Consider the following 121896-nt stretch of genomic DNA (forward strand, 5'->3'; position numbering starts at 1 on the left):
AAACAGACATTCAGTATTGCATTCATGAATTATCCATAGCAGATCTATACAGGTGGAGCTGGGGAAGGTGGAGGGTTTCTCAAAGCGTGCCGCAACTACAGCAAATGCTATCGAAGCACTAGAAGGTTGAGCAAGCGAACTCATTGGCTACTGATAGAGCAGGAACCAATCAGCTGTGCCCTAAAGAGAACGATGTGATTGCAAGCATACTGATTTTAGGACCTATCAGCCATCTAGAGTTTCATGACAGAACTTTGTGTTTTTAGGTAACTATTCCTATAAGCTTCAAGATTGACCTAAATCTTTCTAATACAAGAATAGTGGATAGTGCACCAAATTATTATTATTATTGTCCATTTATAGTCTCATTTAGAGTAGGTTTGTGTTTTAGACAGGCTCTACAATGCACAGAAGTTTGCAGCCATGTAGCATTTAACAACTAAAAACATTTATTCAAAGGGGTCATATAGAGATTTTATATACATATATACATGAACAGTCATAAACAGATTGGGTCACACATAAAGAAGTATATAAATAAAGATGACTCGTCTTGACGTTTAAAAACAAAGCAAGTGCGTCTGTGATGACTTGATGATTCTCTCCAGTCTTGTCGTCTCTCAAGTTCTTCTCAGACGTGGACAGGCTCTTCTGAGTCTCTGGTGCGGCGGCTCGGAGTTCCTGTCAGGTTGGGGTTGGACTTCAGGCTTCAGTCGAGTCTCGAGTTCGAGCCCTCCGCCGAGGACAGCAAGTCTGTTATTTCCTGTCCAATACAAAGATTAAATGAACAAGTCAACTCACGAATGATGTTAGAGCTGATTTACAACAGAACTGAATTCTGTTTGCATCACTGACTCTGTTATTTTCCTGTTTGTTAATGTGAAGAACATTACAATGAAGACAAATTTGAAAATCCCACTAGAAACAATCCAGAACTGAAGGCAAATGATAATAATCTACTCTGTCTGTTACACTTCCTCACACCTGTAATCACTGATCGAGTGAATCTCCTGAACCTCTCCAATCTACATCATTTCTAATCCACTGGTGTTGTAACATCTGCTCTAACGTCGGCCGTTTAGTCGGATCCCGGGTCAGGCACTGGCTAATCAGATCTCTGCATTCTGTGCACATTTTAATGAGGAAAGAGCTGGTTAGTCATGACCATGTGACTTGGCATCTATGAAAACAGCACCTGAAACATGATTAATGTCATGTAAAATGTTCCACACTTCACCTTTAACTGTGCAGAGCTTTTTGCTTTATGTGTGTGTTTAATGTTCTCAATATTATTCACTCACCTTTGGATAAGCTGGAGTTCTGAAATGTGACTTTGGCTCGTGTGATTTCCACTCTGTCCTGAAAAGGAGAACATGCGTTCACCATCTCGTACAGCAACACTCCTAGAGACCAGACATTCGCTGGGACGGCGTGGAATCGAGGGTCTGTCAAGGCTTCAGGTGGGCAGTAATACAGCACTCCTGTAAGAAAGACATTTGGACATTGTTGAGCTTTTTTAAAGCATCAAATAATCAGTAAGTTCACTACATTCACTCCCAAAACGCTCACCACGGTATAGGTCCCTCTCGTAGCCATCGCTGCTAAACAGCTGACCGCAGCCAAAGTCTATCAGCTTGAGCTCTAACGTGTTTTTCTTCAACAGGAAGTTCTGCGCATGGACGTCATTGTGAAAAACGCCGTGCTCAATGCAGTGTTGTACTGCCAGCACAGCCTGTGGCATGATGACCCGCGCTGTTGTTTCGTCCAGTTGAGGATGACGAATGATGAAGTCCAGCAAGCTCTCGCAGGGTTCAGGGAACTCCATGACCAGAGTGAATTTTCGAGGATGTTCAAACCACTCGTATAGTTGTATGATGTAGGGGCTGATGGGTTCTCGCCTCATCATCAGCAGCAGCGCCACTTCTGTAACGAGAGGTTCGGGATGCCCAGGCTAGAGAAAAGCAGTAGACAGAAGGTTAGCTGGGTAAAAATCGGAAGAAAACGTATCATTTTTAAATGGACTTTTCTTTGATGTTTTCAGATGTGTTCAACAGAGTCTTTTTGGTCATTTGGTGTTTCTGGGCTTATTTGTCTGTTACATTTACACCTAATGCTTCCTACAGGTGTATTAACTACAGTAATCTGCACTTAAACAAAGGTTTTGACCAACTTACAATATCAAGGTAACGATTGTTGTCAGTCTTGCGAATCCTCTTGATGGCAACCTGAGAAAAAAAAAAAAAAAAAATTGGTCTAAGTATTAAACCATCTCTTAAATGTTTTAAATATGTTTTGATGCATGCAAGAGCAACACGTTTGTACAGTTCGGTAAGATTTACCTTTTTGGCGTCAAATTTGCGTGTTCCCTCGAACACCCTGCCAAATCCTCCAGATCCAATCATCTCTCCCGCGTTATAGAGAGACTCAAAGGGCTCTGAAAGCAAACAGAAAAATATGAGCTTGATAGATCCTTTGTTTCATTTTAAAAGTATCAGTGCCGGTTGTGTCGAGAAAATAATATTAATATGGGACATTAACATTAATATTCCCTGAAAACAAACCTTAAGATATGTTTAGTGGAAAACAAGACGACATAACATTGGAGAAATAACGCCTGGCAATTTACCGTTTTTTGTCTTGACGGCGGAGTGATCTGGAGCAGGTGACGGTTCAGGATCAGGCTCTGACTCCAGATCTGCTGGAAGGACAAAAGGCTCCACAACATCCACAGCACTACTGTGGAAACAGCAGCCGAAAGGACTCTTCATAGCCTTCCACAGCCTCCGGAAGAAAGAACCAAATCCTTTCCTCTTCCGACATTTTGTAGGTTTTTCTGAAATGAAGAAAAACAATTGAAAAGGACTATTAGAAACAACTCTGACCTCAAATTAAACAATGATATAATGACATAACTTACATTTTACTGTTAAATTCTTATATCTGTAATGTTACAAATCAAAAGTAGGTCCATTTTGCTGAGCAACAGTAAATGTGACCGAACATTAACGTGTTAAAAACTTGAAGCAGTCTTATGCATGAAACAGCAGAATCTCTATCTGTACACTTTACAGCGCCAGGCCTTATTTCAGTCTCACCTGTTGAGCTCTTGTTCACAGGTGAAGCCTCCTCCATGGCACCCCGAGCAGTTCGGCCATTTGAAGTCTCTGGCGGCCCGACAGGAACTTGACCCGGCAGCGGAGGGCACAGCCACTCCTCGAGGCTGTCGGACCTGGACAAACGCCGGTTGCCCTGTTGGTTTGGGCGATCTGATCCATCTCCACTCCACCTCCATACGACGCTGTACGAGCCTCTGCTGCTGAGGCTCAACAACTCTCTGCATGACCGCCGCCTCTCTACATTGTCCTCAGAGAGGGACAGACATGATGCAGACATGACGTCCGGTGAAGAATCTGTCGGAGTGGATCTGGAGCGGCCGGAGGCTGGAATATTTCAAACATCAAAAACTGTTTTTTAATAATATCAATGATCAATGTCAGTGGTCACAACAATTTTTTTTTTTTTTCAACTTTCAAAGATAAATCTTTTATTAACTGAGCCATAACTCGTTTAATAAAAGCCTGTTCTGACCTCTGTGAGAGCATTTATCAAGTCTTTTAAATGGAGTGGACGGACGTCCATCATCTGGGCTCTGCTGCCTGCCGCTCTGCCGCTTCCTCCTCCACTGATCCTGACCTGTGGACACAAAAACAGAAAACTCTGACGGCAGAGGTGTTAAATATCCAGATATCTCCTGGCTCAGTGTCTGGGTCGGGTCTGGCAGCGGATCCTGATCGCGGTCATCAGAACCGGGTCTCCAAACCTCCTGACCAGCCGTCTGAGAGGAAGCAGCTCTCCTGGATCTGGAGCGGCCTGAGGCTGGAATATTTCAGACATCACATAGTTAGGCATGTTTTATTAATAATAAATAATACTCAACATCAGTGTCTTGGTACTATTGTTACTCAAATTGAAGAGTTTACTTCACATGCAAGGAATCAAATACTTGTGATCACTTAGCTGGGAAAATTGGGGGATCAAATGGGTTCCCTCGCACAAGTTTCTTCACATTAATTTAGTAACTGTAAAAACTAAACTAAAGCACTCACCTCCTCTTTCACCCTCGTGAGACGTCGACATCCTCTTCCAAACTGCAATAAAAACAATAACTTACTAAATACAATACAAATAAAAAAAGAATAAAATACAACTCTCCTCAGAAATAATCCTCACAATAAAAAAAAGAAAAGAAAAAAAGCTAAAAAAAATAAAATAAAATAACTGAAACTCCAAACTCCTTCTAAAATCAAACGAACAATAAAATAAAAGTGTCCTCAGAAATAATATGAATTCTTTGGAAATAAATAAAACTGTAACAGAAATCTCCTCCGCTCTCCTTCTAGAATAAAAGTCTCCTCTCAGCAATCCTCCGAACAGCTTCAATCTCAAGAAATGCAAAAGTCTCTGAATTCGCTTCGCCTCTCAATCATCAACAGATGCGATCTTGTTCCAGTGTGTTTATATGAGACAGAATTCATAACACGCGTCGCTATAGCAACTAACATTTGAATCGCTCATATGCACGCACACCAGAAGTCACGTGTATGAGCAGAGCGCGTGAGCGCACATCGAATCTAAATCAATTTATTGAATACTTTTACTAATAATTAATTAATAATAAAAGGCACTTATAGTCTAGTATGGATCCTAGAGTCGTTGATTCGGACTGAAATACTGAACTTTATTATGTTAATAAAATGAAAATTCAAAATGACGTGATTGACTTGAATTTATGGACAGCAAAACACAGTAAATAAAATAAAACTCAACACAGTTCCAAGTTACTTATTTAAACAAACAGTTGTGTATTATTTACCCTAATATTGTATTTAAAAAAAAAAAGCAGACATCTCGCTCCAAACACTTCATTCACGATAGAAGCGTGTGGAGATGTTTGACTGACAGTTTGAAGAGCCAATGGAGTTATGAGGTTTAGTCACGAGATCTTTTTAGAACTTTTTTATTGGTTAAACATTTTAAAACCCAGAGTAAAGGGTGACCTAATGATTTATGAAGAAAAAAAAACGACATTACGAGATTTCTGCACGTCAGCAACGATATGGATCAAAGTTTAGAATCTTTTAACTATAAATGTTTCTACTTATCTTTGCATGTCTTCTGCAATATTACTCTGAGACGATCGAAGGGCTGCTTCTGGTTAAACACGATGATCTCATCATCATAAACGGTCTCTGCTTTATGGGATTTGTGCGGTTTCATGCGGCAGTACATATCTAAATATATATCCGTCCAAATGAGGCATTTAAAGCATCGACTGATTGATATTTGCTTCATAGTTTTCAGATTCAAACGCGCAAATCTTACCTTTACATCCGGGGCGGGAAAAACAGAAACTTTTGACAAGCGTGTGGGAGAGAGGAACTACTGACCATGGAAAACTGCATTTAATCATTCTTTTAACTAACGTTAAATAAACAAAGTTGTAATGTGATGAGATGTTTATTAAAATTATTACTATCGCTTATTAAAATATTTCATGCATCTTTTTGGAAAATGACCGACTTTTTATTGGGTGGGCCCAGGCCACTGAATTGAAGGGGTGTCAATTGCTGTAAATTCATTCAATGATTGTACTCAATTAGCTTAAGGGCTATGATGAATATTTAGGCTTTGAAAATGAATAATTCCACGATTTATAAAACCATGAATTTAAAGGTGAAATATGTAGTTTCTGAGACACTAGTGCAGGGCCGGATTTATGCGTATTATGGGCATGCTCAGTTACAGTGAGGAGAATTATTATAATTTCTTGGACCTGCTTGAACCTGGACATGAGGTCATGGCAGACGAGGGTTCAGCATCAAAGATACGCTCTCCAGTGTTGGTGCTGGACGGATCATTCACAGGCCATCGCACGCCTCAGAGTTCTGCTGGAAAGGGTCATTCCAAGGGTCGAGGAAAACCACATTTGGGATTGTGTTGTGCCACTCACATTAATCAAATCTGGCATAACTGCTATTGTATGGTTCATTATGAGGGACCAATGTTTCTTGAGCAGTGAATGTATATAGACTACAGTACCGGTCAAAAGTCTGGAAACATTTGTAATGGTTTTGAAAGAAGTCTCTTATGCTCATCAAGCCTGCATTTATTTGCTCAAAAATACAGAAAAACAGTTATATAGTGCAATATGAACACAAATTAAAATAATGGTTTTCTATTTTAAAATATTTTCAAATATAATTTATTTCTGTGATGCAAATCTGAATTTTCATCAGCCATTACTCCAGTCTTCAGTGTCACATGACCTTTCAGAAATCATATACATATTTACACATTGTATAATAGCAAGTACAACATACTTAATGTTATAATATGAATAAATGTGTGTGTAAGTATAATGTACCAAATGCAATGTAATATCTGTTACAAAAAAAAATCTAAAACAAAATATAATTATGCATTCACCATGGTATGTACAATAGCCATCCTAGGAGTATACGACTTTCTTCTTTCAGACGAATACAATCAGAGTTGCAGTATATTAATAAATATCCTGATGCTCCCAAGCTTTATAATGGCAGTGCACGGAAACCACCAGTTTGAAACTCAAAAACGTGCATCCATCCATCCATCATAAACGTACTCCACGCGGCTCCGGGGGGTCAATAAAGGCCTTGTGAAGGGAAGCGTTGCGTTTGTGGAAGAAAATATCCGTATTTAACACATTATAAAGTAAAATAACTAGCTTCCGCCAGACCTCTTCCGTATTCAACTCAGTTACAAACAAAGTGTAACTGATGCGCTTTTATCGTGAGTCGAATACGGAAGGCACAGGACGTAACGTAAGCATTTTGAACTGCGAGAGGCACTACACTTTCTTCCGACACTGAATACGGAAGGCGGTCTGGTGGAAGCTAGATATTTTATTGTCACATTGAATTAAAGGTGCTCTAAGCAATGTCACACGTTTTTTAGGCCAAAACATTTTTTTGTCACGTACAGCAAACATCTCCTCACTATCCGCTAGCTGCCTGTCCCCTGAACACACTGTAAAAAAAACGCGGTCTCTGTAGTCGCCACAAGCTCCAAAAATGGCAATAAAAACAAACTGGTGCAGCCTGGACCACAAAACCTAATAAACATGCTCCAGCCAATAACCGACAAGAATGATTTTAAATGCGCGTTCATGACTGTTTCAGGAAGCACGGAGGGGAGGAGGAGAAGGAGAAGGAGGAGGAGGAGGAGGGAGGGAGGGAGGGAGGGTCTAGCTAGCCTCGCTTTTGTTTGACAACACTTCGAACGTCAACAGGAAGTTACTCCACCCAGGATCGCTTAGAGCATCTTTAAGTTCAGTTCGACAATAATAGATGGATTTTTTCTAGATGGTAAAATTTCTGTCACAACAACTTTCAGTGTGTTTGTTATGGTAATGGATATATGACAATGTTGATATGTTTGGTCTTGGTGGAATAGATCTGCTGCTGCTGTTATTGCTGCTGGAAAGCAAGTTCAGGACTTGCTACTGCCAGTAAATAAACAGACATTCAGTATTGCATTCATGAATTATCCATAGCAGATCTATACAGGTGGAGCTGGGGAAGGTGGAGGGTTTCTCAAAGCGTGCCGCAACTACAGCAAATGCTATCGAAGCACTAGAAGGTTGAGCAAGCGAACTCATTGGCTACTGATAGAGCAGGAACCAATCAGCTGTGCCCTAAAGAGAACGATGTGATTGCAAGCATACTGATTTTAGGACCTATCAGCCATCTAGAGTTTCATGACAGAACTTTGTGTTTTTAGGTAACTATTCCTATAAGCTTCAAGATTGACCTAAATCTTTCTAATACAAGAATAGTGGATAGTGCACCAAATTATTATTATTATTGTCCATTTATAGTCTCATTTAGAGTAGGTTTGTGTTTTAGACAGGCTCTACAATGCACAGAAGTTTGCAGCCATGTAGCATTTAACAACTAAAAACATTTATTCAAAGGGGTCATATAGAGATTTTATATACATATATACATGAACAGTCATAAACAGATTGGGTCACACATAAAGAAGTATATAAATAAAGATGACTCGTCTTGACGTTTAAAAACAAAGCAAGTGCGTCTGTGATGACTTGATGATTCTCTCCAGTCTTGTCGTCTCTCAAGTTCTTCTCAGACGTGGACAGGCTCTTCTGAGTCTCTGGTGCGGCGGCTCGGAGTTCCTGTCAGGTTGGGGTTGGACTTCAGGCTTCAGTCGAGTCTCGAGTTCGAGCCCTCCGCCGAGGACAGCAAGTCTGTTATTTCCTGTCCAATACAAAGATTAAATGAACAAGTCAACTCACGAATGATGTTAGAGCTGATTTACAACAGAACTGAATTCTGTTTGCATCACTGACTCTGTTATTTTCCTGTTTGTTAATGTGAAGAACATTACAATGAAGACAAATTTGAAAATCTCACTAGAAACAATCCAGAATTGAAGGCAAATGATAATAATCTACTCTGTCTGTTACACTTCCTCACACCTGTAATCACTGATCGAGTGAATCTCCTGAACCTCTCCAATCTACATCATTTCTAATCCACTGGTGTTGTAACATCTGCTCTAACGTCGGCCGTTTAGTCGGATCCCGGGTCAGGCACTGGCTAATCAGATCTCTGCATTCTGTGCACATTTTAATGAGGAGAGAGCTGGTTAGTCATGACCATGTGACTTGGCATCTATGAAAACAGCACCTGAAACATGATTAATGTCATGTAAAATGTTCCACACTTCACCTTTAACTGTGCAGAGCTTTTTGCTTTATGTGTGTGTTTAATGTTCTCAATATTATTCACTCACCTTTGGATAAGCTGGAGTTCTGAAATGTGACTTTGGCTCGTGTGATTTCCACTCTGTCCTGAAAAGGAGAACATGCGTTCACCATCTCGTACAGCAACACTCCTAGAGACCAGACATTCGCTGGGACGGCGTGGAATCGAGGGTCTGTCAAGGCTTCAGGTGGGCAGTAATACAGCACTCCTGTAAGAAAGACATTTGGACATTGTTGAGCTTTTTTTAAAGCATCAAGTAATCAGTAAGTTCACTACATTCACTCCCAAAACGCTCACCACGGTATAGGTCCCTCTCGTAGCCATCGCTGCTAAACAGCTGACCGCAGCCAAAGTCTATCAGCTTGAGCTCTAACGTGTTTTTCTTCAACAGGAAGTTCTGCGCATGGACGTCATTGTGAAAAACGCCGTGCTCAATGCAGTGTTGTACTGCCAGCACAGCCTGTGGCATGATGACCCGCGCTGTTGTTTCGTCCAGTTGAGGATGACGAATGATGAAGTCCAGCAAGCTCTCGCAGGGTTCAGGGAACTCCATGACCAGAGTGAATTTTCGAGGATGTTCAAACCACTCGTATAGTTGTATGATGTAGGGGCTGATGGGTTCTCGCCTCATCATCAGCAGCAGCGCCACTTCTGTAACGAGAGGTTCGGGATGCCCAGGCTAGAGAAAAGCAGTAGACAGAAGGTTAGCTGGGTAAAAATCGGAAGAAAACGTATCATTTTTAAATGGACTTTTCTTTGATGTTTTCAGATGTGTTCAACAGAGTCTTTTTGGTCATTTGGTGTTTCTGGGCTTATTTGTCTGTTACATTTACACCTAATGCTTCCTACAGGTGTATTAACTACAGTAATCTGCACTTAAACAAAGGTTTTGGCCAACTTACAATATCAAGGTAACGATTGTTGTCAGTCTTGCGAATCCTCTTGATGGCAACCTGAGAAAAAAAAAAAAAAATTGGTCTAAGTATTAAACCATCTCTTAAATGTTTTAAATATGTTTTGATGCATGCAAGAGCAACACGTTTGTACAGTTCGGTAAGATTTACCTTTTTGGCGTCAAATTTGCGTGTTCCCTCGAACACCCTGCCAAATCCTCCAGATCCAATCATCTCTCCCGCGTTATAGAGAGACTCAAAGGGCTCTGAAAGCAAACAGAAAAATATGAGCTTGATAGATCCTTTGTTTCATTTTAAAAGTATCAGTGCCGGTTGTGTCGAGAAAATAATATTAATATGGGACATTAACATTAATATTCCCTGAAAACAAACCTTAAGATATGTTTAGTGGAAAACAAGACGACATAACATTGGAGAAATAACGCCTGGCAATTTACCGTTTTTTGTCTTGACGGCGGAGTGATCTGGAGCAGGTGACGGTTCAGGATCAGGCTCTGACTCCAGATCTGCTGGAAGGACAAAAGGCTCCACAACATCCACAGCACTACTGTGGAAACAGCAGCCGAAAGGACTCTTCATAGCCTTCCACAGCCTCCGGAAGAAAGAACCAAATCCTTTCCTCTTCCGACATTTTGTAGGTTTTTCTGAAATGAAGAAAAACAATTGAAAAGGACTATTAGAAACAACTCTGACCTCAAATTAAACAATGATATAATGACATAACTTACATTTTACTGTTAAATTCTTATATCTGTAATGTTACAAATCAAAAGTAGGTCCATTTTGCTGAGCAACAGTAAATGTGAACGAACCTTAACGTGTTAAAAACTTGAAGCAGTCTTATGCATGAAACAGCAGAATCTCTATCTGTACACTTTACAGCGCCAGGCCTTATTTCAGTCTCACCTGTTGAGCTCTTGTTCACAGGTGAAGCCTCCTCCATGGCACCCCGAGCAGTTCGGCCATTTGAAGTCTCTGGCGGCCCGACAGGAACTTGACCCGGCAGCGGAGGGCACAGCCACTCCTCGAGGCTGTCGGACCTGGACAAACGCCGGTTGCCCTGTTGGTTTGGGCGATCTGATCCATCTCCACTCCACCTCCATACGACGCTGTACGAGCCTCTGCTGCTGAGGCTCAACAACTCTCTGCATGACCGCCGCCTCTCTACATTGTCCTCAGAGAGGGACAGACATGATGCAGACATGACGTCCGGTGAAGAATCTGTCGGAGTGGATCTGGAGCGGCCGGAGGCTGGAATATTTCAAACATCAAAAACTGTTTTTAATAATATCAATGATCAATGTCAGTGGTCACAACAATTTTTTTTTTTTTTTACTTTCAGTGATAAATCATTTAATAACTGAGCCATAACTCGTTTAATAAAAGCCTGTTCTGACCTCTGTGAGAGCATTTATCAAGTCTTTTAAATGGAGTGGACGGACGTCCATCATCTGGGCTCTGCTGCCTGCCGCTCTGCCGCTTCCTCCTCCACTGATCCTGACCTGTGGACACAAAAACAGAAAACTCTGACGGCAGAGGTGTTAAATATCCAGATATCTCCTGGCTCAGTGTCTGGGTCGGGTCTGGCAGCGGATCCTGATCGCGGTCATCAGAACCGGGTCTCCAAACCTCCTGACCAGCCGTCTGAGAGGAAGCAGCTCTCGTGGATCTGGAGCGGCCTGAGGCTGGAATATTTCAGACATCACATAGTTAGGCATGTTTTATTAATAATAAATAATACTCAACATCAGTGTCTTGGTGCTATTGTTGCTCAAATTGAAGAGTTTACTTCACATGCAAGGAATCAAATACTTGTGATCACTTAGCTGGGAAAATTGGGGGATCAAATGGGTTCCCTAGCACAAGTTTCTTCACATTAATTTAGTAACTGTAAAAACTAAACTAAAGCACTCACCTCCTCTTTCACCCTCGTGAGACGTCGACATCCTCTTCCAAACTGCAATAAAAACAATAACTTACTAAATACAATACAAATAAAAAAAGAATAAAATACAACTCTCCTCAGAAATAATCCTCAAAATAAAAAAAAAGAAAAGAAAAAAAAGCTAAAAAAAAATAAAATAACTGAAACTCCTTCTAAAATTAAAAGAACAATAAAATAAAAGTGTCCTCAGAAATAATATGAATTCTTTGGAAATAAATAAAACTGTAACAGAAATCTCCTCCGCTCTCCTTCTAGAATAAAAGTCTCCTCTCAGCAATCCTCCGAACAGCTTCAATCTCAAGAAATGCAAAAGTCTCTGAATTCGCTTCGCCTCTCAATCATCAACAGATGCGATCTTGTTCCAGTGTGTTTATATGAGACAGAATTCATAACGCGTCGCTATAGCAACTAACATTTGAATCGCTCATAAGCACACCGAAGTCACGTGTGTGAGCAGAGCGCGAGCGCACATCGTTTTATTTAATACATACGAGACTTATCTAAACTGTTATACTCATTATAATCCGTGGAATTATTTGTGTCCAACATCTTCATTATTCATAATTGAATAATAAAAGTCTAATGCAGTGGTTCCCAAACTGGGGTACGCGAACAAAATGCTGAGAAACGTTAGTTCATTTAATTCTACCTTAAAATAATATTAAAACTGAGCATGTATTTCTAACTGCCAAAATGCCGTAATTCCAGTATATTTAATGAAATTACCTCATCATTTGGAGTCAACATGACTGTATCCACACAGCATGCAGATATGATAGATTGCGTGCAGAATCTGCTGCCTTAAATCGCGCTAAATTACTGTCGTTCTCGACAATATACACCTTTGTCTATGTAAAAGTAGGGATTTAGCACTTACTCGCATTAAGAACAAATATAGACACAGATAGTGGATTAATTTCGATTTAAGACTCAAACTTTCTCCGATACAAAAACATACCTTGTGTGAGTTCTTGTATTTAATGATGATAACGAGCAAGAACGCAATTGTTCCCAAATATCCACATGACTGCAATTAGGTCAAAAAACACAACGTGCATTTTAAACACAGTAATGCCAGTATTTACTCTATTTTGCAGTGAAATAATAGCTCGAACGAACACCACAGCAGAACTACAACACACTGATGTGTTTCACGAATAATTCTGCGGCTTTGAACGAATCGAGTAAGAGTCAATGATTCAATGATTCATTCACAGCCACTCGCTTCGTTACTGAATGACTCACTCATAAAAACTGTGACTTGCTGCCACCTACTGGCGGTTTTAGTTTAATATTTAAAAGTTTTGCTTAGTTTTACCATCATTGCATATTTCTCTATTGAACATTTTTTATTTAAAACATTATTTATTTTTATAAAGTTATTCATGAAGATAAAAAATGCACTGGAAAATCAATTTAGGGGGCAAATACTGTCCCTTAATGGTAAAGGTGTGACTGCAGTCTAAGTAGAAGAGAGGGGTTATGCGGAAGGATGGTAATCCCTTCAGGAGGTACTCCAAGCTAAAAAGTCTGGGAACCACTGATCTAAAGCATTAGAAATGGTCTGTTATCTCGATTAAATAAAATGGGAAATTTAAACTTCTTTAAAGTGAATTTTACCTCACAACTGTAGAGTTAAAAAATAAAGTGTAATATATATATATATATATATATATATATATATATAGTAAAAATATGTTTTTATTTAAATCATGAAGATGGTGGAATACTACAAAAATATGCACAACTGTAAATATTTACATATTTTACTACTATAAAGTACTATTATATTTTTGTAATATATTTCTTTGCATGACATTAATGTGAATGAGATTTTTTTGTATTATTATGGTATTGAGTTTTAGTTTTGGTGTGGAAATGTTAAGGAAAATACAATATAAATGGTGAAATTTATGGAGAAAGTAGAACGTTTTAAAAAATGAATGAAACATTTTAAATATCATTTTATTTTTCAATTTAGAATTTATTAAAGTAAATAACCTGTTTGACTTGATATTATCCACAGTAAAATAAGGAATATTACATAAAATTGATATGAATATTTTGTTTATTTTATTGATTATTTATTTAAAATTGGCGAAATCAGTATAATTCAGAAGTTTGGGGTCAGTATGATTTTAATACTCACCAAGGCTGCATTTATTTGTTCAAAAATTGCAAAATATTCCTGTAATTTATTCCTGTGATCAAAGCTGAATTTTCAGCATCATTACTCCAGTCTTCAGTGACACTCTGTCATCCTTCAGAAATCATTCTAATATTCTGATTCACTGCTCAAGAAACATTTATCAATGTTCAAAACAGTACTTTTGTAACATCACAAAAGCTGTCACTTTTGATTAATCTAAAGTATCCTTGCTGAATAAAGGTGTTAATGTCCTACAAAAACCATTGAAGCTTGTTTCTGGCATGGAATAAAATAAAATTAAGGTAACTGTGACTTTTTATCTCACTTTTTTTTTTTTTTTTTTACTCAGAATTGTGAGTTTATATCTTGCAATTCTGACTTTTTCCCTCACAATTCCGAGTTTCTATCGAAACATAAAGTCAGAATTGTGATATTAAAATTAATGTGTGTTGTCATTGACAAATAAATAAATACACAGTTTATATTATATGTTTTTATTATACATGCATAAAGCATGTAAACACAACAAAAATATTAAATATGTGAAATCACACAAAATTTGGTGAACATGCGACATAAATCGTCAATCTGCTCTTGTTCCGACTGTTGGTCCATACACAGCTTTTTTGGTGGAGGAGATTGATCCACACCTGCATTGTCCTGTTGAAAAAACAGACATAATCATGTGACACTGACCAGATTTACTGAGTGATCCACCATTTCAGTATGAGGGGTCTGAGTTGAAAAAGGATATGATTATCATCCCAGATGTTTAATTTCTAAATCTGAGTAAAACTGAGAGTCTAACCAGTGCTCTTTTCTGGTTCAGATGGGACCAGGTTCTCTGATGCAGTTGATGGTTGTGGCTCCTCAGTTTAAGATTCAGCTGCACCTTGTTGTGAATTTCCACATATAGTTTTTGTGGAGGTGACTGAGGTTTGGTTCTTGTTGTGGGGAACCTGCAGGCACATGTGGGTCCCTGAATGCATAGGCGCAACTTTTGCGATCCTGGAGGGCATGGTTGCTCCCTGGGTGGAAGGCGCAGGTACTGCTGCACCCTTCGGAGACTCCACGGACACTGGTGCTGCTTGCAGAGAACTAGCTCCTTGTTGGGTCCCAGCATGTACAGGCACTCCCACTGGAGTCCTGTTAGGTACAGTTGCGTCCTGTTTGGACGTGGCTGAAATAGATACTCCCTGAACCGAAGAGGCTAGAGGCTTCTGCTGCAGCAGCTCCCGTCTCAGCGGCTCAGGGATTTTCATTTTTTGCCTCTTCGGGATCTTGTCAGGCATGAGTGCTCCATTTGGGGCAGCCACAGGTGCCCTCTGTAGAGACTTGGGTGTTTCTTGCGGGGACACTCCCTGTTGGGACCCAGCAGGCAAAGGTGCTCCCAGTTCAGAAGAGGCATTTTGCAGATGCTTAACCAGATGATCAGGGATCTTGAGTTTTCCTCTTTTTTTGGGACCCGATGGGCACAGGTGGTCCCTGTGGGTATCCAACAGACACGGGTGCTACCTGTGGCCTTTTCTTCCTCCACCCTCTCCTTTTGTCTCTCTTCTTCAGTGATGCAACTAGGGAGGCCAAGATCACAGGCTCCTCAGATGCTTCACTTAAGACCACTTTTTTTGAACCAGCAGAGTTCTGTTGGGACCTGACGAGCACGCATGCTCCCTGTGTGGACCCGTCAGGTGCTTTTTGTGGCTTCTGCCTCCACTGTGGTGACTCAAGGTGATGATACACGGGGCAACTTTTTGAGCAATGTTGCTGGGCAATGTTGCCGTCAACGGGCAACCTTGAGACACAGGGCAACTAATTAGGGCAACAGACAGTTGGCAGCAACTAATCAGAGAGGAGCAAATCTATTGCCAACTCAATAAATACTTTATTATAAACACTTGTTAGGCACTTTATTTCAACTTTTCAAATATTTTCTTCATTTTTATTAAAAATAAATGCCTTTCCGATCTGATTTGTGACAGGAAAAGGGAGAAGAGCGAGTTCGGCAAAAGGTGGATTCGAACCCGCGTCGATCGCATCAAAAGCTATTCAAATGTCAAACACCCTACAGCCTACACTACTACAGAGGTTGAAAAATCCCGTCTTTTTATTATTTAACTGAAATCATACAATGGCTTCATTACAGCATATGCAGATTACTTTCGGACAGTTGTTGGTATTTTAAGCAATATATGAGGTAAATTCCATTTTTTGGGTTGACGCATGACAATTTACTAGCATAAAAAGATAAAAGTTCACACTCCACTCCTCGCTGAGAGGCCGTCATCTTGTTTGAACTTTTCTGAAATCTCCGAACCGGTCACGTGATCGGCTGCTAACATTCTGATTGGAGGATCTCAAAAAATTGCCCACGACCGATCTAACGATATATATTTGTTGCTCATTCTCAGTTGCTCGACAACATTGCTCAAAAAGTTGCCCCCTGTATCATCACCTTCAGCCTTCTCTGATGAGGTGAGTTTTCTCCCCTCAGTTGTCTCAGAACCAGGTGCTCCCTGTGACTTTTTGTGTCTCTGCCTTTTTCGCATCTTTGTAGTCTTCAGTGGTGCATCTGAGAAGTCTGAGTTCGGGGCCTTCTCAGATGCACCACTGAAGACCGGAGATGAGGTGAGGTCCCCCTTCTCAGAACTGGAGGTCACAGGTGCTCCCTGTTTGGACCTGGCAGAAAATGGCATTTTGCCTCCACTGCTTTGAAGTCTTCAGTGTTTCATCTGCAAAGTCAGAGTGCTTCTCAGAGGCCTCACTAAAGGCCAGGGATGTGGACCATGATGTTTCTACTGCCTCCACTGTTCACGCCTCCCCTGGCCTGAGATGAGGTCTTGAGGTCTCCTCAGACATGGGATCTGAAACTTCCATTATTGCCCACCAGCGGCCCACAGCAAGGGCCGTGGTTAGCTCATCTGGGAATTTAGAAGATGATGACTGCTCTGGACTCTCAGAAAACATGGTGGGAATGGATGACACACTCATGTTGATGGGGAATTTGATGGTGAAAGACAAACAATACCTTTTGCAATCTATATCTGTGAAACACTATGAAAGAAAGAGATGAGTTGAGTAAACATACAAACAAGCCTATAAGTCCGAAGTATACTTGTGTCATCTGCGTTCTGCAATTTTCATCATCAGAATGTCCACGGATGTACGTGTGCAGCCTAATTTTTGTGTTCATGCTGACGGTGTGTGTACAACAGAGCATACGCTTGGTGAATGTTAAAGGGACAGTTCACCCAAAAATGAAAGTTCTGTCATAATTTACTCACCCTCAAGTTGTTCCAAACCTATATACATTTCTCATTTTTAAGATATTTGGAAGAATGTTTATAACCAAGCAGATCTCACCCCTCATTGACTACCATAGTATTTTTTTTCCTACTATGGTAATCAATGGGGGGCAAGATCTGCTCAGCTACAAACATTCCTCCAAATATATTCAGCAGAACAAAGAAATTTATACAGGTTTGGAACAACTTGAAAGGGTGAGTAAATTATGACAGAATTTTCATTTTTGGGTGAACTATCCCTTTAAGACAGAAGAATGTTCCCTTACGAAAATTAAGATGTAAAACAATGATAATGATCAATGAAATATAACTTTAGTAAATGTATATATATATATATATATATATATATATATATATATATATATATATACACACACACACACATATGTAAATTTACAAAAGTGATTTTATATACATAGAAAGCACATTAAATGCAAGTAAAACGTTACTTTTAAGGTTTCAAATAAGTTTTGGGAGAATAAAATCTCAAAATGTGGGTGAAATAATGTTCCATTGTCATTCAGTGTAACACTAATATTTATGTAAAAATTTAAACACACTTATTCTGACCTGTACGTATTAAAATATATAAAAGAATAAGTGAGCATACTACATTTTATTGCATTTTAAATGAGTAAATAATTCTTGCTTACAAATGGCAAAACCTAGGATAGTGGCAAAGTTTAAAAATGCAAAATTACAAATAATTAGCATTTGGGGTAAAAGTAATTAGTCTTTAATAAGGCATAAATTGATTTTTGTTGTAAATTTCTCTGACAAGATTGTTAAACTGAATGACATTTTAGTGGGTGTCTTATATAAATCATGGGAAAAATGTATGATATTTAATTTTTGCTCAGAAAAAAAAACCCTTTTATATATATAAAATAATTGATTTACATATCAGCCTCCCATTTCCATAAAAACCGCCACTTTGTTGCATGCCTATTATCTAAATGTACAGTATGTAGAGTCAATAACATTCCACTGTTTATGCAAAGTCTTCTCCAAGTTTTATAAAAATATAAAAATTCAGATCTCCAAACCTTGTAAAAAGCATGTACTCACGATCACTCGCCGACTCGAGGCGCTGCGCTCAGAGTAACTCACCGAACATTCTAAGAACGCGCGATCACAGTGACGTCACAGTGAGACAGAGACTGTTTTTTTGTTGGTTAAAACTGAACATGCAGTACAAAAGAGAGACTAAACACTTTTAATTCATGATTGTTCTTACAAAAACGTCTCGGTTACGTATGTAACCCTCGTTCCCTGAAGGAGGGAACGGAGATGTACGTCAGTAGTGACCGACGAATTGGGATATCGCTTAGAGAGTCCTATCATCTTCGTGTAAACTAAAACAAGCCAATGGAATTGGCGTGCGATATTTGCATAATGCGCACTTCCCGACAGGTGTATATAAATAGGAAGCAGATGCAATCGCACTCTGTTTTTCGCTGAGGAGACAACTGGTGTCCGCACTACACCGAGGGTACAGAAACTGTGGCGACGGGACGTACGTCTCCGTTCCCTCCTTCAGGGAACGAGGGTTACATACGTAACCGAGACGTTCCCTTTCAGTCGGTCACGTTCGACGTACGTCAGTAGTGACCGACGAATTGGGATCCCAACTAAAGCGCCACAGTTACGAAACCCCTTCCAGTGCCCAGCACAAGCTCAGCCGCCCATAGCACCGGCTGGCGGTGAAGGGGGCGAGCTTACACAGAGAGAGTCTACTGCTGTCTAACCACTACCCACTAAGTAAACTAGACACACTGGGGAAGCGAACCCGTAAGGGACGCTGCGGAGACCACTACCTACCCAATGGGGGAGGAGTTTACGTGGGAATACACACATGGACTGGCCCGGGGGGCAGTACGCATATGGAGTCCCTGGGATGGCTCCACCTGGTAGGGGAAGACTCATCTGACAGGTGACAGCAGAGCTGGCTCTGCTAAGGGAAAAACACGGACTCGGCCCGTAGGGAGTTTTAAACCGTGGAAAATACACATATGGGACCGCTCACGTAGAGGGGTCACGACATATGGGCCCCAGCCAACAGACAGCGTCAGCGACGGATGTAGGCCTGGCATCAGACACTCCGCAATGTCCGAGCCGAAGGGGGAGGCGGAGGAACTCGACAGGGTTCGCCAAGCGGGGAACACGACTGGAGTGAAAGTATGCACGTATCCGGCCAGTGGCGGGAATGGCATTGCAAGCCGACACTTAGAGTGGGTACAACACGTCTACCGACTAGTGGATGCGAGTACACGTGAGGATACCGGCTCTACACGTAGGCTATAAAACCTAGCGAACGTGTTTGGTGTCGCCCAGCCCGCAGCTCTACAGATATCTGTCAGCGAGGCGCCATGAGCCAGCGCCCAGGAAGAGGCTACCCCTCTGGTGGAGTGGGCTCTCAACCCAAGCGGGCAAGGCACGCCCTGGGATTCGTACGCCAAGGCGATGGCATCCACTATCCAGTGGGCCATCCTCTGCTTGGAGACAGCCTTTCCCTTCTGCTGGCCTCCGTAACAGATGAAGAGCTGATCTGAGGTCCTGAAGCTTCGCGTTCTGTCCACGTAAACGCGCAGAGCGCGGACGGGACAGAGCAAAGCTAGGGCTGGGTCTGCCTCCTCCGAGGGCAGCGCTTGCAGGTTCACTACCTGATCTCTGAAGGGAGTGGTAGGAACCTTGGGCACGTATCCAGGCCGGGGTCTCAGGATGACGTGAGAAACACCGGGCCCGAATTCTAGGCACGTTTCGTCGACCGAAAATGCATGCAGATCCCCTACCCTCTTCAGGGAAGCCAATGCAACCAGAAGAACCTTCTTAAGAGACATTAGTTTCAGGTCGACTGATTGCAAAGGTTCAAAGGGATGACCCCGGAGAGCTGTGAGAACCAGGGTCAAATCCCAAGAGGGTACGGAGGAAGGGCGAGGAGGATTGAGTCTCCTGGCCCCCTCAGGAATCTGACGATCAGATCGTGTTTCCCCAGGGACTTACCCTCAACTGCATGGTGATGTGCGGCAATAGCGGCAACATACACCTTGAGGGTGGAGGGAGACAGCCTTCGCTCCAACCCATCTTGCAGAAAGGAAAGCACGGATCCGACCGAACATGATCGGGGGTCCTCTCGGCGAGAGGCGCACCATTCGACGAACAGGTTCCACTTCAACGCATAGAGATTCCTAGTGGAAGGAGCTCTAGCGGAAGTGATGGTGTCTACGACCGCTTGCGGGAGATCACTCAGAACCTCCGCATCCCGTCCAGGGACCACACGTGGAGGTTCCACAGATCGGGACGCGGGTGCCACAGGGTGCCCCGTCTCTGAGTCAGGGGTCCTTCCTCAGAGGAATCGGCCAGGGAGGTGCTGTCGCGAGGAGAATGAGGTCTGAGAACCAGGTCCGAGTGGGCCAGTACGGAGCCACTAACAGAACCTGCTCCCCGTCCTCCTTGACCTTGCACATGAGTTGTGCGAGAAGGCTCACTGGGGGAAACGCATGTTTGCGCAGACCCGGGGGCCAGCTGTGTGCCAGGGCATCCGTGCCGAGCGTGCCGCCGGTCAGGGAATAAAACCACTGGCAGAGGGCAGTTTCCGGGGAGGCAAACAGGACTACCTGGGCCTCGCCGAAACGCTGCCAAATCAGCTGGACCGCCTGGGGGTGGAGCCGCCACTCGCCCGCAAGTAGATGCTGCTGTGACAGCTCGTCGGCTGCACGGTTGAGCACACCTGAGACACGAGTGGCCCGAAGGGACCTCAGATCCTTCTGACTCCACAACAAGAGATGGCGGGCGAGTTGTGACATGCGACGGAAGCGTAGACCACCTTGACGGTTGGTGTACGCAACGGCCGCAGTGCTTTGTGAGCGGACTAGAACGTGCTTGCCTGACAACAGCTTCTTGAAGCAGGCCAGCGCAAGACGAACCGCTAGCAACTCGAGGCAATTGGTATGCCAATGCAGCTGAGGCCCCGTCCAAAGACCTGTCACTGCATGCCCGTTGTACGTGGCCCCCCATCCCGTGGCAGAGACATCTGTGGAAACCACAGCGTGCCTGGACACTCGTTCGAGGGGTACTCCGGCCCACAGGAACGAAGGGTCCAACCACCGGACAAGGGTGCGACGGCAGCCCGGTGTCACGGAGACACGGAGCGTGCCGCACTGCCACGCCCATCTCGGGACCCGGCCGCAGAGCCAGTGTTGAAGCGGTCTCATATGAAGCAATCCGAGCGGCGTTACCGCGGCTGCAGATGCCATATGCCCCAGGAGCCTCTGAAAATTTTTTAGTGGAGCCGCTGTCCTGCACTTGAGCGAGCTCAGGCAGTTCAACACCGACTGGACGCGCACCTCGGTGAGACGCGCAGTCCGTGCGACTGAGTCTAGCTCGAGACCGAGACAAGAGATCCTCTACCCGGGGGCGAGTTTGCTCTTGTCCCAGTTGACCTGAAGACCCAACCGGCTGGGAGCTACAACCATGTCGGGTAGGACTTTGTACTGACATGCCCGACCCTCGAACGCAGACCGACCTAGGAAGGGTTTGTGTCGAGGCAGAATCGAGACATGAAAGTACGCGTCCTTCAGGTCTATTGCTGCAAACCAATCCTGGGGACGGTCCAGGATTGGCCGTAGCCCACCGCCCTTTTTTGGTACAATGAAGTAGGGGCTGTAGAACCCCGACTTCATATCGGCTGGAGGGACCGGCTTGATTGTATCCTTCGCCAGGAGGACAGCAATCTCCACCCGGAGAACAGGTGCACTGTCCAACGACACCGGAGTGAAGTGGACAGCCCTGAAGACCGGGGGACGCCGGGCGAACTGAATCGCATAGCCAAGTCTGATAGTACGAATGAGCCAACTGGACAGGCTGGGGAGCGTGATCCATGCTTCCAGACACTGAGCCAGCGGGACCAAAGGCACCACAGACGCACCGGGGGTGGGGCAGCAAGGCAGAGAGGGACCCGACTCGGACGGCTTGGGGGCGGCCCGGAGTGGGGTCGGACTCTGCGAGGCAGCAGTGTGCATGGGAGACGGCGCACGGGACGCGGTCTGCACCATCACACTGCCACCTGCTGGCGAATGGGGAGGGAGCTGTCAGCGGCGAGGCGGAGCCTGGCACCCTGGCAGACACCCCTTGTTGTGACCTGGAGTTTGAGGAAACTGCTCTTTTTGTGGCAAAGTGGGTACCGCTGGACTCCGGAGAGCCAGCGGCGGTAGATGGACAGCCGCCACAAAATCCCCCCCGGCCCTCCTCCGGGGGTGGGAGAGCAGATGGAATACTCTCCCAAAGGGCAGGAACCTTCCAAGTTTTCCCCGACCGCTTGCCACCTGGCTGGCAGAGACGGGCTGGGCACCACGTCTGCGACCGGCACCCTGCTGTTTGGCTGGTGTAGGCTGCTGCTTTGCCAACTTAGCAGGGGAGGAGGAAGACGCAGGCGGGCACCCTCGGCGACGAGCGGGCTGAGGCTGAGCCACGGGCGGCTGGGTGGAGGCAGCAGCGGACCGCCGTGGCATGACATGTCTGATAGCCTCAGCCTGCTTCTGTGCAGCGGAGAACTGTTGGGCACAGCTCTTCACTGCGTCGCCGAAAAGGCCGACCGGAGACACGGGGGAATCCAGGAACCGATGTTTGTCGGTCTCCCTCATGTCTGCCAAGGTCAGCCAGAGGTGGCGTTGCTGGGCTACCAGAGTAGACATCGCCTGGCCAACAGAACGCGCTGTCACCTTCGTTGCCCGGAGGGCAAGGTCAGTGGCAGCGCGCAGCTCCCCAAGCAGCTGTTGGTCAGGACCTTCCTGGGGCATCTGCGACAGTGCTTTTGCCTGATAGACCAGCAAAAGGGCCATCGCGTGCAGGGCAGAGGCAGCCTGCCCACAGGCACTGTAAGCTTTCTCAGTCAGACCGGCTGAGAATTCACAGGCCTGGGACGGGAGACGCGGCTCACCGCGCCAGCCAGCGGCCGTTGGACACAACTGCGTCGCAACAGACCGCTCGACTGGCGGGATCCTCGCGTACCCCCTGGCTAGCCCGCCGTCCAGGGAGGTGAAGGCGGACGAGGGACCAGGCCCTGTACGAGCCCCATGCGGAGCTTGCCAAGACCTGGTCACCTCATCGTGTACTTCCGGGAAGAAAGGCATTGGGGCGGGACGCTGGATTTGACCAGCGCGACCCCCCCCAAGTACCAATCGTCCAACCGAGATGGGCCGGGACAGGGTGGAGGGTTCCACTCAAGCCCGACGCACAAGGCGGCCCGGGAGAGCACAGCCGTGAGCTCGGGATCCGACTCGGGCAACGCTACCGTCCCGGGCGGCAGCGCGTCCGAATCCTCCCCCGAGGACTCAGGCTCACCTTCCGATGCAGCGATCGACATCCGATCCGGGCACACCAAAGGTAACGGCTGGACAGTCCGTAGAGGGCCCAGCGGAAACCAACGGTGGCACGATGGGTTGCGGTGCTGATGAGGCGGCAGGGGCCCGAGGAGCGTTTCCGCTTGGCGGGGAAGCCCTGACCGTAATCCTCTGGTCACCCTTCCTATACAGCGCCGTACCGTCATTCCGGTTCCCGGGGCCGGAAAAAACGGTCGTACGCGGCATAGGATAGGGGACCCCCGCTTCCTGAGACTTCAGGAAGGAGAGTCTCGACCTCAGCATCGCGATAGTCATGTTCCCGCAATGGGAACATGAACCATCCACAAAAGCTGCTTCAGCGTGCAGAATGCCCAAACACGAGATGCAACGATTGTGCCCATCAGCAGGGACCAGGGAACGACCGCACCCATTAACGCACAGACGAAATGACATACTGTCAGGGTTCGTCTGTAAAGCTCTTTTAGAAGGGGAAGTCAACTCACTCGTGCTGAAGCACCCAGGGAGCGACGCGATGTGTCAGGTACACCACTCCCTGACACACCGAGGAACCGGCCCAAATCGCTACACACGCACACACTCTTTGTGTTGCTGTGAAAACAGCAGTTTTCGAGCTTATAACTCAGCTCCTCGGAGACTCGCGACCTCGCTGAACGTGCCCTTTCACCAGCACTGAAAGCTCGCTGTAAATCCTCTTCTGAGGCAATGTTTTAGAATAAAACAAACGAAGAAAGGAGTCTTCTAAAACAGGACACCAGTGAATGGCTCCGAAGCGAAAGACAGAGTGCGATTGCATCTGCTTCCTATTTATATACACCTGTCGGCAGGGCCGCATTAAGACTACAAGGGGCCCCTGGGCTTTACCTCTTGAGGGGGCCCTTCATCCACCAGCACTATTACCTACATTCAGGGGTTAAATTGGGCCGGGGCCGTCCGGGGCTGAGCCCTGGCACATAGGCTTACGAGGGCTCGGCATACGCTTGTCCGGGACTGCGGGACAAGTGGAGTTTTTGAAGTGAAAGAGAATTTTACTTGCCTGACCAGATAAGTAGCTTGATTAAAATGTCAATAACAACCAAAACGCGAGAATGATTAATCTAGCTTAGTGGATGTACTGGCGGTGATATTGCGCTGTTGAGGATCATGTAACCTCTTGAGGAGAATTCAAAACAAATGAGCTCTGTTCACACAAAGAAACTCAGTTATCATGTTGCAATAAAAATTCAATGGGGTTTAGCTTGCTATTTACGACATATGATAAAGTTAAGCATCACACGACCGAAAGTGCTGAATTCCTGAATATCACCTCGATTGAAATTGACACTAATTTCATACAACAATTCAATAAACAAGTAGTTAATATCAATCACTTACGTTTTAGATGCAATATGCCTGTTTTTTGTTCTGTTGTAGCAGCGAAAATAGTTCCAAACAAAGCAGAAGCAGCGCATCTCGCAGCTGCGCTCAGCCGTTTTGAATGATTCAGCCTTTTGAACAAATCGGTTGGGTGAAGATTCAATCGCCCATTCATAAACAACTGCTTCATTCTTGATTCAGAGTGAATCGTTTGAATAAATGACTCAGTGGCTCACTCATTAAGACGGTCACTTGTCGCCATCTACTGGCGGTTTAATTTCATGTTTAAAAGTATAAATTTCCCACCAACATTTCTTATTTGTTTATTCAAAAATATTTAAAGAATCTCATAACATTATTGAACGCAGTTGTACTTTTTCAGTGTAAATTATTTAATTTGGTAACAGCCCTAGTGTCTTACTATTTTAATTTATCAAATGTAAGAATATGAAATAAAAGATAAAAGATTTGCATAGTAATACAATTTTTTATTTTTTTTCCAGACAAGCTACTTTTTTACTCTGACAAGTAAATTACCAATTTAGTTGTCCAAAGGACAAGCACGAACCCAGGCTTAATGTCGAGCACTGTATTTTGTATTTATATTCTGTTCTTTAATGGTAGCATCACTTATATTTAATACTGACACAAAGGAGAAGGCACAGGCCTACAGAAATATTTTATTGTCATCAGATGTAGCTTTCACACTACCAGCATCTATAGAATGATTTTGATCAGCATTTTATTGTTCATAGCAGAGGGCTCTCTCAACTTGTTATATTTTACAGTTTGTCAAATGATACGATTTTGAAGTCTTTGCATACACATGCACCACTCGAAAGCCTGAAACCACAGAGCCCCCACATAACAAATCCCAATTTAACCCCTGCCTACATTCACTCAATCTTCTTAATCACAAAGTGCAAGTTATCAGCCTTTTATTTTGCATGAATAAATGCCATTACCAAAACATCCAAATCTATTGGTCTGTTATAAAATATAAATATCACTGCATGAACTACATATTGGCACATAGTCTGAACTATTTGTACAGGCTACTCATTTCGAAGGCTGCATCCTCCAGAGGTCGCATTTGAAGGCTGTATACGTCATTGAGGCCGGCTCATTTAAGAAAAACAACCGTTGGATTGCAAAGTAAGAAAGAAAATACAGCATTTTGCACCTCATGAGGAATAACCATCAATTTTATTATGGTTACTTTTCTTAAATAAGACATCCTTAATGATGTATGCAGCCCTTCAAATGCGAGCTCTGGAGGACGCAGCCTCTGAAACGAGATGCAGATTCGAACAGTAACAAAGGCGCCAGTTTTACCATTTCAATTCCAGTGTGAGTCCTTGTCTTTTGGAAGTGCATGCAAAGTGGATTTGCTTTTGCACCGTAAAGATGTCATGTCAACATGTCAACAACACAAACCAAACTCTTCCAGTCTCAGCTTTTTGAAGTCTCAGTCTTCCAGTCTCAGTGTTTGAAGGCGGGCCAAAATAGATGTTGTTCACGAGCAACCGGCTGCCATTACACAAATTTTTACATTGTTATGTAGGTTTGTAACAGGAAGTGAGACTGGAATTGCTCATTTCGGCAGTTCAGAATCAATTAATTCTTTAAGGCAAAAATTAGGCTACTTTTTTATCCTGTACTTTGATCTTTAAAACAATGTGACAAAAACACACGCAAGTTCTACCCAAATGTTTAATGTCATGATTGTTACCATCTATTTGCATTAGTTTATATCCAGCTGGTTGCTTTTATTGATTCGTTATGCAGCAAAGTTGCATAATTAAAACTAGTGTCATGAGAAAGCAAACTGTATCGTCATGCAGCAGACATATCTAAACAAATCAGAAATGCATTTGATTTCAGTTCTCTGCAGGGTTCAGTGAGTGAAGGGGCGCACATCGGTCGAGAAGCGTAGCGACGCACCACGTCTTTAAAATTCGAACACATTGTTTTCTTTGGGGCTGTTCACACAGAACGCGCTTTTCTGCGTTACTTTTTCTTTGTTTTTCTATGTAAACATGCGCTAGAAGGACGTGCAGAACCGCTGCGCTCGCGTCTTGATGCATGACATGGCGATCTAAAGCCATGAATCAGTTCAGCTTAAAAAAAGTTTTAAAAAGCGTCTCGAGACCTTGCGGTTTCCCCCATTCCACTGCCCGCGTCTCGCGTTTTTCAAAGCAAAAACGCGTTGTGTACGCACACAGGCAGCGCCACTGGGTCTGTCCGCGTTGTCCAGATACTGATAGCCTACTTAGTTGCTTGCTGACGCAGCGCGTCGTATGAACTTCACGCGCAGAACAGCACATGTATTCATATCAAAGCGATGTTAAAGCGACAGTCATCACATTAGAAAATGCGGTTATATTTTTTCCGGCATCACCGGGGCCCTCCCTCACCCGGGGCCCTGGGCTTAAGCCCAGGTAAGCCCGTGCATTAATGCGGCCCAGCCTGTCGGGGGCGGTGCGCATTATGCAAATATCGCACGCCAATTCCATTGGCTTGTTTTAGTTTACACGAAGATGATAGGGCTCTCTAAGCGATATCCCAATTCGTCGGTCACTACTGACGTACGTCGAACGTGACCGACTGAAAGGGAACTATGAATTTATTAATCATAACAGATATTACAATAATGATTTTATATATATATATAATGGGAAAAGCAAAAATGAAACTGGTAAATAAAACAATTGTATATAGGCTATAGGCTACAATTTAATAACATAATTTTATATATGAATGGTGTTTGTCAGCTGATTATGCCGTCGGAGTTACAGTGTTGACAGTTCCATAAAATGCATGACGAATAAAATAAATAAATAAATAAATAAAAATCACATACAGGAGGTTTAGTTGACCAAACAGGCCTAACCTATAATTTAATGAATACATATTTCAAAAATAAATTAGTCTGTACACAGTTTATGTAATGTAATTTTATTTCAAATGAGGAAAATAAAGTGGAGCTAGAGCAATTTTGTCTTGACTGTCTCAATACTTATGAAGGGCACTGTATGTACATCACATATATATATATATATATATACACACACATACAGTTGCTGGTCATATACAAACCCGATTCCAAAAAAGTTGGGACACTTTACATATTGTGAATAAAAAAGGAATGCAATAATTTACAAATCTCATAAACATATTTTATTCACAATAGAATATAGATAACATATCAAATGTTGAAAGTAAGACTTTTTGAAATGTCATGCCAAATTAATTGAATTTCATGAGAGCTACACATTCCAAAGAAGTTGGGACAGGTAGCAATAAGAGGCCGAAAAAGTTAAATGTACATATAAGGAACAGCTGGAGGACCAATTTGCAACTTATTAGGTCAATTGGCAACATGATTGGGTATAAAAAGAGCCTCTCAGAGTGGCAGTGTCTCTCAGAAGTCAAGATGGGCAGAGGATCACCAATTCCCCCAATGCTGCGGTGAAAAATAGTGGAGCAATATCAGAAAGGAGTTTCTCAGAGAAAAACTGCAAAGAGTTTGAAGTTATCATCATCTACAGTGCATAATATCATCCAAAGATTCAGAGAATCTGGAACAATCTCTGTGCGTAAGGGTCAAGGCCGGAAAACCATACTGGATGCCCGTGATCTTCAGGCCCTTAGAGGGCACTGCATCACATACAGGAATGCTACTGTAATGCAAATCGCAACATGGGCTCAGGAATACTTCCAGAAAACATTGTGAAAACAATCCACCGTGCCATTCGCTGTTGCTGGCTAAAACTCTATAGGTAAAAAAAGAAGCCATATCTAAACATGATCCAGAAGCGCAGGCGTTTTCTCTGGGCCAAGGCTCATTTAAAATGGACTGTAGCAAAGTGGAAATCTGTTCTGTGGTCGAATCAAAAGGTGAAGTTCTTTTTGGAAAACTGGGACGCCATGTCATCTGGACTAAATAGGACAAGGACAACCCAAGTTGTTATCAGCGCTCAGTTCAGAAGCCTGCATCTCTGATGGTATGGGGCTGCATGAGTGCGTGTGGCATGGGCAGCTTACACATCTGGAAAGGCACCATCAATGCTGAAAGGTATATCCAAGTTCTAGAACAACATATGCTCCCATCCAGACGTCGTCTCTTTCAGGGAAGACCTTGTATTTTCCAACATGACAATGTCAGACCACATACTGCATCAATTACAACATCATGGCTGCATAGAAGGATCCGGGTACTGAAATGGCCAGCCTGCAGTCCAGATCTTTCACCCGAAAACATTTGTCGCATCATAAAGAGGAAGATGTAACAAAGAAGACCTAAGACAGTTGAGCAACTAGAAGCCTGTATTAGACAAGAATCGGACAACATTCCTATGCCTGAACTTGAGCAACTTGTCTCCTCAGTCCCTAGACATTTGCAGACTGTTATAAAAAGAGGGGATGCCACACAGTGGTAAACATGGCCTTGTCCCAACTTTTTTGAGATGTGTTGATGCCATGAAATTTAAAATCAACTTATTTTTCCCTTAAAATGATACATTTTCTCAGTTTAAACATTTGATATGTCATATGTGTTGTATTCTGAATAAAATATTGAAATTTGAAACTTCCACATCATTGCATTCTGTTTTTATTCACAATTTGTAGTGTCCCAACTAGGCATGTGATGGTATCAAATTTCATGTTGTGATTAATTGATGAAGCTTTTATCATGGTATACGGTATTATCACGATATTAAAATAAGTTGCAAAACCATTTTTGTCATAGTTTAACAGGTTTAAGAACTCTTTTTGTAATAAAACAAAACAACTCTGACTGAAATTTTCAAACAGATTAAAATGCAAAAGAATTAGGCTATAAAGAACAACAGATAACACTTTATTTAAGCATTAACTAAGATTGAGCAATAGCTACATTTGTTACAGAAAGTGTTATTTTTTGTTAATGTTAGTTTAGAAACACAACTGATCATTGTTAGTTTTATCTCAGGTCCATTAAATAAGTTATTTTGATTTTAGTAATGTTATTAAATAGTAACTAAGAAATTAACATTAATTAATGATAATTAATACTTTATAAGTATTTTTCACTGTCAGTTTAGTGATAATGAATTAACATGTTAACTAATGAAGCTGTATGTTTTAAAAGTTTTACTGAACAATAACAAATAATCAGAACATTTCTAATCATTAGGGCATGTTGTAGTCCAGATTAAAATATAAAAATGTTTAGGTTTGAAAATAAATATCCTTTTAAGTCTTTTTAAGTATTCAGTATTTGGTGCTGTGATGAACAACACTGAGATTACAAAAAAATGAATGGCTGTTTGAAGCATTTAAAAAACTTCACTAGCGCAGTAACTTTGTTTGCACGGTTTCCGTGGTAACCGCTGCACGCTGCTGTTCCATCAGCGCCCTCTGCTGTCAGAGAGTGAACGCGCACTTTCATTCAGCTCGTCTCCTTCACTGGTTGCACCATGTGCTTCTCGTGCATGTTGGGATTGTTTACATCTGAGCGCGTCCTTTTGACCCAGAATACAGCGGTGTTGTGCATTTTATACGATTGGTGATAATAAATTATCATTTACGGTATTCTGAATTGCAGATGATTACAATATCGTGCATATTCATTATTGCGATTTATCGCATTATCGAATATCGGCACAAGTCTAGTCCCAACTTTTTTGGAATCCGGTTTGTAATTAGAATATCATCAAAAAGTTGATTTATTTCACTAATTCCATTCAAAAAGTGAAACTTGTATATTATATTCATTCATTACACACAGACTGATATATTTCAAATGTTTATTTCTTTTAATTTTGATGATTATAACTGACAACTAAGGAAAATCCCAAATTTAGTATCTCAGAAAATTAGAATATTGTGAAAAGGTAATTAACCTTTTCAGCTAATTACCTCGAAACACCTGCAAAGGCCTTTAAATGGTCTCTCAGTCTAGTTCTGTAGGCTACACAATCATGGGGAAGAACGACCATTGACACCTTGCACAAGGAGGGCAAGACACAAAAGGTCATTGCAAAATTGCTGTTCACAGAGCTCTGTGTCCAAGCACATTAATAGAGAGGCGAAGGGAAGGAAAGATGTGGTAGAAAAGAGTGTACAAGCAATAGGGATAACCGCACCCTGGAGAGGATTGTGAAACAAAATCCATTCAAAAATGTGGGGGAGATTCACAAAGAGTGGACTGCAGCAGGAGTCAGTGCTTCAAGAACCACTACGCACAGACGTATGCAAGTTTCCACAGTCAGTGATGGTTTGGGGTGCCATGTCATCTGCTGGTGTTGGTCCACTGTGTTTTCTGAGGTCCAAGGTCAACACAGCTGTATACCAGGAAGTTTTAAAGCACTTCCTGCTTCCTGCTGCTGACCAACTTAATGGAGATGCAGATTTCATTTTCCAACAGGACTTGGCAACTGCACACAGTGCCAAAGCTACCAGTACCTGGTTTAAGGACCATGGTATCCCTGTTCTTAATTGGCCAGCAAACTCGCCTGACCTTAACCCCATGGAAAATCTATGGGGTATTGGAGGAAGATGTAATTTGCCAGACCCAACAATGCAGAAGAGCTGAAGGCCACTATCAGAGCAACCTGGGCTCTCATAACACCTGAGCAGTGCCACAGACTGATCAACTCCATGCCATGCCACATTGTTGCAGTAATTCAGGTAATTCATTGTTGCCCCAACTAAGTATTGAGTGCTGTACATGCTCATACTTTTCATGTTCACACTGATCCTGCTTACAGTGATCCTTGATTGCTGAATTTGTCCCCAAGCAGTACATTTTGACTGTAGTCTTGTGGCCTCTTCAATGTAACCTCAAGTTGAACTATGGGTAACCTTTATAGACTCACTTTCAATTGGGAGGTGGATGTCGCGAAACCACAAAATTCCAATTTGTGAACATTTTATTAAAATAATTTTTACAATTTTTTGCATTGTTTTTAAAAATATATATATTTAAAAAAAAAATAAAAAATAAAGATAAGTTAAAAAATATTTATTTTCCATTTTATTTTTAAATCATGAAACTCCATTAGCTGAGGTTGATTTTAACCACACTTGTACATTTTTGATCAGGAAATATTCCCATGTCCCTCCCTCTCATAGCCTCTCTTTCGTAGTAGATAGAGTCCATCATTTTGAGCTAAATGTGTTCAAAAGGCTTAAAATCTGTGTATAACCAAACATCTTTTTTCTGCATTTAAGCAAACATTTTTGGGTGTTATTCCATAAAATGTAGTTCTTGTGTGTGTACAACTGTACTAGCTAACCATGTGCTGATTAGCATCTTTGAGCTAGACTCAAAATATAAAATTGTCACTTCCAAAACAGTCATGACCGAAACATGTGGTGAAATTTTAGTTGCAAGTGCAACATCGTTTTTTGAGTGTTATTTGATCAAATTTAGTTTTTTTCTGTGTACAACTGTTCAGAACTGTGCTAGATAACCATGTGCTGATTAGCATCTTTGAGCTAAGTTCTAAATAGCATCTAAAATTTGTCACTACCGAAACAGTCATGACCGAAACATTTCATCATTGTTTTGATGGTGTCAAAAGGGAACACATAACCATTTGGGGGGAAAAAACTAAATTTTAGTACAGTTGCAAATCATTAGTATTTTAGTATGTTTTAGTAGTGTTTTAGTATACAAGTTAAAATTGTGTAATGTGATGTGGTGGATACCAACACATTACCGTCACTACCGAAAATGTGCAGTCACAACCGAAACATGGGATGTTTTGTCAAAAATAAAGTATACTGAATGATCAACTAAGATGTTATTATAGCGTTTGGTTCAATGTATATACAAACTAATGAATCCTTAAATTTGAAATCAGTTTAATAACTTTATTCCTTTTACAAAGACTGGATTAGAAATACAACAAATCTCATAAATTACAATTGAAATATTGTTAAAATGGTAACTGTTACTGATTTACCTGAGGAAAAAAAAAACAAACAAAACAAATATATCTACAAGTTATATGTAAACATCTTAATAGGTCAATGTAACTCTTCTTATTAAATTATTTAATATTGTGTTTCAGTAGTGACAAATTTGGGGAGAGGAAAAATATTCCAAAAAACTTTCTGAAAATACAATATAGGAATTAACTGCATATTTTTTTCCAAGACGTTTCAAACTGTGACTTTCAACCAATTCTGTAGAATGACCAATAAACAATCTTTGCATAACCAGGTGGTGAGAGCAGTAACTCTAATATAGATAATACACATTTAATGACGTTCATTTATAACGCTTTATAAAAACACACAGACAAAGGCATTTCAGAGCATCTGTATATTTTATTCACATATGTTACATTTTGCATTAAATGTCATTAAAAGTCACCCTTTCAGAGATGACATCATAAAGTCTGAATCAGCACCTACAGTAATGTACTGTATTACTGCCTGCCTGACAAGCATCCACCGCAGGAGAACACACCAGCATTATCCACCCATCACACTTAGCACAACTGTCTGTCTATACAAAGTGGGGAAAGAAAGAACTCTCAAAAGGGGGGAAAAACAGAAAAAACAGCAGCATGCAAGAAATAAAGACAAAATAACAAAAAGAAGCTACCTTCAAGTGCACTGAAAACATCCTCCATCCAGCATGGCATGATTGCAGCAATGATAATCAACACCTACCAATCAAACTGATCAATACAAACCAAACATGCTTTTCCTGGTGTGTGTGTGTGTCTGAATATGTATGGGGTTTTGGGGGGGTGCTTGTATGTCTTCAATAAGAAATAAAGAAAGTAAAATGCCCTCGATATTACATGTCCCTGTAATTGCACTAAATATAATTTTCACAAGGACATTTTTTGGATTGTGACACCAGCTCTTGGGGTCACACAAGGCAAATCATTATAATGTTTAAACTGGGAATATTTTGTTTATGTGAAGCTTGATCTGAATTTTAAGGGGGAAAGGATGAAAAGAGGAAGTGCTTAAACTAGAGTTGTCAAGTACAGACTTTGGTACCGATCGGTACTGAAATTCTAAAAATGTTACTGATTCGTAAACACCTCCGATTGGCCATTGTGTTCACGATCTCAACGTATGTCTGTGATTGGCTGCAACGATCAATGCAAGGGAGCGTTTGAATTTGAAAGCAGGTGTTTATCAGCGGACTGGTTTGTGATAGATGCCTGCTTTCAAACACTGCCATGTGTAAGCGCTCGGTGAAGAGCTTCATTGATGATTATTTACAACGCTTTTAAAGCGTTGATCGTTGTAGCCAATCACAGAGGTATCTGATGAGCACGTGAACACAATGGCCCAATCAGAGGGCTCAATGCACTACCTTTTTAAAATTCCAGTACCGATAAGGTACTTCTGAAACCTCAAACTGCTAACAGAGAAGCTGCAGAAACTGTGCGCCATACTATACAGGTCCATCACCGGACTGGGCTGTAATATTACATTTGCTGTGATCCAGTTTAACGCATTTTCAAATTATTAACATGTGCATACATAATGCCCACTCCATAGTAACATTACACAATCAAAGATGGTCCGAGGACAGAGCCTTGAGGAACACCGCATTTATCAGACTGGAAAACTAGCCTTCACTAAATGTCTATTTGTATAAAGTACCAAATTACTTTTTTTCCTTTCTTTTTTGATAACATTAAAACATTTTTATTTTTTTTTATTTGGTCTGATTCTTTTGCACAAAGGAGACACACAACCTGGCCGAGTTCAAACACTTTAGATCAGGAATTCAATATCTGAGTGAGGTGTGCATCAAATTAATATCACAATACTATCTTTAAACAAGAAAACTTCACAACCTGCAAAATCGTAGAGGAGAAATAAGACTCAGGCAGCCAGTAGCTACAAAACACGAAGTCAAGAAAATTATTACTAAGAGCTTTCTTAACTTCAGAGGTTTGTTGCCAACTGAGCCTGTAGATACATAAGCCCAAGAGGACATCTATATGAGCACAGGAGTTGTGTGACCAGAGCTCAGTGTAATGGAAAACACTGCCCCCTATGGACCATCTGACACCAGTCTAGGCATTATCATGTAATTAGAATATGGGAAAGACAATCAAGACCTTGAGTGACAACTGACTTGTTGGGTCTGTGGTCAGATTTTTAGGCTATAGTGAGGTGAATCTCAAGAAACTTGCCAAAAACATACCCTTAGTCAAAAATTATAAATTATATTTTGCATTAAAAGCTATAAGCTTATTTATTTTATTTTTTTTAGAACCATTTTTTTTGCATTGCATTATTTTCCTGACAATTCAAGCACATCTGAAGACTCTTTACAGTAAAGCCAAAACACTACTGAGAATCAAGATGAATTGCATTAATGAGAAATGTGTTTGACTGTGATGAAAATGATGCAAAAAAAGCTATTTTCTTAATGCAAAAATATTTTGGTAACACTTAAAGCCTTTATGTACAAGTATTCATAATGTATGTTATAATGCATTATATCTTTTCATAAATAATTATAACCAAATAAATGTAACCAATAATCATTGTTACATCTGAAATTGGTTTGTCATGTGTTTTACACTTTCTAAAGGTGTAACAATGAATATATAAGTATTCTAATGCATTTCAACTGTGGTTACAATTATTGATGAGAACAAAGAATGTATTATAAAGTGCATTACAAGGCATAATTAAAATACTTGTATAATGCATTATACAGTATATAAAGGCTTTAAGTAAAGTGTTACCATTTTTTCTTTTTGATTTTACTTGTATTTATTCTTTTCAAACGGCCTTGAGTGAGAAAAGGATAACCTTTATGCGAGAAAAAGAGCCACAGACCATAAAGACTTGTTCTGTCTCAAGCCATTAAATATAATGTGCCAAGAAATGCTGTACAAGGTTGCAGGGGAATATTTTTTATAATAAACTCAACAGACCAGCCAACCACCATCAAACACAGAGCCTTCATTAGAAAAAAAGAAGAAAAAAAGATGAAAATTGTAAAAATATATTTTTTTTTTACAAAGGTATAATTTACTTTTTTTTTTTTTTTTTCAAACAATGAATAGCAGCACTTTTTAAATATTAAAATCTTTTATCTGAGACTACAAAACAAAAACAAAATAAAATACCTGAGGATGACTGCAACTACACCTTGACTCAGAGACAAATCGTGCTTTAGCTCTAATGCGTTTATATTTTGTCTCATACACTGCTTTTCAACCCACAGTCAGTCTTATGAGATGTGTTTAAACTTAAATAGCATGACATGACATCACATCGCACTGGTCATGGGGTGGTGGGGGGATATGTTGAGAGTCTTGGTACCTTTAGCATTCAAGGTTTTGATATCTGTACATGATTTGTTTAACATTGGTCAGAATAGTTTTTTTTCCCCAAGAATCTCTCTCCTCAAAAATCTCTGTTTTCCAAATATTAGCATTTTTTTCACTTGTGCGTCTAACAGGATTGATACAAATTAACTCAGTGTGCTTACACTGTGAGCTTGCTGGGACAAAACAAAATTCTCCCCTATTAATCCACACGAAAAATCACTTTTAAACACACGCACGCACACGCTGTTAGTCATTAGGCTTGATTGTACACTAAACTTCACATGAACCCAGGCTGTGGCCAACTCAATGCAGGTTTTCTTTATATTACACGACAGAAATCATCGGAGGACGACACAGAGGCTTGCGCTGACATCATGTGACCTGTCCTCTCCAGGATGTGGGCTGCAATGTTAAAGTCCATTGTAGTGGGGACCCCAGCGCTTGTTGATGTGGTCGAAGGTGTGCGAGACCCACTGCTGCTCCAGGACGCGGTATCTCTCCTCACATAAATACAGAGGCTTGCCTCGACTACAGAACAGGAAAGATCAGGAGGTTACAGCAGGCATAACAGGGCAATGAAATCAAATAAATGACTACTTGAGCAGGGTCAGAAATCAATGGGGCACCAAATGTCACCAAAACAAACAAAAATGCTCCTCAAATTCAAAATAAGTGCCCCTGTACAAATAAAGTAAATATATTTACAGCTGTCGCTGTGAATGAAAAATGTTGAATTTGAGGCTGTACATTTAGATCTGCTCACGTTGCATCAGATTTCATTTTTACACATTTTTAATGGAGCATTTGCCACATTATAACAATCACATTTCTGTTGAGCTTATGAATTCTGCACTCTGTGAATTCTCTCATCATAAACAACAAAGAGCAGATACGATGCAAATAAGAGATTAATTTTATGGTGTAGACAGCTTCAGTGATTGAGTGAACATCAATTGTCTTCAAATAATTAAAGGTGCCCTAGAACCCTTTTTCACAAGATGTAATATAAGTCTAAGGTGTCCCCTGAATGTGTCTGAAGTTTCAGCTCAAAATACCCCATAGATTTTTTATTATTCAATATTTTAACTGAATATTTTGGGGCATCATTAAAAATGCGCCGATTCAGTGTGTGTCCTCTTTAAATGCTCGCGCTTCCCGCCCCCAAGATCGCGACTCTATAATACCTTGCATAAAGTTCACACAGCTAATATATAACCCTCAAAATGGATCTTTACAAAGTGTTCGTTATGCAGAATATCAAATCATGTGTAAATATAGTATTTATTTGGATGTTTACATTTGATTCTGAATGAGTTTGATGGTGCTCCGTGGCTAAAGCTAACATTACACACTGTTGGAGAGATTTATAAAGAATGAAGTTGTTTATGAATTATACAGACTGCAAGTGTTTAAAAATGAAAATAGCGACAGTCTTGTCTGCGTGAATATAGTAAGAAACGATGGTAACTTTAACCACATTTAACAGTACATTAGCAACATGCTAACGAAACATTTAGAAAGACAATTTACAAATATCACTAAAAATATCATGTCATCATGGATCATGTCAGTTATTATCGCTCCATCTGACATTTTTCGCTATTGTACTTGCTTGCTTGCCTAGTCTGATGATTCAGCTGTGCACAGATCCAGACGTTAATACTGGCTGCCCTTGTGTAATGCCTTGAACATGAGCTGGCATATGCAAATATTGGGGGCGTACATATTAATGATCCCGACTGTTGTGTCACAGTCAGTGTTATGTTGAGATTCACCTGTTCTTCGGAGGTCTTTTGCACAAATCAAATTTACATAAGAAGGATGAAACAATGGTGTTTGAGACTCACTGTTTGTCATTTCCATGTACTGAACTCTAATTATTTAACTCTGCCGAGGTAAATTCAATTTTAAATTCTAGGGCACCTTTAACGTGCATACATAATGCCCTCTCCAAAGTAACAGATTACACAATCAAAAATGGTCCAAGGACAGAACCTTGAGGAACACCACATTTATCAGACTGGAAAACTCAAGCTGAACTGAAGTCATGGACTACTTTTAAGTAGTTACTTTTTTAAGTTTCAAAACAGTAATTTAAAAATAAAATTTTTACAGTTTTTTAAAAAATTTGAACAATTTATTTTTTTAATTTATTTTTTAAATTTTTTTTATTTAACCAGGAAAGACCGGAAAGAAAAATGTTAAGTAGCACAACTGTTTTCAACACTGATGATAATAATAATAATCAGAAATGTTTCTTGGGCATCAAATCAGCATATTAGATTGAATTCTGAAGGATCATGTGACACTGAAGACTGGAGAAATGAAATAATAAAATTCAATAAACAATAATTCAGCTTTGCATCACATGAATAGATTACATTTTAAAACATATTCAAATAGAGCAGTTATTTTAGTTTGTAATAATATTTCACAATATTACTGTTTTTACTGTATTTTTGATTAAATAAATGCAGTCTTGGAGGGCAGAAGAGACTTCTTTCAAAAATGTTTCAAAACTTTTGACAGGTACTGTATATGTGTGTCACCTTTGAGCAGCATTAAACACAAAATAAACAAATGCCATGCCAGATGCCACTTCTGTTCCACCTTTGCAGTGTAAAGACGGCTTTTGTTGATGTTGATACCTTTTTTTTTATTAACCAATAGTATTCTAATTGATGTAACTGGTTAAAGTATTTGACATGAAAGACAACACAGATATATTAAATATGTTAATAGTTAAAATCGCCCTTGCAAATACAAAAATTGACCCAGGAAATCTATTCCAGGGGGCATATATTGTCCCTTAAAGGAAAAGGAAATTTCTGACCCTGCTTCTGAGCCTCTCAGAATGAAATCTAGGTGCAATATCTGGCCATCAGAGCAGCAAGAGCTTTACCGTAGGTCTCTGTCCTCCTCTCCATGAGCGTCCAGATACACGGACCCCCACAGACAGAAGCGATGCCCTCGGATGATAATGATGACCGAGGCGTTTACCAGCAGGAAGATACCGGTTGCTGCTCCACAGTGCTGGGAGTGCTTTGGATTAAAATATATATATAAAATTATAATCACCATCATCAATGTAAGGGTAATTCAAACAGCTTTCAGCATTTGCTAAATACTCACCAGCACACACTCACAGACGCCCTGCTGTTTACAGCAGTGACCCTTCAGACAGACGAACGCGCCGCACACCAGGCAGAGCGCAGGGTCTTTGGGGGTCTTGCCGCAGCTGGTGCAGGATTTCCTGTGGTAGTACTGGAAAATGGTGTTGTAATTGTCTGGGAGGTGCAGGAGGCGAGGGGCGGCCCACTGCGGATCCTGAACTAACAAAGACTGAAGAGAGACAAGAAAAATCACTCAGATACCAGATTAATTTAATTAATGTCTCGGCCCTGCTCAATGTTTGACTGAGTCACTTAGATTAGTATTGTTTAAAGGGGTCATGACATGGGTTTTTATTTTATGTTCCTTGAGGTTCACTTATAATGTTATTTATAAGATTTTTGCACACACAAAAAGAAATTGTCAAAAAAACAAAAAAAACAAACAAGGCATTTCTCATGTCATGAACCCTTTAATTTGTATTTTTGCAGCATGAAATCTTATTGGTTCAAAACCTGCTCGGCAATCTTGTATATCAATTATGATGGTCAAAGTGGTTAACAGTAATAAAGACAACAACTGGTTAAAACACTGGTGTTAGCAACACAGAATAAAACAGGCTTTACGAAGAAACAAGACACAAACAGATACCGACCACAGACTGCTGGGAGGGTGAACTGGACAGAGCGATGACCTCTGAACACCACTGGTTAATCAGATCGAAAGCATTCAAGTTCCACTCCAGACACGCTGCGCTGCTCATGGATCCACTGGACTGAACAGAACCAGCCAAACTCAGACAGCCGGTCAGCAGAGAAAACTCCTCCTCCACCTGTGACGAGAGACAGCCGTGAGTCTATCAACTGTGCTGAATGAGAGCGAATACTCACAGGCTAAACATGTGTAAATACGTATTTAACCATATTCTGGGGACAAATTTGTACCAAGATGTGAACTAAATCCCCAAAAACCTCCACTTGGGGATTCATTTGTAAAAGCACACAGCAAAATCCCCAGAGTTAAATCAACTCTGTGCAGAGTATATATGGTCCCTCTCTAAATAGTGTTAAAGTAACACAGAAGCAGAGTTAAAGTTAATGAGATAATTAAGAGATTAACTAAGTGATGATTGAACATTAGTGATGAACACCTGCTGTTAAAGGGTTAGTTCACCCAAAAATGAAAATAATGTAATTTATTACTCACCTTCATGTCGTTCCACACCTTCATTCATCTTCGGAACACAAATTAAGATATTTTTGTTGAAATCTGATGGCTCCGTGAGGTCTTCATAGGGAGCAATGGCATTTCCTCTCTCAAGATCCATAAATGTACTAAAAACATATTTAAATCAGTTCATGTGAGTACAGTGGATCAATATTAATATTATAAAGCGACAAGAATATTTTTGGTGCACCAAAAAAAACAAAATAACGACTTATTTAGTGATGGCCGATTTCAAAACACAAAAAATCGGATGACACGCGTTCTGAATCATGATTCGACACAGAAGAATCATAACGCTCCAAAGCTTCCTGAAGCAGTGTTTTGAAATCGGTCATCACTAAATAAGTCGTTATTTTGTTTTTTTTTTGGTGCACCAAAAATATTCTCGTCGCTTTATAATATTAATATTGAACCACTGTACTCACATGAACTGATTTAAATATGTTTTTAGTACATTAATGGATCTTGAGAGAGGAAATGTCATTGCTGGCTATGCAGGCCTCACGGATTTCAACAAAAATATCTTAATTTGTGTTCCGAAGATTAACGAAGGTTTTACGGGTGTGGAACGACATGACTGAGTAATAAATGACAGAATTTTCATTTTTGGGTGAACTAACCCTTTAACAAGTGGGATCACTGAACAAAAGGGAAACATAAAACTTCAATTGACTTTAACTCTGCTTCAGTGTTACTTTAACACTATTTAGGGAGGGACCATATGTACTGTAAACAGAGTAGATGTGCAGTATAAAATTTAAATAATATATATATATTTTCTGTTATGGTGTTAGGGTTAGGTTATAGTATTTATAACTGGCTGTACAGTATATAAAACAACAGACATCTATGCAGTGCACCTGGCAGCCGGGTAAGCTGTCTCCATACAGGTGATGTTGCAGTAAACAGGACAGTCTCAGGAAGGGCAGACAGAACTGCTGTAGGGTGAACTCAATGGACTGGGGAGACCACACACTGGAGCTCAACTACAGAGAGAAGACATCATTAATAACAGCTCATTCCCTGTTGATAAAGCCCTGATAAACAGCCGGCCGTGGTGATTGGCTTTGAATGAATAAGCTTCGGTGAGCTGCAGATTACTATTTAATAGATAATTACTCCTCTATGGCTGATTCTCATGAAACTGTGTGTTTTCTATAAAACTATATAGATATGTTGTTATTCAAAAAAATTTTTTTTAAAGAAATTAATAATTAAATTAATTTTATTCAGCAAGGATACATTCAAATGTTCAAAATGTATTTATATGTTTTATAAATATTTCTATTTCAAATAATTGCTGTTCTTTTTAACATTCTATTAATCAAAGAATTCTGAAAAAAAAAGTATCAATTTTTCACAAAAATATTAAAAAATAATAATTAGAAATGTTTCTTGGTGAGCTTTGGTGAGCAGAAGAGACTTATTTTCTTTTGAAGGGTAGAGTCCACATATACTGTAGTCCTTGAACATAATCAATTTAGTGTACTATCTTAGATTTGTAAAGTGTAAAATGTTCCAAGTTAAATTTGTTTTACTGTAAGGTATAATGATTTAAAAAAAAGAAAAAGAAAAAAAGATCTAACTTCCTGGGAAATAAAATGACTTTTTGCTGCCTTGTCAAATCAACAAGAGAAGAAAGTGAATGTACTGTCCCACGGTGACACATTTGCAAGAGACATTCAACAATGGGTTTTTGGATACTTGTTTACACACACTTCTTCAATAAAAAAAGATTCTTCAATCTGAACCTGCTGTTCCCTGAACTACATATCCTCATCATTACTACTGATGCTGAATTTGTAAGTTAATGACATCAGGGACCAATATCTGTCCAAAAAAAATTGCTTTGTAAGTTTAGTCAATCTCATAATTTCTATGTACTTGAGTTAAATCATAATTGTCAGAACCAGAAAAGATTACTACAGTATTGTTCAGAATATAAGAGTGTTTTTTCTTGGAAATACATCTGAAAAAATGGTGTCGTCTTATATTCAGGGTCTAGACTTTTACATGTCAATAATACACCTGCAACAATAGGGAGTGTCAAATACATGTAAAACAAATGTGTCCTCCAGGACTGATAAGCGCAGTGGAGTCAAACAACTCTCATTAACCAAGAAATATGGTCTGTCAGAGTGTAATGTTAGAAGATGCCGAGCCTGAAAAGATGGTCTTAAAAATGCTAATAGTCAAAGAAAAGAACACTGCGGTCTTAAAAGCAGCCGCTTCCAAGAGATTGACGGGCGGGTGTGTCGGTGCGTGGCCTAGGGAAGAAATGAGGGGCTGCCCATAACCAGAGCCATCATCTAGCTGAAGGATATCGCCCAAGAGCTGAACGTACCCACCAGCGAGGCCCTCATTTCTTGTTTTGGCTGCGTGCTGACACGTTAGCTTGTTGATTTCTCCGAAGCGGCCGCTTTGATGCGGCATAGGAATGATAAACAAGTTTTGCCCAGCACTTGCCCTCTGACTTCAAGGAGAAACTGATGTATTTTCAGCGCTATGTGATTGGCCTAAGGAAAAATCATTCATATCCCCTGGATCAGATAGGTAATGTGAATCAAACCGCTGTGATTTCTGACATGCCAACATCTGTCACTGTACATAAGAAAGCTATTGTGAGTTTTACTGGAAATGAGAACTACAGGTTATTTTTATGGTATGCCTTAAAGTTTTCATGTGATTGTTGGTATATTTTGCCAGTATTTACCATACTTTCAGTATAAAATTAAAAATTAAAACATGCAATATTTTCAAATAAAATCATTTTCTTTATAAAAGACAAGATTTGGTCCTCAAAATGCCTTTTTCCAAAAGGTACCTCTTGAAAAGGGGGGTCGCCTTTTAATCAGGGTCGTCTTATATTCAGAACAATATGGTATATAATGGTGTATAAAACTGTTCTGTAGTGCTGTGCGGCCCTTTCGTGATGCTGAAGATGACTCACCATTAAGGCTTCCTCGGAGTTGGTGTCGTACACATCTTTGGCCTTCGTCAGCTCAGAGATCACGTGACCCAGGAGAGACTCCCATGATTTGTCAGAGTTTGGCATATTCTGCGTATCGAAATAGCATTGAACATTATAAACTAGAGTAAAAAAAGTGCTTTTTACTCCTTCCAGACTGGAATCTATGGAAGCTTGTTTCCACCACTGAATAAAAAAATTAAAAAACGCACTTGCGATAGGTAATAAACATAAAAAAGGTAATAAACTCAACTATTTTTCTCGCAATTGCCAGTTATCTTGCAATTTTTACTTTTTTCTTGCAATTCTGAATATTCTCATCAGAATGGCATGATATAAACTAGCAATTGCAAGAAAAAGTCAGAATTGCAAGTTTATATCTCGCAATTATGAGAAAAAAAGTCAGAATTGCAAGATATTAACTCACAATTGCGAGAAAAAAAAAAGTCGCAATTATCTTTTAAATTGTTTTACTCTGTGGCGGAAACAAGTTTCCATAAGATTCACTGTCATTGTACTAACTGGATTCAAATACTGTATATTGGCTGTTTCTCAAAACCTAGTGAGCTGACTACCTAGACAACATTGTTGGCCATCACAAATGGATTGAACATTTCAATGCACCTATAAAGCCCAAGTCTGCTGTCTAGGAAAGAAACTTGCTAGGTTTTGAAACATCCTGTGTGTTTTAAACTGTAGTCAGCAATTTGCAAAAGCAATGAAAGTTCCAGGCAGAGAGAGATGTTAATTAAAGCAGTCTGACTAATGACATCAAACTCTTCACATTAGTCCATTTATTTCTCATAAAGCCCCTCTACACCAAAAATAGACATTTAAAGGACTATTGAACCATTGCTAATGATCTCTTCTGTGCTAATGAAAACCTCTGAGTGAGATTTATCTGAAGGACTTTTCCTGTAGCATCTTCTCGCTCTGGGTTATCTGAAGATTATTGCCAGCACTCCCCTAAACAAACTGGGACATTAACATATTCTGTCTTAATAAAATGAGCTTATCTTATAGGTCTTAATGTGCAATTTAATCATTATAAAATAGATAGTTCTGCTTTGGAATAGCCAAATAGCCAATCAAATCACTGCACTGAAAAGCCTGGTTGCGATCCACCAGTTTGTTTGACAAGCTTACTGAACTTTCAGACACATACAAAGACACATCCTTTTTTTGGGGAAATTTCTTTAAACTATAAAAAAAGTGTTTATTGAACATGAAATTCGGAATAGGTGTCCAGAGTTGCTAGTTAATGGAGTTTCGTTCATTCCGTTCCCTTAAATCAGCCAGTAACCTCGAAAAAAAATTAAAGCATTAGGTTAGACTTGTTATTTGGCATTGACTTTGTTTATTTTAAACTTGTGATATTTTCTCCATTAAATAAAAATAAATATAGAAATAAAGCATGTGTGTTTGGGCAGTTTTCATTAACACTAGATCCATATTTAGGCAATTACATGACATTCTCAATGGCTGTATGCTTCACCGCCAGAAAATCTGAGGATGATTTTGATGAATTTCCTCTGTAAATATATATCTACAGTTAAACATCTGTATACTAAGAGCGAATTATTTGAAAAAGGATGCTGAATGGTTTCAACATCTCTATGCTCTGATAAATAATAAATAATTAAGTTAACTTTATTTTAAGAAAAAAACACTTACCCCTGTTTGCATCTGCAACTGTAACACATTTTTCCTGTGTGCTAATGCCAATTTTCATGACTGGTCAACTTCTTGACACTTGATTTCCTCTTGTTATTTCACAAATTTCTCATCTTCTACTGTTATATTTAGTATTTCAACATAACCTGATACAGAAATTTGTGCTTACTGACATTTGATAAACTATGGTACATGCAAAGTAATTTATTCCAAAATCATAAAGGGACATTTGGTCCATCATTTTGTTTGATGGACACAAAGCACCAGCCCTTGAAAAGTGGTAGGCATGGTTAATCAATCTTTAAAGTCAATTGGCTGACGTATGCGTAAGAAAGCTTTTTGATTGGCATTTGGCTGGATGTGTGATTGGGTGAGATGGTTGTGATGTGTAGCTCATTGGCCGCACCTTCTTGGCAGCTCCTGTGTTGCTCCAGGCGAGTCTCTCCTCACGGCTGAATCTGATGGACAGAGCGGCCAGAGCCTGTGTGTACTGCAGACTGTACAACACCTTCACCACACACGTGAAGTGCTCTGCACACAAATACAACACACAACATGCTTATCATCGACACAAGATGTATTATCTTAGCATGTTGAAAAACATGACATTTAAACAGGCTTTCACTTTATGTTCATGGACATACTGTTCATGATTCATCTAAATATGACTTAATTAAGATATGACGAAAGAAAAACATTCTATTTCACTCATATTCCATAAGATTATGACTGTTGCACATTTCTAGGTAAACATTTCATCACTTAAGGGGTTAGTTCACCCAAAAATGAAAATTCTGTCATTAATTACTCACCCACATGTCATTCCAAACCTGTAAGACCTTCATTCATCTTCAGAACACAAATTAAGATATTTCTGATGAAATCTGAGTTGGGCAATGTCTACCAAATTGGCATCAGACAATGTCTACAGTGAAACAAGGCGAAGGACGATGACATCCAGGGGGCTTCACGTTCTTATTTGGAGCGTTAAGCTCAACTTCCATTGGAATGAATTAAAAACGCTTGCTCTGCGCTAATGGACAAGAACTCATACAAGCTGGAAGGGCTTGAACGAAGTGCATTTGGCTTTAGATAAAACCACTAGAGTGCTGAAATATCATTACCACAAACAATCCTGAGTGCTTGTAGTGTGATCCACACTGCTGTTTTGACGCGCTGCTCGCTTCAACTAGAAACGGTAAAATGGTGCTACCAGATGGAAACATCTTCAAAAAGTTCTTAAAGAGATCGTAAAATTAATCCATATACATATAAACGAAGTGGTTTAGTCCAAATTTTCTGTAGAAACACGATCGCTTTATACGATGAACAGACTGATTTAGGCTTTTATTTACATCCATCAACGCACACATCTGATACGGTAAACGTAAGCTCAATCATGCTTGCTTGACGTGATAGTAGTTGTGTGGACTGTCAATGGAGGGACAGAAATCTCTCAGATTTCATTTAAAATATCTTCATTTGTGTTCTAAAGATGAACGAAAGTCTTAAGAGGTTGGAACGAGATGAGGGTGAGTAGATGATGACTTTTTTGGGTGAACGAAGCTTTCTCTGAGAATTGAACTACTGTTCAAACAACAGGAAGGCTAATGTAATTTATTTATACCAATATTCAAATTCTTCGTGTAACTTTATGAACTTAATGTTGCCACAATGTTAACAAATCTAATTTACCAGTAAAAGTGGTATTAAATCTAATCTCAGCCACTGTTAATGAAACTGCTTCATAAAACACACAAAGTTTACCTTATACAGAGTAGACAGCATATTTAGGGTGCGTTCACACTTGTAGTTCGGTTCATTTGGTTCGGACCAAAGAAGAAAAAAAAAAACATTTAGTCCTGGTCCGATTAGCGTTCAGATTGGCAATTTTATCACCGAACCAAAAGATACTGAACCTTGAGGCATAGGGATACATTCACAACCTAATTGATCGGATTTTATGACGTATTGCCTATTTTGAGATGGAACTTACCTAACATCCAAAACAATGCTGTTTTCTGAGGTAAATGCGCTCGTTATGTGTGCGTAGCCTGCATGTGATGGTATTTTGGCCAGCTGAGAACTCGTGAAGAGCTTATAAAATGTGTAAAGTAGTCAAAACAGCGGCGGGAATCCATCCGTCACACACAAACGATCTGCTGCGTGGAGACGTGCGTCTGATGCCTGTCATGGGTAAACTCGCGACTATGACCAGAAAAACTGGCATGCATGAGTATTCTGTCCTTTTTAGGGTCTCGTCTTCCTGTTTTTGGTTCGGTTACATGTCTTTGGTCCGTGTTGCGTTCATATATCATTCGAACTACACCAGAGTTCGTTTGGAAGCAGACCGAGACCCATCTTTTCAGGAGTCTCTGTCCGCTTTATTGGTGCGCACCAGGGTTCGGACGGCAGCGTTCACACATGTTCAAATGAACCGCACTAACCGAGCAATCGCATCAGGGTTTGTTTTAATTGAACCAAACATGACAAGTGTGAACGCACCCTTAATGTGGCGAATGAAAACAAGGTTGTGAGGGATAGAAGAGTCAGTATATTAACAAACATGCTATAAGCTATAGTATTGTGTACATTGGTGTTGAACATTCAGTCAACAATACACTACTGTTTAAAAGTTTTTTTTTTATGTTTTGGAAGCAAGGCTGCATTAATTTAATGAAAATACAGCAGTATTGTACAATATTATTACAATTTAAACTAACTGATTACTATTTTAATATATTTTATTTATTACTGTGATGGCAAATTCAGTCTTCAGTGTCACATGATTCTTCAGAAATAATTCTAATATGCTAATTTGATGCTCAAGAAACATTTATTATTATTATTAATTAGGGATGCACCAATGCCAAGCTCATGTACTTCTACTTGTACTCATAAAAATACCCCCGATACCAAAGACCCGATACCAAAGACCCGATACCAAAGACCCGATACCAAAGACCCGATACCAAAGACCCGATACCAAAGACCCGATACCAAAGACCCGATACCAAAGACCCGATACCAAAGACCCGATACCAAAGACCCGATACCAAAGACCCGATACCAAAGACCCGATACCAAAGACCCGATACCAAAGACCCGATACCAAAGACCCGATACCAAAGACCCGATACCAAAGACCCGATACCAAAGACCCGATACCTCGCGTGACGCAAATGACAGAATTTTCCATGCGCAGAGACACCGGCGGCAGCAGCAGAAACAATGTCAGCCTCAGGCGTGTGGAAATACTACAAAATGAATGATGACAACACACACATTGCAAACTGCATGCTTTCAATCACAATTCATTATCGATTAGTGAAGGCGGGATGAGCGGAATCGCACTGAATGACACGGACAAGCAGTGCTCTCTCTCTCTCTCAGACAGCACGCGATCAGTTCTCCTCGCACCTGAATGGTCAAATGCACAAATAGTTGTCAAAATGTCCATCGTGTGGATTATCTCACATAAGTACAGTCGGTTATGGCTTAAGTGGACGTAAACATTTAGGTGAAAACAGGATGTGTGTCAGTATCCATGGATTCAGTCTTAAAGGGACCGTAGCCTATATTTGTTATTAATGTTAATAAAGCAACAAAAGATGTTAAATAAATGTATACATGGTAAATAAACCTACAGTATCTGAAAAACAAGTTTATTTAATGTGTATCTCTATAATATTTGTTGTATTGTTTGTAAATTTCTTTTGGTATAACAACATTTATATATTAGTAATTATGCCCTTTGAAGGTTATTGGACACTGTGAAACTTTAGTTCTTTAAGTTTGTGACAAGCACATAAAAATGATTACTATTTTTATTAATAATACCTAAATTCATTAGTCTCACTGTGCTGTGCTTGGAAAATTGCAAAATCACCCAAAAAAAAAAAAAAAAAAAAAAAAGAGAAATTAATAAATGTATAGGCATTGGTATTGGTGAGTACTAGAAAAAAAGTATCAGTACTCGTACCTTAAAAATGGTATCCCTATTATTAATGTTGAGAACGGTAGAGTACATTGAAAATGCTTCGTTCAATATATTTCCAGTGGTCAAGAATGCAGATATGAAAATTAAATGTGAACCAAGACCTTGAGACAGTAGGACAATTTAAACTGGATTGGACTTCTGTTCCTCACAAATTGTTCATACACAACAAATATGCTTTCTACTGTAACTAAAGTCTATGGATTGAAGCAGGGCAATAACTAGAATGTCATTCTATCAGTATATCTTTTTTTTCTCTCTACACCAAATTCTTACACTTTTACTTTAGTCTCCCCAAGCATAAATATCTCAGTTGCATCCTTGAATAAAAGCTTCTGTTCGAATAACAAGAAGCACAGAGACTCCCACTCAAACAGCTCTATAGACGGCAGAGCTTTCAAGAGAATCATGGGTCTTTTGTTAGGACACAAAAGTCAATCATGTGACTGTGTACAGAAAAAGATTTGATTTTTTTTGGAGAGGGTAATTAGCCCTTGTGTTCATGTAGCAGGTGTTAAGACCGGTTGTGTGATGAAAAGCCACACACACTCACAGATACAGACAATGACTCTCCATTAACATTCCTCACCATAGACAATGACACCTCACACACAGAGCAGTGTCTTTGTGACTGCACTAAGCTATTCTCGAACACATGCACAGCCCGTTTCTGTGCTAATTCAAGCTTTATTGTCTTGTGTCTTCAGACTGATGGACCCGAATCGATCCTCTGCTCACAATGACAAAACACATGATGCTTATTTGAGAGTCAATCAATGATCAACCAAGACAGTATTGGCCCATCTAAAGATGAATTCACACCTGAAGGGTATAGTGTGTGAGGAGGGGAAAGAGGAACATGTTTTTCTTAAGTGCTGTACATCTACTACAGCAATTGGTTTGCATTGTACATCACGACCGATGACATTCTTGGGGCCGAGTGGAATGGAGTTTCAGATAGAAATCATTTTCAACCCAAATAGTGCAAAGAGAAGCAGTTTTTTAACAATACAAGTCATTTTCAAGCAATATCTGTACCAACCACAGCAAGGAACGAGATCACATAGTAATTCTGCCTGAAATCAGAGACATTTCTAATCGAAATTAAATATACCTCGTCACTTAATGCTTTCCCTGCCAGCGTTTTTTTAAAAAAAAAGGTTGCCAGCCATCGCCATCAACACCCCAAAAACATCACAGTCCTGTACCGGTCACACTTTAGAATAGGGATATTCACTATTAACTACAACTTTTTCCCTCAAACTCATTAAAACTACTTTACTGCTTATTAATAGTTAGTAAGGTAGTTTTTAAGTTTAGGTATTGGGTAGGATTAAGAATGTAGAATAAGGTCATGCAGAATAAGTCATTAATATGTGCTTAATAATTACTAATAAACAGCCAGTATTCTAGTAATATGCATGCTAATAAGCAAATATATAAAAAATAAAGTGTCACACCTGTACCCAATAACATGGCACCCCCTACCGTATAACAGTGAAAACACGGAAAGCTGGAAAATTCTGTCAATGGCGGGGAACAGTTGAAGGACTGTGAATTAAATTTGGAAAATGCTAACGCATCTTACATCAGACTCTTTGACAAATGGCTATTTTTCTGCTTAAAGGTGCCCCCTAAACGTGTCTGTGAAGTTTCAGCTCAAAATACCCCATAGATTTTTTTTATTAATTTTTTTAACTGCCTATTTTGGGGCATCATTAAATATGCACCGATTCAGGCTGTGGCCCCTTTAAATCGCACGCTCCTTGCCCTCTCGACTATAATACAGTGCATTTACAAAGTTCACACAGCTAATACAGTATAACCCTGAAATGGATCTTTACAAGATGTTCGTCATGAATACTGCATGCATGCGTCGGATCATGTCAGTATAGTATTTATTTGGATGTTTACATTTGATTCTGAATGAGTTTGATGGTGCTCTGTGGCTAACGGCTAATGCTACACTGTTGGAGAGATTTATAAAGAATGAAGTTGTGTTTATGAATTATACAGACTGCAAGTGTTTAATAATGAAAATAACAATGACTTGTCTCTGTGAATACAGTAAGAAACGATGGTAACTTTAATCACATTTAACAGTACATTAGCAACATGCTAACGAAACATTTAGAAAGACAATTTACAAATATCACTAAAAATATCATGTTATCATAGATCATGTCAGTTATTATTGCTCCATCTGCCATTTTTCGCTGTTGTTCTTGCTTGCTTACCTAGTCTGATGATTCAGCTGTGCACAGATCCAGCTGTTAGTACTGGCTGCCCTTGTGTAATGCCTTGAACATGAGCTGGCATATGCAAATATTGGGGGCGTACATATTAATGATCCCGACTGTTACGTAACAGTCGGTGTTACGTTGAGATTTATATATAAAAGATTTATATATCTTATAAATAAGATTTACAAAAGGAGGAGGAAGCAATGGAGTTTGAGATTCACTGTATGTCATTTCCAAGTACTGAACTCTTGTTATTCAACTATGCCAAGGTAAATAAATTTTTTGATTCTAGGGCACCTTTAAGACAACAGATCGTATATTTGACTTATTACCCTGTGGTGAATATGAAGGTTAAAGAGCAGCAAAACTCAAGAGCATGTAGATGTGAATTTGAGAACTTGTACAATAAATATTCATACTTGTACGCTAAAATTTACACTCACAGCTCCAATGTGAAAACCTGTAAAATAAAAATCTGAAGTTGAATGTTGAGATTTGCACCTGCAGACACTATTCACAAATCTATATTCTGAATCAGAAGTTGCAGACATGTAGTCACAAATGTGTAAAATACCATTCACAGAAATACAATGACAGACACAATCTTGTAGCACATATTTTCACTTATTCTGATATTCACATTTGCAGTACCACCTCGATTAAAGTCACAATGTAAAATTTTTGGATGAAAGTATCCAAAAACCACTAGAACAATGTTATATATCTTGTTGACTTGTGTACTTTTATTATCACAAATGTTTCCAAGAATGTTAAAATCCAGATAAATAAGCAATCTTAACAAGGACTCGGACCGTGTCCATGAGTCAACCTATCAACGGCATCATACCCGCGTTACTCTCGATTTCCAGTTTTATTTTGTAGAAACCATGGAAACACTAAAGCCAGAGGAGTCGTTTTATTGGTTGGTGCCTAGCCAAGTAAATGGGACTTCTTTTGTACACAATAATGTCACGCCTCAGAGGCGATCTAAAATGCTTAACATGACTTAATGTACTAAGACAGTGATATTAAAAGACCAAACTCAGTAAATGCTCAAACACAGAGATCTATATAAATAAAGTTCAGATGAAAACCTTTGGCTGTTGTGTTCAAATCTTTTGTTAAAGCATGAAGGTGGTGCTTCAAATTGAAATTGATGTGATGGTAGAAATGCCTTTACCCAATTCTAGAATTTACTCATTGTTTTTGATTGAATGTTTTTTTTTTTTAAATCACATTTTTATTTTTAACTTAATTTGTCAGCCTTACTTGATAAATTAGGCATGAAGAAGGTCTTTCTCCATCTTTTACTGTGTGGTGTGAACATGAACAATATTTGTAATTTCATTTAACTGTGTATGTATGTGTGCTTGTGTGTGTTACCTTTGCGTAAAGGCTGTGGCATGGTGAGGATGAAGATGATGAGGAGGGACGGGACGTCTCTGAAGAGCATAGGCACCTCGGGACGTTCATCATCACAGAACCTGCACACAAAACACAGAATCATACAACAGTACAAAACACTAAATGCTGTAGAAACACACAAACGCATTATCACTACAAACAAAGAGCGAGCATCTAAAACATATAAACATCAACTATACACAGCATTTTTACATTAGCTGCATGATACTATGTGGTCTACAGACAATACTATGTTGCCCACACAACTTAAATCATTATGTAAAAACAGGACCATCACTGTGGGCGAATATCCATGAAGTCCTTTCAATGGAATTTTATGGTAAATGTACAGTAGGTGGGCAGGTTACATAAAATAAGCTAATAAATTATAAAAGAAAACAGAAAAGCAAGTATTTATTTATTTAGCAGACAACTATTTGAGTGTATGGAAAGCAATGACATTCACTGACTTTACTGTCCAAACACAACTATCAGATCATCTTTTTTCTGTTTGACAAGTGATTGTGGGCAGGCGGTAACAGGGACAGCAGTGCTTTTATTCTAATGGCTGTATTAATAGCTCAGCGAAAGTGCCCGAGGATTGTAGTGACAGAGTTTTCCTTCAAAAGCCCCTAACAAGGTATTTATAACCACAGCTGCCTCCCCTCTGAGTCTAAGTCCAGCCCGGCTAACAGTCCTAAGAGACACACAGGTGAAAACCCTGTCTTACCGCCTGAACGCAGGAGAAATGAGGCCACTTAACCAGCCCGACAGTGTTAAGTGCCTTTTAAACAGGAGATGTGGTGAGTGGTAACCTCCACACAGCCATAAACCCTCAAAATAAACCGCAGCACTCATGAAATGTAGTGCGGCACACCATAATTTGCGAGATGCAGCAGTTATTAGTATCTATGGAAACCCCATTTGCTCAAGTCTTTCTCTCTCTCTCTCTCTGTCTTTCTTTCAAAAAGATGCAGCAGCAGTCGAGAAAAAACATAATAAAAAGCCACTAAGAATAACAATAATACTTCTTTTAGCATGTTGTTTTATTGTTATTTTTTTAAATAAAATACCATTTATAGCAGAAAAAAAATCTCGTGTATGTGTATCAACGTTGTTCACGTCATCCAGTCAAGTTCTTTTTGACTGATTTATTAGAGGAACTGCCCCTCATTTGCTTGTAAATCAGACTCCACTGGTTTCATTGTCAATGTTGAAATGAATAGAAAGATTCATTTCTATTCTTTGATGATTTTAGAACAGCATTTGTTTGAAATAGAAATCTTTTTAACATTATACATTATCAATTTAATGCATCCTTGCTGAATAAAAGTATAACATTCTAAAAAAAAAAATAATACAAATCCTACTGAATGATTTTGAATGTACATGTAGTGTATGTAGGGAGACTTCAATTTTACTGGCAATGCATCATGGGAATAAGCATTTGAACAAGTTCTATTGTCAAAAATTTCATAAAAAGGACTGAACTCTGATTTTGCTGTGGCAGGATCGGTTCAGAAAATGTGTGTGCGCATGTGTCTAGGTTTGGCTATACTTGTGAGGGCCAAATATACTCACTTACATAGCGTAACATTATGACAACCAAACTAGTGAGCTCATTCCTGGTCTTAAAAAGCTTATAAACAAAGTCCCTTTAAAACAAGTCATTTCACTCTGCGGCCATCTATGAAACGCCTCTCGGGCATTGAAGTGCAGCTCCTATCTCTTTGAATGGGGAAACATCAAATTCTCCAAAGCTTTTTGCCAAGCTTTCCATTAAATTTCATATTTGAAATCACCAATGAAATCTGACAACAAATGTCTCATAAATTTTGTTTCTAAACGCTCAAATCATGTCAAAACCCTGTATTTTTCAGGCTGGATCAAGCTAATGTGCATGTGCAGTCCTAAATGTGCGTCTCTATAGAAAGCGTGCGTCTGACTAACGGCATCTGCAGTGATGTGATGACTTTACCAATCAGCAACTGGCTCTTATTTAGAAGGCGGGACTTACCCCGCCATATTGCGCATTGCACTTTCTCCAATTCATAATAATGTGAGTGCCCCGTCTTTCTATATAAAGTCTTTGTAATAAATCGGCCAAAAAAGTTTTGGTTTAAATCTACTGTAGGGTTTTGCACATGTTTCTATGATGTAAAGGTTTAGGGGTTGGAGTTGGGTTACGTCATAGAAAATATCATTAATCTGATATAAAATCAATAAAAAATCTGTGCAATGTCCTCACTAAGATAATGAAACAAATGTGTGTGTGTATGTGTGTGTGTGTGTGTGTACTCACTCAGTCTCTCTGCTGTATGTGCTCTGTGTGAGTCTGGTCCAGGGGTTGTATGCTGAATCTATGCTGTAGAGACGCATGTGCATGGCCAGCACATGAAACAGCTGATCTGAAACACACAGAACACGCAAGTTTTAGTGTGTGAAACACGATAAATGGAGTTTGCGTAAAGCCTCTAGGTACGTAGGAGGAAGTGACAGATATTAGACCTCATGAAAACTTGTCCTTTTACACAGATCAATGTCTTTGACACATGCTGTGTCCAGCACGTGCTAAAGGCACTGAACCCACCTGACAAACACACAGGGGCTTCAGAAGCAAAGCCTGATGAACCTGCAACTTTACCTCAGCAGACAGATTACAAAAACTCTGAGGAAGACAGACAGACTGAGGTTTCAGAAGAACATGAGGTTATAATTCTTTTATATTCTATCTATTCCCAACATGCCTCAGAGATGCTAAAGTCAGACTGAAACTTATGCCCACATACAGTACACCCATCAACCACTCTAAAAATAGAAATTCATTAACCTACTTCTGTGAGCAGTACATCTAGTGAAGGTGAACAGATTGTGACTGCAATGTGGTGTGATTCAGACAGTAAAATAATAAGTGATACTGGGATTTTACACTAGTTTAGCCTTTAACTACTAATTTTGTCTCCTCTGAATGCAACAAAAGATGCAACGTCTCTCAGACTCAATCTGCTTTTACAGGCTGTGGGGATTCTGTGATGCCAGATCTGTATTATTACCTGAAGCTAAACACCAGCAACATTCAGGAAGCTGGCTCATCAACAGACTTATGATAGAGCAATAGCACCACCTATAGATGATTGTAAGAATGATGGGGAAAACAAATACTGAAAAAATACATCAAGGTTTCCACAAAGATATTAAAGCAGCACAATTGTTTTCAACATTGATGATAATCAGAAATGTTTCTTGAGCAGCAAATCATATCAGAATGATTTCTGAAGGATCATGTGACACTGAAGACTGGAGTAATGATAATGAAAATTCAACTTTGATCACAGGAATAGATTATATTTTAAAACAGATTCAGGTTGTGTTAATAGTTTTTTTTTTTTTTTTTTATTGTGATCATGTTTTATACAATTTTACTGTTTTTCTTGTATTTCTCTGTAACAAATAAATGTAGCCTTGATCATCATAAACTACCCTTTCAAAAACATTTAAAGACCTGACTGACCCCAAACTTTTGAACTGTACACAACTTTTTTTTCTTAAGCAACAGCACAATTTATCGGTCACAAAGTTATGAATAACTACAAACTTCTCAGCTCACAATCTCACATTTGGGAGCCTCAAAAACGGTCAAGAAAATGTTTCTTTTTACTTTAAAATCATAAATGACTCTTTAACAAAGATGGGACTATATTGCAAGATTTCTTCTATTCATTTTTATACGCCCGTTCCGTCTCCTCCTCTAATGTCTCAGACAAGGAGCAACACATTTGGGTATTAAAAAAATATGTCTGCATTTTGTTCTATTGCAAAAATGTTTAAATGCAAAAAAGGTCTAAACCTCAGATATGACGGCAAATGGAAATGTGAGAGATCTTCAGATATTTATTTCATTCCTCCATCCTGTTTCTATTCATTTCCCAATCACTTCATCATGTAGCCTGACAGCTGAAACTGAGATCTCTGCATCACTCTATTCCACTTCTCTCCACCCCTATCCTCACACACTCTCTGGCTCCATATTGATTTTGCGTCTCCACCCACCTGTGATTATAGTGTGCACACTCGGCCCTCTTCACATGCCATCAATCAGACACGTATATGAAACACGAGTGAAAAAGAGACTGGCAAAAGCTAAAGTTCTCCAATCTACACTAACATCCAGAGAAAAAAATTAACATTACATGACAATCAAATTATCCAAAATACAACCCAGAATCACTCGGACTACAGCCATGCACACACTTAATGACTGTAAGGCAGATTATGAATGTAAATTGATACTTATGACTGATCGCGCTCAAACGCGTCCAGTCAGAGCCAGTTGCGTTCAGTCTGCGATTACAGTCGGTGTTCAAATTCCATGTGTAAGTATATAAATCTGCTTCAGTCGCAGGAAACAATTTCTGTATGTTGAGCACAGTCTTAGAATGTTTTAGCTAGTCGTTAAATGTGTGCCCGGCTTAAGCTAGAGGACAGCTGACAGCAATGGAATAGAACATTCTCTAAGGAAACTACTTACAAGCCACTTACATGTGAAAAAGTCACTGTTTTTGAAGTAATTAAACTCGCAGCTTCATTGTTAGTAGAGAGACGCTGCACAGATGCGGGTAACAAGTCATAAAAACAACCATAATTTTTACCCTTCCAGTTGAATATTGTGATGCAAACATCTTTAAGTTGTCCATGGTACAAGTAATTCACAGCTAGGTGTGCATTACACTGTCTTATCAAGCTTTGCGAAGGCACTAAACTGAGAATCAGGTGGTTCATTGCATCCCCATTGTGTATTAAAATTATGTAATTCACACCTAGCCATGGATAATATCTTACTGAAGTGATTGGACATACACTTTTCACCTCAATAAATAGGATATGCTCTTCTGATTTGGGCCAATAAGCAACCACTTAGTAACGACCCAGAAAAGCCTTGCAACCGCATGCTTTGAAAAATAAAACAAAAAGTGAAACAAAATGCAAAACTAAAAAACATGCTGAAAAATTATATTCTAGCAACTAGGGATGTCCCGAGCTGATCTCAAGAATCGGGGCAGATTCAGCATTTTTTTAAACTGATTTGGTATCGGCTATGCTAGGCCCAATCATGCGGTTGTTGTGCAGTAGGTGGCGGTATGCATCTTCAAGTCGGTTTGCTAATCACCATCAAAAGGAAAAGAAAATATGTGTGTGACGCATGAGAACCAATGAGGTCCATTCTATCGCGTCACACATATTCAAGTAGCAAAGTGACGAATCACTAAAATAATTTATTTACTGTTTATTTTTATCTGCTGTCAGACTATTTGAGATGTCATTGCCATAACGCATTACTATGGGTTGCGTTTGGCTTCATACTTGACTAACAGACTAACAGTTTTGCATAGCAACCATTACAAAAAATAATTTTTACCTGTATCTAGTGGTAGTGGTGTGTGTGAGAGATAATATAGGCCTATAAATATAATTACTGTAGCAATTAATTGTTACATTGGAATTACTCCAATTATAGTGATAGATGCCAATGCCTGAAAAGGTTGAAGTGAATTACAAGGGTGTTTGCAGTGGGTAGTGTTTACATTAATCTTATGTCATAAAAGCACTGAGCCGAGGTGCAAGTATATTTAACCATTACATGACTCAACGCACGAGCGCTGTCCAGTACTCTTCTTCATGAGCACTTGTATCGCAAATCGAGAATCAATGTATTGTCCCAGCCCTAATACACTGGACTGATTTGAACTTTAATCTACTTGAAGTGTGCACCAAACACAAGGAAAACACAAGGTCCACAAGGTCTCGCCAGATGCTCAATATTAAATGACTCGGATCAGAGCGGGGTACAAAAACCTGATCGGGACATCCCTACTGACAAACACTTGCAACACCCTAGCAATATGGCGGTGAGATTTGCACAGACTCACAATCGCTTTCTTTGTCCATACTTTCTATTTTCTTGTTCTCTTGCTAAGCTCTAATGTACTGAGACTGAGTAAATCTGGCCCTCTCTATGGATGTGTGTTTAATGTAGCTCAGAAAATGGCTGCTTTGCTGGAGTGTGAAATCTCTTCAGCTGCGCTTGAGTGTCTGGATTTTTTCATGACAGCTCCAGGTCTGCACACACACTCGTTTGTACAGAGCCGGTGTGTGGATGCGTGTCGACTGACTGGTCTTGACTGCAAAAATCCAACAGCAGCAGTCTCAATATTCTCCTTGCACCCAGTCCATCACCATACAAATATATCATCCATAATGCATCACCCCTGAACAATTAGAACAGTCCCATCCCATCTGAATCATGGACAGTAGTCCACTTGTCACATGGGCAACCAGAGAAATTTCATTTGGGGTGGCGGTGTGTAGTGGTTAAGGTTCAAGGCTGGTAACTGCAATGTTGTATCCCTTAATGCCCTATCAATGAACTCTTTCTGTCCTTGAACACTAAATTGAAGACAGTGAACTTCAGATTACTCCAGATAATTAAACTGTAATAAGTTCAGGACCAGTGGCTGACACATTCAAGGCCAACATCATATCTAAAGAGCATGACATACGCAGAATATTATAGCAATTGAAACTTGTGCAAAATTGCTGTAATTAAATGAATACATTTACTCAATTCACAAAAAATAGAAAAGTGAACGTTTATTTTTAATTAACAATGCTGGCATGGATTTGTGAACTGTCAAGTTCTGCCAAGCAGGCACTTTTAGATTCTGAAAATCTCAAAATGACCCAGCCTGGCACAAAATACTCTAAAGAAATTAGACATTAAGGGTGTGATCACACTTTGCAGGTTTGGTTTAATTAAAACAAACTCTTGTGTGATTGCTCTGTCAGTGCGGTTTCATTTCAGTAAGTGTGAATGCTGTTGGCCAAACTTGGTGTGCACCAAAAAAGCGAACTGAGACTGACAAAACCAAATGCAGGATGTAATGTCTCAAGATAACCCAGCTACACTTTATTTTACAGTGCCGTAGTTATATTGTAATTACTCAAATAAGTACTGAATACTAATAATTAACTACTTGTACTTAATATAGAGTTACAGTTAGGGTTAGTTACATGTTACTATGCATAATTTACTGTTATTACTATAGTAAGTACATGTAGTAACATGTAACTAGGGAACTGTAAAATAAAGTGCTACCGATAACCCTAAAAAGGACAGAATGCTCAAGGACACCTGCTTCTTCCTGTCATAGTCGCAATGTTGTCCATTACAGTTTGGTACAGGCATTGGAATCGCCATCTCCTTGCAGCAGTTCTTCATTTGTGTGTGCAATGGTGGATTTCCTGCTACCGTTTTGAATTTTTTATGACCTCTTCATGAGTTCTCAGCTGGTAAAAATACCACACATACAATGAGAGCATTTAGTGCACAGCATTGTTTTAAGGATGCACTGAAATGAAAATTCTGGGCCAAAACAGAAACTTCTGGATGCATCAAAAGTTCTTTTTAATTATTATTTATTTATTATTATAAATTAGCTTTATTATTTTTTGTATGAATATTATACTTCATAATTATCAGTAAATATAATAATTTTAATGATACTGAATTTAAAAAAAAATATAAGCCAACAAAATAAAATAACTACTTTTATTGAAAGTAACATTAAAATTGGACAGAAAATATTATTCTTTATTCAGTTCTATGCAACAGAATCAGATGTAACATTTATTTTTTGACCAATTATCATTAGCAGAGCGGATAAGTGAACGAAAGGGTATAGCATTTTACCAGCGTTGCCCAGCATGACTATACTGTATCATACCATGTTACAGTACAGTAGGGCTATTGCAAACAGAAACAAGATACATTAATACATAGAAATTTCACATCGGCGTTATTTGAATAGACTTTGCTTTTCCGATGAGAATGAGAGGTACATGAGTGGAGCGTTCGCATGGACCGTGAGTAACTGAGCTTCACTCGTGCATAGAGCAGAATATTGAGCAGAGCGTCACACCGCCAATGATAACGGCTAGAGCGAGAGTGCAACCTGAGCGCTGAACACCGAGGGGCAGGGCGGCATATATTTTCGGTCATTTTTCTCTTTTGGACAAAAACAGAAAATGGCACTTCAGCTGATAATTTTCAGCGGCTGAAATTTGGGTGCATCCCTAATTGTTTAAACATCCCTAAAAGTTCCATCACAAAATATAAATCATAAAGTCTGTCCAATCAGGTTGTGAACATATCTTTTTGCCTTTTGTTTTGCATCTTTACGTTTGGGGTTAAAAAATGACAGTGTGAATACTAATCGAAAAAGGACTAAATGTATCATGTTTTTTTTTTTTTGGACTGAACCAAAAACAATGAAGAGAACTGAACTACAAGTGTGAACACACCCTAAATCTGCATTATTCACATAGTACTGTATACTCTGGAAATTTGGACATTTTGTCACTCAAATTTTATGCTGATAACAAAATAAATAAATAAATATATATTATATATATATATATATATATATATATATATATATATATATATATATATATATATATATATATATATATATATATATCTATATATATATAAAAAAAATCAATCCAACAAACATTAAACTAAAAAAACAAAAAGAGAGAGAAAAAGAAAGAAACTCACTGAGACAGGAGCGTTTGGCAGCAGCACTGGCCCCCCCACTGCACAGATTCCCCCCACGATGAACCAACTCTAACTCCAGATTTGTCCTGAGAGAGCGAGCGGAAGAGTGTTAGTCAACTAGAGCAGCTCTGCAGGAAATTATCAATAGGTCAAATGTTCCCATAACATTTTAACTGAAACTTGATATTTTGGCATTATAAAAGGTACACAACATATAAATAGAAAAAACAAACCAAAAAAAACATGAAAACATGGCTCATCGCATTGGATTTCTGAGCTGGACCTGTCCTTTTACAATGCCTTATAAAACCTTATAATACAATTTAAGTTTTCAAAAATGACAACACTGTAAGAGAAATAAATCTGTAGAAAAGTGGAAAAGGTTCTGGTTTCTGTTAAATTTACAGATATTAACTTGGCTTTAATCTTAAAACACAACACAATGCAAAGCATAGTTTAAAATACAGGTAAATAAAATACAGAAAAATCAATATGGAAAATTTCCTTCATATTAACAGTACATTGAGCCCTATTTTTACAGACCTCTTTTAGAGTGTGCAAACAAAGTTATAATGTTTGATAACACATACAATAACTACGTAAGTTTTCTTCAAACAATTCAATGTATCACAACATTTAAAAGGCAATACAGTGCTATGAATTATCCATTAAAAATTTCTAATCAAGAAATGATGTCTTAAGTTGCTCAATTTTTTTACATTCGCATTTATTTTTTAGCATTCTATCTTTTTGGTGTTCTACCAAGCATTTGCCTTATCAAGAGCAAAAACACATTGACACGATAACTGAGACGTGTGATTAGTATGTGAAGAATCCAACGTAAGGCTCCTCATACACAAACACACATGAGTCTGAGATGTGCATCTACATTATTACAAGCTGAAATCTGAAAATCCACAGAAAGACTGCAACCTGTGTGCACTAAAATCAAGTTTTTTAAATTAACATTGCACATGCCATGTCTTACAGACACTTAGCAAAATCTTAAAAGCCTCCTGGAAGAGAAGAAAGGGAGTGGGGAGATGAAAAGAAACAAGCAATTTCACATAGATAATGCACTGGTGAGTGGATCCACCTGGCTGCCACTGATAAGTGAGTGAGAGTGAGAGAGATCGCTGCTCACAGACAGACAGACAGACGGACGGACAGAGGAGGGGTGTGGAGGGGCTAATGGCCTGAGAATGATCATCCTGCTAAAGACAGGACACAACTAAAGATGCTGGAGTGGGAGCAGGTGGACACCCTAGAGTCACTGAACATTTGAGATGAAGTTAACAGACCATCATCCAGTATAATGTGATCATCAGACAAAACCAGAAAAAGAACAAACAAAACCACAAAAAACAGTAAAATAAACAAAAATAGAAACAAGTGATAAAAAAATGATCAAAGACAAACAAACAAAAACAGAATGAAAGACCAACGCAAGTTAAACAATGAACAACACAAATAAAAGAAAACAAAAAAGGATGGAACATAGAAAAGGCAGTAAGAAAGAATGACAGTAGACAAAAGAAGAAATAAAATGAGGAAAAAACAAAATAACCAAAGCACATGCAAACAGATGGTGAAAGAAACAACAAAGGAAAGAACAAGCAAACTAAATGCTGAACAATATAAACAATAAAAAAAAAGAAGCAAAGAAAGAATGGATGAATGAAACACAGGAAAGAAAGTACAATCAAACAGACAAAGAACGATTAAAAAAGACAAAAGAACAAACAGGAGAACAAATAAAATAAATCACAAATGAACAAAAAACAACAATGAATGAATTAATGAAAAAAAAAAGGCAAAAGTATGTATAATGGGGGAAAAAAACATGATTTACACAGATAGTGTTTATAGTTCAATAAACCCATGCAGTCAAACCACTGATCTGAGAACAGACTATATGAGGAGGTAAAAATTAGCCAATAAACTTTCAATGCCATGTTTTCCCCTGTCGACGCTGCTGAATATAACACACATTTCACAAACACACACTCTTCCTCCAGGAAACACTGATCATATTTAAGTACATATCGCAACTAAAATGATGCCATTTACACAATCATTTTCACAAATTTTGTCAAGAATATAAACACTCTCAAGACATCAGAACATCTGTATACAACACACTTTACACTGTACTGAACTTCCTTCAAATGCCAAACATGATAACAACACTCAAGTTTAGAGAAAACACACTGACCAATAAAAAAAGTGTGGTTACATTTTACTTTGATGGTCCCTTTTTACACATTCTGTTGACTATAATTAACGATGCACCTACATGTCTCCTAACTCTCAGAATATAAGTAGACTGGTAGGGTTAGGGTTAGAATAAGTTGACATGTAGTTGCAAAGTTACTTATAGTCAGCAGAATGTCTGTTGGGGAGCATCAAAATAAACAGCAGATATTAAGCAGACAGTCTACTAACACTCTTATGAGAGTTAGTTAACATGTAGGTGCAATGTTACTTACTGTCAACAACAGAATGTTCAAAGGGGACCATCGAAATAAAGTGTTACCAAAAGCAGAAAAACTGTGTAATTTATGTCTTAAATAGATGCGCAATGCTCACCTGGCCACGGAGTACATGAACAGGAAGTCATTATCAGGCGACCCTGGGTTCTTCCCATAATCCATGTATTTTTTCTGTGTGGTGTTTTTAATGTCCTTTATAACAGATTCCATCTCTTTACTGAGGTTCGACTCCGCCTGGGAGGGGGAAAAAACATCAGATTTGTGAAGGCCTCTGTGTTTTTCAGAACTTTAATGACCAGACATGCAAGTCTATGACACTGGCTTGAGATTTTCTGTTATGAGATGTTAAACCACAACAATCACATGGAGGTGAGTGGCACACCAGTCCTTACTCTGAATCAGGATGGAGGGATGAGATGAACAGAACAGAAAAGAGGGGAGGGGAGAGCGCTCTAATAAATACCAGTATAGGATCTCTCTGCTTTACGCTGGCGCTTACTGGGAAAATGCCCAGCTGCTCCTGAAGGTCCTCCACTTCCTTCACCAGAGTGGACATGCTCTTGTTACTGGGTGCGTGCCAGGCGGGCGTCTCTATCCCACGGCCAGGACGACAGGGTAAAACACTGTTGGCGAACTGACGACACAGTGGACAGGTGAACTCGCCCTTATCCACAGAAAATCCCTGAAGAACCTGATCATTCTGAGGAATAAAAAAATATGATAGAGGTTCATTTACAGCTAGGTTTACAATTGAATACTTTATAAAAAAAATAAATTAAAAAAAGACAACACTCATAGTATCCCATATGACATTATCTGTTACAGTAAAAGTCTGGTCCACATAGCTTATTCTGTTATCATGGTTGCAATGGTGTCCTGGGTGGTTGTTAGGATGTTGCTTACTGGTCCAAGTCGAAAGAGCCCAGTGATATTCTAGTCACTAGTCTAGATATGGCTTGGTTTTGTCTCTCAATAGCCAAGTTTCCATTCAAGAAGAAAAATGTTCACTGATGTAAATGCTAATTATGGATAAAACTTTGCAAGTGTCAACACAATCTTTAAAGTCAGTGCATAAATTCTATGCTAATACTGCACATTGCAAAAAATGTTCATCCAAAAAGGGAGATTTAACACAAATAAATAAGGTGTCACATGACAGAATTACACATGCACACGCACCCGCATCCTCATCTATTTCCCATTATAAAACTGTTAGTTCCTGTCATTGATTCTGGTCAATAGCTGTGTGATAAACGGTTCTGTGTATCACTACACAACATCCTTAGCAACCACTCTTAGCAACGTAAACTGTTTGTTCTCAACTGATATTGTTCATTGAAGCTTTCTGTATTATGTAGAAGAGTATTGTGAGAAAGAGGTCAAGTGAGCGAGTTTATTACCTGCATTTAGCATTTTCCTTCAGGTCAGTCCTGTAAAAATCTGTTTAATTGTCCTTTGTATTATCTTGTCCTTTTAACAGTTAAGGGGTTTTCCCATGACTGACAGCTCTAGTCAAAGCATTTGTCAGTTGCGTTTTGTTCCGTGTTCACAACAATTCAGTCTTTTCAATGTAAAAGTGTTTGCTACTGACGGTCTTTGCTGCCATCTAATGGCGTGATAATGCAACTTCTGTTGCTGTTCACGGTCAGGGACTATTTTTTCAGGTGGAAGGAAGGCTTTTGATGAAAGTTTAATTGATGAAAGCTGCATTGATACATATTTTTGGCTTTAATGTTTGTATTATGTGGTAACCATTTTATAAAAGCAATAAGCTTTATAAGCTTTGTGTTGTACCTAACAGCGCCCTTCCGCCGTGACTTATTCACGAATCACGATACAGCGCAGCCTCTCATACCTTATTTCTTACTTAAAGCATTGTTTCTGGGTACTGTGTTAAATCTAGTTGGACTTCATACACAGCAAAATGGCCTAACGAAATCTAAATTCTCCACATTTGTCACGGTATCAGTATATTTTTGTCCCATGAAAACATTTTGCATACTGGAAAAGATGCTTCAACACATAAAGGCTGTTACAGTACATGCATCAGATTACTAACTTAAATTATGTGTGAAAGTAGGAAGCAAAATTTCTGTGAAATTAGATTTTCTGTGAAATTAGAATGCCAAAGAAAAAGAATTTGCGAAAATTTGCGCAAAACGAATATGCACAAAATTGTGTATGGAATTGTCTCAAAGGCAGATTTCTTATCTGGATGAAAACAGGCTGCAGACAGCAAACTTTTTTTCTTTTTTCATTTTTACTTTGTCGAATGAATATGAATATTGCAAAAAGTGGACAGAAACTTTGCTAATGCAAATCTATGGGAAATTTTCATTTCTCTTTTCACCTGGCAGACAAAAACCATAAGTCAGACTGATCAGAAAAGTAATGCCACACATACTGACTTTGTTGCTGCAAACTGCATAATTTGTAATAATTAATATGTAATGTAATGTAATAATAATTAAATAAGACTGGAGCTTATGACTTTGAGGAAGCTCTTGGCATTTTTTGGTTATATATGCATCAGTCTTTGAGGGTTCTGTGAACATCTCCTGAGACTAAAGTGCTGATAATTCTAGAGCTAAAGGGCTGCCTAAACCTCCCTCTCTTGCTCTAAGCGCCAATGCTCATGTTACAGATAATTAAGCAGATGGTTATGTCAGACTGCCCTTATTAGCATAAGTTCGGTTGAGAAGAAACAGTGGTGGATGAAACTCTAATAACAGATCAGAGTCTGAACTAATAGCTCAAGATTTTGTCTAGAAAGACATTTTGTATTTGTACATCATGGAAAATATTGTTGAACGTACCAACTTGTGTATCAACAAAATGTAACAAGTAAAACACAAAATGAATCCTTAAAAATAATTTTTAGATAGACATTGAACTGATGAGTCTTTATGTATAACAGTCAGTGAAGGCAGCTCCAGTATGGAGTCTGTGGTTCACAACGCTCTGGTGCCATGGGACATTTTCATAAATGATGAATTGAGGTTTGGGATACAGCTGACAGAGTGTGTGAACAGTGAATACTGAATATCTATTTGACAGGGGAGTCAAACTCCAGTCCTGACGGACTCCAGATCAGAAGCCACTTTATATTAGACAGCTGGATGAATGATTCCAGAATCATCTGTTAGGTTAAATCATTTAAGAGCTGTTCAATAGCTAGGCGGGCTGTGAGATTGGGGTCAATGAACATACACTTTTCCTAATTGTAGTAAGACTTCCTCTATAACTGTTCCAAATGCATGATAAATGGCTTGATAAGTTACAGCTCTTTACAGTGATTCTCACCCGTAAGGATTCCATGTAGGACTTGTGACAGTCTATATGCAGAGTGTGGCCGCACGTCTGCACATATACACCACCGTCCCAGCCAACAGACACAGACTGCAGACAGGAACTCTGGGAAATTGAGAACACAAAAAGGGAAACTTCAGAGTCTTGACATAACGAGTGGCTTGTTAACAACACATTCAGGCTTTGTTTTAAACTCTTTAACTCTTTAAAACACAATGAACGCCACAGATTTTCACTGTACAGTTTAACTCCTTAAAGGTCACCTACAAATGCTAGTTGGGACGCTTGGCGGCGTTATTATTTATTGCTTTTTTTCACCTCACATTTCAGTAATCATCATAAATTAGGTATCATTCGAAAGCTTAAAAACTCAGCATTCATCCTGTTTAAATCCTTTTAGCAGGCTCCTCCCCCTAGTGGGTGTTGCCATGTTTCATATAACAAAATGTATTTGAATTACTTTAGTCAAAACTTATCTAATCTTGATAAAACACATTGTCGGAAAGGTCTGATTCTCAAGATTCCATATTTGGCATCTGTTTTGTGATAGAAGTGATATTTGGACAGAAATGTATTAATATTTTACGGGAGAATCCATAAAAAAAAAAAAAAAAAAAAAAAAAAAATTCAATGGAATGTGGGTGTCACCTGGTGGCTATTTTTGGTGCAACGCCTAAATCTCATGGAAACTTCAATTTTTGTGATATCAACTTCAAATTTGGAACACAACTTGGTTAGACATATGGCTTTGATTTTATATAAAATTCATAATTTATATAAAATTGTACAGTACATTTGATGTACAGTAAATTTAAACTTCTATAACTTTTTTATACTTTAACTTTCACTTCAGCAACAATCTACCGAGTGTCATCTTTAAAGCAAGACCAAACGTATTACTATATTCCTGTTATATATATTCTATATTTCAAAGAATTCTTGAATAGAACAAATCAAGTTTGGATAGTGCATTTTCACGTCCATGTTCAATAAAGAAGGGTGACATTTAAGGGGTTAAACCTTTTTTTTTTTCGTGTTTGTAGAAGAAAAAGGTTCAGAATTACAAGTGTGAGTAAATGATTTTCATTTCGAGTGAATTAACACTTTAATGATGTTTCATTTCAAATAAAAGAAAAATAGATCAAAAGAAAACTAAATGAAAAGAATGAGATTATAAATAAGACAACGAAAAGAAATTAATAAAGTAAAAGCAAACAAAAAAAGAATGCAGGCAAAAAAGCAAAAACAAAATGAAAAAAGAAAAAAGAAAACAAACATTTGGTTTGGTATAGAGTGAAAATGTGCATTATAAAACAGCAAGTTCTGGCTCTTAAATATGATCTGGCATCATGCTCAAAGCTGCTGAAAAATAGCTGATATGCGGCACAGCCGCACAGCAATTGAATTCAATATTAATGCAGCAACTGTAAACCATCTACACAGTTAAGATAATGAGCTCAATTAACTGGCAGAAGAATTGTTCATTCTAATTGTTCAAAGCAACATGACAGATGAGAAATTGATTTTAATGTGTCACACTGTGCTGAAACCTTTACTGAGGTAACAGCACTGTAATTTATTGGTCTAAAGTATGTGTGTGCAACCATAATGAGGTTGTACCTGTATGAAAGTCAGTAGCGTATGAGTAGGTGTGCATTTACAATGCTTAAAAGCATCTCAGACAAATAATAGAAGATTTGCACATTTATGCTTATGCAGTCATATTGCACTGAGCAAAAATGTTTGAGATGTTTCAGAATGAGTTTTATATTGTTAGTGTATTATAGAGATGTTATTGTGTGAACGTGTGTTTATATATGGCACATACATCTTTAAAGTAGCGTTGCATAAGGGACAGTCTAACGTCATTGGTCGCTCCACATGTGTCCTCAGGGTAGATGTGCTCCTCATCTGTAGTGGGCAATCGCTTTGGCGTGTCGCTACGACAACGGTGCCCCAACACTGAAATACACATACACACTCTTCAGAAATGGCAATCATATGCTAATTAGCTGCCATCATCACATTCATGGCACTCACCATTTGCATACTATAATGAAGTACCATGTCAAAGTCAAAACTGTAACACGCGCCACGCCAATGCTTGCTGACCCCAAACCCTATCGTACTGAATACTCAGCTAAAATTTTTTAAAACAGACCAAATCTGCAGTCTGTTAGTCCATCAAATCTCTAAGAACTGTTGATTTTCTAGCTCTGCAGATTTAGACATGACTGCTATAGAAACACACAGGAAAGATGCCATCTTGACCTTGAAGCGTTTCAAGACTACTAAAATCACATATCGAACAAATCAAAGATGAGTGATTATTCATAAAACACAATGTTAATTTTAATCATAGCACCTGCTGAGAAGCACTTGATAAATTAAGCAATGAAAACACTGCTGTTAAAACAAGTAGAGTAAAGTGGTTTAATGCACAGTTAAAGAGCTCCAGTGATCTGGACCACAATCTGAACCTGCAGATGGAAAGCTGTAATGCTACACACCGTCCTAGTGGTGATATAGAGACTTACACAAACTAAAACATGTTAGTGATGTTCGGTGCATAGGTGTAACACAATACATAGAATTTCAGCTGCTTTAAAACTAAATGTATTCTGAAAAGCGCTATACAAAAAAATATACATGGATGTTGATCACACAAAACTTAAGACATAATCAAAACTTTTATTAAACCTACAACTACAGAAAATATGGATCCAAAAAATTCAACATGATCAAGGATCATAAGACAAAATACTGGACGGATCAGAAATGTACATTAAGTGGTACATTTTTTTATGTGGTTTGGGATGACATGAGGGTGAATAGATGACAGAAATTTAATTTTTTTGGACAACCTATTTTAAAAAGGGCATGAAATGAAGATTCTATTTTCATTACACTATGGAAAAAAAGATCTGATGCTACTCTGGTCCCATCGCAATTTTATATATAGTGTCTGCTTGGATGACGTTTAGAAAACGAGAACAAGTATGTTAACAAAGGCATAGGCAACTATGAAACTGATTGGACCTCCAAAACATGTGTAGTCCCCCAGGGCTCGATCCTTGGACCTCTAATTTTTAATCTGTGTATGCTTTCACTAGGCTAAATAATGCAGTACAACAACAACATTGATAATCATTGGCATGTAGATATCACCCAAATATTCTGTGCTCAAATGTACAGACTTAAGTCCAACAGTCTCTATATACCATTACAATTACTTGGTTTAGGATCTGAGATACAGGTGTGTCTTAGAAACTGACTGAAGTGTAGTCACTGGGGTGGGAATCTTTAAGCACCTCACAACCTGAAATCTGAAATGATTCACAATCTACATTATTTTTTCTCTAATTGATACATTTACTGACTTTAAATCTTACATTTATTTGTACATTTTTTTATTTAATCAGTTTTGTAATTTTGTAAGTTCTTTTTAATATGACTACAAAATAAAAATTGTATTTTGAGAATTTTCAACTGACTAAATACAGCTTTAAAAGTAATTAAGTAATTAGTTAACAATAAAGAGGAATAAAGAAACATATTACAAGCAATAAACACAGAGTGCTTTCAGTATCTACACGTTTAAAGTATCTGAACAAGATCCATGAGTGATTATACACTTATAAGATCTTATAAGCTGCATTACAGATATATTTTGAGATATCAGATGTTTCACGTACTGAATACATATTTCTACTGCATTCCTTGTCTTTGTTGAGAATTTTTAAGGGAAAACATTGAAATACCTGCAGGCGAGACTGCAAACTTTAAGTATAACATCAAGCAATTAAGTCCACGATTGCCCTTGTAATTCACTTAAAACTCTTTGAACTTTCTAAAATCGATTCTGAAAATCATTGAGGAGAGAATCGCGGATGCATCAGAGAATTGATTTTTTTTTTTTTTTTTTCATCAAGTGTTATCAACAACATTTTTAATTACTATGTGCCCTGATGTTATCCGTTTCAAAAGTGGCCTAAAATACATTAAAACTGGTCAATGTTGATAGACACTGATACATAGATGATGCAAATGTTGGAGTGTGTGATACCTGATGAAGCCTGCAGCAGTACCACCAATCCTGTGGGTCTGTCTTCAGTGGACGGTCCGCTTTGACCACAGATCACACAGTCATACAGAACCTCAGAGTCCAAAGGTTCTGCCGAGCCCACGTCCATCACTGCATCTGTTTCAGGTGACTCTATTAAACACAGAATTAAACAAAACAAAAGTCAGATAACCTATATAAGGAATTATAGACAACAGAGTCTTTGAGATCACAAAATCTTCCTTCAAATAAAAGGGTTTCCACAACCCTGGGTTTTCAGCTGGTGGAAAATGACGTATATTGCAACCATAGAAACTAGCAAACGATTTGGGTTAGAAATTGCAGATTCTGCAAGACCTAAAAAGCATCGGCATCCATCTACAAAGCTATATGATCAGTGGCATAATTAAACATGTATAAATATACATTGCAAGGCTCGTCGCTTTCCATTGTCAATTGCACTCATTCCTGTTGCATGTTCTTAATCTGGCAACCCATGTGAATGTCAAGTCTTGGACTTCAGTACAGTACAGTAAAGCAACAGGGATACTTTGCATAGGTGATGTATAATATTCAGTTTAATTTATGTCGAAATTGATTGTTCACCAGAAACTTAAGAGAGACTGGTATACTTTGAAGCTCCTAGCAAAAAAATTGCCAAAAAGTATCATCTTTTCATGATAAGATCATTCATTTCCATGGCATTCCACTGAACCATGGTCCCACCACAGTACTTTTTGTTTTTTTAAGGGTTTAGCGTTTTCATTTTACATTAAAAAAATAAATGAATAAATAAAAAAATAAAACCCAGAGAGAAGCCAAGCATAAAAGTCAGAGAAAAAGGGGGTAAAATCCAATAACTGAATATGAATTATGAGCTCAGTAGATTGGCAAAACCTAATTAGTTATATAATGTGGATCTGAATTACTTTTTTGCACTCTCCTGGTTAAATTAACAAACGGTTAATGGAGGTTCAGGCGGTCATGCATTAAAAGCAGTAACAACAGAGCTAATGTTGTGTGAACCATGTTGTATTAATGTGGAAGCTGAAACGAATATTCTGGGTGCGTATAGTTATGAGGAGGCTCAAGCATGGTTTGAAAACCCCCGTCTTAAACTCTCTAACTCTAAAAGTGTAAATAAATTAAGCATAATATCAGAATTACTTTTAATAAAGTGACATGTCTTTTTTTTTTTTTTTTTTTTTACTATTTAATTCATTTATTGACCAATTAGAAAAAAATATAACTTATCTATATATTGTTCATATTTAAGGTGCATAAACAGCGTCAGAGTTGTTGTAATATGTAAAATATAAATCAAAACAAAAAAAACCCTTTTGTTATAAAAAAAAAAAAAGAGCTAGAGCTGCACAATTCTGGAACTGAGAATCACTGAGATGTTTGTGTTTAAAATAGAGATTATGATTCTGAATAGACAACAAAACAAAATAACGTAATTTAGAGGTTCTGAATAATGTTAGTTGTGGCGTTCTATTTATTTATTTATTTAATTTTAATTAATTTGAATTTTTTTTTTTTTATCGTTTTATATAAATGATTCAATGACTTGCTCAAATACTTCACTTGTCTCATTACTGGATTATTCAGTGTTTTTGAACGCATCTCTTGAATGAATGATTCAATGACAAAAACATTTTTTAACAGTCACTTGTCACCACCTAGATTTACTCTATTTTGATTGCTACCGCAGACATCAGTGTTTATATCTGAACTATAAACTTTTAACCCAGTACTTCTGTGATCATTTTAATTATTGTAACAGAAATAATGATATTATGTAGTTGAAAAGACAGTTTGTGAAGCTGTTTCATATCTATACATGACAACTGCTCTATCAGTGGCAAAGCAGATTTGAATGTTCCGCTGTAATTGTACTCGAAGGTTTAATAGACATAACAGAATCGCTGTCATTTAAGAACGAGACTGTGCGGGGGTTTGAATTGTGATTGCGATCTTTTAACGATAAATTGTGCAGCTCTACCACAAGCCAAGCACTGGCTTCCACTGTATAGAGACTCTCAATCAACACAGATGTAATGCATTTAGTTACTTATTATTAAGAGTAATGCAAAACTTACTATATTTTTCATCACTTTTAAAGTAGCGTTCCCAATCATAAACACAGCTGATGTCTGCTATTCCATTAATTACCTTTTCTAAATCACTCTAAAACATTAAAGAACATGTTCAATTTCAGGGCAAATAAAGGCTTTGTAAATGTCAGTGTGTGTTTGGATTGATTTTTAGCTTAAGGTGCACTGATAGAGACAGGAAGTCTATGGGGAAATGAAACGTTTGTGCTAGAAAGGTAATGTGACAGTGTTTGCCTGAGGCTGCCTGCCAGGTACTGCTGCCCCCCACACACCCGACCTAAATAAACATACAACGACAACTAGTCGTCACATGTGGACAATTCGTGAACTTTGTACACATTAAAACAGGTCAAAACATTAAATTATCGTGAAACTAGTTTTTGTTGATTACATTCAAATCCATCCATCCATTTTCATCCAGTAGACCTTGTCCATCACAAAAACACACAAGTATACATCAACTCAAGAATTAATGCAGACAACACATCAGTCAAGCTCTGATTATACAGTAAACAAGATTAATGAACCTGACCACCAGATCACCAACAAATAATGTATATCACAAAGCAATTAAGCAGCAAATACAACTTAATTAACACTGCTTTTCATAGCAATAAAAGCAATGTGTGAACTTTGAGAGATTTATGACAGAATTATTATCCTACGCACTATTAAACAAACCAAAACGATAAAAAAAAAGAGCTCCATTTTAATTACTGTATTGCTGGTGGAAGCAAAAGAACTTTATATCCTTTAATAATGTCAAATATTCGAAGAGTAAATGTTTATCATTTCAAGCTTCACAGCAGAAGGATACAACATTTAATTCAATGTAATACTCAGACAAACAATATGAAGCAGAAATCTGTCATGATGTCATGCTCCTGAGAAAAACATATTGGCCGTTGGCAAGAATTGAAATGGAAAATATCAACCATTACATTGGCCATGGCAATTATTCAACCACTAATTGTATCAATAATGAGACATTTTAAATGAAATCACACATTTCCTTTAAAAATATGACATCTTTTAAAAAAACGTTCGATGGCACTAAGTCTAAGGTGTCCCCTGAATGGGTCTGTGAAGTTTCAGCTCAAAATACCCCATAGATTTTTTTTAATTAATTTTCTTAACTGCCTATTTTGGGGCATAATTAGAAATGCGACGATTCAGGCTGCGGCCCCTTTAATTGCTCACGCTCTCCGCCCCCTCCCGAGCTCTCGACTCTATCACTGCATAAACAAAGTTCACACAGCTAATATAACCCTCAAAATGGATCTTTACAAAGTGTTGGTCATGCACGCTGCATGCATTATGTGAGTATTGTATTTATTTGGATGTTTACATTGATTCTGAATGAGTTTGATAGTGCTCCGTGGCTAACGGCTAATGCTACACTGTTGGAGAGATTTATGAAGAATGAAGTTGTGTTTATGAATTATACAGACTGCAAGTGTTTAATAATGAAAATAGCGACGGCTCTTGTCTCCGTGAATACAGTAAGAAACGATGGTAACTTTAACCACATTTAACAGTACATTAGCAACATGCTAACAAAACATTTAGAAAGACAGTTTACAAATATCACTAAAAATATCATGTTATCATGGATCATATCAGTTATTATTGCTCCATCTGCCATTTTTCACTATTGTTCTTGCTTGCTTACCTAGTCTGATGATTCAGCTGTGCACAGATCCAGACGTTAATACTGGCTGCCCTTGTGTAATGCCTTGAACATGAGCTGGCATATGCAAATATTGGGGGCGTACATATTAATGATCTCGACTGTTACGTAACAGTCGGTGTTATGTTGAGATTCGCCTGTTCTTCGGAGGTCTTTTTAACAAATGAGATTTATATAAGAAGGAGGAAGCAATGGAGTTTGAGACTCACTGCATTTCATTTCCATGTACTGAACTCTTGTTATTTAACTATGCCAAGATAAATTCAATTTTTAATTCTAGGGCACCTTTAACCTCTTCAATGTGATTATAATAGTTGCACAGAGTTTTTATGAATGAATGTAGCATCAACTATCTCAGGCCCATAAATACATCTGTCACATAAAAAGCAAACACTGGTTGGTTGGTTGCTTACTTACATGTTAGTCAGATGGTCTGTTCCTGCCTAAGTGGTGAAAATAAGCTTTAAAGTTGACTATATGCCGACAGCAAGTCTGGCTTTGTCTGTATCATTGACACTCAAATTGTCTTTAATGAATCAACTCAATTTGATTTTTGATCAGGCATTGACTGAAACTCATATCCCTCTGTAAACACCTTCCTCCTTTTCACTGTCTCTGTTCTTATTTCTGCGGTAAGACATCCAGTATTGCTCTGAGATTCATTACCATATGCACAGATGCTTGAAACGCTGGTCCAATTTATCTCATTATAATTCTGGTGCAAATATCCATGTCCAAAGTGACCTTTGATTCAAATCTGGAAAACAAATGGAGCCTGTACAGCACACCTCAAGAGAATGTTTTATTCTGACAATCCCAGACACACGCACATCTATAACACAGACACTGCTCAATGTCAGTGGGGACATCAGCCATGGGTGTCTGAAGCTAATATATTTTAACCAAATCTCAACGTCATTTTAGCATTTTCTGGTGACAAATGGTGAACAACAAAGACATACTGTTTCTCTAAACAGATAAGATATGATCTTTATTTAAATAACTCTGCTAGTGATGCACTGATATATCTGCAACCAAAAATGAATTTCTGGTTTCGGCCAAAACAGTCTGGAGGGCCGAAATCATTGACTAAAAAGTGACGTTTAATTAGCGTTTCTCCGATGGTGCGTTTTGACAGTATTTGTATCTTTTTCATGCACACAACATAGATAAGCTACAACAGCAGGGTTTGACAATAAGGACTGCCCGATGGCCCAGGCCAACATGAAAGATGCTCAGGACATTTGACAGAATCATCACTAGCCCAATCATTCACACGTTTTAAAGTCTTGCTAATTTAAGTGTTCAAGTGATTTTGAACAATTTAAGCCCAAGAAGATACAAAGAGTTCTTGAGCTTGAACAGACAAATACACACAAAATTGTCAAAATGCAGTAAACAGTCAGTTTTGTCAAGTGAAAGTAAACAACTGAGAAATAAAATGCATGTGTAACAGAATATTTGATCCGTGCAGCTCTTAAAGTGACAGTAGCCTAATATACCAGCAGCCGTCTGTGTCATTACTGTTAATTAAAACAAGAGACAAAAAGAAAAAGTGAAAAATCCGTATGATACAATACAATATAGATTTTTCATTTTTAATCAATATTTTGATTTTGATAAATCAATACTGATTCTTAAATATTTTTTTTTATGCAGAGCCACTTAAAAACTGATTCGACTGTTTCATAATCCAGAAAGATTCTTTCAAAACCATCCCATGTACAGTACATGGGCTGCCATGTGTAAGATATGATGTTGACTGTACTGAGACATTGTAATGTTTATTTTAAAACTTCATCACTCATGTCTTAAACAGTGTCACTGCATTGTCCCTCTTGATCTCAGTGACCAGCACTCAGCAGAACTGCCCTGAAGCAGAACAATACGGCCCCTGAGATCCCCCTCCACGCTTCTACTAAAAGGGCCTGAGGGAGTGTGTAGGGCAGAACGGAGGCAATTTGAGTCACCTTCCTTCAGAGAGTACAATGGCAGCCAACAGCTTTCAGCATTCAAGGATTTCTGCAAGTTTACCAAGTCCTCTAAACTCTACATCTGTGTGTGTATTCACAAAATGGCTAGTAATGGTTTAAATTGTAACTGACTAAACCAAGAAAGCTACACTGGAAAGCTTATAATTATAATCAGAATTTTACACAAATACATATCTAAATTAGGATTTGTTTTTTACTTTTATTCCTCATAGATGAAGCTACAAAAATATTTGTTACCTACAGTATCATACAAATTCCATAACGCACTGATGAGCCAAAACATTATGACCAATCACAGGTGTAGCGGAAAATGCTGATCATCTCTAAAGTTACAAAATCTCTTTTAATTGCTTAATTAATTGCTTGGACTTTCAATGGATGGACAAAAAAAAAAAAAAAAAAAAAAAATTAAAAATATCTATTTGACAGTATATGCAGTATTTTTTCCCATGGTATTGAAAATGGTATCGAATATTGATACATTTTAAGGAATCGTATCGAAGTTAGAAATTCCAGTATTGTGACAACACTAGTGAGAACCTAATGACAGTAGTCCGAGGAGGGACAAAACACAAATCGGCGACAGGGTGTTGGGTTTCTAGGCTATCCTGTCCGGTCTAGAACTGAATGAAGGTCTAATGTACAACAAGTCACAGAAAAATTTAATGATGGTTATGCTTCGCACTCTGCTCTGTATGGGGCTGGGTAGCCGCAGACCGGTCAGAGTGCCCAAGAAGACCCCTGTCCACTGTCGAAAGAGCCTACAATTGACACACAAGTGTCAGAACTGGATCTTGGAGCAATGGAAGAAGGAAGCCTGCTTTTATCAGTCCCATTTTATTTTGCATCATATAGACAGCTGTGTACGTGTGCCACTCAACTGGGGAGGTACTGCCACCAGGATCACAGTGGGAAGATGACAGCCAGTGGAGTGATGCTCTGGGCAATGTTACGCTGGGAAACCCTGGGTCTGGCCATTCAGGTAGGCATAAATTTAACACTTGCCTCCTACCTAAACATTGCAAACTAGGTACACCCCTTCATAGCAATGGTGCTCCCTGGTGGCAGTAACCTCTTTCAGCAGGATAATGCACCCTGCCACACTGCACACTTTGGAGAACATTGTGAAGAGTTCAAGGTGTTGCCCTAGCCTCCAAATTCCTCAGATCTCTATCTGATTTAGCATCTGTAGGATGTACTGAAACAACAAGTCTGATCTACTGCAGCTCCACCTCGCAACCTACAGGACTTAAAGGATCTGCTGCTAATGTCTTGGTGCCAGACACCACCAGACACCTTCAGGGGTCTTGTAGAGTCTATGCCTCAGCGGGTTGGCGCTGTTTTGTCAACATGTGGAGGACCAACACCATATTAGGCAGGTGGTCATAATATTTTGGCTCATCGGTGTACTAACAAATGTCAAGTAATGTGGTATTACCATATGACACAAAAGGTACAACCATAGTACTTTCTATCAGAGCAATTTTAATTAGGCAGAGGCTATTTTCACTTAGTGCAAACTGTTAGATGCTATGTATACTTAGTGCAAATAGTGGCAGATACTATTTACACCTCAGTGTATTGTACCATATTATAAAGCAGTATGCAACAACATATTGAGTGTATATGATTATTTAAAATAATGGATAGTTCCGTTCCTTGACCCTGATTGGTTGAGCCACGATCAAAGCTGTTATAAATGACTCTACAAACATTTTATTTCAAATAAACGCCTCTCTGAACTGGTATGCAATGGGAAATTAAGAAGAATTAGTTAAAAACAGGTGTATTCAAATCCTGGTCGATTAAGTCAAAAGCTAAAGTCACCCGCCTTACTTTTCACACCACTACTTCTGTTATCAGACAGTTAGTGTAAATAGCCTCTGCCAACAAGGTGGGCTATTTGCACTTGGTGTAAATAGACATTCTATTTTAATTAACAGATTTGTTTAAATAAATAAAAATTTAAAAGACTAACCATCTCAAATTCTAAATTACGAATATGAAAAAAATATTTTTCGAGACCATTTAGCTCCATTTTCGAGATTCATTTAGCTATTTGAATACAAGAACCCATCTCATATAAATGTCCCACACATCTGGGCTGTTTTTGACAGCCCATAATCATGCAGAATAACAAACACTGAGAGACTGAAAGATAATGTGAGAACATCGAGTTAAAACATATCCTTATTAAAAATGCATGTTGTGTCTTTAGATCTGACATGTCAGAAAGAAAGTCAATCAAATAAACATGAAACTGATCATCTAGTAATTAACAGCTGGAGAGACTCATCAGATGTGTTTCATAAAGGTCAGCAAACAACTTCAGCTCATATTCAAGCTCACCAACATCCATGGCCGTCTCCATGAAGCTCTTCTGCCTGGAGGCAAACTCCGCCAGCAGCTTCTGCTGTCTCTCTCTGGCCCTCTGACGCCTGCAGATGTCAAAACAAAAATTAATTGCATCATTAACTTTAATCATCAAATATTATCAAGTGGCACTGAAATGTTGACGTGATCATATTCAGATTACATTTGAAGTTTGAAGGATGCATTTGACCATCATTTACTCCAGCAGGGCATATATTCATTCTCAGAAATTCAGTCATTAAGTCCAATGGAAATCCTCAGTTAGGAATGCACTGGCAGAAATTATGATTGATATATAATTATTTACATTTTATGTTATTTCATGATATTTTCATGTTAACCAATATGATGGGGATATCATAAATGTAAACTATTTGTTTGTTAAAATAAATATATATCTGCTTCTGTCCAAAAAAAACGGCAAAAATACTTTCAATAGCATCTGATTGCAACAACTGAAAAATATAAACAGAACAGGCAAAAAAAAGCAGACGAAAACAAAACAAAACACAATCATAAAACACAATTCTTTATCACAAAAATTGTGTGCAATAATGCTCACATTGTTCATCTGTCCAAAATGTGCCGCACATGCCTTTAAAAGTGAAGTCATAAACCCCACCCTCTCCATGTAATCGAATAGGACGCAAGCTAAACTAAAAAAAATCCAATTACACTTCAAATGTTCTTTTTTCCTAAGATCTTATCACGCAGACATATGTTCTTCTGTTTGTTTTTCCCAATAAGTTTTGGTTTTTAGTTTGATGCTATAAAAATGGGCTGCAATGTCAGGATTTACAGCTGTGTTTGCGATCAAGTCTGTGGGAACAGGATTGCGGGTGGGACCTTGATACCCCGGCTCCACCTCAGGATCACTACAGAGCAGACTCCACGGCAATGACCGTTTCTGGGATATTTGTAACCAAGCAGATCTCGCCCCACATTGACTGCCATAGTATTTTTTTCCCCTAATATTGTAGTCAATGGGGGGCGAGATCTGCTTCGTTACAAACATTCTTCCAAATATCTTTGTGTACGCAGAACAAATAAATTTATACAGGTTTGGAACAACTTGAGGAGGAGTAAATGATGACTGAATTTTCATTTTCGGGTGAACTATCCCTTTAAGAGGGGCATAAGCCAATAAAGACAGTGATGTTAAGCCTCAAGAGTTTCCAGCTGACAATGTTAAGGACAAATGCATATGCACAAAGTCCTTTAATACAGCTCTGAGCACAGCTGCTATAGTTTTGACTTGGTTTGCAGGGGGTATCTGTTCCATAATCAGAGGAGCTGATTGGCGGATTACTACTCGTTCCTTCAACAGTAGAGTACTGAACATCATAACAGCTCCTGAATGTGACATAACGTTTCTCAAATCAGACACTGATTCAGTATGTAAACATAATTAATTCTAAGGCTCTGAGAAAGGGGGAAAAAGACTAAATTTTAGGCCACAAAAAACCTTGATAACAATAGACCTTATTCAGAGCATCGCCATATTAAAGGAAGGCTGTGAAAGTGAAAGTGAAGTGACATGTAGCCATGTATGATGTCCCATACTCAGAATTTGCATTTCACCCATCCAAGTGCACACACAAACAGCAGTGAGTACTGAACACACACAGTTGTGGGTAATGAGAGTAGAATAGGCACTGTTCATTAACTCCCCCCACCTACGCCTCCTGCCGGTACTGAGGCTCGAACCCGCGACCTTCGGGTTACAAGTCCGACACTCTTCCACAGAGTTGTCTGGAGTTTTTGGTCTACTGAATTTCTTAGAAAGATATTTTTGCAGTGTTTCGTCACATTAAGTAACAGTACAGCTGACTGAAGAGATGTAAGTTTATCCCTCAAAGCCTCGCTTTCATTCCTGCTAAAAATCAAAGATGGCCTTGCTGTGAATAAGGTCTAATCAAATGGAATATGACACGGGCAACACACACCTCTCTTCCTTGTCCATACTCTTCTTATCTCCAGGACTGTTCTTCTTGGGTGGTATGGGTGGACACACCTTTCCACAGATTTCCTGTAGGCATCTCTTGCTGTGCCGGCTACGGGCGGAAGCTTTGGCCAAGATTCTTTCGATGGCTGTTAAACCATCTCCATGTGCATGATGGGCCGGATCCACCTCGGCCAACCAACTCAGAGACAGAGAGTTCTGCTTAGCAGACAGTTTTTGGTGCAGTTTGACCAGGAGTGACAGCATGCTCTCACGGATCTCCAAAATCTCTGTCACCAGCTGCGGGGGTGAGCCCGGCGGCAGCCAACGGGAGGATGAGGACTTGGGCCGCACTGCCTGACTGGCCTCGTGGTTGCTGCGGTTAATGATTTCCTGGAACTTCCTCCTGCGCTCCGCCACTAGACTGAACACTTGAGCCTCACGCAGGTTCTGAGGAGAAACCACAGACAGAGAATAAATGACAAATAGACATAAAGCTGCAAGCAACAATTATGGGGCCACACACACCAATGTCACAATCATGGTTGCGTTGAGTAGATTTGTTTGGTCATAGTCATTCAGAGCAAGTAATTCACACGCTATTAAAGCAATAACCCACTTGAGGGTGAGACAGGGTGTTGAGTAAGGGATAATCGATGGTTAGCTGTGCGTTAAGCGATTTTAATGCACATCGTGGAGTCAAAGAACCACCTGACGCCTCCACAAATTGCATTAAAATCATTTAATGCACAGGTAGTTGTCGATTATCCCACTTATACCATGGTCACTTGCCAGAATAAAGTTGTTATTGATGTTTAGAGTGCAATATTTGACAGGAAAGGTCAAATTAATGGTTATTTTCATCAGTTACGGCTCATTAGATCCAGCATTCTGCCTGGTTTGAATTAGACACAGAAATAAAGTAGTGTGTATGATTACATTTATTTGAATGGATTAATTATAGCATTCATTTCAAATATTCAGAAAGGTGAGAGAGAATAATATCTGCATCTGTTTAGCATCTCTCTCTCTATTAACAACAAACCTGCAAGTTTAATTACTTCAAAATTGGGATGAGACCCCTTCGTTGCTGAGAAATATAATGTAGCGATTCAGTTGCGAGGCTATTTTATTAATAAAAATTGTAGGGCAGCATTGATAAATTTCTGTGCACAGCGCAATCTCTGAGTGACGTACGTGTGTGTGTGAAAACAGTGCATTAATATAAAAAGGTGATTCAACTGACTACCCAAGTTTTATTGCACACCTTCCAGCCAATCAGAATAGAGTATTCAGACAGACCATGGTATAAATCATAAAAACACACAGTCTCAAGAGCCTTATTGCTTTGATAAAACGGCATTAAACGCAACACAATAAAAGTCACCAATATTTAATAGTTTATTAATTATTTACTAGTGTTAATAAACAGAATAGAAACTAGATAAAAATGTTAGTCAAGACTTTGATGTTGGCTTAAAGCGAGGCTAGAAAGCTTGAAGTAGTTTAAAAAGCCTGAAGTTTTAAGGTTTTAAGGTCATGCAGTCGCAGACAAACAGACTAAGATGGATAGATTTTACTAGGTAGATAGATATTCCTTTAAAAAGACTACATAGACTATTGGTATTAATAGATTCAAGGCCATGACACACCAAACTGACATCAAAGAACTAGCAAAGATGAAAGTCGACCGTTTTGTCGTCTCGCATGCGTCTAGGCCAAAAAGTTGCACTTAAACACTCAGCAAGACTACAGCCAATGGCTAAATAGCATTTTGTGCCTGCATGAGAGAAAATAACTGTCTCTACCAGAAGGTGGCAGTAGTCTTTATGTCATTCAGAAAAGAAAACCGCACCAGTTCTCTAAGCTAAAGAGCATTCAAAGCGATCTGTCTCACTGACTGCCCGGCACTGATTCAACATGCTCAACCAGCCAAAAAGTCATTGACAGGCTCCAACTACTGCCAACAGTGGCTCAACAACAGCTCCAATCCGGTTGATGGCCGACCGCTGGATTGGTGAGTCATGGCCCTGTAAACAGCTACACTTTCTAGAGCTATAGTTTTAGGGGCTGTTCACACAGAACACGCTTTTGAGTTCTAAAATCTTGCTCATGCGCAAGATGCTGCGAAAGGTGTGAGACACAAGAGCAATGCTCAAATACATCCATCTAGCAAATGGAAAAAAAGGGAAAAGCAGCACAGTGGAATGCAAAAACTTGTTCTGTATGAACAGGCCCTCACTAAAGTCCCATAAGGCAAATCCATTTAGCAGCCTAAGAGCAAGTGCCCCCAATGGGCAACAAATAAGATCACAGAAGGACTTCAAATTCTCTATCCTCAGTGAAATACACAAAGGTGGAGCAATGAGCTCAAGGTTAGACCTGACATGGGTCTCGAATTGCAGGGTCCCTGCGGATCCTTAAAAAGTCTTAAAGGAACACTCCACTATTTTTGAAAATAGGCTCATTTTCAAACCCGCCCTAGAGTTAAACAGTTGAATTCTACCATTTTCGAATGTATTCAGCCTATCTCTGGGTCTGGTGGTAGCACTTTTAGCTGCAGCTTAGCATAGATCATTGAATATGATTAGACCGTTAGCATCTCACTCAAAAACGACCAAAGAGTCTCGATATTTTTATTATTTAAAACTTAACTCTTACGCAGCGCCTGAAAATAGTCCCCAGCTAACTCTCCATCTACACAAACTTAGTGGGACTACTTTCAGGCGTAATATCACTGCTGCACCCACAGTATGGCAGCAAAGTTCCTTGATTATTACGCCAGAATGAGAGTATTGTTCCTAGCCATATCAGCCTAGAAAATCTTAACTTTTCATTTTCTGTTGGTCTTTGTACATGATGTAACTACAGAAGAGTCAAGTTTTAAATAGGAAAAATATAAAAACTCTCAAAGATCGGCTGAATGGATTCGAAAACAGTAAAACTCAACTGTTTAACTCTAGGGGAGTTGGAAATAGTGGAGTGTCCCTTTAGGTTTTATGAAATTTAAGGCCACAAAAAGTCTTAAAATTCTTACCGTAAATGGTATAAGTCTTAATTATCTTTTCAAGAAGTCATAAAAATACATAAACAAAACAAGAATCGTGAATCAGCTTATTGTGACTTAGGATATAATTTAATTAAAGTGAGCGCTGCACATTTCAAAGTAAAACGTTTGTCTTGCATTCTACAGGCTCTTTTAGAGCAGTAAACAATCAGAGAATACCATATGCTAAGCAATTGCTTATGATGTATTGATGAATTTTGTAAACAGGTGTCACCAGTGTTACCAGTGTAACCGCTATATTTTCGTGGTTAAATAAGCACCACCTACTATAGTGAACTTGCATTTTCATTCAGTCTGTCTCCTGTTTCTGACTAAAGCAAAAATTGACCCATATTTTTACGCAGGACAGCATATACGCAGTGCATTCTGAAAATCTAAACATAGATTTTCCATACACAACACATATATAATCATTTATTTCAAAATAAAATAAATGTAATCATTTATAATTTCAAGCATCACTTTAAAAAAAAAATGGTTTAAAAGGCTTTTTTTCTTTTTTTTTTTTTTTCTTCTCATTTTATCAGTTTAGGATGTTACCATTGACATTGCCCTACTCCATCCATGTGGTGTTCATGATATTTGTGCGGGTCTTAAAAGCTTTCATTTTGATTTTGAGAACACAGCAGATACACTGAAATAGACCTGCTTTTTTCTAGTTTAAATGTATTCACAACATTTCTGACCCACAATTGTCAGAACATAGCCTGGGATCAAAATAATAAAAGGACAATTTCTTTACACATATAAAGAACTAACTCTTACTGAACGTGTCAGATGCCCATAGTGTGTTTAATTAGCATGCTAATCTCACTGAAGCTACTTAATATTTAATGATGAGCACTGAACCACTGACTGCTGCGCTCAAGACTCATTATACCACCACACATCACTGGAAACACATGCAGTTAATGAAAACTTCCTCTCATCTCCTACATTCACCTCTGAGCTAGTTTGAAACATATGAATGAAATCACACTTACTATGAACACATCATCACACGAGAGAAACAAACCAAGCAGGAGAAAACTGGACAGATCAATAAACAAAAGACAAAAAACAAAAAGAAACCCAAAAAACAAACAAAACGAAAACACAATCAAAGTACATCACGACCAGTGCTCTATTTCCTGTGTACTTACTTATAATTGGGTCAATGGCATGATGCTTATTTTGGGTGTCTGGATCTTTTAATTAATCTCTAAAATTCTGTGCATTTTTCTTTTTCTGAGAACCGATACATTGTTATTGTAACCTATGTACACCACTTTAAAAAAAAAAAAAAAAAATTATATTAATGTTTTTTTCAAAAATGTAAGAAATTTCTAAAATCTTGCACATCCATTTTGAGCTATACGTTTTCTTCCTGTTTTCATGATCTCACATATCCTTATTTTGTCACAGACCCCCTTAATTGTCATTACCATTTCCAAAAATTTGAGTAACACAAGAAGCGAGCAACAGGTTTTTGAATATTGCAAAAGAATGTCTGCAAAACAAAGCAAGTGCAGTCTTCCTATTTCAGACCATTCCATACTTGGTTATTCAAAACAGATCTCTTGAAATCATTTCACATCACTTGATAAAAATCATTCCCAAATCCCTCTACCTCTCTCCAATTTCCTGTCAGCCTTCTGGAACTCTGTGGATGGAGAGCGATGTCATCAAAACAACGGCAAATAGACATCAACTTTTTCAATCCCCCCTCTTGTCTGTGTTGACCCATTCTACCAACCCTTAGAACTCAGGTGAGCCTGTAACCTGACAGCATCTGCCTCACCTGTCCGAAGGTGGTGCTCTCAGAGCTGGTGCTGGGTGGAGTTTCCCTCTCTCTCTCCCTCTCTCTCTTTCTCTCCACCTCAGGAGCTGTCTCTGGCACTCGAACCCGCACAAAGTTGATGACGTGATGGAGGTTAGACAGCAGGCTGGTGCCTGGGAACCAGCTATCATGGCAGTGCTCCTCGATACAGGGCTCCTGTAATAGAGAGTGAAAAAAAAATCTCAGCAAGAAGGACAAAATTGCTTTTAGCTGCCAGCCCACCACACATAATCTAGTCAGAAAGAGTTCTGTACAGACATTGGACTAACCGTGATTTAATTAGTCAAGCAGTAATAGAGTAATTACAGATTAGCGGCTGGTAGATGAGTTGAGTGTGTTAGGACTACAACACATGGAAGTTATGCTGAGGCCAGCCAATCAGATTGGAATTTAGAGCAGCATTTTTCTGATAAAAATTACAACCGATTTAAAATGTGATTAAATAAATAAATAATAATAATAAAATAAAAAAATCCAGGTTTGCAGGGCTGCACAATTTGTCCAAAAGTTTGATTATATATCAATATAATTACATAATGAGAATAAGAGTAAAGTTACAGCTGTAAGGTAACAATTTACGGAAAATAATTTATTACTAATATTTATGGTTATCTTCATATTCAAACTTTAAACCATGAAAGTTTTACACCGTGTCCTAGCCAGATGCGACGTGACACAATAAAAGGTATCTTTTACATGTTAAGCAGAGTTTTTGTCTTAACCAGCCATGACGGCAGTGCGCGCGACTCTATTCAAGAAAAAATAAATGTGTCGTTGTGCTCCAGTTGAATGTTAGGGCAAATAATGTAGGCCTTTTGTATTTTTTATTACGTTTTTTTTTTTGCAACTAATTTAATAATTTATATCTTGATTCATTGTATATATATATATATATATATATATATATATATATATATATATATATATATTTATTTATTTATTTATTTTTTTTTAGACGTCATAACCTGCCATACCCAACACGAAGGTGAATTTATTCGGTTTGTGTAAAGCCATTCGTTAATCTGGTTGTTTGATGAGAAAGAAAAGGAGAAAAAATGCTTTAAGAATTAGTACAACTGTAGCAGCAGAGAACTATTATTCTGTTTCGTGGAACTGAAGAAGAACTGATGAAAGCACGGTTTGATCTTTGGTTGACCAATCGGCATCCCCCGCAGTGTTGGTTTGGTTTCACCCCAGTTAATTTGCATTCATATTACATCAAAACCACGTACGCCGCATGATAAAAAACAAAGTGTATTAATATATTGTTTTTTTTATTAATTTAATGCTATTATGTGTGAACGTCTACCGTAAGTGTGTTGCATGATGACATTGCAAACGGACTCTTTTGAAGAGACAGCTGATTGCGAGCCATTCATTTGCTGCTCTGATAGAACTCACTATGTGAGATTACACTGCACACTCATTCTAGCTCATATATAAGGTAAATCATCACCACTGACATCCCCTACATGTGTTTTGTTAAATTAGTGACGTTGTCATCGGCTAGTAACGTGCATGTTACTTTAATTCCTAAAGTGCTGACCCGAGGTTGAGTTGATTTCACATTCACGTGAATCACACCACAGTTCCGGACCACCTCCTATAAACAGTCTCAGGTTCGGTATCCTGGTACGCTCTCGGGTCCGAATGACAGCTTTACCATTACACATTTTTTATGCGAAGTAATCTGTGAAAGCACCCTTATTTAGATGGAAAACTGCAAGGAGCCCTTAAAGCTTCTCTTTTATTGATAAGCTTTTGTTGAGCTTCTCATGTATAAGAACACAATGCTTCACTCGGAAATATGCAGTGCATATATTTAATTAATCTGCATTGATTAATCTTTAGAGGAGGTCTTGACAATTCTGAGAGCAATACGCATCAGTGTGTGGCCATGCTGTCTGATTCTGAGACTAGACCAGTCTCGTATTTAAGAAAAAAAAAAAAAAAATGCTTACCTCTTCTACTTTGTCATCCTGGACCTGATTATCAAGTCCGAGTTCTATCAAGTACAGCACCATACACAACACATGTTCAGACATGTTCTGATGATCCATCCAGATCTAAAACAGAAACATAAAAACAGTTATCATAGATAAAACAAAAAACAATGGGAAACCACTCATTTCATTCTAGTAAATGACCAGCCATCTACATATAAAATGTCACGAAACTGTAAAGTCCGAGTCATTAACTTAAGTTCAAGTATCTTGTAAAATTAACCACACATATCTCTGTCAGCGCGTTTTGCTCAGTGATAGGTTTCACCTTATAAAGCAGTGTAAAGATGACGATATGTAGAGTTTTGCAGTGCAGCAGGCGCACCAATCCTTTATAGCATGGGTGCAGGGGGGTCCTCTCTTTATAGGGTGGCCAGGGGTTCCCGGTATGAACGCCTGACTGTTTCAAACTACAAAAGAAAAAAAATAATTAGACATTAATTAAATGACCTAATATACTTCAGCAAGCCTGTTTCCATACTAATTCTAAAAACAAAAGCACCCTTCTGAGTATTGTTCAGTGTAGTCCTGAAAAACAACAAAAAAGTTCACCCCAAAATGACAACTGTCATCATTTACTCAGTCTCATATCATTCTGAACCCCACAGCTTTCTTTTTCATGGAACACAGTCATTATTATTCAATGAAAATCATCCTCATCTCACAGCAATCAAATTAAATCCAGACATCATAGTGTTTACCCGTCCACCACTACTGTAGCTTTTAAGTTGTGTTTTTTTGTCAATGGTTCTTGTAAAATTATGTTTTTGTCATTTTGGAGTTTCAAATATGAGGATAAATCAAAGAATCGTTGTCATTTTTGGATGAACAACTTCTTTATATCTGTATTTCTGCAGAAAATTATTTTATTGAAATATTATTTAAAAAAAATATATAAATTTCCCCTTTACAATTTGGTTTTTAGATTAAATACTATGTACTGATAAATTACCCAAGGGATCTAGGACCAACATAAACCAAGATAATGAAGTTTCCATAAATGTCCATATAACCCAAAATTTGCTGTGGGCCAGATGGCCACTGCGCTTAAATCAGTTCAAATGACAATACAAACCTGGAGGTTTTGCAATAACAATTCATAGATGTAATCACTCAAAAAAAAAAAATAGGAAAATAAAAATGGTAAAGCAATAGAGGTGTGACGAGACTCGAGTTTCTCATGAGAGTCGAGACTCGAGATTCAGTTCACGAGATGAGAAGATTTTTACACACTATTTTTAAGAAATCCTCAATGGCGGCATATATGACTAGAAAACATTCTGCAGGTGTATTTGAAATGTTTTAACTAATCATCTTGTAATGAATGTCATTTCAGTTCTACTTTCTGAGTATGAATTATCATATGCAGTAAAAGACAACAATACTCAAGCACTGTAAAAGGTTTTGCCACACACTCAACTGACTGACTTCTCTTCATTTCAGTCTCTTCAGACCTTACTGTACATGATTTATGAGCTTTTTTATGAGAGGCGTAATGTAAAGGTAGCGGTGGCATATTCTTTCCTAATCATCCTAACCACTCTGTCATGGCAATATCACGAGACTACTTTTCGCATCGACAAGAAATCTCGTCACATTTTAGTCTCACGAAATCTCGTGACATGAGATCTCGTCACACCCCTATAAAGCAACCTCCATTGGTCCATTTGAAAAGGATTGGCCAAAGTTTAAATCATGTGAAACGATTCATTTTGGATTCATATTTGTGTATGATTCCAGTGATTTACAAAATCAGAGACAAGGAACTGTAATACAAGTCAAAATAGATGCATGTACAGGGTTTTTCTTGCATTAAAAATATTTGTGGCCACTAAAATCTTTGTCCCTCCAAAGATTTATTTGTTCATTTATTGTGACGCTACATGTCGTTCTACAGTACCAGCACCTGATGATAGCCGGATGCTTAAAAACGCTCCTGTGAGAGTTTGTGCAGCTCTGAAGAACATCAAAGGTTTCTATTTAGTGTGTTTTGCAGCATTGAGTTTTGTAGCCAATCACATACATATATGTTGAGCGCGTGAACGCAATGACCAATCAAATGTGTTTAAGTTTGTCAGAATCTGCTCCGTACCTCTTAAACCAGGGGAGTATTTATTTAAGTATAAGTTTTTGGATTTACGATTTACAAACCATATTTAAATGCATGAATGAATTCGATAGACAGTGATAACTATATCAAATGGACAGAACAAAACAATCTGATACTGTATGTCAAGTAATCAGTGCATTAAATCCTGTAAATGCAAAATAACAGACCTGCCACTTTTTTATGTAATGTGTTACTTTGTTTTTTTATTTTATTACTAACTTCTCAAATCAGTCACTCAGTGACTTTTTACATAGAAACGTACAGAATTCTCTTTGTTTTATGATCTGTATTGACAGTTATTTTTTCTCATGAAGTTAATATTACATAATATTGTGGATGAGCGTGTTCATCTGCCACCACCGAAGACCATTTTTGACCCAGGAAAAACCCTGATGTAATAAACCATATTTTACATTTAATGTACTGCTGATGAAGTTAAAAGCCACAGCAGACATGAGATAAAATGCAAACATAACTGCAAACAAAGTGTGCTTGAGAAAAACTCCAGCTTTATCAGACTTGAACACAGCTGCCCTGCTTTAAAGGCATCACTGACTCCATTTGCGTTGAAAGGAACGTGGGATATAAAATATTTTGTCCTCTTGACAGGTGATCCATCATCCAGCGGCCGGACACGAGCAACTCAAAACATATTCACAAACTGACACGGCCAATGTCAAATACAATAAAGTTCTGCTGAAAACTACTTAAACGACATCTCTGATTCAGACGTTCACTGCTTTCATGTTCATCTTGAAGGCATTGCAAAACTATCATTTAAACATGCCATTGAATTTATAGAGGAGAGAATATGCTTTTAAAGTCAACATATCAAATATGTGACCCTGGACCACAAAACCAGTCATAAAGGGTCAATTTTCTGAAATTGAGATTTATACATCATATGCAGCTGAATAAATAAGATTTCCATTGATGTATGGTTTGTTAGGATAAGACAATATTTGGTCGAGATATAACTATTTGAAAATCAAAATATTGAGAAAATCACCTTTAAAGTTGTCCAAATGAAGTCCATAGCAATGCATATTACTTACAAAAATAAATTTGATATATTTACGGAAGGAAATTTACAAAATATCTTCATGGAACATGATCTTTACTTAATATCCTAATGATTTTTGGCATAAAAGAAAAAAAACGATAATTTATGTATTGTTGGCTATTGCTACAAATATACCCGTGCGACTTAAGACTGGTTTTGTGGTCCAGGGTCACATATCTTTCCTTTTTGGCTGACATCACTTAGGCAATGCAGGCTGTTGGTGAATGTAAATGCACACATTTCATGATGCAATCAATTCATGATGGATAAAATCACAGCTGGGGATGTGAAATGTTTTTTTGTTTTTTTTAAATCACTAAAAATGTTTTTCATATTCCAGAAGTAAAATTAGATTTGATTACAGTTTCATGTTCATTTCAATAAAAAGACACATTTGCATGTAGCAAAATGTAAATGCGTATAAATGTAAATAAATACAGATGAAGAATATTCAATAATACAATAGAGCTGCTCGATTCTGAATAAATAAATATTTTTGTTTAAATTAGAGATCACGATTCTCCCATGATTCTAAATAGACAACTAAACAAAATAACATGTAATTTCAGAAAAAAAATATGAATAAAAAAAACGATTTTTCAATGACATCACTTGTAACAGTTATAGTCACTGGTATAACTATGTAATTGATACATTCTTTATTTAAAGCATCAAGTTACTTCCAAAGGGTGATTTACTTTATTTTGATTGTTACCGTAAACATCTTTTTTTTTTTTATCCAAACGATAACTTTTTTTCCAAAAAGATGGAAAAATTTCCGTTATTCCAATGAAAATTTCATCAATGGTGAGGAAAGAGTTAATAGACATAGCTGAAGCATTGTCATTTAGGAATAAGCTCACGTGGGTGTTTGAAGATCTTTTGACGATTAATCATGCAGTTCTACAATACAGTTAAAAACTATTGTTTTGATATTACTTTAGGCTGCTGCTGTTGGAAATGAGGCGATGGACTACCTCCACTTTGTAAAAGCTGTGGTTGGAGTGCAAATCTGTATTTAAGGTGTGATGTATTGATTCTCCGTGACATGACTCTAATTGGGGAAAACCCATTTCAGGTATACGTCCCTCCACTAACACCTTCCTCAGAACAGGAAAAGGAGTGACCCTGAACGTAATTCCCTCTATCACACAGCGACCCCTAAACTCAAAGTCAACAGCGCACAAAATCGAGCAATTTAAGGCTCCATATGTGAGGGTTTTTTTCTGTTTGTTTCAGGATGATCGATGACCATCTCATCGGGGTTCCACCTCAGACTGAATATGTTTTGGAGCAGTTGTTTCCCAATATTACTTTATTAAGCAATTCTCTGATTTCGTTTTTTAGGACTGCCTACATTAGGCTACGACTAAAAGTCAGTGCTGTCACTACCCTAACATTTACCAAGATTGTATAAACTGTACTGTATTTGCATGCATTTCTATACCTTAAATGAAGGAAAAAGAAGTGAAACAGCAGATGTTTAGTGTTTAAGTGATAAAGTGAATGTTAAGGATGAGGTGGATGTCTAGAGGATTTTAGAGACTCACAATGCCGCGTATCGATCCATGGCCGACTGCACGTCTCTGCGGTACACTGTGCGTAGAATCACCATTATAGGGTCAAACTCTTTCTCCCAGACTTCAGCTGGAAAACACACACACACAGAAAAAAAATGTTGGGTGTGAGTTATGAAAAAGGAGAGTAATTTAGAATCAGCCTCAGACTGCCACCATGTGGCGAGACCTGAGAAATTAGCTTAAATGACCACAATACAATCCTAATTATTATACAAAATAAAATAATTACACACTTCTATTTCAGAAAATGAGCAGAAAACCAGAAGAAACTCATTGTTTGAATGTTGAAACACTGTATAAAATCGATATTTCACTTCTAGAATGAATGAATTGACTATAAGAACCATCCTGATATTGAGGGGCCTTTTACACAACACCAAAAACTGAAAAATTATGTGTTTTGGGCGTTCATTTACACGACAACAGTGGTTTGGGGGCCTGAAAGCGGGTTTCAGTACAAGTTTTGGAAAACAATATCGTTATCGTCTCTGTGTAAACTATAAAAATGTGAATTTGCGAAAACGGTGACATCATGCGCATGCGTATTATGTGTTCAGTATACAGGCATGTAGTGTTTCGTTACAAAGTGACATCGCCAACTACTGGCCTGGCATGAATACAGCTTTTTTGCAAATGCAAATGCAAAAAAAGCTAAATGCAAAATACACGAAAAATGTGAAGAAAAAAACTTTTCCATTTTTAGTAAAAGTACCCTTAGTTTACTCCTGTTACCTAAACCAACATATCATTAGAGTATAGCACACTTGCACCACATTGACCAGATAATAAAACTAAACTACAGATTTTACAGATTTTTTAATTTTAAATTTGAATATGTCTGGTCATGTCCTGTAACAGGTAAAGGAAACAAAGACACATCTATTACTAGAGAGCAGATGCTTCTGTCCTAATGCAGAGAAAAGTGTTGAAACCCTACAATCATGTAGTCACACTGCCATCTGGTGGTAAAAAGAGGTACACACAACATACCAATGCAATGTATTAAGGGGGGAAAAAAGGACATAAATGGCAAAATGATAAGTTGTGTCACCTTTCGGTGTGTACATGCCCTGCTGCATTGATCCTCCAGGCTCGAACACCGGGGCTTTAAAATCAGCTACAGCAGACAGCATCTCCTCAAAACTACAGCTGCCCGGCACCACGCCGCTCTTAGGGTTCGGATTTTCCGGGATCTACAGCCGTGGTCAAGGACAATCAGCAAAATTCAACTAATATGACCAAAATAATCAAATTTTTATTTTTTCCCCAGAGGCCATCTAGTTATAATCCATTAGTTATAAAGTCAAGTTTTTTGCCGTAATTTAGGGTTTCCATTTTCTCTAGGCATTAAGAAACTGCTTTTCTTCAAGAAACACTTGAAGAAGGATGTTTTTGTACTGGGTTACAGTATTTTTACATAGTATATATTTTTTAATTTACCATAATTAGTTTTTAATCAAAAAAATTTTCAAAAATGATGATGATATGAATCGAGTAAAACAGCACAAGTTGTTCTAACACTAACAAAAGCATCAAAGCAGAGCACTTATCAACGCAGAGCACTTGCTGTACTTCCTGTGAGTACAACATGTTTCCATGGTGAAAGGATACAAGATCTAGCAGAGAACTGTGGGTACGATCATTCATACACAACTGTGACACCATCTCCGCTCTCAAAATCTCATCATCAGACATTCCTGCAAAGAGACACAAAGACAGAATGACATGAGCCAATATCTCCATCTCTATGAATGTCTGGAAACTTGTCCAGTGTGTTTTCATTCCCACCCCACAGCTTTCAAAATCTGGACGGGTCATTCCATCACTAATGGTTCAAAAATTGTTGTTTGCTTGACCAGTTTCAATTTTCCTATTTTTTTTTAAGTGATTATTTTAAGGTATTGCAAAACAACCAATAATAATAGTGTACATGTACCGTTAAATGGGCACTAGAGATCAGTGTAATGTAAATGTTTTAATGCTGGGAAAATGATTAATCGCAATTAATCACATCCAAAATAAGAGTTTGTTTTTACATAATATGTGTGTGTGCTGTGTATACTTATGTATATATAAATACACACACATACATGTATATATTTAAGAAAAAATTGTTATTTTATATAAAAATATTTATATATAATATAAATTATATAATTATATGTACAGTATATACATGCAAATATTTCCTTAATATATACATGTATGTGTGTGTATTTAAATATACAAAATAAGTATAGACAGCACACACACATATAGTATGTAAACAAACTTATTTTGGATGTAATTAATTGCGATTTTTTTTTTTTTTTCAGCTGTTGAACGATAAAAAACTGACAGCCAATGAGAGTCCAGTCTAATTTAAGGGCTTGCACATTTAAAATGGCAGACGACATTGCAGAATAGTTAATAGCATGCTAAGGACATCTGGTTAAAGCTGTGTAAATACAACAAAAACATGTTGTACACACTGAAAAACCGCAGTGCGTGAGATTAGAATAAACAGACCGTTATCGTTCATTGGTGTAGATGCAAATATAGTTATCATTATAGTTACCTTTATAGTTAGCGTTCTTGATCTGAACGGGCCTCAAGTATATAATGTCTTAGTGCTTTAACAATTTTTAGGGCTGGGAAATATGACAAAATATAAGTGATCATCCAGATTTAGATCTATCTATATTGTATTTATAATGTTGACTAGCAGATAAAGCATTCACAGGCTTTGATTTCCCAGGCTTTGAAATCAGGTAAATATTAATGTCAGGAAACCCGATTCCTGTCCATGTCCATGGACCACTGGTTCTTTAATAAGTTGTAAGGATCACGGTCAAGTCACACATTTTCCCCCAATTAAATCCAGTCATGTTGCAGGATGTTTTGCCACTCAGTCCAAAGTGATGTCTATACCATAGCTGTGTGAATGTAGCCTTAGATTCACCAGTTAGAAGTAACACATTCAAAACAATGATAGATCTTGTGTATGTTAGCTATTTAATGTTACTGAGCTTCAAACTGTCAGTATTATTGAAAAAGAGATGACATGTACCTAAGTGTATTCGGAGACTGCTCAGTATGACCAAGAAGGTGAGCGCTCCCTCCAGCATGGGTCTCTCCTGCTCCGAGTCCAGCACTGCGTTCTGATGTTGAGACGCCATCGTCAGCAAGTCCACCACCTTAAACCTGACATAAACACAAAGTTCTAAGGTGCCATCTGTAAACAATAGCCGTGTTTTCACTGTCGGGCCAAAAGCGAGCTGTCTCCTTTGCCTTTGTTGATACCGGACTAATGTATCTGTATATATGTCATAAATTACATGCATTGATATGATTGATGGCATCGGGTTTTAGGGCAGCACCGGAAACGCAACTTGATTTTGGTCTCGGTTGAGTTCCGAGGCTATTGGCCCCACCCGGCACTTTGTTAGCCCTGGCTAGCACTGGCCAAACAGTGGAAAAGCGGCTAATGGTGGCTGGGAACAATCTGTGTGAAAACACAATCCAAGAAAAGTTTGACGTACCTCTCAAACACTGAAGAAATGAAGTAATCTGGATCCAGTCTAGACGCACACACCTGAAGACAAAAAAAAAAAGAAAAGAAAATTACTATAGTCTCAGGAGGAAACATTCAGGGTCCATTAACACTCACAAAGTGCTGAATGTGAGTATCAATGGGCTAAGATAGCCAGCAAATTCAGAAAGAACTGCACAAAGTACATGGTTTAAATCAGTGTTTCTCAACTCCAGTCCTCGGGACCCAGAGCAGTTCTGCACATTTTGTATGTATCCCTTATTTAACACACCTGATTTAGATCATCAGCTCATTAGGAGAGGCTGCATGAACTGAACTGAGTGTGTCAGATAAGAGAGACATACAAAATGTGCAGAGCAGTGGGTCCCGAGGACTGGAGTTGAGAACCACAAATAGATTATAACAACTGCCTGACCCTCACTGAATGATGAGTGTGATTCAAATCAAACGGTTTACTGAAAAAAATGTGTTTTATTGTGTGTCTAACAACTTTTACCTCAGAAGACAATTAAAAATTATAGGTTTATCTTAACAAGGGAAAAAAATTGAATATTCCACACATTTAGCCTTAAACATGAAAATATGAGGAACATGATCATGTATTCCAAAAAATTAAATGTCTCAATGAAAATGAAACTGTTTTGATGCTGTGAGTGATGTAATGACCTGTGCTGTCTGTCTGTAAAAAAAACAAAAAAACAAAACCAAAATCAGGTGTGGCAAAGAATTCAGGACCCTGGATGAACACATGCTTCAAGCACAGAAGTGTCAGGTGAGAGAGTGAGGGGTGTCGGCGTGTTACCTGCAGGAGGTAGATGTCCGGATCAATCATAGAGTTGCAGAAGTGAGACTGGACATAGGTCATGGCCTGACCTTTAATCTGCAGCCCGTTTCTCACCCACATGTTACTATGGATCTCAGAGAGGCTAGCCTGCACAAAAACACAGACAATGATCAACTGATGGATCCCATCTACTTATCACACACAGTAGAATTAACATCATAACGCTGTCACATGACATTAAGTCACATGCCAGTAGTGAAACGTGAGACATCAGTCAAGATTTATGACAAACGGCTGCAACATTACACAACACAATGTCCTCTGCTTCAGCAGCATTAATGCACTGATGAACAAAATTAAGTCTTGTATATGGCCGTAACATTTTAGCACCTAGACCAAACAGAAGCACTATATTAAATTATAAATAGCATCAGTGGGCATAGCTCATATATATATATATAACTCTAGGTAGTCCAAATTCATTGGATTTTCTTCCATTCATGAAACAGAAAAAGATGTTTTGCAGAAATGTACAGACTTGTCTTTTCCACACAACACAAGTGGATGTGATTAATAAAAGTTATCATAAAAGTAGTACATTTGACTTATATGTTTGTGTTCAATTCAAAACATTTGGATCGTCACAAGAACCAATGGTTTTGCATGTTTTGTCTGAATGTATACAAGCATAAATGAGATTAAGGAACTGTAGCGGATGGAGGATTTTCAGTGAATAACTTGCTTTTGAACTGTTTAGACTAGTCGTACAAGTTAGTCATCTAATATTTTTTCTTTAGGACTGGTCATAACTTTACAGTATGTCAGTCACAAAGTAGACTGGTCTAATTTGAAACCAAAAAGTAAAACCAATTACGCCTTGACTAACTGCTAGCTGGTCAAACTAGCTCTTAAGACAATGCCTCAACATACTCCACAGTATCGTATGATTTCAGAAGACTTGAAATATACTGGGCGAGTCATAATGGCATTTTTTTTTTTTTTTCCTTGTAGTTTGGCCAGCCCCTTAAATTAATATCGGTAAGCTATTGCTTTAATTACACACAATCAGTTGCTCCTTCTCAGTTTATCCATAATATTTTTATTCACCATCATGGATTACCTGTATCTGAAGAGGGTGAACCATGATCTTCATCAGCATCTCCTGATCAGGAAGCAAACTGTCCAAATCCAGACCTTGACACTTCACTCCCTGCAAAACAAGAAATATGTATGTTAATAATAATGCACATAAAATGAAGAAATGTCATCTATACATTAGATACTCTTCAATTAATTAATATTTGAATGAAGGAACTTCATTATATCAGTAAATCTATTCAAAACAGTGCTCATCTTAGCCCATTCACAAAAAGCACAGTTTTGTGTGAACCCTTAATTCGAACCAACATATCCATACGAAATCCTTTGTTAAAGGACAAAACTTTGTATTTGATGCGGAGTGAAAAAATGTTAATAACTGTAGACCATACCAGTATATCATAATGTATTAATAATATATGTCCACATTTAGACTTAAGCATATGGTTTAACTTCATTATAGAATATACATATAAAATTGACAAATATAGTAAAATGCACTAAAATGCAGATTCCACAGTGAATGACTGGAGTATTTTTTGCAGAAACTTAAACAGAACATAAATTCATTACACACTCAATGCGGATAGTTTTAGTACAAATGAGTTCAAACTGAAGCAAAAAAGCTGCCCAGGATTTGTATGACCCATCACAAGTTACAACATATAAGTTCTGATATACAAGTTCACTTTTTGTTTTTACTGTTTTTAATCACCTCCACTTATCTGTGTTTGCTCATATAATACACACTGTTGCATTAGGGGTGGGGATTTTTTGATGACTCTTTCTGCAGGTTACATCATTTTTCAAGTAGTAGGTGACAAGTGACTGTCTTTATGAGTGAGTCATTGAATTATTCACTCAACCAGTTTGTTCAACAAGACTGATTCATTCAGAAACTAAACACCACTACTGAATGGGTTCTGGGAGTGTGGGACTGTGCTCCAAGCTCACCTTGCTGAGGAACATGGCGTAGTATCGATGGAGAGGTAAATGAAAGGTCAGCTGGTTGAGGGAAGGCTGTGACAGAGAAAGAGAGAGGTTTCTCACCGGTTCCACATTTATCAAGACAAATAATCTGACAGTCTAAGCATCAAGACTGTACCTCATCTACAAACCCAATGGCATCAAACCACATCTGAAGAGTTTCCAGACAGTACCGCACCACTGTCTTAGTGTACTCTTGTGTCTCCTGAAAACACACAACATGTTTAAAATAAAACTCAAGCCTCCAAAAAAAAAAAACACACTAAATAGGGCCAAGTTCACACAGAACACATTTCTGAATTCCACTGTGCTGCTTTTCTATTGTTTTTCTATGTAAACATGTGCTAGACTAGTGGTCCTCAACCAGAGGCCCCACTAGAGGCCTCAATAAACTTCCAAGGGGGCCTCAAGACGACTTAATTCTATTTAAAATAAGACAGAATTAAAAAACAAGATATTTTTCTTAGTATTTAGATATTTTTATAATGAATATACATCTTTCTAACTATTCAAAACTCTAAACTCTGTTTTACTGGGTAGAAATTCTAAGTGGGGGAACCTTCAAATATTGTTGAGGACAATGGGGGGGCCTTGAAGTCAAAAAGGTTGAGATACACTGCGTTAGACGAATGTGATTGACCGCTACACTAGTGTCTGGCATCCTTTGCAGCATCTTTCGCATGACAGTGCTCAAGGTAAAATAAGTTCAACATTTTTCCAAAAGAAAAAAAGTCAAGACCTTGTGTTTTTTCCCCATTCTACTGCTCAAATCTCACATTTTTGAATGCAAAAACTGTTCTGTGTGAATAGCCCCTGAAAGCATATATCAATAATAAACAATTACAGACTGAAATATAACTCCGTATGCAGCAGATAAATTAGAAAATTTCACAAATGAAAAGGTGCTGGAGTGATGCATGCAGAGATGAATGTAGCTCACTTTGACTTTGCAGTGTGTGAGGAGACCCCACATGGGCTGAGCACAGGCCTCCAGCTCAGCTGCAAACGCTGCATAATACGTCTGAGACTCAAACTCCACATGCTCATTCAGCTCTCTCTTATTCAGATTCATCCCTGACAGAGCAAAAGGTACAGAGAAGAATCCATAACAGAGTGAATTATTGACACACCGAGATCACGTTTCAGTTGTAACATAACCTACATCACACACAGTTCTGTGATTTTAATCAAAACTAAAATGTCCTTTATAAAATTAATAGTCCTAGATGGTAGTAACCATTTATAGAAGGCATTCGAGATCATGCCGTATTGTAAATACAATCACATTTATGTCTTGCTTTCCAGGACAGATATCTAAACATTCTTTAATCAAAATACATCTATTTGAGAAGCAAAAAGACTTTCTGATAAATGTTTCAAAATTAAGAGAATTTTTGTTTAAAACAAGAAAAAATATCATTGATATCCGTCAATGGGTTCAGAAAATAAGAAAGTGATTCCAACTACATCCTTACTCTGTGCCGTTATCGTTATAGTTGTGGTGTGGACTCTGCTATTATTTTATATTTAGAATGATTTCTAGAAACTATAATGATAAAGATATAGTATCATCCTTGGTGTGAACGTGCCTTTAATATCTTAAGTCATTTTGCTTCTTAAGTAATAGATAGCCTAGTTTATTTGTACTGGAAAACAAGACAAAAATAGAAAATAATTTTTGTAGTGTTGTGCATAATTAAGCCCTTTAGCTGTAACCATTTTACAAAATAGCACAGATTTTCATAACTCATTGCTCAATTAAGTAAACACTAATTCATTCTCATTGTGCCATTCATAGGACTAAGAAAAAAAGCACCACAGACTTTGAAACAAAAACAATGTCTATGACTTCAGGATTTCCTGTCAGTTATTGACCTTGGAAGAAGGAGACGAAACTCATCCAGAGCAGCAGCAGAGAATGATCCTCCAGGAAGCGCTTGGCCACACTTTGGTGTGAGAGGATATTAATAAAATCACTAACTAAAGGCCAGTAGGTGTTATTCTTCAGTAGAGCTTCACCACAGTTTACCACCACATGACGATTATTCTCCTCATCTGTGACATTAAAAACACAGATTTAAGACATTTCAAAACTTTTTGTACTTGATGATAGTCATCAAGGTATCGCATCAAGAAATTATGTAAGAAAATACAGTACACAGTACACAGCAGCAACAGCCTGGCATTTCGAACACACCCTATACATTGTTTCTTTCATTACCTTGCAGTTCGCTCTTGATAAGGCAGCTCTCCATCATGTAGAGAAGCACAGTGACCATGATGTCCAGTAACTGGCACTCCTCTGTGACGTGTCTCGCCAGCTCCTCGTTACTGAAGAGCTGCACGCTGATGTGAACGATACGGTTGGACATGGTGTCGGACTCATGGCTCTTCATGAGGGTCTTCATGATGAAGGCGTAGTGTTGTACAAATGTTTTAGTGAACGTGATCTGTGGCACAGGAGAAGGAAGTACACATTTTGGTAAAAAACAACAACAAAAAAAAAACCCAGTGCAGACAAAGTTTCTCCTGGAACTTTTTTTTCGTTCTTTTAGTTTTGCAAGAGAAAGCTAAAACATTGAAATATAATTTTTCCTCTCAGCTCATTTTTTTTACCATCATCATATCCTTTTAGGGGCTCTGTAGAAATGTAACTAAAAAACATAACTAAACGTTCCATGTTGTGCAGGCCAAAAAATTGTAAATAATTATATTATACATAAATGTATTTTTTTTGTTTCAGTGTTTATTTTTTGTTCCTTTTTCATTTCAAATACAGTGTTACTTACATAAAAAAATACTATTATGTTATTTCATGATTAAGTATTGTATTTCAATGGAACTGAAAAAAAAAGAAAATAATTAACTGAAATTCACAGATTTGAAGGCTGCTATTAGATCACTGAAGGTTAACGTCATATTATGCGACAACGTATTACTTAAAGATCTTACAACCTACTAGCTACATTCTGCCTTAAGAACACATGGTATCACAAAATTAAGTACAAAGTTAGCAGCTAGTAGATAAGAACCTACAAACTGTTTTTGTAACACCACCCATATGTACAAGATCCAATGTTAATACTTACAAAGTAACAAAGAGAGTGAAAACTAGCAAAATTCTCTAAATTTACTAGAGATTTACAAGTACAAGAGGCCAACATATGCTACTTTAACAGTGTATGAGATTAGGTTAACATGCTTTAAATGTTCAAAAATCAGATTACATTTCCACATATCATATATTATTGCAGCACCTCTTTTCCCAGTCTGTCTGAAACACTCTGAAACAACTAAATTCTGGTTTCTACAAAGCCCCTCATTCCAAAAAGTTCAGAGTGCTCTGATTGGCCAGCTGACCCAGTGTGTTGTGAGTGGCTAAAAAAACACCTCAAGCATGCAACGGAAATGTAACGCCCTTTACCACAATGCGAGTTTCAGCTTCAAACATTGTAATGCAATTGTAAACACAAAAAGTTAATAGCGTCATTGTTTGTACCATATCAGTTCGAGCCAGTTGTAAGTGTGACCTGCCGATACTGATTTTTACCGATTCCATTATTCTTTCAAATATCTATAGTTTACAGCGTATACAAACAAAAATCTACTTTTCTTCAATGCACTTGTTTTCATAAAAAAACAAGTAAAAAGATAATAATTAAACAAATTTCAAACAACAGCAGCAGCACAAATAAATGCCATGAAATAAAGAGAGATATGCAATAAACATGGCTTTATGTTTTTCAGGTGGGTTTTTTCAGGTCTGGATCAGTGTTCTTTGTTATACAGTATATAATAAATCCCTTTTGTGGGAGACTTTCTCGGTTTCACAGACAAGTCCCAGACTAAAATGCATTTTTGCGCTGTTTTAACTGAGAGCAACTTGCACTGACTTATCTTAAATGTGCCCTAGAATTAAAAATTGAATTTACATTGGCATAGTTAAATAACAAGAGTTCAGTACATGGAAAAGACATACGCTGAGTTTCAAACTCCATTGTTTCCTCCTCCTTATATAAATCTCATTTGTTTAAAAGACCTCCGGAAAACAGGCGAATCTCAACATAACACCGACTGTTACGTAACAGTCGGGGTGTACGCCCCCAATATTTGCATATGCCAGCTCATGTTCAAGCATTAGACAAGGGCAGTTAGTATTACACAAGGGCAGAACGTCTGGATGTGCACTGCTGAATAATCAGACTAGGTAAGAAAGCAAGAACAATAGTGAAAAATGGCAGATGGAGCAATAATAACTGACATGATTCATGATAACATGATATTTTTAGTGATATTTGTAATCTGTCTTTCTAAATGTTTCGTTAGCATGTTGCTAATGTACTGTTAAATGTGGTTAAAGTTACCATCGTTTCTTACTGTATTCACGCAGACAAGAGAGCCGTCGTTATTTTCATTACTAAACACTTGCAGTCTGTATAAGGCATAAACACAACTTCATTCTTTACAAATCTCTCCAACAGTGTAGTGTTAGCCAGTTAGCCACAGAGCATAGCCTCAAACTCATTCAATATCAAATGTAAACACCCAAATAAATACTATACCTCACATAATCCGACGCATGCATGACGAACACTTTGTAAAGATCCATTTTGAGGGTTATATTAGCTGTGTAAACTTTGTTTATGCACTGTTTAAGGCAAGCGCGAGCTCTGGGGGCGGAGAGCGCGTGATTTAAAGGGGCCACAACCTGAAATCGGCTAGTTTCTAATTATGCCCCAAAATAGGCCGTTAAAAAAATTAATTAAAAAAAATCTATGGGTTATTTTGAGCTGAAACTTCACAGACACATTTAGGGGATACCTTAGACTTATATTACATCTTTTTAAAAAAAATTCTAGGGCACCTTTAAAATATGTCAGTGCCATTGTTTTGTCTCAAGATGCACACCAGTAATGTTTTTTAAGGCATGTTTATAAAATGTCCTGATTGAACTAAGGCCTAATCCTGGCTTAATTTAAGCCTACGAATTTTATAACTTTGCAGATCTTACACATACACTCAAAAAGACACATTACACGAAACATTAAAGCATTAAAAAGCACCATGGCCTCTTTAAACAAACCACAGGTTAAAGGTGCTAAAGAGGATGTTTTGTTTTATACATTTTTGCAATATTACTTGAAAGTGTCTTTACTAACTGATAAAAGACTATTTATTAGGTGCACTGAAAGGAATAATATTAATATACATCATCTGTGCACGAGGTAGGGCCTTAAAAACATCAGCCAATCATTTACGCGATCATCGCATAAACGACTGGCCCTCTGCCTTGTCAATCACTGCCATGACGTTCGACGAGCGCAACTGCGCACTCCAGTAACTTTCCACACTCCACAGGCGCCGCATGCAATGTTTTTGTCAGGAGACAGGAATAACAACTGCAGATTATGAGTTACCTGCGGTGAGTCCGACATAATGAATCCAAAAAACACGACACAGCGAATGCCGGTGGTAAACACTCGTGTTCCAATACTCGTGCACGAGTTTTGGGAGGCGTTCCCTTGATATGAGCTGTGAAGGAGGGGGGTTGTTCTTACGCATGCGCTCATTTCAAAAACTCAGTAACAGTCTTTGGTTTCTCAGCCGTCAAAAAGATCCTCTTTAGCACCTTTAATTTTGGATCCTGCATATGTAACAGTTAAAAAGCATTAAATACCTTGTAATCCTGATCTGGCAACATGTTGAGCAAAAAAGTGACCATCTTCTGTGGAAATTCATACTTAATTGTCCAAAACAATAACTCTTCTAAAAAACATTTATGTTTCAGAGTGTCCATTATGGATGGATCTAAAAAAAATGCAGGAAAACAGCAATGAAATGTAATTATTGTTCCTAAATTATTTGAAGAATAAATGCCAACAAGATTTTAGAATCATGAGATGTATTTACCTTTGGTACTGCTACTGAGCTTCACTCTTTTCCTCTGGCCCACACCCTGCAGCCCATCCTGATCCTCCTGTCAGACAAACATATGAACCACTTTTAATTTGACCCACTCTTCTCAACAATGAGCCCAGCTAAAACAGTTTCCTTTGTTCACGTTGCTAAAGTGGCCAAAATAAAACGGTGTTCTCAACAATAACACAATGGGGAAACACACCCTGCTGTGTTTGTTTTGACTGGTTGCTGGGTCATATTTTATCTATCCCAAAAGTCTTTGTGCCTACCTCTTTGTTAGAGTCCTCCAGGCTGGCAGCAGCAGTAGCTCCTAAAATAATAAAGGTAGCAAAATATAAAAACCATGTTACCAGACTCATCATCAATACTCTATTCTTCATATACAATGTACAAAAAAGGAGAAAAACACCCATCTCTACAGTACAGTGAAGCACAGAGGAGACAGCAGTGTTACCCAGCAGACTGAGCGCTCCAGCTCCTGCCGGAGTGTCTGTTGCTCCAGCACCAGCTCCTCCTGCTCCTTTCTCCTCCACTGACACCAGACCTGAACTCTTCAGTGCTGACAGATACTTCTCATAGTTCCTCTTTGCATAAACATTCTCCTCTTGACCTGTGGGTGTGGGACAATATAGATGTGAACACTGACCAAAACGGGAGGACTATTTTTTAAAGGGGTCATATCAAGTGTGAAAATGAACAAAAAACACCTTCCTTACAGCTTAATTAAAAATTGTCTGATTTATGACAACAAAAACAAAAAATACAACGGTCGAAAGTTCACAGTTCCACACCAATGTCACCAGTTCAGAAACTTGCTCACACAATTAAGTAATGAGGAAGTAGGATATAAGATACTCTTAAAAATAACGGTTCTAAAAGGGGGTTTTCACAGTGATGCCATAGAAGAACCATTTTAGGTTCCCCAAAGAACTTTTCAGAGAACGTGGAATGGAAAAGTTCCATGGATTATTATATTCTCACTTGAGCTACAAACCACTCTCGGCCAGGAATTCTCAGCACCATTAGCTAACCATACATACAGGGCTTGACATTTTTGCTCAACAGCCACTGTGGCTAGTGGTTTTCAAAAGTTACTAGCCACAATTTTGATATTGATACCATGGGGAAAAACTGCCATATAGATCATTTTAATGTTATCTCAATTTACAGTAGGCTACTGTGAGGCGGTTTATGTACACGCACCTTGGGTGTGAGAACAAAATCTGAGGAAATTATATTTTGAAATATTTTGAAACCCCCTTGGAAGTTTGTTGAGGTCCCTAGCTCTAGTTGAGAACCACTGGTCTAGTGCATGTTTAATTTGAAATGGATATTTTTTTAATATTATCTCATAATTTGGCAGCAGGTATAATAGGCTGCTGTCACTTTAAGACCTGACGCACAGATCCATTATACTGTTAAGGTCTTGATACTCAGGGCAACTTTTGGAGAAATGTTGCTGGGCAATGTTGCTGTTGCTTTGGCACTTTCCCATTGAGAATAGGCAATACATTTCTATCCAAAGTATCCAAATAGAAATTTATTGCCTATTCTCAATGGGAAAGTGCCCAAGCATCATCGTTCAACATTGCTCAAAAAGTTGCCCTGTGTATCATAACCTTTACAGTAGTCTACTGTTTGAGGTGGCTTTATGTGTACGCATTTTGAGTGTGAGAACAAAATCTGCAGAAATTAGTAAAATTATGCTAATACGAACAATTCCACACTAAAATTCAAGCCCTGTAACACCAACAATATTCATCCGGAGCAAATGAGTGAGTGAGTGAGGGGAGGCGGGGTTGTGTGCCAATTTGCGCAGCTGGAATTGTGTATCTATTCTGCGGGAAAAGAGTATTGGAAGTGTTTCAGATATTTCTGTCAACATGTATATTGACATGTATGGAAGTGTTTATGATATTTCTGATCAATATGTATTGAAAAAAAAAATATATATATATTTTTGACAACACTACATTGCGTTTAGTTTATTATTTCAGATGCCATTTTAAAAGACTACAATTGAAAAATGTATAGCTATATTAAATATAAAATTCAACCCATCATAGTGGCTAGTAGAAGTGACTGTGTGACATGTCACTGCTGAAATACACCTGCATTTGTTTGGTTGGTGGGTGTTAAAGGTGCTCCATGTAAGTTTTTGACTGTACTAAAGCATGAAAATACTTTATGTTTGCAGATATTTATTAAACATGCTAAGTTCACATACTCGTTTCTCTGAAAACCATTGCTACAGCCAGATATTTTACTTTGAAATTTGCATTCCGTTATGGAATTTCTGTTTTTGTTTAATTTGTGCAAAACGCGATATCAACTCCATAAATTAACTAATTATCTTACAGGGTAAGTCTCCTCTCGCCTTCCAATGTCAATTAAGCTCTTTCCTGTTGCAAGTCTTTAAACTGGCAACCTGAGTGAGTGTCGAATGAGGAGGGGGGCGGGGCAAACAATATTTTGATTTTGGACTGCAGTACCCATTTCAACCACTAGCTGCCATTCTTACATAAAGTACCTTTAATGTCAAGCCCTGCATACATACAGAAATGTTAACAACTTAAATTGCTCAACTACAGTCAATACAGTCACAATACTCACCCATGCTCAGTTCTTTAAATGTCTGCTGATTGGTTAAGATCTTGGTGAGAACTGTGCGCATGGCCCCGCCCATCTTGGTCAGCTCTTCTAAGAACGATATGTGCGGCTCTAACTGCTGCAGAACCTTCTGCAGATCTCTGTCAGCGGCCGACTCTGCCAGCACATGATAAGATGTTTGTGTGAGAGAAAATATAGCAGCATATGTTACCCCAGTGGGCATGATTAGCAGGCTCAGCCAGTACATGCCATACACATGGGACTGATATTATGCAAAAGCACAGAGAAAGCTGTTAACTAAAGCATTATTGAATTATCTTATTTGTTGCTTCACAATATTTTTGGTACACTTCACAATATGTCTGTTCAGTTTAGAAGCTGAATCTACTGAACCAGCTCCAAACTAAACACTTAAAACCCCATAAAAAGAAAATTGGAGTTTTGTGGCTTTTATTTCATGTCTATTAGCTTTGTGGCCATTTAGTGTATTCCTATAAATGAACAGAATAGCCTTTAGCTGACAAACCGTGTGTGCCTGTGAAGCCATTTTATGGGGTCTTTGAAGGAGTTACAACAGTACAAGGGCATTGAGGTGTGATGTGATGTCCTCACCTGGCTCAGTGTAGCCGTCTCTCAGGTACTGAATGATAGTGATGATAAACCGCGGCAGCACCATCTCAGACATGAGCAGCAGATCCCGAGGGACTGATGGCACGTTCTCTCCCGTTTTTAACCGATGCCTACTACAAAACCTGTCACACAAGAGCATGTAAATTAGAATTTAGCATATCAGCAGATTAATTTGCTGTTTATTATACAAAAAAAATCCTGTTTTCACTGTAATAAAAATGTCTGACATTACACTGTTTTTGTAAAGGTCAACAGATTAATGCACTACCAGCAACTATGCAAGTCTATAGTAATAATATGGTGGTGGTGTAGGGATAAAAGATTTGCTGGAACAGCAGCTGATCCATATCACCAACAGTGATCACCCACTTTATCAGTGGTCTTGGTTCTGGAAATATATTTTCAATTAATTTTCTCCATGTACAAATATATATTTCAAAAAAATATTCAGTAAGGAGTTCAAAGCTGATGAAACAAACCAAACAGGGCAGAGGTGAATCAAATCACAAAGAATCCGGGAAAAAAGACAGGCATGTATTTAAATTATTTTAATTGGCAATGAACTACTTATCCCATGAAGCATTGCAACAGACAGGCAATATAAAGATGTAATATTTAATGCCAACTAAAAGTTAATTAAAAATAGTTTTAAAGCATAAAACCACTCTTTATTTCAAAATGTTATTATTTCAGTATAGAAATATGCAAGTAGACTGGGAGGTTAGAAAGAAAGACTTGACACACAATGCTGCGTGAGACTCGATGGTTGCCTTTTCCAGCGACTTCTCTGATTGGTGGCTCTGTGTTCAGAATAATGGGAAGTGTATTTCTCCTCACAAAAAAAGCTATTAAAGTCACATTAAAATGGAAATGACGGGTACAATTTTTTTTTCCAAATACTGAAGTACATTTGAGTGTACTGCTCTATCGAAGAAGAAAAATGTCATTTAAACTAAAAGACTAAAAACTATTGTAAACTGAATTGGTAATTTAGACTAAAAATAATTTGCAGCGCACCTCCCATCCAATAATCGCAATAAGCTTTGATCAGTAAGTCTCAGCTTAAATTGTCAATCTTGTCACAAAACTTAAATTGTTTCTCCTTAATGTGGCATGACAGACCACTGTAGCATTTTTAAGTGTTGATTTTCAAATAAATCTAATTAATTGATTATCATATACAGTGATTTATGAAAACAATTTCAGCTTTGGGGTTTAAAAAATATATATATATATACATAAATTCAGTGCATCGGCATCACTATTTATTTATTTTTTTTTTTTTTAACTTTTTGAACCCCACTGCGGCGTTCTTTTGCCTTGCTTAATAGAGACTCCCATACCCAATACAAACAAACAAATAAATACTGCACTGTCATAATTGTACAGTGGTGGTATCAGAGGTTAAGACCAGGGCTGCACTGATTAACTGGAATTGTGATCTGGTTTAGTGCAATCATCAAACCGCAAAGGCTGCAATTCAATTAAATATTAAATTTAATTAAATGTATGCACTGCATGTTTCAGAGTGAAGAGTGGCACTGTGTTCTTACACATGAGCAGCGTCTCAGAGCGTCTCATTCACAGTCAATGCTGCTCAACACGAACTCCATCTCTGCATCTGCTCTGCTCAAACATCTTCCCAGACTTACAATGAGAAGCACTTGTCAAAAAAAGAGAAGTTCTAGTTTCCAACAAAAATAAAAGTTAAAATGAAGATACTGACTGCCATAAATATTAACTACAACTGTCATTAGAGTATTAGTAGACCGTCTTCTTAATATCTACAAACACTTTATTTTAATGCTCCCCAATAGACATTCTACTAAGTAACTTTGCAACTACATCAACTTATTCTACTAACCCGAACCCTAACCTAACCTAACCTAACAGACTACTCCAATGAGAGTTGGTTGATATGTAATTACTTAAGTTACTGACAGTTAGCAGAATGTCTAAAGAGGACCACCAAAATAAAGTGTAACCAAATATTACACCATTTTTTTTTTCAGTGTATAAAATGTCACATCTTTGACATACAGAAGAGGATTAGGGCCAAGCAATAATAAAAAAATAAAACCATTTCAAGATTAAAGTTGTTAAATTATGAGAAAAAAACTCGTTAAATTTTGAGAAAAAAGTCGAGATAAAATGTTGAGAATAAAGTCATTAAATTATGAGAAAAAAGTCATTAAATTACGAGAACAAATTCTTGACTTTAATGACTTTATTCGCAACATTTTATCGCAACTTTTTTCTCGAAATTTAACAACATTTTTCTCAATTTAACTAATTTGTTCTCGTAATTTAACGACTTTTTTCTCATAATTTGATGACTTTATTCTCAACATTTTATCGACTTTTTTCCTGAAATTTAACGACATTTTTCTCATAATTTAACAAATTTAGTCTCGAGATTGTATTTTTTTTATTATTGCTTGGCCCTAATCCTCTTTCGTATTGACACCCAAAAGTGTTGATGATTTGGAACACGCCCAGAAATGCTGCGGTCTGCTAACTAGGAACACGCCTATGGTATGATGCCAAGTTCACTAGATTTGAAGGCGTTTTGCCCAAAATACTGCTGATTCAGAACATGTCGGCCATGTACAGGTAATGCTGAGGATTCTAAACATCTATGAGTTTGAGACTCAAAACTGAAGTTTATTTCTTCACTTTTTATTTAGTAATACCATTAAATCACCATTATTATTTTTATTTTAAAGCCATACTGATAATCACAAAATTTTACCCAAATTGTGCAGCCCTACAAACAAGCAGATCAAACCTTTATATTTTTTTAATTGCATTTTAATTCTAATCAGAAAAAACTGCAATATTATTTTTTCCTGCAGTCTTGGGTAAGACTTTGGCATGTACCACAGCTCTGTCTACAGTGCGGTCTCGGCATTTATAGCACATATAATGTCACAGGCTACTAATGAGACAACGAGACACATACACAGTGAACGTCATCAGTGTTCACTGTGTAAACTTGCCAGCGAACATGGCTAAAAAGGCCATGGATTTCTTCTTTAAATAAGAGTAGAGATGATTGGGTTCAGTGGACAGTCACTATGAATCAGAAAGTACATGCGAGAAGTCATGCGATGTCAGTCTCCAGAGCAAAAGCAAAAGTGTTGCTGGAGCTGATGTCTTTTCACAGTAAACATCTACCAAGAATAAATCTGCCAATATCCTCATTCCTGCAGAGCAGAACACTTCATGATAATTACACCCTTTACTGATCAAACACAGTCAATCCTTTGAGCTCCAGCTGACAGCAGTCGTACCCGGCCCCATGTCTGAACCTCTACACGTTGAATTGTTGAAGTACAGTGAGTGGTGTGAGAGGAGGAAGGGAAGAGACCTGTCACTGACCCTGTGGGGGGGGAAGTTAAAAATAACCCAGACTGTGTCAGTCTCTGTAAGGCAGTGATCAGGTGCCACAGCCCACTCTACTCTATTAACCTCCCCTGACAGCCGTCCGACTCACACCGTCACTCCAGCCCTTATGTTAGTGCATATATATCAATCAATGCACAGCTGTGCCTAAAATCAATAGAAACTGCCTATACTCGACATTTAAATGGAACATTCCTTTACTAGTTTTAGTAATAACCATATTCGTCTGGTGTTAAATAACGAGAATGTATACATGTACCATAGACCAAAAATGGGTTGATTTGGAAAGGACATACAGTGTAAAAAAATATTTTTTGAAGTTGTAAATAAAACTGATTATTGGAGTATGTTTTACAAGAAAATATTATGATTTTAAGTCTTTCTATTTCATTAATTTCATGTTTAATTCAATGCGCTACTTGTCGTTCCTTTGTAATTATTTGTGAAATGCAGTAGCAATTTCTGAGTGAAAATTATTTAAAAGTAAATATTATGGAACACTTAATTTTGATGGTTCACTTTAGATATTCTACTAATTTAAAGTAACTTTGCACCTACATGTCAACTCTCATTACAGTATTAGTAAACTGTCTGCTAATATCTGCTAACACTTTTTGATGGTCCCCCAACAGACATTCTACTAAGTAACTTTGCAACTACGTCAACTTAGTCTACTAACCTGAACCCTAACCTAACAGTCAACCATAGTCAACTAATACTCTATTTTGATGGTCCTCTTTAGATATTCTACTAATTACAAGTAACTACATATCAGCCAACTCTCATTAAAGTGTAACCAAATGCTGGCAATTCCTGTCACATCTTTGACACCCAAAAGTGTTGATGATTAGAGTATTAGTAGACCGTCTTCTTAATATCTACAAACACTTTATTTTAATACTCCCCAAAAGATATTCTACTAAGTAACTTTGCAACTACATCAACTTATTCTACTAACCCGAACCCTAACCTAACCTAACCTAACCTAACCTAACCTAACCTAACCTAACCTAACAGACTACTCCAATGAGAGTTGGTTGATATGTAGTTACTTATAAGTTACTTGTATTTAGCAGAAATGTCTAAAGAGGACCATCAAAATAAAGTGTAACCAAATATTACACAAATTTTTTTTTTTCAGTGTATAAAATGCTGGCAATTCCGGTAACATCTTTGACACCCAAAAGTGTTGATGATTTAAAACACGCTCAGAAATGCTGCTTTCTGCTGGTCAAAAATGTATGATGCCAAGCTCACTAGATTTGAGGGCGTTTTGCCCAAAATACTGCTGATTCAGAACATGTCGGCCATGTACAGGTAATGCTGAGGATTCTAAACATCTCTGAGTTTGAGACTCAAAACTGCTGCTAATTTAGCAAGTGCCTACGACGCCCAAAAATAATGCTGAACCAAAACACCCCTGTAAATATTGTGACTAAAATGATGCTGATTTTAAAGACACCAATGATTTGATGCTCAATAACTATGCATAAGTAGGCAGCAGGTTTGAGACGCCCCCCCCCCAACAGTGCACTAAGTTGGAGGCTATGATGTCCCAAAATGCTGCCGATTGCAGAAGTGTCAGTGATACAATGCTGTAGGTCAATGTTTCCCAACCCTGTTCCTGGAGGCACACCAACAGAGCACATTTTGGATGTCTCCCTTATATCTGACCCTTATATTTCTGGTCTTGGAGTCTCTACTAATGAGCTGATGTGTTGAATCAGGTGTGTTTGATCAGGAAGAGTTGGAAAATGTGTTGGTGTGACTCCAGGAACAGGGGTGGGAAACACTGCTGTAGGTAATCAGGTAAATAGCTTGACAATATGATTCACAAAAACCTATAATATTGCTGCTGACTGAGAATATACCGATGTCCAACAATGCTACCGATGTAGGCTGCTCACTAGATTTGACACTATGATGCCCAAAAGTGCTTCTGGCTCAGGATGTGTATATATATGATTCTCAAAAATGATGTCTAGGTAGGCAGCTCAGTAGGTTTAATACTATGATGCCCAAAATTCCTTATTCAAGGTACTCCTATCTACGATGGCGACATGCTGCTGAAACAGAGCACACCTATAATGTGATCAACAAGCCAATGTTATGAGGTTCAACATTTTTGTTATAACTATAGTAGACAGTTTGAGTCTAAAGCCATTTTTCCACCGTTGGACCGAACGGTTCTAATAACGTTCAGGAAGAGTTCCAGTTGTATTTCCACTTTAGCCTGGAACGGCACGATTACAAACCATTCTCGCCTGGAATTCTCGGCACAGTTGAACCGTGCAGTGACATCGTCACTCAGGATTGGTCAGTTGTCTGTTGCCTGGCTGAACGTTTCTTTGTAGCTGGCTAAGAGCACTATTTAAGTGGCATAAACACAAATTAATAATACAATTAACAAATATCTTATCAGTGTCCATAATGTGGTCACCATTTTAAACAGCTCTATTATCAGCCACACAGTGGAAAATGAAACCATATCCGTACCGGCTGGGCCGGATCAGCACAGAACGGGACTGTTAATCAAAGAGAACGGATTGGCCTGGCGGTGGAAAAGCTGCTTATGGAACCCCCAAATTCTCCAGATTCAGAATTAATTTCATTTGCAAAATTATATGCAAATTAAATGATTGTCGAGGTGGTCAGCATGCTAGCTGTGGAGACTATGATGGCTCATATAGGGCTGCTGATTTGGGACAAGATTATGTTATAACCACTGTGTTTTCTATTATTGTATAATAAAATATACTATTATAGCATTTGTTAATACTTTGCATTAGATTTTTATACATATATTTTCTGTTGAACACTTCAAACTATTCGTTTTTTTTTTTTTTTTTTTAAATATGTTCTTATAGTTTTTATTGATTTGTATTTATTAGTTAGTTGTAGTTATTTTAGTCGAGAACTGAGAATTGTTGCCTTGGCATCTAGCTGGAACAAAATAAATAAATTATATATATATATATATATATATACACACCTTATTTTAGCTAACATTTATGTTGTTTCAAGTAACAAAAATGTTTTTTTATGATTTTGTTTTAGTTAACGATAACAACCCTTGATATGTTTTAAAAGACAAAATAATAAAAATCAATGTAGTCAGCTCACAAAGGGCTGCCTGAGACTGATCCCCTAAAATGCTGCCGATTTACCTATGATATGATGCCCAAAACAGCTGACGACTCGGGATAAACCTATATTATGATTGCCAAAAATTAAATCTAGATATGCAGATCACTAGCTTTGATACTATGATGCCCAAAATTCCTGCGTTCTCCTATGAACCATCACACCAATGAATTCTTCTGAAAATATAAAGACTAAGACAGCCACAATGTCCAAAAATACTGCTAATTCAAATTTCACCTCCAATCTCACCTTTCACCTTTAATCTTTACTTAAAATACTGTATATGTAGTCAGCATGCTAGGCTGGACAGTACAATCCCTCAAATTCTGCTGCTGATTTGGGACACGCCAATATTATGATGCTTAATAATAAAAATAATGTCAAGATAGGCAGATCGCAAGGTTTGACATTATGATCCCCTGATTTGGGTTGAGCCTATGATATGATGCCCAAATCTGCAGCTGATTTGGTGAACTTTTATGATGCTCAATAATAAGAATGTCAACATGGGCAGATCGCAAGGTTTGACATTATGATCCCTAAAAAGCTGCTGATTGTGGTTACGTCTTTGATATGACGCCCAAATCTCCTGCCGCTTCGGGATGCGCCTATGCTGTGATAATGAAGCCCCCAAACGCTGTCCATGTAGGCAGCTCACTGACAAGGGTTTGAGACACAGCCCCTGTCAGTCAGACCCCCGCTCTGAGTGGCTACTGACCCGCTCTCTCTCATCACGTTCCCGTCCCCGCAGTCACAGGCCCCGCCGGCCTGACTCCGGAACATGTTAAAATCATGGCCGGTGTGATCGCCGTTATTGAAGCACTCCGCACATAACGACATGCACGGCGAGATGCCGCAAGTCCGGCAACGGTAGGCCACGAAGTTGGCAGTCCACACCAGCCCGCAGAGGGTGGCGTTATCGTAGGATCTGACGGTCCGGCAGAACTCGTCGAAGCCGTCCCCTCCGGCCAGCAGCCATTTACACCACTCCAGCGCCTCCGGGTCCGAGCCCCGCTCCGGGTTCAGCACGCTATCCAGCAGCTCCTGCAGCTGCCGCAGCCCTGAGCTGTTGTCAGTCCGCTTGAGGTCTGCCTTCAGATGGGCGGCGGTGGATTTCTTGTCCCGGCGCAGCAGCGACGCCGCCATCATGCGCTCCGGGTTTGTTGTGCTCACTTTATTTTGGTTGTCTTGTTGCTGTGATCGCGGGGCTTCTCGCGAGGTCTTGTTGCTAAGCGGTGCTCTGGAGTAAAACAGAGAGCTAAAATAGGCGGAGCTTTAGATCAGAGTCATTTAGCGGACTCTAGCAAGTGTCGCAAGTTTAAGAAGGTGTGGAATAATACCTTTCTTTTACTGTCGATGAATAATACAGAGATTTTAAATAAATTACAGAAAACCAATAGTCATTTTTATTCGTTTAAAATACATTTAGACCAATTCAATTTATTAAAGTTTCACCGTAAAACTTTTGCTATTCGCGTCATGTGGTGTATGTTATATTTCTCAGCGTTGATACAGATGTGCCAATCAGTTATTTGTGATTACTAGACATTATATAAATGATTGTAGCAAGATTACTGTGTAAAATTTCAATTTCTACCACTCTAAATATTCAGCTGTAAACGATTATACATTTTTAGTGTGCAAATTTCTCCAATAAGACAAAAACGTCCTGAAATGTGAATGCGTTTGAATGGAGGATTCTGTTTTTGAGCCGACAAGCGCCCTCTAGAGGAATGGAGCTTTTCCTGTCATAGAAAATTAACCCGATCGAGTGTTTGGTGTGTTTCTCGCGAGGTTTTGTAGGTGTACTTTGTGTATTTCGCGTTTCTCTCGCGATGCTTTGTCGTTTGATTTATAGGCTATACAGTGGGCTGGACAGGTGGCAGGGGGAGATGTTGCTTATCTGACTGAGCATGTTGGTTACCGAGACTATTTTGGACGAATATCTTGATATATTATTACTCAACATCACAAGTAAACACGTGTTTATGACTCAACAAAATACTTGTCCTCTAGGCAACATGCATGTTGTTTTGGTGCAGCTGAAGGATATCAGACCTTCAGATTGCAGTATCTTTACCAATGTGACAGAGAGATGCTGTTATATTACACACATGCAGAGAGAGATTGAGGTTTCAGCAAGAATTCACCATGTCTTAACTACATTTAAACAGCTGTGATGTAGTTAATATAGAGAAAAATATATAGAAAAAAAGAAGAAATTTTCAAAATGTTACCAGAAATAATAATGATAATAATTAATTACATTTATATAGTGCTTTCCATGGCACTCAACGCACTTTAATATGGAAGGGGGGAATTTCCTCAAACACCACCAATGTGCAGCATCCACCTGAATGATGCGACGGCAGCCATATTGTGCCTGAACACCCTCCACAAACCAGCTTAATTAGTGGAAAGGAGACACTGTCCCTGCATTCCAATGTTCATACTATCCATCCTAAATAGTATGTGAGATTAAAATAAGTGTGTCCCAAAACATAGTATCTTGAAAAGAGTATGCCAAAAGTCCCCGGATGGTCTACTACAGGGATGGACAACTCCGGTCCTGGAGGGCCAGTGTCCAGCAGAGTTTAGCTCCAACCCTAATCAAACACACCTGAACCAGCTAATCAAGGTCTTTAGGATTAGTAGAAAGTTATAGGCAAGTGAGTTTTTATCAGGGATGGAGATAAACTCTGCAGGACACTGGCCCTCCAGGACCGGAGTCTACTATTTCCTGGTCTACTATTTCCGGTAGATTTTCGAAGTGTGGATCTGTGCACACTATAAAGGCTAATATTGCCCACAACCCATTGCGCATTGGACGAGGATTCAGTTCAGAACTACAAACACGAGTAAAAAGTGTTAAAAAACTACAAAACATGGCGGATATACGCGATCGACGCTGAGAGGTTGACTAATAATCAGTTTAACCTGATAGAAAATATATATTTAATGTTATTTTTCATCTGCAAATACCAATGTGGACATTTATAAAGATCCGAATGGCCATTAACTTTTAAATGCATCATTATGCATTAATATGAGGAGAGTTCTCCACATGAAAGACCCGCGACAGCAGATCAACGTGCTGCATTTCTCTCCGATACGGTAGGAAATTAGCTAAATGAAATGTGGAGGATGTAAGATGATTGACAGGCCAGTTTACAGTGACAGGATGCGACAGAGAGAAAAGACACGATTGTATGACGTGATACAGGGCCGTCTCCAGAACATATAGAATGGGGGGGCATTCGGTTTCCATAGGGGGGCACACATTTTTATAATCTGAGAAACAGACGTTCGCCAAAATAATAATGTCCCGTATTTATTATTAATGAAATAGACTATAATGAAATAAAGTTCTATATTACCACAAAAACACAAGATAGTCGATCCTAATTAAACTACACCAAAAATGAAACCCCTTTGCATTATGGCAATATACTTTGCAAAAACGAGACACAAAAGCTTTTCAATTCCTCGAACAGCACAATCATAAACATGATACATACCAAAATAGCAATAAATAGGCTAGCCTACATCTGTAGCATATTTAAGTGTAACTAAGACTTTTGAGTGTACTCACCATTAAAATAGTTGAAGGCGGCAGGTCTCCGAGTGATAGTCATTAATAAATACGGCCTAATTATGTTTCGAGTTCCGTTTTGTGTAATAATGCGTTAAATATGAATTTTCTGCTCAGGCGGAGGGTGAACCAACTCCAGGGTTAAGGAGATGCGATTTCCATTTAAAGACATATTTAAACAGATTTCCTCGAAATAGCTTTAACTTACTTGTCACAGCACAACCTACATATCCCAACATAAACACTGCTGATAAATTATTATTTGTTAATAAAGTGTTTACGTTCACAAACCACTGCTAATTTTAACAGATTACGCACACGGAATTTGGCAGAGAGTGCGCAAAAGGCGCTCTCTTTATAATCAGTAAAAAATCTCGCTCATCTTAGTTCATTGAGATCTCAAGAAGTTCTGTAACAATGAATTAAACTGACTGCATAATTACATAACAATTTACATAATTGTTTGTTAACCAAAATCTGTTGATTTCTGGAACGCAATGACAAGTCAGAGGTGTTTAAGTTAGCACTGAACAAATATTCCCTCATTATAATTCGTTCCAGAAATCAACAGATTTGTTTGTGATTAGCTACAATGCTCAACACTTCAACGTTGTAAAGTATTGTCGTTCTTCAGAGCGCAAACACAGGGGCGCACTGGATCATTTGCCAAATATGTTTCGCCAATATGCTAATATTAACTGATCCTAGACCAGTAGTTATGTGCAGTTTTTCCCTCTACAAGCAATCAGAAGCAGCAGCAGGTAGGCAGTGGTTTGAGTGAGAAAATAGTCTCAAGTCCATCGCCGAACCACACACACTCTGCCTAATTTCTATTTCATATTTCTGAGGACAATGTGTTATTTAAAGTTACCGTTGTAGAGAGAGTTTTCCTATGATCTAAATGCTGCTGAAGACATTTCGTTCTGGAATATGTAAATAGCCAGATCCACAAATAAGGTTTTGCTCTCAATCGGAAGTTTGCTGGATGACTATTAGGGGGGCACGTTGTGTCATCTGGGGGGGGCACTGCCCCCTAATGCCCCCCCTTGGCGACGGGCCTGACGTGATAGTATGTCCCAAAGCTTGTCTACTCTTTTGCAACACACTAGTAACTACTTTTTGTTTACAGAAAGAGTACATACTTTTAGGGCGTAGTATAAGTAGGTGAATTGGAACGCAGCATATGTATGGGAATGATTGAGGCCATGATGACAGAGTCCAGTGGGCAAAATGGCCAGTATGCTGGGGTTAAACCCCTACTATTTTTTGAAGAACATCTGGGATTTTTAATGACCTCAGAGAGTCAGGATCTCAGACATTGATTAGATATCCAAATATATAGTGTGTACTGAAATAATATATTTTAATTTCATAATTTTGTATATTTTATAAATATTTGTATATTTTATAAAGCTGTATTTGTGTGAACTGTTGTGTTTACTGTAAATGTACAAGGAAACTACAAGTTTATTTAAGTCAAATAAACATTTAATTAACATTTAAAAATGTAATTTGCTTATATATATTCACAACACTTCTAGCGAATATTTTGATAACATTTGGCCCATGCTTAGTGTAATGATGGGTCGGAAGACAGAGGATCCAGTTGCAGTTTTATTAATAGCGTTAGTCTTAAACAGGGGCAAGACAGTTCCGTAGTCGGGGACAGGCAAGAGTCGAGGCTGGCAGCAAACAGGCATAAACGGGTAACAGGCAGAGTTCAAGACAGGCGGCTAACAATCACAAGGTCGATAAACAGGCAAGAGTCGAGGCAGGCGGCAAGGTTCAGCAGAGATATTCAGCCCAGGTAATAACAGAAGTTCAGTCCACAATAAACGCTCAGAAATGATCACTACAGGAAATCAAGACTTCGCGACTGAGAGTGTGTGTGTGTCTTAAATAGTGTGAGTGTGATATGGTGCAGGTGCATGGGTAATCAGTCCCAGGAATGCGGGCCTATGGGAAATGGAGTCCAGATACGAACAGTCAATATTCAGGGGATGGCTCCCTCCGGTGGTCCGGAGGATGCGCCGGAGAAGCTGTGTTCGTGACAGAGCCCCCACCCTGCGAGCGGCTCCTGACGTGAGGCGGCGGGCGCCGAGGCCTTCCACGAGGTCGCGGGGCCGGTCTCTCCGGATGCGTCCGGTGGAATTCTTCCACAAGAGTGGGGTCCAGGATGTCATTCGCGTTGACCCAGGATCGCTCCTCTGGACCGTACCCCTCCCAGTCAACGAGATACTGGAGCCTCGGACCCCGGCGCCGGGAATAGAGTAGCCCTCGAACTTGGTAAGCCTCCTCGCCCTCGATCATCAGTGGTGGGGGGATTTGGACCCTCAGCCTCCTCCGGGCCCCTCCTCAGACCCCCGGAGGGTTTCAGCAGGGAAACATGAAAAGTGGGAGAAATGCGATAATTAGCAGGTAAATCTAGACGGAATGATACTGGGGTAATTTGTTTGAGAATTTGGAAAGGCCCGACATACCTGGGACTGAGTTTCTTGCTTGGGAGTCTCATTCGTAGGTCCCGGGTGGACAACCAGACCCATTGACCAACGGCATACTGAGGATTGGGCCGGCGATGACGGTTAGCCTGCTCCTCCTGTCTCCTGACCGCTCGTTGTAGATGGTGATGAGCCAGAATCCAGGTCTCCTCACTCCCCTGCATCCAGGAGTTGACTGCCGGAAGCTCAGATGGTTCCCCTGACCAAGGGAACATGGGTGGTTGGAAGCCTAGGACACACTGGAAGGGGGTCATTCCCGTAGAAGGTTTCCGTAGGGAGTTCTGAGCATATTCTGCCCACATCAGATAGCGACTCCATTCAGATTGTTGTTTCTGACAATAAGTTCGTAGAAATCGTGTGAGCTCTTGGTTGAGTCGTTCCGTTTGACCATTCGATTCGGGGTGGTAGCTTGAAGTGAGACTAATGTTTATGTTGAGGTTTTTAAAGAATGCAGACCAAACCCGTGACGTGAACTGGGGACCCCTGTCTGACACAATATCCTCAGGTAATCCATACAGACGAAATACATAGTTACATAACAATTCCGCGGTCTCGAGAGCTGTGGGTAGTTTGGGAAGAGGAATCAGACGGCAGGCTTTAGAGAATCGATCAACTACTGTTAGAATGGTGGTGTTTCCCTGAGAAGGTGGGAAGTCTGTAACAAAG

General features: G+C 38.5%; 1 protein-coding gene across 6 annotated transcripts; it reads right to left on the minus strand.

Annotated features, from left to right (window-relative positions):
• Window positions 1–33114: 33114 nt before the first annotated feature.
• ubr3 (ubiquitin protein ligase E3 component n-recognin 3) lies at window positions 33115–116370 on the minus strand. Of its 6 annotated transcripts, none has more exons than XM_067408834.1 (40): window positions 115859–116370; window positions 108574–108713; window positions 107965–108117; window positions 105806–105961; window positions 105621–105661; window positions 105343–105409; window positions 105110–105240; window positions 101654–101882; window positions 101308–101487; window positions 100373–100506; window positions 99551–99637; window positions 99400–99465; window positions 98468–98557; window positions 97366–97494; window positions 96553–96605; window positions 96081–96214; window positions 94643–94728; window positions 94083–94224; window positions 93002–93098; window positions 88547–88688; window positions 88237–88341; window positions 86237–86431; window positions 86066–86098; window positions 81394–81839; window positions 79424–79512; window positions 71277–71426; window positions 69039–69172; window positions 67205–67315; window positions 64401–64601; window positions 63999–64135; window positions 61410–61495; window positions 55095–55200; window positions 52772–52872; window positions 45555–45679; window positions 43457–43564; window positions 41367–41492; window positions 39935–40111; window positions 39301–39510; window positions 39071–39210; window positions 33115–36696 (listed from the first exon to the last, which is right to left on the minus strand). In XM_067408834.1, exons 1-40 carry the CDS (start codon window positions 116287–116289, stop codon window positions 36579–36581), a joined length of 5586 nt encoding a protein of 1861 aa, XP_067264935.1. In that variant the 5' UTR covers window positions 116290–116370; the 3' UTR covers window positions 33115–36578. The 6 variants fall into 6 exon arrangements, with proteins under 6 accessions (XP_067264935.1, XP_067264934.1, XP_067264932.1 ...); XM_067408833.1 differs by having other exon boundaries at window positions 41352–41492; XM_067408831.1 differs by having other exon boundaries at window positions 33116–36696; window positions 64365–64601.
• Between the last annotated feature and the right edge of the window lie 5526 nt (window positions 116371–121896).

Source organism: Chanodichthys erythropterus, chromosome 14 (genome assembly GCF_024489055.1).
Source record: "Chanodichthys erythropterus isolate Z2021 chromosome 14, ASM2448905v1, whole genome shotgun sequence".
NCBI lineage: Eukaryota > Metazoa > Chordata > Actinopteri > Cypriniformes > Xenocyprididae > Chanodichthys > Chanodichthys erythropterus.

Bases quoted from the DNA above. Each gene is read 5' to 3' on its own strand.
- ubr3 (XM_067408830.1), bottom strand. From the start codon at position 116,289: ATGATGGCGGCGTCGCTGCTGCGCCGGGACAAGAAATCCACCGCCGCC. The intron at 105,962-107,964 runs GTGAGTATTGTG...CCACACCCACAG, and splicing joins ATTTAAAGAACTGAGCATGG to GTCAAGAGGAGAATGTTTAT. The intron at 105,241-105,342 runs GTAAATACATCT...CATTTTTTTTAG, and splicing joins GCTCAGTAGCAGTACCAAAG to ATCCATCCATAATGGACACT.